At 37.4% G+C, this 135678-nt stretch overlaps 9 protein-coding genes, 2 long non-coding RNA genes and 1 pseudogene across 23 annotated transcripts; 5 read left to right on the plus strand and 7 right to left on the minus strand.

Moving 5' to 3' along the window:
* Positions 1-2564: 2564 nt before the first annotated feature.
* Positions 2565-10309, minus strand: LOC148853527 (eukaryotic translation initiation factor 3 subunit I-like). Its single transcript, XM_088983367.1, has 6 exons — positions 10283-10309; positions 9430-9438; positions 9180-9308; positions 7367-7453; positions 7203-7282; positions 2565-2884 (listed from the first exon to the last, which is right to left on the minus strand). Exons 1-6 carry the CDS (start codon positions 10307-10309, stop codon positions 2809-2811), a joined length of 408 nt encoding a protein of 135 aa, XP_088839493.1. The 3' UTR covers positions 2565-2808.
* A 644-nt stretch (positions 10310-10953) lies between these two features.
* Positions 10954-38012, plus strand: LOC148853528 (uncharacterized). Its single transcript, XM_088984955.1, has 12 exons — positions 10954-11649; positions 12203-12331; positions 12475-12567; positions 12790-12869; positions 13717-13830; positions 17090-17163; positions 18294-18370; positions 36149-36232; positions 36314-36406; positions 36497-36604; positions 36815-36889; positions 37207-38012. Exons 1-12 carry the CDS (start codon positions 11365-11367, stop codon positions 37663-37665), a joined length of 1671 nt encoding a protein of 556 aa, XP_088841081.1. The 5' UTR covers positions 10954-11364; the 3' UTR covers positions 37666-38012.
* Positions 38013-39368: 1356 nt separating this feature from the next.
* Positions 39369-46530, minus strand: LOC148853529 (uncharacterized). Of its 6 annotated transcripts, none has more exons than XM_088982003.1 (10): positions 46224-46484; positions 45822-45919; positions 45523-45572; positions 45068-45289; positions 42742-42878; positions 42335-42431; positions 41760-41932; positions 41445-41664; positions 40986-41323; positions 39369-40107 (listed from the first exon to the last, which is right to left on the minus strand). In XM_088982003.1, exons 4-10 carry the CDS (start codon positions 45219-45221, stop codon positions 39925-39927), a joined length of 1302 nt encoding a protein of 433 aa, XP_088838129.1. In that variant the 5' UTR covers positions 45222-45289; positions 45523-45572; positions 45822-45919; positions 46224-46484; the 3' UTR covers positions 39369-39924. The 6 variants fall into 6 exon arrangements, with proteins under 6 accessions (XP_088838129.1, XP_088838127.1, XP_088838125.1 ...); XM_088982001.1 differs by having other exon boundaries at positions 42742-42890; XM_088981999.1 differs by having other exon boundaries at positions 42742-42962.
* A 7993-nt stretch (positions 46531-54523) lies between these two features.
* On the minus strand, positions 54524-57124 carry LOC148853530 (cytochrome P450 78A5-like). The gene is made up of 2 exons (XM_088982278.1): positions 56058-57124; positions 54524-55312 (listed from the first exon to the last, which is right to left on the minus strand). Exons 1-2 carry the CDS (start codon positions 57003-57005, stop codon positions 54716-54718), a joined length of 1545 nt encoding a protein of 514 aa, XP_088838404.1. The 5' UTR covers positions 57006-57124; the 3' UTR covers positions 54524-54715.
* An 11298-nt stretch (positions 57125-68422) lies between these two features.
* Positions 68423-76858, plus strand: LOC148853531 (L-Ala-D/L-amino acid epimerase-like; annotated as a pseudogene). Its single transcript, XR_016112810.1, has 8 exons — positions 68423-68662; positions 68756-68915; positions 69024-70232; positions 71285-71395; positions 71501-71716; positions 72019-72346; positions 72524-72584; positions 76662-76858. The product of XR_016112810.1 is annotated as an L-Ala-D/L-amino acid epimerase-like (transcript).
* Positions 76859-78610: 1752 nt separating this feature from the next.
* LOC148853532 (mitochondrial import receptor subunit TOM20-like) lies at positions 78611-90332 on the minus strand. 2 transcript variants are annotated; one of them, XM_088983934.1, is made up of 6 exons: positions 89579-90332; positions 89188-89266; positions 88912-89081; positions 88735-88782; positions 86962-87048; positions 78611-79098 (listed from the first exon to the last, which is right to left on the minus strand). In XM_088983934.1, exons 1-6 carry the CDS (start codon positions 89678-89680, stop codon positions 78973-78975), a joined length of 612 nt encoding a protein of 203 aa, XP_088840060.1. In that variant the 5' UTR covers positions 89681-90332; the 3' UTR covers positions 78611-78972. The 2 variants fall into 2 exon arrangements, with proteins under 2 accessions (XP_088840060.1, XP_088840062.1); XM_088983936.1 differs by lacking the exon at positions 88735-88782.
* Positions 90117-91212, plus strand: LOC148853533 (uncharacterized). Of its 2 annotated transcripts, none has more exons than XR_016112812.1 (2): positions 90117-90238; positions 90326-91212. It is a non-coding gene; the product is annotated as an uncharacterized LOC148853533 (long non-coding RNA). The 2 variants fall into 2 exon arrangements; XR_016112811.1 differs by having other exon boundaries at positions 90132-90238; positions 90329-91212.
* Positions 91213-101394: 10182 nt separating this feature from the next.
* Positions 101395-104776, plus strand: LOC148853534 (uncharacterized). The gene is made up of 6 exons (XM_088983937.1): positions 101395-101595; positions 102675-103271; positions 103438-103538; positions 103679-103762; positions 103850-103960; positions 104263-104776. Exons 2-6 carry the CDS (start codon positions 102683-102685, stop codon positions 104302-104304), a joined length of 927 nt encoding a protein of 308 aa, XP_088840063.1. The 5' UTR covers positions 101395-101595; positions 102675-102682; the 3' UTR covers positions 104305-104776.
* A 1915-nt stretch (positions 104777-106691) lies between these two features.
* On the minus strand, positions 106692-113477 carry LOC148853535 (transcription/mRNA export factor). The gene is made up of 6 exons (XM_088983944.1): positions 113337-113477; positions 113085-113250; positions 112845-112932; positions 112347-112441; positions 108447-108523; positions 106692-107083 (listed from the first exon to the last, which is right to left on the minus strand). Coding segments are annotated over exons 2-6 (336 nt in total). The 5' UTR covers positions 113087-113250; positions 113337-113477; the 3' UTR covers positions 106692-107009.
* Positions 113106-123280, minus strand: LOC148853536 (ruvB-like protein 1). Of its 5 annotated transcripts, none has more exons than XM_088983942.1 (12): positions 122787-123280; positions 122351-122539; positions 122019-122150; positions 121777-121926; positions 121364-121519; positions 120270-120404; positions 120069-120134; positions 119449-119555; positions 118124-118223; positions 117929-118020; positions 115184-115253; positions 113106-113527 (listed from the first exon to the last, which is right to left on the minus strand). In XM_088983942.1, exons 1-12 carry the CDS (start codon positions 122868-122870, stop codon positions 113492-113494), a joined length of 1317 nt encoding a protein of 438 aa, XP_088840068.1. In that variant the 5' UTR covers positions 122871-123280; the 3' UTR covers positions 113106-113491. The 5 variants fall into 5 exon arrangements, with proteins under 5 accessions (XP_088840068.1, XP_088840065.1, XP_088840069.1 ...); XM_088983939.1 differs by having other exon boundaries at positions 113345-113480; XM_088983943.1 differs by having other exon boundaries at positions 113523-113696.
* LOC148853537 (uncharacterized) lies at positions 123262-124700 on the plus strand. Its single transcript, XR_016112813.1, has 2 exons — positions 123262-123478; positions 123690-124700. It is a non-coding gene; the product is annotated as an uncharacterized LOC148853537 (long non-coding RNA).
* On the minus strand, positions 124071-130244 carry LOC148853538 (65-kDa microtubule-associated protein 8-like). Its single transcript, XM_088983938.1, has 12 exons — positions 130079-130244; positions 129853-129959; positions 129523-129726; positions 128615-128872; positions 128311-128526; positions 126945-127100; positions 126710-126869; positions 126453-126604; positions 126272-126359; positions 125769-125842; positions 124738-124812; positions 124071-124557 (listed from the first exon to the last, which is right to left on the minus strand). Exons 2-12 carry the CDS (start codon positions 129934-129936, stop codon positions 124300-124302), a joined length of 1725 nt encoding a protein of 574 aa, XP_088840064.1. The 5' UTR covers positions 129937-129959; positions 130079-130244; the 3' UTR covers positions 124071-124299.
* Positions 130245-135678: the final 5434 nt, after the last annotated feature.

Consider the following 135678-nt stretch of genomic DNA (forward strand, 5'->3'; position numbering starts at 1 on the left):
TGCCCCAAGAGTGAAATGCACGTTCTAGAATCACTGAAGAAGTACAATAAAGAAATTGAAGCAATATTTAGCACCAAGTGGATTGTATTTGACCAGAAAATTATCGAAGGTTATTGGTGAAATAGGAAGGATGTTGGCTGCAAATAGCAGGTGAATCAAGGAAAAATATTATAGCAATTGAACCCAGACTTTTTGCGAAATCATTAACTTCTAGACATTATAGAAACAAGCTCTTCTTAAAAGGAAGGATTGGTGATGTCTAGCTAGCGGGCCCAAATTTAGTTGTCTTTTATTTGTTATTTCTTATATTATTTATTGGGTTGGGAAATAGAAAGTTAGTTTAGAGCTATTTTGGGGAAGTTATTTTATTAGATAATGTCAAGTCAAAGTATCTTCAGGAAGACCCCCTTATCTATCAAGGTTATTATAATCTTGTGGGTACCATTGCTTGGTGCAGTGGTAAAAACCTCAGACTGGCAACCATGATTATATGGACGAGTCAGAGAGCCCGCTCCCAAACTCCTTTGTTTGTAAGTCTGTCACAACTGAAACACTTGATTATGTTTGTGGCCACCAAAAACCTAGGACCATCAACAATAAAGGGCTATTTTAAAAAGAGAACTCCCATTAATCATCAGGAGAATCTCATTATGCTTCAAAACATGTGAACATTGTAAAGCAGGATTATTCTTGTATACGCCCAAAGTCCTGCTACATGTCAATGATGATTAGTATTCATGTACAGCAAAATTGTGATGGCATAATGTCCTGAATGTCCACTTGGAATTAATGCTGCTTATAGGAATTTATTTATTATCATGCGGAGGGTTTTGGGCCTCCTATTTATAGAGAAATGAGTGTGACTATATAGGAGAGCAGGAAAACAACAGACGAAACTCTTGTCCTAGAATGACGATCCAAAATGGCGATCATAATTCGTTAGACTTATATGCCACATCATCACGGTTCGACCTCTGATTTAACCCCGTTCAACCTCTAATTTATAAACATCTTTTTCCAATTCGATGCCCAATCAGGTTCTCTAAACATTGCAAAATTATATTATAAATTCACAAGTACAAGGATTTTTTCATTTTCCAAGTCATGACAAAGGTTCATAAAGGAATAAATTTGAGATTTAAAAAACAAAAAAAAAAAAATCAACCATATGTGAAATCACATGCAAACGGATCTTGATGAATTGCTAACAAAGGAGAGGTCTGTCAAATGACCTCACAGACAGGAAAGTTCTTAATCCAATTTGAAAAGGGGGGGGGGGGGGGGGAGAGGTCAGTATTTAAGAAAAACCTCAATGGAGGTCTAAGTGTTTAAACCTTTTTATTCATGTATCTATAAATCGAAGTTACTTAGATATCATAAAGCTAAGCTACCCACCTGGACTTCAGGTATACATGTTGCCGTTGAACTAGAATAGACTAGCGTTTGATGAACTACACTGGATGAAAATTAATAATTTTCCCCTTCGTGCTTTCTGTGAAAAACAAAATTATTTATACATTGAATGAGCGCGGCTGAAATAATGTTGCAGGAGGTATCGAGATACTCACAATCCTACTGCAACGGGGCAACTTAATGGAGATGGAAGAATAGAAACGGAGACAACGATAAAATGGTGCAAAAGAGTAAATATACATTATCAGTAATTTCCATTAAATGGTTGATAGAAAAATAAAATAAAAATTTGGAAAAAAAAAGTAGAAGCGTCCAAGAGGAATTGAGACGAGCACAAATAAATTGTAGCCAATATAATAATAAACACACCCACACACCCACCACTATCGCATAGAATCAGGAAGAAAGAAAATGGTGAGAATCAAAATAAAATGGTGGAAAGCAGAACAAGATTGGATAGATGTAAATCTTGACGGATCAGTTCGGAAAGCACTAGATCTTCTGTAGAAATTTTATTCAGAAACCGGAGGGGACTTCATACCAACCTAAGCTCAACATGTATAGTTGTACAGTCCATATAGAAAAAAGGATAGACATGTGCAAGGGCAATTCTGATCAGCACCATCTACGAATAAAGAAACACTGAATTTTCAGAAAAAAAGTGAAGAAAAAGTGATTAGCCAATGGTTTGACAGGCCTTTTAGATAAACAAGGGACAAATAGAGAAAACCTGTTCTGGGCTTAGTTGTAAACAGATTTTTTTTGTTTCTTGGGGAGTTTGCACCTTGCAACTCCTGTTTCTTTGTAATTTTCTGGTCTATCATTAAATGCAATCTTTCCTTTGTCTCTATCAAAGTGAGAATAGACAGCGCTTAAAGAAATCAAATTAGCAAAGTCAAGTTAAAAACTTGTATTTGCAAAGAGAATCAGAAAAAGGCATAAGGGTGATTCAAAGTTAAGAACGGACAGATGGCTGGATCAAATAATCAAGAATATAAGAGAACATTGGAAGATATTTTAAAGAAATTAAAGTTACGCATGTATGGACTCTGGACTCTGGAGAAGGAAATAAGAAGAAGATGCTCTAGCCAGCATGGCACAGAAAGAATTTTCCATACAAAAAATGGACTTCGATCTGTATCATCAAGATATTAGGGAAAAAAAACTACATTAATGGTTTAACCTTAGGACAAGCCTGGCAATAGCAATTAAAATTTCAAGTTTTACATCAGCACAAAATTCTTGTGGTTCCCAGTTTCTACCATTCAGAAGGTTCTCATCAAACAAGACTTGACATGTTCTGACTGAAATGGCACAAAATTATATCTAATGAATTAAAGCATTTAACAAAGTAATAAAACAGACAAAAATTATCCTTGTCAGCATGCTTGGGAGTTACATCTTGATATTGAAGTAATCTGGATCAAAGTGATGTAATCTGACATAACCATCTTCACCTCCACTTGAGAAACTGCACAGTAGAAAATAAATCAGGAAATGACAAAAATGTAAATCTAGACATTGAAGCACACAACGAACGTGCACAAACGCACACATACACACTACTTTCAAGTGTAAACAAATTATGTTTTGTACAAAGCAAAGAATTATAATAATACATGAATCCATGACTACACAAGCATCAAAAAGGGGGCAAAAAAGGACTAGAATATTGCATTAAGGTAGTGTTTGAGAACACTTACAAGATGTACTTTTAAGAAGTACTTCTTTTAAGAGTTGGGATCACACATTAAGTGGTTTTATCTGTTTGGTAAAAAAGTGGGGAAGAAGTATTTTTTTTTTAAAGAAGTATTTCTTTAAAAAAGTGACTTCAAGTTGCTTTTTTTTTAAATACTTCTTGAAGAAGTACTTTTCCAAAAAAATGGGACGAGCCAGTCCCTAATACTTTTTTGTAATGCCTAAAATACCTCCGCGCAAGGGTTATAACATCAAACCCAGGTAGCGGCACACCAGTGGTATGGTTGACAAAGCCGACATGTTAAGAGTGTGGTTGACGATGGTGGGTGTGAAGATAAAGCCGTTGGTGTTCTCAAACACTAGTGGTATGGTTGCGGTTGTCGTTGTTGGTATGGTTGACGAAGCCGACATGTTGAGAAGAGGTGGTGCATTGATTCCACTGGTGGGTGTGAAGATGAAGACCATGCCATGGACAAAGAAGATTCAGAATGAGTCAGATCTCTCTATTGAGAGATCTACAGTAACACTTTTGGCCTTTGGGTTACAAGATGCCCTTTTTATGGATGGGTTTCTCTTTGAAGGGTGAATCCATTAAATTTCTCGACTCAGATTGCTGTTTCGAAGGCAAATTTTTGTGAGCAATCTCTGACCCACCCACCCACCCTAGAGAATCAAGAAAATCGGTAGAAATGGCAAGTTTTGGTGATCAAAATCCCCTAGTCATCGAAGAAACTCCATCTGCATCAACATCATTTACCTTTTTTGCCTGCACTTCAAAGCGTTAGCAAGCTATGGTTCTCTTTGTGCAATAGGAGATGGGGCTCCAATACCAACATCAAAAAATTGGGAAATGGACAGATCGAATTCATGCTCCTCTACATAACCCTTATCTAAATTCTTTGATTGCTCACTAAAACAACAAAAAATTTTGGTTTTCTTTTCGTCTACAATTTTTTTAAGAGATTCTCTATTGAAGCTTCCATGGTCCTGGGTTTGAGCACCAAGACTTGTAAGACATCAATCGGAGACAACAAAATCCTCTATTTTCCTCTAAAATACAAAAATGATTTTGGTTGAATGACAACAAAATCCATGGTTCTGGGTTTGAGCACTGGGAGTTGGACCTTGTAAGATATCAGTTGGAAGCAATGGACTCCTCCTAGGCATGAAGTTGGAGGTAGACCAAATGCTAAGTTATCAAACGGACTAGCCGGGGATAAAGCTAGAACACAACGAAAGGAGAGTGAGTCAAGAGAGACTCGGGAGGCGGAAATGGGAATTCGGGAATTTTGTGAAGGTTATTAATCGGAGGTGTCTTTTTGTTGTCCAATCTACAATTCCAGAGGTTTCAACAGTTCTAGTGAAGAAAATGAGAGGGAGAGGGAGGAATCTGAATAATCTACAGTGGAGGGTAAATTTGTCATTTGTGTCAATATAAGCACTTATAGGAAAAGTAGCTTACCAAACTTCCCCACCCCAATAAGTGCTTAAAAACATAATAAGTGATTTGAAAAGTGGGTTACCAAACATGCTTAAATGATTGTTAAAATAAGTACTTCTAAGAATACTTGTGTAACAAGTACTTCTTTTAACAAGTACGTAATCATCAAACAGGGCTTAAGACCCGAAACACTATATACTACCATGTACCAAAATACATGTATTCAGAAGCACATTTTGAATGCACTTGAGCATAATACAAAGTAAAACTCATCATACAGTAATCACATGGAAGACCTAAAAAGTTAATTTCATGATCATTTCAAATGGAAGGTGGAAACCTGTTGCAATAGAATGGCAAGTGCATTCATTATATTTGTTTTAATTTAGATATAGTATCATGAGTCCAAAATCCAGACTCCTGTTCAGCCCCTCAAATGGACCAACTCGAAACTCCTAATACCAGATGGTGTAGAAACCCTAATAATATTTCCTATATAGCTCAATAACACAAAGCACTACTTTGTCAATGTACAATCTGACTTGAACAATATACCGCCCCTGACATCAAGCCTACAGACGTTCACCAAGACCAAGTTGATTCACATAAATCTCTGGAAAAATAAACACAATACCAATTAAAAACCATAAAAGCAACATTACAATTTTGACTTTGGCTCTCATTGATCTCTACTTCAATAAGCATATCTTCAAGTTTTCACAAAATAATAAATTTAGTGATTTCCCTATAAAACAGGGGCCTAAGATATCCAAACCACCATGGAGCTCTAACATAGTTGCAAGTAGAGTTAGAATCTTCTAACAAGAGACATAAAATTTTCCAAATACCCATGGAGTTACTACTGAGGCTTGTTTATCTTTGAGAAATTGATATGAAGGGCAAATTTGGAAAATAAATTAATTTCAGAAAAGATATTGCAAGGGTTTGGGGTAGCGATTGATATGAAAAAAAATTTTGAAAAATATTGATTTTGGTAAAAAATAACTGCATGGATATTTTGGACATTTTCATGCCTCTTGTTAGAGGATTCTAATAGAGAGAGTCTACTTGCAACTGTGTTAGAAAGTTGAAGGGAGGTAATTGCAATAATCAAACTTCACGGGAGGTTTCAGAAAGTAAGAAACTTAAGGGAGGCTTTAGTAATTTACCCTTAAAAAATCACAAGTAACATTCCAACATGAAGAAACTTGATCTAATCTAAGCACAAAGGGAGTTAAGAATTATGGTATCATTCCAATTGTCTTCCCAGAATCTTTTTTTTTTTTTTTCTTATGAATGAATGGTATTTTATTAAATAGAGATAGAAATAGTACAAGCATGAAGCACCCTAAGAGGAGGCACAAGGTGTTACCTCCTCTTAAATGTGGTTTCAAACCCAACTCTTTTTAGATTACAGTTACAAAATAGCCAAAAACGGAGAATCCCTTGTCTTCCTAAAATCTTGACTTGACCTTAACCTATGAGTGATCATTTCTAGTCTAACCCGCACTCTATCTATTTGTCTATGTAATATATTATTACAAATAATATAGATGACTTATTAATACATACATATATATATATTATATAGGCCTAAAGCCTGGCCCAAGCCAGTCTAGCCCATGTGAATCCGATATTGATGTAGAAACTAAACCATTTTGAATCTCCATATTTGGCAATCGCCGTTCTCTCAGAAAGAGCATATTCTTCCCATGACATCTCCAAAGCCATTTATTAAAAGGTGATTTATTCACTAGAACCATCTTTCCCAAATCCAATCCTCCCAAGAACAGGGGACAGTTAACCAACTTCCATTTTACCAAGAAAACTTTGTACAGCTGTCAACCCTTACATTCCAAAGAAAGTAACCATCTGAATCTGTTCCAACTTCCAACCTCTAACCATTTGGCTCCATTTGGTTTGCAAGAGGGTGATAACAAACAGAACTTTGGAGACCATTGACTTCCCTCTAGATGTCTAAAATGTTGTTAATAAAAGCCCCATGATGTTTAACATAAAGAAAAACATTAGTTAAAGGAAATTAAGAATTCAAAAACATCTTTCATGGAAGCAATAAATAGAACTTCCTTAGAGTCAAACTCATTTGCTACAAGATCACAATAGCTTATCAACTAATGTATTTTTTGACTGTTACTTATCAACAAATGTCTAAATCTCTTTCAAAACCTCCAAACCATTTACAATCCTCCTAAATTAGGATACCCCGTCATTTCATTGTATTAAGTTAACAATATTGGTTTTAATTTCTCCCTCTTCTAAGCATGCTTTTAATTAATTAAATTATCATTCTTTGGGTCACTGTCACCATGCAAGAAATTTATTTGAAATCACTCCAACTTCCCTAGTAAAAAAAATGGGATTTCGATACTAGATGATCAATGACAACACCAATGAAGGAATGATTTGGTGCATGTAAAAAAAAAAAAGCTCTAAAGAAAGCATGGGAAATCCCTTTTACCATGGCCAACCTTAAGGGGCAGGATTTCCCTAGTAGGGTCTCAGAATTCAACAGATCCCCAGCCTCATGATCAGATAATTAGGAGACTTGTTCACAGGTTAAGAACCGAACTCATTTTCGGTAAGGAGCAAATTGGAAAATATAATGTGAAGATTAAGAGATGAGAAAGACCTTCTTCCATCAGGATTGAATGCCAAAGCATTTATTGGTCCAAAATGCCCTTTCACGCCCCCAATTTCTTCTTGAAGGATCTATCCAGAGACAAACGTAAGTCCCCAAACATCACGGATCAAAAATTTTCTACAAAAAATAGACATAAAGAAAAGAGAGCTCACCTTGTGAAAGAATTTGGCCTCAAATTTCCCAGCACGACGATCAGTAGTTGTGACATGTGATGCTTCTTGACCACCTTCAATTACCACCTGGAAAATGTATTATGTGCTGTCTTTAAGTAGATTAAGGGACAAAAGCAACATCCAAATACAAAAGCAAAACCATCATCCAATATTCTGCAAAGACATTAACCATAGATGCTCTGAAAGCTCCCCATACGATGTAGGTATATATACACCAATGTAGAAGAGCAAGTAGCCCAAAAAGAAGGTCAGAACAAGAAAAAGAGACATCATTCTTGGCTTGAGATAAATTATGCAGCGGGAAAATTGCAAACTCAAACCGGTAATGAGAGAAAGAGAGAGAATTTGTATATCAATAGCTTACAGTACCATTGCCATAGTAAAAGATAGCATTTGTTTACCTTGATACCCAACTTTTTCCTCAATATGTCCTTTAAGCAAGCTGACCTTACTTTTACAGTGGCACCTTACATGTCCAATATTTTCCTCATATCACTTTATTTCACTCATTGATTTCAAAGCATTGCTCAAGTTTCAATGCATATTTTGGGACTCACCTTAAAATAAGTTTAGGGTGAGGAGATGAAGTGGTATTTTGTTATGGTCATTGTAGATTGTCAAGGGTTTCAAATCCTTAGTTTCATATGGTGGCAATTTTTTACTGCAATACCTAACATGCCTAAGATGTTCTCATTATATCGTTTTAGCTGGTTGACCTTACTTTTTCTTGTTCAAGTTTCAAAATTGATTTCAAAGTATTGCCTAAGTACCGATGCATATTTTGTTTTTTTTTTTCAATACACGGAACAAGTATTTTGGTTAATACTGCATGCTGTCCGTCTGTGGGTCTGGCCTAGTTTGTCTTTTTGTTTTTAAACTTTCAGTCACAACTTAAAGTTATTTCTTTTTATTTTTTGGGTTGTTGGAGGGTGATGGCAGAACCATAAATTCAAGTTTTTTTAATTTAGGAAGGAGATTGGTAGACCCTAAAGAGTATATACATGTACTGTGTAAAAACATGGCTATGAAAATGCGAATGATATTGGAATGAAGTTTTATGCCTATAGAAGTCTTTATCTTCTATCTAATTCTACAAGAAATCATTACAACCATCAACATCCCTCAAATTCTCCATCAAGGAGTTCACTCAACATATATAAAGGACTGAAACTACTCCAAGTATGTTTTTTCTCTAGTTTCCACAAAACTTCCCATTTCGATAGTTATCACCTTAATTCTACTATCCCTGTTTATTTTCATGCTTGAACTCTCCCAATAGATATTTGTCACCTTAATTCTACCAAAATCCATCTCTTATCAGTAAGCTCCACCTAAAACTCTTTTTTTTTTAATTGGCAGTTTCTTTTGCAAAGTTTTTTCCCATTCGTCGAAAATTTGCCCAAGATATTTTTGAGAGATAAAATTTTGCCTTCATAAAAAATCTCTACATACAAATTTTATAGTGACTATAAAATTTTAATGAAAAATAAGAAGGTAGATATGGGTTACAAGATATCACTATAAGCAGAACCTCACCACTTGCCAACCTACAAATTTCCAAAACCACACACGGCCCTTAAAAAACCGGGACAGAATAAAAACAAACAATCCTGCACCAGGCCCTAACAACACAGCATGGTTGAAAGTATCTATACGCCTCTGTGCATCGGCAGAGGCGTATCAATACACTTAGATACAAGGGCAATTGGCTTTTTTTTTTTTTTTTAATTTGGTTTTGGGGAAGATATATTAACATATTTTTTATTAAAAAAAGAGTGGGGTCCTGAAATACCTCAAAAGATACAGCTCGATACGGGGCGTATCGTATCGATACTTTGAACCTTGCAGCACAGGCCGTAAAGGAACAACCATCGCCAACCAACCCAAGAGAAAGGAAGATTGATCCCTCAGCACCTATCCCCTAACACAACCCAAGAGAAAGGGAGGATTGGTAGAGCCCTTGTTTTTTTTTATTTTAAATTGAAATCAGAAAAGAGAAAGAAAAAGAAGAAGAATAAGAATAGAATAACTTATCAACTTACCTGCTCGATCTAAGGTGTGATGGAGCTGGGCTGGGGCTCGAGCTTGCAGTGTTTGGTTCTCCTCCCTCTCCAATTGAACCAAAACCCTTATGACATAAAGAAAAGAAAATGGAGAATAGTTTAGTTGTATACTTGTCTTAATACTAAAATGATACAATGTAACTGATTTATTTTAAAAGACTACAACAACCAATAATAATATCAAAATAATAAATTTTAAACAAAAGAATAATTTTTTTAGATGTATGTAGCCACCCACCATGCATTGTAGGTGCCCAGGCACCTGCTTAAGTCTCTGGGCGGGCGCATAGTAACATGTGGCATTTGAGTGAGGTGACCATGAAAAACCGCCTAATCGCCTTGACAACTATGATTTCAAGATTGATATTTGGATTTAGAACTCTCCATTACAAGACTTAAAAAGGTAGTAGAGGCATGTTCTGTTGCTGAGTTCTTCAAGGACTATATTTCACTCATTCCATTTCTTGCTAAAAGAGTTAATATTAATACTGAGAGGCATTGACATATATTTGGCTCCTTTCAAGGGGGTGTTGGAATGCATTTTGTTGATAGGAGAATTAGGACAATATTAGAGGAGAGGTTTTTAGGAATTTATCTGTTGACATGGTTTTCTTTATATGTTAAATGGTTAATCCAACAAAACATAAGTTAGAGGGGTGGTCATGCGTTTTGGGTCTTTGGTTAGAGATGGCAATTTCTACCATACTCAGTGGATACCCACCATGTTGGGGTGTTATTTTTTTGCTTGAATGATTGGTTTTTGGGGCTGGGGACCAATTTTGGGATTCTTAGGATACCACATTAGGCTAAAACCAACCTTCTACCCACATACCATGGAAAGCATATAACCTTTATACATTAGGTGTATAATGTAACAATATTTTGAATTTTATGTAAAAGACAATTGATAGTTTATGTGTTTTACATGTTTTAATCAAATAATTGAAAATTTTATTGCTTGTTTGTGTTATTTTACTTATTTATTGCTCATATATAATAAGAAATAATAGATAATTAGATTCAGGTTTTAAACCCAACTCACTCTACCCTTGCATGCGGGAAGAGTTTTACATTTTCATATGCAAAGTCCAACCTACCATAGGTTTTGGGGCGGGTATGGGTAGGACGCTTTAGGGAAGCAGGTAGGGCCTTGAATATACGAACCCCTCCCGAACCCCCTAACCCCCCCAATTGCCATCTCTACATCTGTTATGGCGGATCCATGGGTTGGGCCCAAGTTGGGCTTTGCACCCACGATACAAGGTTGTAGCCTAGGCCTGGGCTTAGCCTATCTTTTTCGAGCATGGAGCAAGACCCCGACCCTGTGCCTACATGGGTCAGGCTTGATTCCTACACCTATACCTTTTGTGTATAATATTTAGGAAAATGCCACATGATTGATTAATTAATACATTTATAATATCGATTGATTGGTCACGATTTTTTTAGATATCATATCATAATCAAATCTCATGTATGGCCGGGGCTGGACTTGAAGTGTTAGGTCCAGCCCTGCCCTAAAATTTATTAGCTTGATGTAGGTTTTGGTCTACCAGACCTGCACACAGGTCCAAGCCCATAATTTCCGGGTGTGACTGAAAATGAACACCCCTTGCCCTTGGGCCGTTGAGGGGGCGAGCTGCTTGTTTGCGTTACCTGTTGGGACTTCAGAAGAATGAACATGGCCTAGTCAGATGGTTTGCCATCTGATGGACCGTTTGGATCGGTAAAATCCAAATTGATGCACTCAAGATTCAAGATCCACGGTTATTAACCAAAGACCCCAAGCAGGGACCGCTACAATCCTGCTACCGCGTCCTTTCGTCCCACAGAAACCCTAGAACGGAATTTGAAAAACCCTGATAACATCAATATTGGTATTGGCAGCAGAAGCAGAATTGCAGGAAGAAGAAGATGCCTCTAACAGAATATAATGTAGAAGAAGCTGAAGAATCTACTTTACCAAATGAAGACGAAGGCGAAGAGCTTTCATGGTCGTCGGACTCTGATATAGCAGATGCTCTGGATTGGCTGGACACGAAAGACGATAACGAAACCATTGATGGAGCCTTTTCTCTCTCATCGAGGCGTCCGAACGCTCATGGCGGGCTTCTCTCTCGTCCTTCCTCATCTCCTCTTCAACCTCTATCTAATCGCAACCAGAAGTTTTTCAATCACATTCGAGCAGCACCCTTGGAGGTATGCCCGCTTCTTCTCACCTGTTTTGTATAGAGCTTCGTGTTTTGAGCTTTAGTACGGTCATTGGATCTGGCAGTCTTGTTAGGAAGACTCGATAGCCCGAGGATGGGTTATTTGGTAGTAGTTATTAACTATTACAGGCCTGAGCCTGACCGAGAATTTAATTTTGTGTATGCCAATTGTTGATTTTCCGATTTATCCGTGTGACTAGATGATCATTGCATTAGTTGGTACTTGGTAGACTAAAAAACTCATATTGGTTGCTTTATTTGTAGAATTTTAATAAGACAAAAAATTCATTTTTTAACCAATGGAACAAAAAAATCTGGGACTGTAGCTGTTGCTTTGGCTCAGTTGATAATGCCAGTTTAGGGCTATAAACATTTAGACTGGACTACTCTAGTCAGAGTGGAACTGACTTCCTTTTGATCTTCCTTTTCTTTTATTTTTTGACAATTGCCCGATATTTGAATTGTTAACTTCGTTTCCTTTCCTAGTATTACAGTGCTGGTTTTCTTTTTTATATTTTATTTCATGTATATTGATTTTGTAGGAGTGGGAAGGAAGAGTGAATGTTGGCATGTCAAACTCTGTAACAACTGCAATTCGCGAAAGCGTTCGAGAGATGGCTATTGGGAAAACAAAAACTACCGAGAAAGCAGACCGTGCCACAGTTGAGCAGGTTCGTATTTATAAAGATTATGAGGTAGTATGGAAGGTTAAAAAAAAACCATTCGTTTCACAACAGTACGTACACGATACATCTCCTCCTTGTTGGTGTCTGTTACATGAGAAATAGTTATATACATATAATGTATTTTTCAGGCCATTGATCCAAGAACTCGCATGGTTCTCTTCAAAATGCTCAATCGTGGAGTATTTCATGATATCAATGGTTGCATATCAACAGGGAAAGAAGTAAGATGATAGTACCCTTGAATTATATGTTATCTAAATTTTTATGGTTTCGTTTATGATTTCCTTCTATGACATAGTAGCCTAGTAGTTTATTTTATTATCATTAACTGCATTTGGATATGCAATAACCATTACATACTACAATTAAAATTTTGGAAAATCCTTGCAATGGCATAAATGCAGCTCTGTTCTCATCCGACAGTCATTTTATTTCTCCCTCAGGCAAATGTTTATCATGCAACAAAAGCTGATGGTCAAGAACTGGCGATCAAAGTATACAAAACTTCTATTCTTGTATTCAAGTAAATCCAACGAAACTTGCGTTTTGCTGTTATGACAGTTGCATTTTACTCTCAGTTATTATTGTATAAATGTTACTTTATTCTTAATCAATTGTTATGCTTCTTCTCCTGTTGGGTGCCATTAAGAAGTTCATGGCTTTGGACTCCTGATTCCTGACAATATATAGAGTAAATGGAACTCTTAATGCAATTGCTTCACTGATAATAATATCTACGAGAATATGTCTATTTGCATGCATAACAATTAATGATTGCAGTTTTTTTAGACAATTAATTGTCAAAAGAGACACAAAAAGAGGACAATAAGGTTCAGAGTCAGTAAACAAATACAGTAATATACATTAGATTTGTTAATCACTATGGTTAAATAAGACATGTTAAATGTAAATTTAGTTCGTATTTGTCTTAAGAAAAACTTGGTGGGGTTTCTATAATATTTCTTTTAGGGTGCAATTTTTAGAAGGCAAAAGGCTGCAATCATGTTGTGAGTCAAAACTCCATAGAACATTCAGCCACGACAAATTCTTTTTTCCTTAATATTGTCTATGCAGCTTTTATTGAATTGTAAACTTGTTTTGTTATATTTAACATTATCTAAGCATATTTTTCCTTTCACCTTCCCCCTCCCCCCAAATTTGGTGTTCTTTATTCACAGCAGGGCATTAATATTGAATGAGTTTTGTTGGATGCAAAAAACAGTTTGGGCATTTAGGTTCCATTTTCATCTTTCTTATCCACTATATTTTTATGATTCAAGCTCCAACTAGCTGATGAGTGCCCAAATATCTTATCCATGTACATTGTATAAATGGTGTAATTCAGATTTTGCTTTACTTTACCACTCCAGAGACAGGGATCGGTATGTTCAAGGAGATTATCGTTTCAGACATGGATACTGCAAGCACAACCCAAGGAAAATGGTGAAGACTTGGGCTGAGAAAGAAATGAGGAACCTTTTGAGGTAATCAAAATGTTATTATCTTTTCATCTAGTATTTGGTGTCTGCATTGTCTTTTGCAAATGTGTACACTTTAAAGGCCATTATCCAATGTTGGTCCCAGCTATCTGCGGTCTTGGGAGGGGAGTACTGGTTATGGACCTAAACCTAATCTTTGACATGTTTCCTTTTCACAAAGTGGCTGCTCTTAAACCCAAACTTTTGTTACTTGTTAGCCTGAGATTTTACAGTTAGACCAAGCAGTATCCCCTACACGTACACTAAATAGTGGTAAAACATAAAGGTTATATCAATAAAGTAATCTACTAAAAATTTCAACTAATAATTGCTTTAGCAATTGACTAGTTTATGTACTACAGCTAGTTTGTATATTTGGCAAACTGTGTTAGGAGTGTTTAAAATTTTAAGGTAGCATATGCCAATAGCTATATAACTTTCTTTCACATACTTGAAAGGAAAACTTATGCTAAGCCAATTATGGAGAAAACACAATTTAACAGGATTTCAAGAAAGCTGATGTAATCAATTGGGTGATTCAACCCTGGCTCAGGTGGTCCAGATTTGGGTGACTCCATGTGTGCAATCAATTGGGTTAAACTTTTATGTTGTTCATTGGGGAATCCTGGGTCGTCAAGGATGGGTCAGCAATTGCATAGTCATACTTCCCTGCATAGATCTTGTAGGGATTAGTGATTTGAAGAACCTTTCTTTTTTCCTTTCTTTCTACAAGGGCTATTGTCCTTCACCATGGAATAAGATAGGATCACCATGAGGTGACTCAAGACAATGGTGGGATGGATCAAGGACTGGTCCCAGATTCCCATATCCTTTGAGTCATGGTTATCGGATGAAGAGAAAGGGTAAAATACAAAAACCTCTTCTCAAGTTTCTGACAATAATAAAAACCTCCCCTTTAGTTTCATTTTAACAAACACCTCCCCTAAACTTTTAAAAAAGTCAACAAAAACCTCCCTTCCATTATGGACCCCGACAGAAAATTATAAAGCTACAAAATTACCCCTATTAATGTCAGAGCGTTTTTTGCATTGAATCTTTTGGAATTGCAGATTGACTACACTCATCCACGTGTATGGTCTAAAACTAATACTTATTGACATCAATGGCTCTCCCACCTTCTTCTCCTTCCTATCCGATTTCACAAACTGGGTTACATCAAAACCACAAATTTTTATTATCTCTCACAATCACAATAGCGTTATAATTGTCTCCAATATTTTTACTTAGCCCAAGCATAGACTCCTCCTCCTCCGATAATCAAATCAGCTAATCTTCAACAAGTATCTGCTTCTCTGCAATTGATGAACTCCCACAAATAACAAAGCTCTACGATTATTCCATGCTATATCACCTTTCCATTCTTTCAAGTCTCACCATCGGCATGTATCAAAAGAAATGGGTACTGATTAATCTTGATTCACAGTACTCCCTCTTGCTTCTTTATCATGTTTGATGAACTTTTTCTTTCTCCACTTTACTACAGAAGTTCCATCGTGACTTGCCTCCAACGACAGTATTCACGTATGGAACCTCCTAAATGGCCGCTACTGCTCCCGGTTCCACAATCGAGACTCTCCTGAATAACCACCACTTTTCCCGGTCCATGATTAAGACACTCTGAGGAGTACCAACTTATGTGATGTGGCAAAATCATCTCCCTCAAAATCACATACTCCCATGGGATCGAACTGTCCCCACTGCCTTTCCCAAGAACGGTGGCATTCCCACTATCATCCATCTCCACAGCGGTGTCCACGAGCCACAAAGTGACAGCAGCACCTTTGCTTGGTTCACCTCCATCTTCAGAGACATCGGACCCACCTTGTCCTAGCAGACTTGCACACTTAACCCCAACGTCCAACATCCCGGGAACCTCAGGTACCACGATCATGCGCTTGTCTCTGTAATGACAGATGAGCTTCAATAAAGCATCATTTTCTTCCTAAATTATAGAACAATAAATCGAAGGAATGCCAAGTGGGGAAGCTAAAGAGGAAGAAGGGAAGATAAGTGTGACATCTAATCGCACGATGAGACCAGATTGATATATACTTATGATAAACAAGGGAAGCTTGTCATTTATAACGTCCTCCGTGATATGAGCGACAACAAGGCCACTCATTGCTCTGGTTCCTCTCCTAAACAGAGTTTTCATTCCTTGCAGAATAGCCAAAGAATCCCAAACCCCAGCTTTCGTTGCTGTTCTTGGTCTTGGTAGAGATGCTGCCAATACCCAGGTTAGAATGGGTATTTGAAAAAAAAATGATGCATCAACTTAACGTTTTCCGTCTAAGTTAGTGATGGAAGGGAGGTGTTTGTTGATTTTTTTTTTTTTATTTCAGGGGAGGTATTTGTTAAAATGAAACTAAAGGGGAGGTTTTTATTATTGTCAGAAACTTCAGGGGAGGTTTTTGTATTTTATCCAAAAAAATTCAATTCTTTGATTTCACACTAAGGCTCTTTCAAATTCTGAGACAAGCCAATTCTGCTGCTAATAGGCTTGCAGAGGGGGAGCCTTGAGAGGTGCTCTTTTCTCTCTCTCTCTCTTTTTTTTTTTTCCTTTTCTTTCTGGAAAAGGTAGAGATGAAATTTTTAGGTGATTTTATGCCTTGTTTTTCTGTTAAAAAAGTTCTTTATTTGCCTTGCTGAACCGAATGGAGAAGAATTTACAGAACATTGTTCCCATGCATGACATGGAAGTAGTGATGCCAATTGAGGTTTAAATCTCATTACTATATTCTACATATCATTCTTGGATCAGAGATGCCAGAAGTAGAATGGTTCAGGACTAAGACCTTTAACTTCCTCAAACATATCTCAAAAGGAGTGATTTGGTTCTTCTAAGACCTTTAACTTGCAATTAGTATTCAAGTCACTTTTTAGCTAACCTTCCCACTGAATTCGAACCTATTTTGTAGTGAAAGGACCAAATCTTAGTTGAGTTCTACTGTTCTAGTAGGTTGCATATGTTCCCAAGGAAATCATAAAAATCAACCAACCTGCCCAGGTCCAAGCCCAGCCTAATTTTGCTAGAGTTCAGTTTGAGGCTTTGGGCTTTACCTTTGGTTTGTTTGGGCCTCAGGCTGGGGCCTAAATTTTAGGATTGGGTAATTGGGCCTAAACCCAGCCTGGTCCACCGCCCACCTATGTTGTAATCCATATTTGAAGCAATCTTGCCTTCCAATTATATATGAAGAACATTCTTATGGTTTGATGTTTTGAAATGCAATGCTCTGTACTGCAGGTTAAAGGCAGCAGGAATTAGGTGTCCAACTCCATGCCTTTTGAGGCTTCATGTTTTGGTCATGGAATTTATAGGTATGGGTTTGTTTTTCACTTTTCCTATCCACATTTTTTGACTGATTCCACTATCCCTTTTTCTTTGGAGGTTACTTCTTTCTTCTTTTTTTCCCCTTTCAGAATGTCTTTGACGCATATCTAAGTTTATAAGATTAGTCTGTTTATTTTCTACTTTCTATTATCTAGATATATAGGATCAAGGGTCCCATGATGGGAATAAAAGTCACTATGTATATTCAAAATGCTTTCAAAAAGTGATAGCAACATGTGCAGAGGTCGGGACGTAGCATTAGTTGCTTCCCTTATGGAGTTCCACACCTCCTCCAAAACACAATACAAAGAAAGAAAAAGCAAAATAAAAAAAAAAGGATTATGAAATTATGAATGAAGGATATATGATATGTAAGTTTAATATTACTAATAGGAGTATAAATCATGGTGCACTCGGGATTTGTATAGAGTGTTGGGCAGTTAAGAAACAGCATGCCTGAAAAATGAGTGGCAGAAATGAGAATGCTTAGATGGATGAGTGGTAAAACAAGAAAGGGCAGTTAAAAATGAAGTCATACAAATTAACCTAGGAGTAGCTCCAGTAGGTTATAAAGTGAGAGAAAGTTGATTGAGATGATTTGTTCACAGGCATAGAAGATCACCTACAACACCTGTTAGAAAAAGTGATCTGTTACAAGTTGAAGGTGCTAAAGGGCTAGGGAGATACCAAAAGGGACATGGATCCATGTAGTAAGATATGGTTTAAGTGCTCGCAATTTAACAATGGATATACCATTAAACAGAACTGATTAGATTGTCCACTTAAGCTGATATTCTGATTTACCACATTGTCATCAGTAATCCATGTTAGATCACTGTAATAGTCTAGTCAGAATGAATTATTAACAACCACCAAATGGTTGGTCATGATTCTAGCACGTGCTTCAAACATTCTAGCACTCTTTGTAGGCTATAATTACCTGACTTATACTCAATAGCCAGGATTTTGCAATAACTAGAACCGTAGTAGCTTTCTCATTGCTCCATGTAAAATCTTCTTTTCTGTCTTTCCATATTTCTTGGAATGGTGTAGGATTTAAAATTGGTACTTCCACATCAGATTTATCCCGATAATTCTGTATTTTTATGCCATACAGGAAAAGCAGGCTGGGCTGCACCTCGTCTCAAGGATGCTGCTTTATCTCAAGACAAAATACGTGAAGGTTATGTTGAGGTGTGTTCATTCATATTGCTCGGATAATGCTGATAGTTACAAAAAAGAGGAAGAGATGCATTGGTCCATTTTTGCTGCTAGTTCAACTCTACTCAATTAAGCTTTATCTTAACTATTTTGGGTTGGCTACATGTGTCCTACTCCATCATTCCACTGCATCCAGAACTATTTGTTGCTCTTATATATGTCTTGTAGAATTTTGTTTCAATCTGAATTATTTTGGCTGATTGCTGAACACCCTAAAAGTGTACTCTTATTCTTGCTAAAATTTTACTTGAACGTACTCGTGGTACCAATTACCTTTTAATTCTAAAGATTTTGTCAAAAGTTCACTTAGAAATTTCTTGTGATCCATCTTTGCATACACTGATACACATAAAAAATTGCCTCTGCAAATTTTTGTTCTTATATTTTATTTGTTAGTGTCATATTGTTTAAATTTGTACTAAACTGTATCATGACCCTATTTGATCTCATTGTATAACTATAATGCACATCAATACAGACTTGATACCTGAGGAGAGCCTTGGAAGGGCCATCACCCAATGCTGCTCCTGTCTATCCTTGGTCATGGGGGGTATGGACTGGACACAGACCTATCTTTTGCCTATTTTGCATGGAGTGGCCACTCACTCAAACCTGGAAGTGATATACTTTATACTTGATGAGAGGTCCTGAATGTGCTGATTAGAAAAACATAAAAGGAATAAACTTGAACAGTATTTGTTGAAAACAAAATTCAACTAAATATTTATTTTTCTTTTTTGTTGAACAATCTTAAAAAATAATAAATGGATTAACTACGTAATGTATAAGCTCTCAGAGATTCATTCAATATCTGCAAGTTTTATAGATTTTTTTTTCCATTTAAATAATTTAGCATTTATGAACATGTATCTTTTTTAAAAAGTTGGTGATTAGAGCAAATCCCATTTTTAATAAAGAGACACACCTCTAGTGAATGGACCAATAGTAATGTTTTGAAAAGATGGGCGCCACTATGCACAATACACGTGTACTTCAACTGGATACTTGTCTTTTTACTAGGGGCTTGCTTCGTTTATCAAAATTATTTTGTACCCTAATCAGCATTCTTAAATGAACTCTGTATTTCTGCAATGTTGTCTGCACACCTTGTAGTTCTTAATAGAAGCGGGTTGCATTTATGTTTATGTTAAGACCGCTGAAAACAGAACAACAGAAAATAGTTAGTCAGTTTTACAAGAGAAGGCCACGTCAGCACAACTAATCACCCACTTGCAACATTTGTAAGAGAAAGGAATTAAAGAATGTAAAACAGTATAAATAGTGAAGTACAAGGGAAATAAAGGCATGAATCTTTTGGCACTAACTCTCTCTCTCTCTCTCCCTTTCCCTCTCCCTCTTCCCTACCATCGAATCCAGGAGGTTGGCTCCCTCAAAGAGCCCTGAGTTAGGCAGGTTCCTAACAAGTTAGTATCAGAGCTAGCATGACCAACACAAGAACAACATCAGTAGACGCCCGGGTAGATCAGATGGAAGTAGAGATCCATCGAATATCATCAAACCTCGAAGAAATGAAGGAAGGTTTTACCGCTCTCCTCAATCGGCTGGAGCAGGGGTCAACGAACAACGACAGAGGAAGCCAAGAGGAGCACAACAATGAAAACAACCGCAAAACAGGGTCGATGGCAATGAGAGCAGCAAAAATCAACTTCCCCATCTTCTTAGGCGGCGACCCGATTCCCTGGATTCTCAGAGCCAAGCGATATTTTGATTACCATGAGACACCTGGGCAAGACAAGGTGGCAATGGCTTCGACGCATCTTGAGGGGGAAGCTATCCTATGGTTTCAGTGGTACCGACGGGGACATCCTTGTCAATCTTGGGTGGACTTCACCAATGCCATGACTATTCGTTTTGGATCGTCGGGGTTCGAAGAGCACAATGAGAATCTTGCAAAACTGTGGCAGGTGGAATCGATTAAAGATTACTAGATGGAATTTGAAAAACTGGCCGTGCGAGTCCAAGGGTGGACGGAAAAAACGCTAGTTGGAAGCTTCGTTGGCGGCTTGAAGGAAGAACTACGACTGGAAGTAAAGGCGATGCAGCATACTTTGTTCATAAATGCAGCAACACTAGCAAGATTGTATGAAGACAAGTTCGCTCGAGCAAGAAGGGTACATCGGCCATGGGATCCGGTAACCTGGACAACAACACAAGACAAGGAGGAAGGAATATTGGGTTCAGGCCCATTGGTTCCCTTCAAACGGTTGACTTGGGCCAAAATGCGGGCCTATAGAGACAAAGGACTTTGCTACCACTGTGAAGTGAAATTCGGGTCGGGCCATCGGTGCAAGAAACAACAAGCATTTCTCCTTCAAACGGATACCAAAGAGGAAGACGACTTCACTAGTTGCGAGGAATCTGACCCTAGGTGGGAAATATAACCCAATGGGACACCTGAAATATCTCTACAAGCCCTTATGGGACTTGCGTCCCGACAAACAATTAGAGTTGTCGGGTTGATCCAAGGGCGCCATGTGTCAATCCTCATAGATAGTGGCAATTCCCTTAACTTCATAACTCAAGTCTTGGTAGATAAAATGGGACTCCCAGTTCAACCAACAATGGCTTTTATGGTTCATGTGACCAATGGTAATAGCCTATCTTGCAATAGTATATGCATGGGCTTACCACTAAAGGTTTAGGGTCACCAGTTTTCAATGGACCTATACCCCCTTCATCTCAGTGGAGCGGACGTGATGTTAGGCATTCAGTTGTTAAGTCAATTAGGTCCCATGATCTTTGACTGGGCTCGTCTTACCATGGACATCACATCGGGGAACTCTACAGCCCATCTACTAGGGCAAACATGCATGGGTCCAAGGCCCATCAGTCTTGCAACATTAACGAAGCAAATGGGAGATCCGGATCAGCCCATATTCATGCACATGGACTCAAGTTGGACCAGCCCATCCTTTGCTAACAGCAGCTCAAATGGGCATGGAGACTACCAAAGCCACCTACGACAACTCCTCCAGCAATATGGTAGCGTGTTCAAAGAACCCCAAGAGCTTCCACCATGCTGAGAACATGACCATCACATTCCTCTCATGCCAGGAGTCGCCTCAACCAATGTAAAGACCTTACCAATACCCTTACTTTCAAAATTTTGAAATTGAGAAGCAAGTTCAAGATATGCTTGAGGAAGGAATAATACAGCCCAACCACAATCCATTCTCTTTACCGATATTATTCGTCAAAAAGAAGGATGGGACGTGGCGATTTTGTATTGATTATAGGGCCCTTGATAATATCACCATTAAAGACCGATCTTCAATACCGATCATTGATGAACTACTTGACGAACTTAGTCGAGCCACCATATCATTAGATAAGGGTACATAGGGAGGATGTTCACAAAACGGCTTTCAGGACACATGATGGCCACTATGAGTTCTTGGTCATGCCATTTGGGTTGACCAACGCTCCAACAACATTTCAAACCTTAATGAACGACATATTTCAGCTATATTTACATAAATTCATTCTTGTTTTGTTTGATGACATATCGGTCTATGGCCCTAATTGGGAGAAACATCTTAATCATCTACAAGTCACAACACTTAAGGCCCATCAGTTGTTCGCTAAAAAGTCCAAGTGCTCCATTGGACAAAACGTAGCTTATTACTTGGGACATGTAGAAAACGAAACTGTAGCAGCCGACCCGGATAAAATCTCCAGTATAATAGGCTGGCTGCAACCCAAAAATGTGAAAGAATTGAGGGCCTTCTTGGGCCTGATAGGGTTTTATCGCTGTTTCATAAAAAACTACGGCCTAATAGTTGCCCCCTTGACCCAATTATTGAAACGAGATGCCTTTCACTGGTCAACCCCGGCCCAACAAGCTTTTGAGCAGTTGAGACATGCTGTTTCGACACCTCCAACATTAGCACTGCCCGATTTCACAAAAGACTTCATCATTGAATATGATGCCTCCGGTCAAGGGATTGGGGTTGTCTTCATGCAAGAGGGTCAACCGCTAACCTTTTTCAGCAAGGCCTTAACATCACAAAAGTTGGCCAAATCAGTTTATGAATGAGAATTAATAGCAGTGGTCTTAGCAATTCAACGTTGGCGATCCTACTTGCTCGGCAGATGGTTCATAATTCGGACCGACCATCAAAGTTTGAAGTTCTTATTAGAGCAAGCAGTCCTAGCACAGGAACAACTACGGTGGATATCCAAACTGTTGGGATACAACTACACAATTAAGTACAAAGCAGGAGCTGCTAACCGGGTGGCTGACGCTCTCTCACGACACCCACAATCATTTCAGCTACTAGTATCTTCCCCAACATCTCCACTCATATCAACTTCAAAAAGGCCCAAGTATTGGCAAATCCATCACTGTACCCCGGGTATACCATCAAGGATGACCTACTCTTCTTCAAAGGGTGCCTGGAAATCTCGGCAGATTCTGCTCATCTCAGGAAGCTCCTTGAATTATTCCATGCCTCACTCATAGGTGGCCACTCCGGCATCCTACGAAAACAAAAACGCATTGCCACACAATTCCATTGGAAAGCATGTGTACATCCATCCAGAACTTCATAGCCGAGTGTGCAGTATACCAACAAAATAAGTTAGCCACTACAACACCAGCAGTCCTCTTGCAACCACTCCCAATCCCATCCCAAGTCTGTGATGATATATCAATGGATTTCATCACAGGATTGTTCGTTTCTGCTGATAAAACGGTTATCCTTGTGGTAGTGGATAGATTGACAAAATACAGTCATTTCCTACCTCTATCACACCCATTTACAGTAGTCACAGTTGCTGAATTGTTCCTCATGGAAATTGTGCGCCTTCATGGGCTTCCCAACTTAATTGTGACCGATAGGGACCCTATTTTTATGAGTCGTTTCTGGGCTGAACTTTATCGTCTGCATGGGGTTAAACTCTTCAAGTCAACTAGCTACCACCCCCAACCTGATGGACAGACGGAGGCGGTCAACAAGAGTCTTGAAACATATCTGAGATGCTTCGCAGGAAATCGACCAAGACAATGGGCGAAGTGGATCCACTAGGCTAAGTGTTGGTACAACACCACTTTCCATAGTGCTACCGGGATGACGCCCTTCTGAGTTCTATATGGTCAGGATCCTCCCCCTCTACTTCTTCATGAAAAAGGGACCACCATAGTAGCAACCTTAGAAGAACAATTGACACAACGAGATGGGGTGTTAAAGGAGCTTAGAAATCATCTCTTGTAGACACAACAATGGATGAAGCACACTTGTGATAAACATCACAAAATTGTCCAATATGAAGTCAGTGATTGGGTGTTTCTCAAATTACATCCTTTCAGACAGATTTTAGTAGCAAGCCGATAGTGGAACAAACTTAACCCACACTATTTTGGACCATTTAAAATCCTTGAAAGGATAGGGTTTGTGACATACAAGTTGGACCTCCCGGCAACATCAAAATTACACCCTCTATTCCATATCTCCTTACTGAAGAAAGGGCCGAAGCCAGGAGTCATTACAAGTGCTACTCTTCCCACATTTTTAGATGAAGGACATGTGCAGACTGAGCCACCCCGCATCATTGCTTTAAGATGGGTGCGCCGTGGTGGGTGCAGACTAAGCCAGCCCGCATCGTTGATTTCAGATGGGTGCGTCGTTTGGTCTAAACTCCCAGAAGATGCAACCTGGGAATCCTACTTGGATCTACAATCAAATTTTCCCACATTAGACCTTGAGGGCAATGTCTCTCTAAAGGAGGGAGGGATTGTTAAGACTACTGAAACAGAACAACAGAAAATAGTTAGTCAGTTTTACAAGAGAAGGCCACGTCAGCACAACTAATCGTCCACTTGCAACAATTGTAACAGAAAGGAATTAAAGAATGTAAAATAGTATAAATAGTGAAGCACAAGGGAAATAAAGGCATGAATCTTTCGGCACTAATCTCTCTCTCTCTCTCTCTCTCTCTCTCTTCCCTACACTCGAATCTAGGAGGTTGGCTCCCTCGAACAGCCCTGAGTTAGGCAAGTTCTTAACAGTTTATCTAACATGGGCAGCCCAGTGTATGACGTTCCTGCCAATGCAGGGTTTAAGGTGGGACAGATGCACGCAGCCTTGCCCTTGGAGATACAGAGAGAAGCTGTTTCCAACCAAGATTTGAACCCTAGTCACCCAGGTAGCAATGGTGCAAACCAACTGTTGTGTTGTGCCAAGGCCCACCCTCAACATGCTAGTCTTTAGCATATTATTTTGTTTATGCACAATATGTATTCTTAAATTGGAGTGGTCATTATGGAAGACAAGAATCACGAGGGCTTTGCACCGACAAGGAGATGGAGAAGATTTATCAAGGTGGAGAGTATAGAGCTATTTCTGGAAGAGATGTTCCATCAGAAGGAGTTGACGGTGAAGATTAGAGAAAGATCAAGAGGGGTGGTGTTTCTGGTCGGTGAAGCTTTGGTGTGGTTTCAAAGCTTTCTCGATGGTGCAGTCAATGTGGACTAGACTGTGGGGGTGGAAAGATACGTTCAAAACATTAAGGAAAGAGTATGTTGCAGAACGAAGGAGAAATTCCAAAGGGTGGTTCATGATGTTAGCAGAAAGATTTGAAGAAAAAACAAATAATTATCATACCTGAAGGAAAAAAGCTGGAGGGTTGGATAAAGGTAGCAAACAAGATTCACTAGTTTGTGGTAAGAATTTGGACCAAGGCAGTGCAGGAACAAACTAAGAAGCTTGTTGTGGAGGAAAATACATTGAAAAGGAAAGAGGACTTGAAAGCATGGAAGGAATTTTTGGAGAAAGTGGGGATAGAAGAAAAGGAAGAAAATAATGCAGCTACGTCGGTTGTTCTCTCTATGCCTATACCAAAGATATTGGTGGAAGGGGAAATAGGTGGTTGGGAGCAAAAGCTAATTTTATCAACGAAGAATGAAGTGAAGGATTGGAAACCAGTTTTGGAGGAGGTATCGAAAAAGCTAGGCCTGAAAAGAACAGTTATTCTAATCCCTTTTTCTGTTAAGAAGGCAGTTCTAGATGTGGGTTTTGCATAGGTGGAGTCTACGACTGTAGAAACAAAAGAGGGGCCGATAATGGTTGAAAACCGATGCCCTTACTACAATTCAGTGGATATCGCAGATGGCTGCTTCCAAGTGAAATTGTTTGAATTGCCATTCAATCTGTGGCAGAAATCCATCCTTAAAAAGGTAGTGATCGCCATGGGAGGGGTGCTTGTCCAATTCAAAAAACTGGATCTTAGAGAAGCTCGATTAAGAATTGCGGGTGTCAAGTCGGAAAGAGTACCGCGATCGATCGAAATTTTTGCTAAAGGTTTCTGGAGCAAAGTGTGGGTAGTGTCGGAAGTGGAAGCGTCGCTCTGGAGTAGAAAATCAAAGGTTGAAGAAGAACAAGACGTAGTAGGGTGGGTGACATGTGGGGGTGTTAGGGGAAGAGAACGAGGACACATAAGCAAACAGCTGGAGGGTGTGGCAGCAAAGAGGGAGTCATGCATTAAGAATAGGGCTTCAAATAACTCCTGTAGCAAGGCGGGGTTTTACTCCTACAAGGAAGTCCTAAAGTCGGGAGGAAAGTCATGGGGTGTGTAGGGCCCACCTGAGAAGGAGAAGCGACAGGTCTGTTCCCAAGAAGAAGCGGCTGAGAGGAAGGAAACTTTAGATCTAACCGGGGTTAGGTCCAATCATCTGGTCCACACAGAGGGAGTCCAGCTGGCATGAGGGGCCGTTAGTAGTCACGTGAGGTTGGGGGGTGTGTCGATGGGAGATCAAAGTTTTGGTCTATCTTCGTTCCCAACCTCTGAAATGGCTATCAAAGGCAGGAAAGGGGTCGAACTGAAGAGGAAGCCTAGATCTAACTGCTCGGTGGGGGCATCCAAACCCAAGATTTTCGAAACAGGGGTGGAAAGAAGATAGCGACATGTATTGTTTAGGGCATCGGTTCTCTGCTTTCCATTTGTTGCTTCTGATCCCATATTTCTCAATTTTCAGCTATTGTTTTCCTTCGTAGTTCATTGGACTCTTTAGGGAACCTTCAAAACCATCTGCTTAATATCAAAGATAGGGTAGGACAAAAACTATTGAACCATCTCTTGCCAATGGACAAACCATTCTATGAAATCATTCATTAGGCTCTTAAATCCGAGTCCAATGGAGAGAGGCTGAAGTGTAGGATTGTTTCAAAAGGTGAACAGGTGGAAATCTGAGTTGAAGGTAGAGGCCAAGCGATTTTTGTTTGATCTTGGAAGGGCTGGAGGTAGAAACCAGCTGAAAATTAGAGAAGACAGAAGGGCGACAGTAATTCTAAATGATGCAGTAGTTCTGTGGTTGAATGGTTTTATCGATGGAGTTACTTATTCTGTAAGGAAGGAAGGTTGGAGGAACTCCCTAGGAATCCATAGGAAGAGATTTGAAGTAGAACTGAGAAGGAATGGAAAAGGCTGGTTCATTAATGTCACTGAACTCTTTGATAAAAGGAGACAGTTGATGTGCTTTCCAGAAGGGAAGGAGGGACAGGGCTGGTTGGAGGTTGCTAATAGGTTACAGGAATTTTTGTTACATACTACTGATGGACTATAAAGGTGCAGGATGCAATTTTGGAGGTGTCCAGTGAGCATAAGCCCAAGACTCAGATAACAGTGGACAGAAATGAGGGAGTACTAGAAGTTCCAAAACAGAGGTCATCCTCTGGTGGAGAGATATTCGGCAGTTCGATGGAGGTTAAAAGATTTGTGTTGAGGCGGAGAAAACTATTTTGGAGAGGAGAATGGTAATATCAACTACAAAAGAGGTGAAGAACTGGAGGAAACTGCTGGACACAATGGCCTGTAACTTGGGAACTTCGGCTAATTTAGCTTTGAAGCCATTCTCTGAGAGGAAAGCTGTAATCGATGTTGGTGAAGAAGATTGGGACTTCACTATCTTTGAATCCGAACTGGGTTTGCTTCAGTTCCAGAAGTGGAAACCCTTCTGTAATGAAATGGAACAGCACTCGGGAAGCCTTTCACTTAGTTATACCTTCAAGACCTTGTAGCTACCGAGGTCAAGGTTGTGGGAGTGAAACCAGAAATGATACCCATATCTGTTGAGGTTGCTGGTATCATGTGGCTAGTTTCGGAAGTGGAAGCATCTCTTTGGGGAAGGGGTTCCAAGGTTGAAGATGCAGACGTGGCAGGCTGGTACACGTGGTGTACACTCGGTGGTGAATAACAGGGGCGCGCAGAGAAGTTAACTAAGGAAAACCAAATGTCAAGTAATCTTATTAAGGAAAAACTTTCAAAAATTTTCAAATTAACTAGTGAGAAGGTGGGCCGGTTTTCATTTGCTGACGTGGCCAAAAGAAGGGGTGGGTCGGTCAATTATAAGGGGCGCATGGGTGACTCCGAACCAAACCAGGCTAGACCCAGTTCTTTTTTGAAGGTTTTAGCTGGCCCACGTGACTATTTAAGTGATCACGTGGGTAGGGGCTTGTCTTGTGTGACACTAGACCGAAAGAATGGTCTAGTTTCTTCTCCACTAAAGCCTGTTTGGGCTGGTTTCGACCAGACATTGAAGTTGCAGTGGTCCTTGATGTGGGCGCCGACAGCAGCAGCAGTAATTTAGTGTTCTCAGCAGCAACAATTTATTGTTCTCATCCTATCTTATCTATTCAATATTCTTACCTTATTTGCTTTCAGTAGCAGGGATTAGTAGGAGTCTTATCTATTCAGTTATCTTATCTTGTCAGTTCAGTAGGATAGATTAAGGGAGTCTTATCTTATCTAATTACAGTTCTTATCTTATTTTATCGGTTCAGTAGGATAGATTAAGGAAGTCTTATCTTATCTTATCAGTTTAATAGGATAGAGTAGTAGATTAGCAAGGAGTCTTCCTAAAAGTAGGATTCTACCTCTTGTAATCTCCTATTTAAGGAGCTGATATTATTCAATTAACATATCGAAAATTTCAGTCAAGAAAGAGAGCAAGGAAAGTTAGGTGATCTCTTGGACAAATCACCATTAGGGCGCCAAGATAGGTTCATCAAGAGCAGGGAGGAACAAGGGAAAACAGGAGGTTTTCCCCGTGGACCAACCCGTGACGAGATCCTATTCCTGGGCCCATAACAACTTGGTATCAGAGCAAGGCGTAATGGGTGACCTTGAGCGATTGACGTCTAGGGTTCATGATTTGGAGCACAGACTTGTGGAAAACAGCAAGGGGGTGCGCGAGATCAAGGACGACGTCCGAGAATTAAGGCGCTTGATGGAGTTGTACTTTTCCAGCAAGGAAAGGAACCCAAAAGGGGTTGCAACCACAACCGGTCGCCGATCAGACATGGCAGAATCGTCCAGCAAGCAGCAGGTCGTTGCCGTAGTGCAAGTTAGCAACACCCAGAATGTTCCGATTAAGTAGGAATCCGGTGTCATCGAAGATTCCATCGACGAGAGTTCAAAGAAGAACAAGAGCAACTACTCCAAGGTCGTCATCGCTGGTGAAGGAGCTTGTATGCCTCATGTTGCGGCTGCAAATGTTGCAAAAGAGTGTTTGTTAGCTGCAATCAGATCAGTTCCTAGGGCTGCACATATTTGGGTGAATCTTGCTAATGCATACTATTTGGCTGGTGATCATAGAAGTGCTGGAAAGTGCCTGGAGAAGGCATCAAAACTGGAGCCTAATTGCATGTCAACTCGATATGCTGTTGCGCTTCATCGTATCAAGGATGCAGAAAGGTCTCAAGATCCCATTGAAGAACTTTCATGGGCTGCGAATGAAATGGCTTCAATACTCAGAGAAGGGGACTCTACAACAATTGAGCTTCGGATAGCATTGGCAGGACTTGCCATGGTTCACAAGGCTCAGCGAGCTCTTTACGCACTAAAGCAGGCAATAGAAGAGGATCCAGATGACGCTATTCAGTGGCACTAGCTTGGCCTTCACAATCTTTGTACTCTACAGTTCAAGACATCTCAGAAGTACCTTAAGGCTGCAGTTACCCGCGACAAAGAATGCAGCTATGCATGGTCAAATCTTGGTATCTCACTGCAGCTATCTGAGGATGAACCCTCTTCATTGGAACCCGATCCAGGAAGGCAAAATCATTCCACCTATCCGGGATTCCTTTGACTGTGTTTCAAGACACCCATCCTGAATTCAAGCTTGAGGACAAGCTCGTAGTCTAGGAGGGGACTAATGATGTGGGCGCCGGTAGCAGCAGCAGTAATTTAGTGTTCTCATCAGCAACAATTTATTGTTCTCATCCTATCTTATCTATTCAGTATTCTTACCTTATTTGCTTTCAGTAGCAGGGACTAGTAGGAGTCTTATCTATTCAGTTATCTTATCTTATCAGTTTAGTAGGATAGATTAAGGGAGTCTTATCTTATCTAATTACAGTTGTTATCTTATCTTATCAATTCAGTAGGATAGATTAAGGAAGTCTTGTCTTATCAATTCAGTCTTATTTATCAGTTTAATAGGATAGAGTAGTAGATTAGCAAGGAGTCTTCGTAAAAGTAGGATTCTACCTCTTGTAATCTCCTATTTAAGGAGTTGATATTATTCAATAAACATATCGAAAATTTCAATCAAGAAAGAGAGCAAGGAGAGTTAGGTGATCTCTTGGACAAATCAATTCATCAAGAGCAGGGAGGAACAAGGGAAAACAAGAGGTTTTTCCCGTGGACCGACTCGTGACAAGATCCTATTCCCGGGCCCATAACAGTCCACATGCTCAGAGGAAGTTTTGCAAGGTGCAGAGCATTCCGTCTCAGGCTGGCGAACTCCAAGGAGTGCTCAAGCTAGTGCGTTTGTTGGGAAGGAAGCGGTTTTTGATCGGGTGGCTTGCAGTGTGGAGGGGGTTGATGAAGAAGGTGAATCGGATGGCTCTACCAGTCTATATAGTGTAAGGAAAGAAATCTGGCAGCTAGAAGAAGTGGAAGACACACTATACCTAGGGCGCCTCTTTTCGAAAGAAGTTGGAAATGAAGTCCTTCTTGGTGAGAAGCCCCTAACCATTGGAGAAGAGGTCAAGTTAGCAGATTGCAAACAAGTGCGTGGGGAAGGAAATCTGCTCTCAAAGATGGAAGCGCCTTTGTCGAACCAGTTTGCTAGGCAGGATGTATGTAAGGAAGGAATTGAGGCTTCCCAATGGCAAAACAGGAACACTTCAGCAAGGAATAAATAGTTGGGTACAGAGAGTAGGCCATGTGATTTACAACAGAGAGGAAATTTACCAACCCAGTTCCATTCCCATTCTAGAGGATGAAGCTCATGGTGGAGTAGAGGAAACAAAGGAGAGGAGTAGAAGAGGTGAGGGTAGGGGTAAAGGTGAAGGGGCAGAGGAAGGTAGAGATAGAGATACAAGACTTTGGGAAATTTTTAGGAGGTTGGTGGATGAGCTTGGGGAAAATAACACACAAAAGGAGAGGGCAGAAGTTTTAATTTTTGGGGTAGGAGGAGGTGAAGAAATAAATGAGGATGGGGGCTCTGAAGGGCGAGAGGTTACGAAGGTGGATAGTGAGGATACCGTGTCAGATTTTTTGCGGAAACTGGGGTGCAAATTAAAAGACCCAAATGATCTCAAATTTATTCTAGAAAAAAAGGAGGAGGTAAGGTGAGGAAGAAAAAATTGAATGAGGTTGAAAAGTTGACGAGAGATTTTGGAGGTTGTGCTGGTATCAAGGGGGATAGAAGGAAAGGGGTAAAGTATTGAGGCTTTGAGTTTGAAGGGAAAAGAATAACTCAGTAAAATGAAAATTGTCAGCTGGAATGTTGGAGGGTTGGGTAGTGCTAGAAAGAGGGCAATAATTAAAGATGCAATAAAAAAGGTTAACCCAGATATAATTATGATTCAAGAGTCCAAGAGAGCAAAGTTTGATGCTAGGTGGGCTAGGAGTATATGGAGAACTAGGGGGGTTAGTTGGACTATGGCACCTTCATGGGGATTTGCTGGGGGAATAATAACTTTATGGAAGAGTGAGGTGTGTATAGCAATGGAGGAATTAATAGGCCAATTCTCAATTTTGTTGAAATTTAAGCAGGTGGAGGATGGATATGAATGGGTGTTAACAAATGTCTATGGACCTAATGATTATAAAGAGAGGAGGAATCTTCGGGAAGAATTGGGGGATGTAAGGGGATTGTGGGATGGTCCGTGGTGTTTAGGAGGCAATTTTAATGTAAATAGGCTTTCCGAAGAAACAAATAATCCTAGACAGAGGGTGACCACGAGCATGAGGAAGTTTAATCAATTTGTGGAAAGCTTTGAACTTAAAGAAATCCCATTTGCCCGTAGTAGTTACACTTGGTCCAACTTACAAGTGAATCCCATTTGCTCTAAGTTGGATAGGTTTCTTTTTTTGGTGGATTGGGAGGAACATTGGGGTAGCTTGGCCTCTAGAGCACTTGCAAGAGTAACTTCGGACCATTGGCCCATCATGATTGGTGTGGAAGAGATGGGAAGCACAAGGCCTGCACCTTTCAGAGAGTGACCCTGTAGTCGAATGGAAAGGAATGAGGTTCCATAAGAATATACAACTATTGAAGGGTTAAAATCAAGGAATGGAACAACTTAGAATTTGGGCGGTAGGAAGAGAGAAAGCAAATGGTAGTTGGTCAATTGGAAGATTTGGATGGAAAGGAGGGGAGGGGAGAGCTAACACAGGAGGACAAAGAACAAAGGTGGAATCTGCGGAAACAACTAGAGGATGAATTGTCCAAGGAGGAAGTCAGTTGGAAACAAAAGTCAAGGTGTAGATGGTTGAAGGAGGGAGATAGGAATACAAAATTTTTTCATTGTTTGACAAGCGGGAGAAGAAGGAAGAATTTTATTTCAAACTTGGAAATAGAGGGGATAGCCTTATCTGATTAGGGGGAGATTGCTAGGGAGTTTGTTAGCCACTTTAGGTCTATATACAGAAAACCCTTAAGTAATAGGGTTTGGATTGAGGGGATGGAATGGCCAAGGATGAGATCAGAAGATAAGGAGTGGTTGGAGAGAAAATTTGAGGTGGAGGTCAAGGAGGCAGTATTCTCCATGGATAGATCAAAGGCTCTGGGCCCAGATGGTTTTACGATGGCATTTTCCCAGGATTGTTGGGAGGTCTTGAGGGAAGAGCTAATGTTAGTATTTGAAGAGTTCCATAGAAGGGGAGTGATTAACCCGGCGTTGGATTCCACATTTATTGCTTTGGTTCCCAAGAAGAGAGAGGCAACACATCCAAGGGATTATAGACCTACTAGCCTAGTGAATAGTCTATATAAGATCATTGATCAGATTCTTATAACAAATGAGAGTGTGGAGGACTTCACAAGAGATGTAAGAAGAAGGGGGTAGTCTGTAAGCTAGATTTGGAAAAAGCTTATGACTTGGTGGACTGGTCCTTTTTGTTGGAGGTGATGACTAATTTGGGGTTGAGTGATAGATGGTGCAGATGGGTGTTGGGGTTTATTAGGTCTTGCCACTACTCTATTTTGGTGAACGGAACGGTGGTAGACTTCTTCCTAGCATTGAGGGGAATAAGACAAGGAGACCCCCTTTCTCCTTTCTTGTTCACCTTGATTGCGGAAGTATTAGGGAGTCTAATCTCTAAGGCAGATTCTAGAGGGCTAATTAAGGGTGGGAGAGTTGGTAGGGAGAGGCCACTAACACACTTGCAGTTTGCAGATGATACGATTTTGTTTTGTGAGGGGAGGGACGTGAATTAAATTAGAAATGTGAAACTTACAGTACAACTATTTGAGCAAATGTTCAGTCTGAAAGTTAATTTTGATAAAAGTGGTGTTGTAGGTGTGAATATGGGGGAAAGTGAGATCCTTGAGTGTGCAAATATTTTGGGTTGTGGACTTTCGAATTGGCTTTGATTTAGCTCGGTCTTCCTTTGGGAGATAATCCTCAAAAAGGAAATTTTTGGACTCCTGTAGTGGAGAGGTTTGAAAAGAGACATGCTTCTTGGAAGAAAAACTACCTATTTCTTAGGGGAAGAATTACCTTAATTAGGTCTACCCTAGCCAATCTACCCATCTATTATCTCTCAGTCTTTAAGGTACCTGGAGGGGTTTCTAGTAAGTTGGAAAAATTAATGAGGGACTTCTTGTGGGAATCGGGGGAGGAAAAAATGATCATAGGGTTAGATGGGAGATGGTGTGTAGGAATAAGCAGGATGGAGGGCTAGGCATTGGGATTATTAGGAAGAGGAATTTGGCTTTGCTAGGGAAATGGCTGTGGAGGTTTTCTATGGAGAGGGAGAAATTGTGGACGAAGATAATTTGTAGTATTCACGGGCTTGCAGAGAATGGTTGGGGCTCTGGGATTCCGGCCATTGCTACAAGAGCATCACTTTGGAAATCCATCCAAGATGTTTTGCCTCTCTTCTCTCCTTGGATCAGGTATGATTTACACACAGGTAATCTCATAAAATTTTGGGAACATGTTTGGGTTGGGGAGACCCTTTTGAAAGAACAATTTTCGGCTCTATTTGCAATCTCCACCCTCAAAAATGAACCAATTTCCAGTTTCCTCGTCTCCTCGAACTCAAATTCCGGGTTTGCTAGGAACTTGGGTTTGAGAAGAGCACTCAGGGACACAGAACTGGTTAATGGTTCATCTCTTTTGTCCATTCTTGAGGGGATCTTCTTGGAACCCACAAAGACAAATAGTAGGATATGGTCTTTGTCTCCCTCTGGATCCTTCACTTGTGCATCCTTCTTTAAAGTCCTGATACAACCAGAAATTCCTTTTGGTCTGTCATTCCCTGTCAAGGAAGTGTGGTGTAAACCTATACCTCCGAGGGTTAGGAGCTTTTGTTGGGAAGTTTTCCTTGAAAGAATCAACACAGGTGACCTACTTCAAAGAAAAAGACCCAATAGCTGTTTGTCTCCACACTGGTGTGTTTTATACAAAGCTGTTGGTGAGTCTGGGTACCACTTACCAATATCTTGTGTTTTGGCAAAAAAATATTTGGGATTGGTTTGCTTCTTTATTTGGGTGCAAGTGGACACCTCCAAATAGTCTGTAAAGCTTGTTTTCCTCTTCACCTATTGAATGCTCAACGAAAACATCAAGAATTATGTGGAGATGCATGAGAGCTGCTGTTTGTTGGACACTATGGGAGGAAAGAAATGGAAGAATCTTCTCGGAAAAGGAGAGAGGCTTGGAAACTTTGGTAGTGGTGATTCATATAAGAGTAATATACTGGCTGAAGACAATGAAGGAGTTTACAGATTTTTCAACAAATGATATGCTAAGAAAGTGGAAAGAAGTTGCTAGCTCAGTTACAAGGAAGAAGACTTTGAATCTCTTGTGGAACCCTCCACCTCATGGTTTTGTCAAACTAAATTTTGATGACAGTAGCATGGGGAATCCAGGGCCTTTGGGTATTGGTTGGGTCCTAAGGGATGAGAGAGGTAATGTAATAGCTATGTTCTCATGTCCAATTGGAGTGGGAGACTCGTTGAGGGCTGAGGTGTTAGCAGTGTTGGAAGGGATACAAAGGGCCAAAGAAATTCAAGTCAAGAAACTGCCTATAGAAGGAGATTCTGTGATTGTTGTGAATTGTCTGAAAGAAGACACTTCCAAGATGTGGAGCTACAGCAATGAGAAAAGAAAATTCAAGTGGCTGATTAAGGATATGGAAGTCCAATCTACTTGGGTTAGAAGAAATGCTAACTCCTTTGTTGATGGATTGGCTAGGCAAGGAATTTTTAGAAATTCTGGGTTTTGGGCTCAATTGTGAGGGTCCGAGTGTTTAAATCAGTTGTGCTTCTTTTCTGGGGAGTTAAGTATCTTTAGCTCCCCTTCCCTGTAGCTTTTTTCCTATTTTAATGAATTATGTGGTTATTGATCAATGAAAGAAGATAGCAACATGTATTGGTGCAGTTCAGAAGAGGACGAAGACTTTTCAAGCTCCGATGAGTCATACAGCATAGAGAGTGTGTTTGAACAAGACTTATGCTGTGCTGGAAACGGAGGACTATGTTCTTCAATCTCCAGTTAGAAGAGCAACGAGCTCAGAGCCAGCTGGGCAGCAAAATCTTAGCCGTGCAGGTCTATTCTGACCAGGAGGACGATACGAACAAATAAGGGGGGGAGCCGACCAAAACCAGCGGCAATCACAAAGGTTTGACATCTCGAATGAGGAGAATAGCCAGAGGTTGAGCGCAGACGCACCAACAAGGTACTATGCAGAAATCTATGGAAATGGGAACTTGAAAGCTAATAGTTGAAGGTGACTCCAAAATAGTAATAAGTTGGTTAAAGCAGAATGAGAAGATTCCCTGGTTTTTCAGAAACAAAATCAAACAATTCAAGAGATTCTCAAGGGATATGCAGCTGATATTTCAATGGGCTCCTAGGTCGGCAGATGGATTAGCTGACCAACTAGCAAAGCAAGGAGTAAACAGAGCAGAGTGCTTCTGGGCTCAGTTGTGAGACTGAATTTTTAATTGTCTATGTATTTCTATTGATGGTAGCCGAGGCTGCCCTTGTTTCTGTACTCTCTTCTTTCTAAGTAATAAAATTTTAATGTTTATTACTGATAAAAAAAATTGTATTCTTAAATTGATTTGCCAACATGTTGATGATAATATTAATAACAATGTATTTAGCAAATTCTGCTGCAAGAGAATAAAGACAAAGGGGCTAACTGTGGAAGCTATATATGATTGCCTCTTGTTCACTACTCCTGGTGTTGCATTTATAATTCTGATGTTGTCATATTATTATGCTTTTAATGATTTTATGTGAATAACATTCTAGCATTTCTGCTGATTAGATGATTGTCGCAATGAGAACCTTATATCAGAAGTGCAAACTAGTGCATGGAGATCTCAGTGAATATAACATACTTTATTTTGAGGTAGGCCCTGTGCTTTACATATTGAATTTATTTTTACCAAATTCAAAGACTTAGCATTATGTTTTGACTTTCATTTCCCAGGGTCACTTGTACATCATTGATGTTTCTCAAGCTGTGGACCTTGACCACCCCCATGCCTTAGATTTTCTACGTGAAGATTGTGTCCATATTTCTGTAAGTTGATTCTAGAAGTAAATGAGGTTAGCGTGGTGTGGATGGTGAAATAATTAGACCTACCATAATCAAGTATCTGGTGTTCTGCAGGATTTCTTTAGAAAGCATGGAGTAGCTGTTATGACAGTTCGAGAGCTGTTTGATTTCATAGTTGATCCATCTATAGCTGATGAATCTATGGACAACTATTTAGAAGAGGTTCAGTGTTTTATCTAATCTGTTATTATGCAAAAACAACTATTCATTGATTGCCTAAAATTCTGAAATGGGAGTCTTAATCATGGAGGATGGGGTTGAGGGGAAGGCATGGGGCAGGGATGCCTGCTGTAAACCTTTTGTGCATGTTTTTTTTTTTTTTGAGCCTTGTCCTTTCTGAATTTTACCATACTCTGCCTGGAATACTCTCAGATTCAGCAAAAAATTTTGGCAAGGGAAGATGTGATATCTGCAGAGGATGAAATTGCAGATTCTGTCTTTGTCCAGGTAATTAATCATATTGTCATTCTGCTTGTCACGCTAACCAAACCAAATAAACAATATTTCTCTATGTTCTTTTTTCTGAAATTCATCTCTCCTAAATTTTTAATGGTTCTCAATTATTCATACCCTAGCTATATTGGCCAACAAGATTTTTTTGAGAGTTGAATTTACAGAGCTGGAAGATTTGCACCTCATCTGTCACTACATACCACTATGGTTCATTTGATTCAGCTCAGTCAACCTACACAGTGCTTAGATGAAGTCGAGTTTTTTTTCTTTTTTTTTTTTTTTTGCTCATGCTTTTTTGGATAATTCCCCAGGCATACATTCCAAGGACACTGGAACATGTGAAGAATGTTGAGGAGGATATAAAACGCATAACAAGCGGGGAAGATACAGGGGGTATTTACTATCAGACTGTAACAGGACTCAAGCAAGCTCTTTCAGAAGTTCAACCAACTACAGGCGAAGGTGCCAAAAAGCTGCCCCAGCCACATGAAGAAACTTGCACAGAACTCATTGATAGTTCAGCTGTGCATACCGGCTCTGCAAATAGTGAAACAGAGACTGAAACAGATGAAGATGAGGACTCAGATTCCTTGGAAGGGAATGGTTCAGCATATGAGTTAAAAATACCAACACCAGTTGATAAAAAAGCTGCTCGGAAAGAGAACAAGAAGAAAGTGAAAGAGGAAAAGAGAGAGGCCCGCAAGACTAAAGTTCCAAAGGCTGTCAAGAAAAGAAAAAAGAAGTTGGCCAAAGCCAACAAGACAAGGTAGCTGGCTAGCTGCTATTTTAATACCTTAACAGGCAACATCAAACGCCACATATGACAAATAATGCGAAGGCCCCCGAGAACCAAGATTCAAGAAACATCCTTTTTAGATGTTTCCCCCAACCACCGAATGCCACTTCCGTGTGCCTAAACCAGTGTAAGTATGGTATCTCCGGTTTAAGTGAATCTGGCAAACCAAAAACATATCGTATGTTCAAGTTAAATAACGTATATATGACACAGGGACAATGATAATGCAAACGCGGCTCAAAATATCACAATGTAATGCTGTAAAAATTGGGAGTTGAGTATTTTTGTTAAATAAAAAAACAAGCGACATAATTTTCAGCATGTTCAGCATTAATATTATAAATTTGCCAAAATGCCCATTTATGGTTTGAATATCTAAGACGTAAGAGAATAAAATTGTAAAATGATAGATATGGACATGGTTGAGGCGTGGAGTTGCAAATACTCAAAGGAAAGAGTAAAATGGATAAAACATGTGAAGGGTAGTTTTGGTGTTATTGCCTTATGCGTCGTTCATTTTTGTAACCCAGTAAGTGTAAGTTTGCTTAACTGGGCAAGTGTTTTTACAAGGGCATTTTTTTAATCAATTGTAACTTGCCAAGAATTTGTTTCGAATTGATGAGTTACGCAGGTAGAGGGAGGGTGGCAGTTTCCCGTGGGGCACTAAGATAATTCTAATTGGCTTGAGTTTTGATTTCTGAAAATAGAATATACCTTGCCAGTAAAAGAAACTAAGGCCCTTAAATGTCACTGCCACCAAAGTACATTGTACATCGTAATTTTTACTACAATATTTTCATATCAATAGTACCCACAAATTTTTATATCAAAGCACCAAAAGCTGACAACAAATACAGTTAGGGCTGTCAATGGATCGGGTTTTACTCAACAGTCCCAAACCAATTGGGCCGGTTCTGGTTGTGAGCTAAAACCGATGGATCAGTTCTGGTTCCCGACATAGGGTCCTGATTCAGTTTCACCTAGTCCTGAATTGATTCAGACCCAATTGTTCAAGAACCAATCAGTTCAGTTCCAATTCCAAACAATTGCATACCCTATTAGGTTCGGGTCCTCAACATTTCATGTTGGATCAGTTCTGGTTCCAGCTGATTCCGGTTCAGATCCAAATCTGTTGACAACCCTAAATACAATGACATTGGAGAAAATATTTTTTACATCTGGAAAAAACAATGTCAAAATTCAAATTAGGTCCCACTGTCCCACACTTTTGTATTCCGTAAGCTAAAACAATAAACTCTTGAATTCCCAATTTCAGAAACATGATCTTAAATTCCAGTCCAAAATCAATTTGGACAAATTGGACAGACATGGACCAACTTATTAGATTGGAGTAGACCTGTAATAATTTTATATTGGATTGGATTGGATTAAACCAATTTCTGGTCCATCCATATAAGATAACTTTAGTGTAAATGAAAAGGGTTTGGAATGAAACCGATCTAAATTAAAATGAATTTGAACAGATTGAACAGCCCAGACATTGAAATAGACCGATCCAAAATGGCCTAAAATTTTCATTAAATAGAGAATTGAATTGGACCTGGTCCATTTGCAACGGACTAACAGACTGGCTCGGATTGGACCAAATCCAGTCCAACTGACACCCCTACATGCTTAATAGAGCACAAAAAGCGGCCTTTTTTTCTGTGCGAGAAATGAGAAAGAAAGGTAACCGGTTACCTTACATGTAGCTCTGTGGGTTCCAAGTTGGAATATAAAGCCACCCAGTAGATAGAATAGTTTACATATAAATCAATTAGACAACGTTAAATATTTATTCTCACAATACTTGCCTACAACGCTTGAATCGCTCATCTTCCGATAAACTGCATTATACATGAATATTTGAACATCTCAAATATCAGCAACCCTTTCGACAGATTAAAAGCCTTTGTAACCCTCAAGCTAAACGCTTAGATTTTGCTTATAACCTACAACGCGAGCAATTACCTCCACCCTTTCATTAGTTGCATGCTTTTCGGACGTTAACCACATGGATATAGAATTCCAGGAAGTTCACTACTGATCACCCAGGCCCTATCCTGTGTAATTCTTTGGCCGAAATCAGCGTCTTCACTTCCCAGAACCATTTTATCAATCATGATAGAGATGCTTCTAAAAGTGATGTTGCACAAATTATGGTGGGGTTTCCTAACCTTCAACTTGTGCCATCCTATCTTTCAAATGGATCTCCTTTATTAGAGTTCAAGGGTTAAGGTGGGGATGCTGCTGCTACCTTCTCTCTAAGATTGAATTTCTTAGCTATCAAAGGCCGTACATCTTCAACTCCAACCAAGCTCTCCAAGAAGGGTAGTAATAGCAGCAATTCTTGATCTGAGCGGTCATCAAACCAGCTCTCAATAGGAATACCATTGTCCACTTGGAAGCCAAATGCCTGACCAAATCAAAAGGAAAAAAAGATAGAACCCCATTAGCAAAACCCATGCTCAGTTCTTTTCCTTCACAACAGTGAAAAAGAAGTGAGCGATGCATCCTCGAGGAATCAAGAAATTGTTCTTTCCAACATTACAAGTTTTATTAGAGATGACCTTTTATTACTCCAAGACATTAAATATATCCCATCTCTACATTTCAGTGGTGGCTGAATAGAGATCGGCTTCAGTCACAGTAAGGCCCGTTCAAACAGCCTTGCATCGGGAACATCTCTGTACTTTTATGCTTTATTTCATGGAGAGATATTCCCAATGCAAGGCTATGATGGTTATTCGAACGGGCCATGCAGTGACTGAATCCCATCACGGCTGAATAACCAGAGCAGTGCTAACTCACATCTAAACTATGCCACAATAAGTTATTTTAGATGCAGCCCAGTATGCTTCAAGCCACCAATAGCAACAATTGGACCTAAATGTTACTTGCACCCCTTCACTTTAGGGGATATTGCGGTACTTGTTCAGTTTTTAGCACTGCAATTTTCAAAAAAGAAAAGAAAAGGCTCGTTACCATTTTACAAAAGAATGACGTCCTCTAGAAAAACACTTTTTGTAAAAACATGGTCATGTTTCAACTTGACCATACTGAGATTTTCAATATCATGTTAGCAGCTTGTGGGATAAATTTATTTCCATTTTTCCAAAAGCTATATTTCTCACAGCTTTGGAAAATTGAGAAAGGACCAAATCCAATTACTAAACACTTCTCAACTTGATGGAGAAAACTAAAATTAGAAACTATAATCAACTACATTAACAATGTTTAAATATCTTCCGAAGTGGCAAATATATGATGCAAGGGAATGGTTCAAAATAGTACCTGTGGAGAATTGTCAACTATAATAACTTGTGCCAAATCACGGCCAAGGACAGACAGATCTTTGAGGTAGTTACCCCCTACAAAAACACAGGATTCACGATAAACACGGTAGCGGAATATCCTTCTTTTAGGATCCAGCATATTGAGAAGCTGCTCAGCGTAGATACTTTGGCTTGCAGTGAAGATGATGATCTCAAAGAGGCTCGCAACCCTCTCCATGAAGTCGTTGAGATGAGGACGACATCGAACGTAGACTGTATGCTCTTTGAAATTAAAATTTACTGGAAATGTAAAATCTGCATCCTCACAGTGTTCTAGAGTGGAATGCACTAAAGTCTCTGCCAACCCCTCCCCCCCAATAATAAAAAACAGTAAATACATCAACTAAACAAAAAAAAAAAGATTGCTGATAAAATGGATATTCATGAAAATTTTATGCAAGAAAATATTTATTCATACCATCCAAGTCCAAAACAAGAGTAGTAGGTGGGCAACTCCGTGTCTGTTTTGGTAGGAGCATGGGCCGAAAGGTGGGAACTACTGATGATAAGTCTGGTAAGTTTTTTATGAATAAGTATGGATCAAACTCATCAATTTCCTCAATATTTTCTTCCTCCATGTATACTTCACTTGACATGGAATCATCAGTTGGCTCATCAATACATTCCAATTTCGAGTGCTGCATGGCAAGATATATATAGTGGACATTTTCAGAAGATATGTTAGCCCAAACTAAATCATGGTTAAAGTGAAGTATGTTGAATCCATCCTTACCTCAATAGGGCATCCCGTAGGCAATATTCTATTGTCCCAGTGAGAGTTTGTCTGTTCTAGAAGTGAATCACATATATCTTGAGTAACAGGACTCTTCAATATGTCTCCCTGTAACTCAGTTACACAGTTCTCGAGAATTTCTTGGTCTTTTCTTCTAAAGAACTTCACAAAGACTGAAATATTCAATAATAGTCATACATAAATAAAGGCTAAAAATAATTACAAAGATATTTGAACTGGAATGTCCTTCTGGATGCATTTGTAGTCATGTAACTGGGGCAGAAACAAAGCTTTTAGCCATTTAAGTGCCAGACACATAACTGAAATACTATGAATTCAAATTTTTTTTCCTGTCCCTCTAACAGTGAAAAAGAGCCTGGAGGGAAAAGCCTAAAAGAGGAAGCTACAGAGGCAAAGGTACTTTGGCATAAAGTAGAGATATTCCTGTTCACCCTTCACGGGAATATCTACCAAGAGTAAGTAAATGCATTTGTTTTACAATGTCAAATTAACATCTCAAGTTCAAATTGAAATATTTGGGGCGATGTAGTTAAGTTGCATACAAAGTTATCTACCTCCATTTGTAATGCCTGCTCCTACATCTTTAGAAATGTGAAAGGCTGGTGAAAATATAGTCTCCAATACACCTGAATCAGTTCCATCCTTCAAATTCTGCATATCGCTCAAGTGGAAAAAAAATTAAACAAAGGTATAGTAAGAGAAATGCCATATAGTAAGAGGAATTCCATAATGAATTCAAAGATGAAAACATTAAGAAAAATGCATAGTGAAACCAGCCACTTTATTCTGAAAACCACCTTTAAAGAAAAGACAATTATTTATCAGATAACGGCATTGAATTTCATCACTATATTTTTAACAAAAATTAGAAAACCATGTTAAGTGTCATTGATGTGCAAAAGTAGCTAATTTCAAGAGAATAAAAATAAAAAATGGTCAAGAAAGCCAAGGATCAAATCACCTTGCAATCAATGGAAGACTCATCAAATGTATCATACCCCAAGCATATATCATGAGGCCCATTGTGCTCTAGGAGATATTTAGAATTCAATGTTTTTGCAGTTACTGCCTCTTTGCTTTTATTCAGCAGAATCCCAGCTGAAAGTTGCACTGAAAAATATGAGAAATGTATTTTAACATTGTAGAAAAGAATATTCAAAACGCAACCAAAAGATGAAGTACCTGTAATCACAGAACATAACAGCAATTACCATCTAATAAAACATAATCAACTACTTATAAACCAACCCATCTTTAAAAATTGAAGGAAAAAATACTAGCCTTCAGTCAAATGCAATACAAATACAACAGCATAAAGGATGCAGAAGGCATCAAGAACAACTATAGACTTACAATGATTGTTACTTGCAACAAGGACAAAAGCAGAAAAGGGAAAATTTTTAAAATGACATAAAGATAAATGAGATATAAATAGAAAGAGAAGAATAATACGAGATCCATCAACAATTAGTGATTTGTACAATTTGTTGACCCTGTAATGATGGAGGTTCCTATACTTGTTGTCAAAATACAAGTAAAATTGATGCAAAAAAAGAAAAAAAGAAAAGAATCCATGAAGAAAGTAAGAAAGTAGCTAGATTTATCCCAATATCTCCCATAGAGAATTTCATAATTTTTAGAGGTTCTCAGTTTGGATCAATTCAGAGTTTTTCAGCTTATTTTTGTTCCATTATTGCCATATCATGTTTGATTTGGGGGGGGAGGGGGGGTGAGCGTTCAGTTTATTTGGCTAAAAACTGAACCGAATAAACCAAAATTTTAAAAACCAAACTAAACTAAAAAAATAAAAACCAAAACCGAAACCGAAACCAAAATTTTTTGTTTTATTTTTGGTTACAACCGAATTTTAATAATATGTACTTTATTATATATTATAAAATATATATTATGAAATCAAATTTCAGTATATTATATATTATATATAATAAAAAAAAAGTTTGGTTAATTCAGTTAACCAAAATTCTAATTCCAAAACCGAAATAACCAAACCGATTTAACCAAAAACCGAAACCAAAATTTCCAGTTCGGTTATTCAGTTTTAACCGAATTATGCTCACCCCTAGGGGGGTGGAACTGTGGTGTTGCATTGCTACTTAAAGTCAATTGGTTAGTCAGATTTAACTTCAAACATCTGTACCACCCTTTACATTGAGTTATGTACATGGAGGCGTTGATAGAAACATCTTATGTGGCGCCTAGTGGCACTTTTGCGTTTAGAACTACAGTAAACAATTGTGCATTGTCCTATGTGCCAAAAGGACCAAAGCACCTTACTTTCCTGATTTACAATGCTATAATTTGGGTACAAACATTGAGACTTCAAACACAATGGTACCAAAAACCTACTTAGTTAGCCTAAAGAGTCATAAAAATTTTATGGCTGACAATTTTTATGAAACCTTAGTTTGGAGTCAATACAAATTTGACTGGATTTTCATGCTAATAAATAAGTTTTTAGTTACCTATTCAACGAGACCGAGATCTTGGGAATCTAATATGCTTAGGGAAAAGTAAGGCTATTTTATTGGCAGGGTGATAGAGAGTAATGGGATGGTCTTAAATTAATTACCACAAGTCAAATCTTCATGCTTGTCTTGCAAATATGTTGAAAGTGTTGACCCACCAGTATATGAAAGTACATAGACTATCGTAATGGTAGACCGTAGACCAAAAAGAGCATGGATCAAAGTAGTTAGAAATTATTTAAGTGTCCATAATTTAGCAATGGATATGGTATTAAACAGAGCATAATGGTGAAACAGGATTCATGCTGCCAACCCCATATAATTGGGATAAGCATTGGATGTCAAATTGAGACGTATCTGAAGGTATTCTCCTCTCTCTTCATCTAAAATTTTGTTTTCTATTGCAGTAACATATATTTATGTTATACCTATTCTCTTTATGAAATTATGTTTCCCTATAATCACCTATTTGCTGCACAAAAAATTCTGCAATTACATTTCTTAACCACAGCAGACCATATCTATACAACATTAATACAGGTTAGTAGGTTACATAAGTTTCCTAAGAGTGTCATGGCTATCATATCAATCACTTCACAGAATTATTGTATCTGCATGTAAAGATATAACCATAAGCAGCTATCTATAGTCCTCAAAAAAAGGTAAGAAATTTGCAATATGAATAGCCCATCCACATATAAGAGCAAAAACAACGCATACTGTCAGTTACTGACTTGCATCATGTTAGGAAGAACCTTGTCTCAGAATGATAGTAGAACCAATAAGAAACTGGTGGCATACCAAATCTCTGTTTTCTTGCAGAAGTAATCAGCTCTGTAACTTTCTTTTCTGCAGCTTCAACATTCTCAGATACTTTCCTTTGTGATCTACAAACTCTGGGATTGGCATGCTCTCGTGCAGCATTCCTTGTCAAAAGTTTCTTCTTGGTTTGCATTGTTTTTTTACGGAAAGAGGCTAATCTTGAAAAACTTATAGTGAGCTACCTTCTCCAATAGTGTAATCCTGAATGCAAGAATACAGTTCATAGTGAGCTACTTAAAAAATAATAATAATAATAATAAAGAACTTATTGTGAGCAATTTTCTCCAATAAAGTTATGCTGAAAACCAGAAATATAGTTTCCAGACTCAAATTGATGATCTCGGCAAATCTAAACATTGAGTGATATTTCAGAGCTTTAAGAATGGAAAGCTGAATATCGATGAAATTAAATTAACAGAGTCTGAACCAATTACCTTGTATGCTTCATATCCCATCAGACTAAGAAAGTGTTTAGCAGGCCACCCTGCACGTAACAAACAATCAGACAAAGAACCACGTCAAGCCACATGAAAGATTTACACTAGCTGCAAGAGTTATTAAAGTGCACTTCTTTAATTGAGTAGGAGATTTTAAGATAAAGGACCAAAATAAGAAACCTTATCAACTGTTTACTATTCTTATGGTCAATAGTTTGATCCCGTCACAGATACCACATTAATTTTTAGTCCAAGAACAACGTGAAACCACAAGTCTAGAAGGTGACGGCACCCACCTAAGGAAATTGGAGGTGCTTTTTTTCTCAATTTTACAAGTTTATGATGTTTCCCACTCAGCATTTCCAAGGGGAAGAATTCAGCAAAAGCATTGCTCCTGGTTCCATACACAGCGTTCAATAGTACATTTGTTACAAGTAATCCGAACTAAGAAATTAAAAATTAATAGCTACTAGAAGTTAGTGGTCCAGAACCTAAATAATTACTGAAAGCGAAAAAACCCAGAACCCTAGTCACTCAAGGGACTACTTACGTCCGGAGAACAGAATCAGCAATCCAATCAATATCAGTGCAAACATTCCAACCAGAACGAAATGAGTAACTACCGATAATACGATAGTCTAACATTGCAACTAATGAAAACCTAACTAAAAAAAAGACAACGAACTTTGAATCCATACCTAATGCAAATTCGATCTAACGAAAGAATAACAGAGAAGCAAATCTACAATAATCACTGCCTCGATCAACGAAAAGAAAATAGTGACGAAGTACAGGAGTCCAAGAGACCTAGAACCAGTGGGGAAGAAACCCTAGTTTTTTATTTTTATTAGAGGATAGATGGAGAGTGGAGGTAGAACTGTAGAAGCCTGGTGGAAGTTTTCCCTCCAAAGAGAATAATAGAGGGAAAACCAATTCTTTCGTTATATATATATATAGGGGTAGCTAAGGTCACGAGCACGGAGGGAGACGGAGAACTGAGGAAGTCGTTGTATATACCCGAGCACAAATCTTAGCCTTTGGATCCAAGATGATAATGTCATTGTGTGTAGAAAGAATGGTTGATATTTTTGCAGTATGGTATTATGTTAGTACTGGGTATATGACGACAGTGGTTTTTGTTGTCCTTTCCCAGAAACCCTAATTTTCGGGTTAATTTCTGTTTTTAAAAATTAGCTTACTTCCTATTATATGGCTAATAAAAAAAACAGTGTAAGAAGAATCTTTTCCGAAAATTTGAATATTTGAAAACAAAGGTGGAGAAAGAAAGCGAGCGAGGGACCGTCAACCGTGTTTCATGTTTCATCAATAGAATTTGAATCGTCAGTTGTCGCTTGCTGGAGATTTGTGTCTTTTTGCGAGGATATCCAAATTACCCCTATCGGCTATCGCACACATGACAAACACCGTATGACTTACAGCTTGACCCAACTCGTATAATCAATCAGCTTGACAAACACCGTATGAACTGTATAATATAGTTCACTCTCCCTGAACTATATATGTATTCTGCGTTTGAGTATAATCATGTCCGTTTTCATTTCAATTGGACCGGACTGGATGGTTTGCATGGGGTTTGGATCGGATTTGGTCCAATTCATTTATAAATGGATCAATGTTAGATTGGATCAAATCCAGTCCAATTGATAGCCCTATTGAGAGTAGCTGAAACACTATTTGCTAGTAAGACATGTATTTGCATTGATGAAAATGCCAAACATTCACAAAAATTGTATTTTTATTTGTATTGTTCAAAATAAATGAGCTGAGTGCAAAATGGGCATGTAAATCTTGAACTACTTTGCACTCACATGAACCAAACATTTTTGTTTTGCATTCTACAAATTTGTATTCGCACTCTTTCCACATGCCTAAAGAAAAAGTCCAAACATCAAACTAAAATTATCCTAACCACGCATTAAGCACTTATTGGTATTTGGGCCGAGACCACGCCATTAAGCACTTATATGGGCCGAGACCACACCATTAAGCACTTATTGGTATTTGGGAAATAAGCCAAAATAAGGGTTTTTTTTTAAGCCCAAATTTCCAGCTTTTTCTTAAGTGATTATATAATAAGCACCTATTCAATTTTTTTCTTCCAAAATTATCCCTAGTTGAATTTTAAAGCACCTCTTATAAAACTATCCCTAATTGAATTTTATATAAAGTACTTGTATAAGAGTGATTTTTATAAAAATGCTTTCAAAAAGGTGTTATTATTAAAGTGCTTTCATAAAAGTATTTATGTAAATATGCTTTTATAAAAGTACTTTAGTAAAAATGTTTTATAAAAAAATACTTTCATAAAATTTGAAAGAAAAAGAATAACAAAATAGTTACAAATGTTTACTTAAGTGCTTATTGAAGAAAAAGACTACCAAACACCTAATATGAAATACGTGTCTTAAAATAAGCACTTGAAGAAGGTTGGGTGCCAAATGCAAATAAATGTTTATTCAAATAAGCACTTGTTTTTAAGGGCATGTTTGTGCACTCCCAAACAAAACTGTATTCACAACCTTTTTTGCATCTGTGCATTGAGAGCATATTTGTGTTCATGGCTCCATTTGGTAAGAATACAAATACAAATATGTAGAGTGCAAAACCTTGTTTTTTGTATTATTTTGTATGTATTTGCATTGTACATATAACATAGTTGTGTTTATATCTATATTACTTAAAAAAGCATGAATAGTTTCAAGAATATTTATGAAATTTTTTAAGGCCAAAAGTTACCCCTCTATATTTAAATTTATTGATAAAAATTAGGGCAAATAAGGTAATCAATTTTTTATATTAAATGAGTTGAAAATATGTATTTTTAAGGTATTCAATGCATTTAATTATCTTTCATCAAACCCCAACATGTAAAGAATTAACTTACATTCACATTCATTAAATCACATATCTAAAACATTTGTTGTTTCGTCTCATCATTAAGTTATATTAATCAAATCCATACATAATAAATTGATAATTCCAATAACATAAAAACTTGTACTTTTAAAATCTACATATGAAAAATAGTGTTTTCATCTAAGTGGTGGTAAGAAATTAAACCATTTTCGAGTCAAATGGGTTAATCCATGATGCCACAATTAAATAATAAAATTCAAAAATAGATAAATTTAAAAAATATAAAAATAAAAATATTTGGGAACATTTTAACATCATATATTCGACATATTAAACAATAATAAGTATGATAAACAGGAATTATCTTTTATTAATGATGGAAATTGAATGTAAAATTTAAAACTAATTGGATATATTCTCTCATTAAACCTATATTTAATATATATTTTTTTCATCATTAAATTTTGCGGATTAAAAACACAATATTAATTGTAATAGTATAAAATAAATATCTTGAGAAGTAATTTGAAACCCATGTTTATCAAATACTTTTTAACAATATGAAACTCATATTTTTTAAGGGGTAAAATTATAAAATATCACCTAAAATTTTTGACAATTGCTAAAAACATCCCATAAAGTTGGGTAATTGCAATCACCACCACTGGACATTGTAACACAGTTGCAAGTAGACCCATTCTCTTATAATCCTAAAACAAAAGGCATGAAAATGTCCAAAATAACCATGTAATTAATTTGACTCAAATGTTTATTTTTCAAATTTTTCCTTTATATCAATCACTACCCCAAACCCTTCCAATATCTTTTTTCTGAAATTGAATTATTTTATAAATTTTCCCTTCATATGAATCCCTCAAAGTTGCAATTTTAACTTCTTAAAAAAAAATTGTTGTTCATAAAGTTTGTATTATTTGTTATGCAAAACCAGCCTCAATACTAACTGTATGGGTATTTTGGACATTTTTGTGCTTCTTATTAGATGATTTTAAGAGAGGGGGTTTACTTGCAACTGTATTATGAAGTTCAAGGGAGGCGATTGCAATTACCAAACTTAAGGGGAAATTTCAACAATAGGGGAGGTTTCAAGTGGTGGGTAAGCCAATTCAACCATCCCGATTAATTGGGTGAATCAACGATATCATAATTAATAATAAAATATTTAAAATAGTAACAATTTCACAAAATAAAAAAAAATGTATAAAAAATGGGTCATTTCTCTAATATTTTATTAACCATATTAAAGAAAAATAAGTGCCATAAACAATAATTGTTTTTTATTAATAATAGAAATGAAATACAATTTCAAAACCTACAAAAAAAAATGAAATTGATTTCCTATTTGCTCCAGGTCAACAATTAAACTCTCGTGTCAAATGTGTCAATATTTGAAGTCACAATTAAATAATAATAAATTAAAAATACATACTTTTTGCAAAAAAATAATTGAGCACATCTCTAATAGTTGCATATTCATCTTATAAAATAAAAACAAGTTCCATAAATAATAAATACTTTTATACGCATGAAAAGATAAAAAATGTAATTTGAATTTAGTCCATTTTTAATTGTGAGGCCAAAATATGTAATTTTAACTATTATTTTTCACCTCATTTAAATCCCTCTCATTAAGTCATATATTTAAGGCGCTAACCCCCATGTGGTGAAATGAGATGTTGATTCCCATTCTTGGGGGAATAGCCATTAGAGGCTTCCCCCCCACCCCCCCAATAATGGGATTCCCATACATGAGTCTATCAATAAATAAAGAACTCATGACAAAAGGCCCCTAAACCCTAATGCTAATAAAATAATAAATTAATAGTAATGAAAATAGCAATAATATATTAATAATAAAATATTAATATGATATAATTAAAGTAATAATCATAAAACAAATGCATAATTAAACAATAAAATATTATGAAAGTAATAATAATAATAATAAATATTGTAAAATATTTATATTAGTGATAAATACAAATAAGATAATGATAACAATGAACTAATAAAACAATAATTATATATTTCATAAAATACTAGTAAAGTAATAGGAAAATAATAGATAGACTAATAAAATTACATTTGGTTATGTCCGTAAATCAAACATACCCTAAATCTCTCTTCTTTTTTTTCCAACATTGAACCAAAAATTTGAAATTGTCTTTCTATCCAGGTAGCAGGTAAGAAATTCAACAATCAGGGTCAAATGAGTCAAGCCATTACGTCATCATTAAATAATAAAAATTAAAGAAAGACAAAAATGTGAAATATACAAAAAAATGCATAACATTTGTAAAAAACATTTAGAAAATCTCTAATATTAAATTATTTTATAGAAATAATATCACTCTCTTTGGGATACAATATTTTAATGTATATTACTATCTTCATCATCTAAAATTGTCACGTACAAATTTACTAGTTATTTTCAAAGTGAGCCTATATATTTTTATTCATAAGAAGATATTCTCCATGCAGAGTCCAAGGGAGTGTGGGAATGGTATGAGAACAAACTTTTAAGGACAAAACCCAAATTCATGGATGGTGTAATACTGTGAGGGGTAGAACCAATACTATTTGAAGTTTATACCAATGCCAAAAATTTCCCCTTTATTAAAAATAAAAGAATATTGTTGTGGATTACGTGTTTAGGAAGTAAGAACAGTCTTCTAAAAAACGTCGGTAACAATATTTGGAATCTTATTTTTTAAGTTTAAACCATGGTTTTCAAACCGTTGTTGATTTAGATAATTGGACCGTTCGGCATGGGAACTGTCCAAGCAACTGGTTTCGTTTTACCCCAAACTCGATCCCTAGCCAAAAACCATTGAATTTGTTAATGACCTATAAATCGAGTAATTGACCCATCGACCCGTTCAATGGTTTTGGCATTTTTTATTTTTTAATTATTTTAAATTTTTATTATTAGAATGTATCGTCCGCTCGAATTAGATGGTCGAACTATTGACCCGGAAACCGATGGCCATAATGCGCATGAAGGGACATGGCCACACTACCATGGTTTAAACACAACAGTCCAATTTGCCACATGGCCAACTCTTTGTTCACTTTGGTCTTGCCCACGAAAAAATAGAAAAAGACAAAGGTTGTGTTTGGTAGTGTGAGTGTTTATTAGAAAAACGCTGCCACGTCTACATCAGCTGAGTGTGTGTTCATTGAGCATGGAACCATTGTTTGGTTCACCTGTTTATTGAAAAAACGCCAAAAAAAGCATAAATGTCAGGACTTGTGTGCCCAAGCTGTTGGGGGAAGCCACAAATTCACACTTCCCCTAATGTGTTGGCATTTCACGAAATGCGTGTCCGATGTGGGACCGACGTCGATCCGGTGTGTCAACCCGCGGTGTTTGATCCGATGCTTCACGGAATAGTAAACCCTCAATGAATTGTATGCCTTTTTACTCTAATGCGCATGAAGGGAACTAGGTGTCGTCTGGTCAGAAAAGAACTACCCTTTGATGGCAGTAAGACCATCGTCGGCCAGCCAACCTCTACTATTTCCCTTTTTCTTCTAGTGTTGACATTTATTTTATTTTAATTTTTTGTAGATCCATTGCCTTCTTCCCGCAAGTACCCCTTGTTCTAAACCATTTTTTCTTTTAAATCGAACCAATGACCGAACCGGTCAGGGGTCCGGTTATTGATTAAAACGGTCCGATCATTCGACTCAAACGGTCGGTTCATTCTGATAAAAAAAAATGAAAAATGTCAAAACCGTTTGAATGATTCAAACAGTTAATTGGCTGGTTCAGCGATTTACTGCCCAAAATCAACGGTTTTGGAAAAAACGGAACCAATCAAGTGACCGGTTCCTAGTTTTTCCAGTCTGGTTGTGAAAACCATGTTTGAAACCGTCAGCAAAATTTTCTTTCCACTGTCAACCTACCTGTTCTCCTGTTTTGTTGATGCCAATTCTTTCCGTTTTATTCATGTGAGGTATTTCATATCAACCTTTTGTTGTTTGTTTGTTTGCTTTTTTCTTTGCAGATATAATCTTTCCTTAGGCTATGTTTGGGAAGGGAAAAACAAAGAAACTTATACAAGAATTGTTAAAGGTTTTCTACCTTTTCCTACATTTTCATTCAAACCAAACACAGTCTTAATCTCCCTCGTTCATAGATCGTCCGAGCTGTTATTGAAGTTGTCGACCATGTTCACAACTTCGGAGATGAGTGTGCTAAAACAATGTTATTGGAGCTGTTCTTGTTGTTTTAGAACTGATATTAGTATATGCATTGGTGACCAAAATCAACTGTTGAATTATAAACCATGTAGGCAGGGGTAGTTTGGACCATTGGATCAATTCTGTGACCCCCAAAATCAACCGTTGAAACACCCTTCCAAACAACCAAATATGGGAAAACTTTTTTCTTTGCTGACATGGAAAATAGCTTTTATTGAAACGCCCACAAAAGCTCAATCAAACAACAAACATCGCTTATAGGCTGTCTAAGTGGGGTTGAGGGTTTCACCCCACACGCCAAAAAATCTGCCATGTAAATGTCTTCCAAAACAAACATTAAACATGCACATATTTTAAAAAATAAAAAAATAAAAAAATATACACATATTTTCCAATACACACACATGGATTGTTAGCTCAAAGTATTATACGCTGGATATTAAACTGAATTATTATTATTGTTGTTATTGTTTAAATATAGCCATCTAGAATATCAAAACAATTATTTAATTGGTTTTATAAAAAGATCTAAAACTGAATCAATTATTAATCATAACAAATAAAGTCCGACCCGATTATACTCTCGCCCATAATTACCTGCTATCATATAATAATGTGAAACTTTATTTTTAATAACATAACCTTAATAAATAGTGACACTAGTAAATGGTAAACTGTTTATATGTTCGTAAAAATAATGAGCGAATTTTTCTTTTTCTTTTTTATGGAATTGATCTGATATACTGGATGGAATTTATTCTTTTAAGACACAAAATAAATAACAAAAAATACAGTAAAATCAGGAGACCTCCATACATTATTGATTACATATTCAGCTGGAATCGCCAATCAGTTTGGTCAGCAAAAAACAATCTCAACCCAATTATAATCAGGACACAAAACGAAACTTAGAATCGTAACCTACATATGATCGATTTTGTCAGTTCGGTTCTATATGGGTAGAACCAACCCATTAACAGCTCTATAATTGAACAACTAAAAGGATCCATATTTGATGTTAAATTGAGTTTCAGTCAACCACCATTATCATACAATGTTGTGATATTATTGCTTATTAAGCAAAGGCAAAACACAGATAATTAAGAACATAACAATTTGCATAAACGCTCAGCTGAATATAGAACCCCCCCCACCCAAAAAAAAGTTACTATTTCGTGGGTTTCCCGTTTCCTTACGCATTGTTTTGATCGTTTCCAATTTAACTTGTCAATATGATCTAACATCCGATAAAAATCAAACGAATAAAATTTGATCAAGCTCAAATACTAATGAAACAATTTTGGATGGTGCACCTGATTTGATCTGATTCATACTTACTTATAATTTGTTTTGATTATTTTATGGAAGAAACCTTTTTTTTTTCATACCATTTGCAATATTCCTGTATCCATATATTCTTAAAATGACAAATAAAAAATAGCAATGGCTATCAATTGTGATTAGCTTTATTGCAATGATACATTAGAAACAGTGTTTTTAACCTGTCATTCACCTCTTACCGGTTAAATCAGTGAACTTGTGATCTGGTCATAATTCCGGTTCGGATAAACCTCTAATCCACTATATTACAAAAACCAGTAACTGTTTGGTCAATGGTCCATCAGTTCAAATGGTTGAACCAGTTCAATGGATTTTCAATTTATATATTTTTTATTTTTATAATGATGTTATCAGAGGTTGACCCATTGACATAGGAAAAAAGCGGTTCAACCTCCTGACCGGATTTGAAAACACTGTTAGGAAGAGACAAATGTTTTTGGCCATTCTAAACATTAGATCAAGGTCCACTGATGCTGTAGCGATATTTATTCACTTTTTGGCTCTTCAGAACCTCGCTCTCACAATATTGTTTGAGTTCTCTCTCTCTTTCACTTAATTTTGTTAATATACTAGTAAGCAGTTAAGCACTCATAATAATGTACACTAATCAAGGGGGGATGAAATCATGAAACTTCTACCCCGCCACAGAAACATAAAGAACCTACAACACTTGCTAACTACATAAGCTTTTGAGCTAAAGTAGCTATGTGCTTAGCGGCATCGTATTACAAGAAATAAACATCTACACTTATTCCCGAGGAACCACATGGCAAGCCAAGGGCTGCTTCTTTTCCAGTGAGAGGCGAAGGCATTCAGAAAGATCAATGGGTTGGGCTGGAAGCCAGGTGAACCTGTGGAGAAGCTGTGCGAGCCAGAGATGAACTGTGGCCAAACCCAGTGTCTTCCCTGGGCATACGCGTCTACCTGACCCAAATGGGGCGAGCCGTAAGTCCGAGCCCATGATACCCACATCCTCTTCCATGAATCTTTCTGGTTTGAATGCAAATGGGTCCTTCCAAATGGACTCGTCATGAGTTATGGCCCACATGTTTACCATTGCCGTCGTGCCAGCTGGTACAAAGAACTTGCCAACATGGACATCATGAATGGCGAGGCGAGCCCATGACAACAGTGGGCCTGGTGGGTGTAACCGGAGAACTTCCTTTACTATGGCTTGAAGGTAAGGGAGGCTGGGGATGTCAGAATCTTGGACCTCTCTATGACTGCCCATGCATTCATCAATTTCTTGTTGGGCTTTGGCTTGGACATCCGGGTGCAACACCATTCTCGCTATGATCCATTCAAGGAGGATAGCTATCGTGTCTGTTCCCCGAAATATCATCTCCTGTATTTGGGGAAGAAAAAAAAAATATATATCATAAATAAATCTTTTTTTGAGTGTAGTTTAATTACTTAATATTTTTACATTTTTATAATATATTATTTCTTTTTTTTTTCATTTCTATTTTATAATTATTTCTGCTAAGAAGTCCAGCTATAAGTCATCATCCACTGTAAGTGACAATTAACTAAGGGCTTGTTTTCAAATTCCAAAAAAAAAAAAAAAATTCTGAGTGATAGACATTCCAACAATGGATAGAGAGATGCATCTATTAATTTTTGGATGGCTAAGATTATCTGGATAATGTCATATTATGGAGGGGATAAAAAAAAGGCTGCAAGGTCAGTGGATTTCTCTTACCAAACAGGATCATGATGCTAATGGGAAAGGGGAAAACAGTCAGATAATATATATTTTAATTTTTAGGTAAAAGACGAGGGAATATATATTTCAAAATATGATAAACAAACATTGCGTTCTCACCATATATCAACCATCTTCATAATCTACTCAAAATTAATTCCATCAGAGTCTCGCATAAAACACAGGAGAAAAATGTTTTTCTTTTTTTTTTTTCCTGTTGGGACTTATTTTCTGGTGAAATAAAATGTTCATCTGCTATATTATATACAAACAATGAGTTTATTATCCAATGGCTATGCGTCGTCAGAATACCATCATCTGCTGATCTCAAGACGACGTTAGAGGCCAAGAAGAGAGAGAGAGAGAGAGAGAGAGAGAGAGTTACCCACAAGACAGACACCATGTCTGAATCATACAACTGGTCTTCCTTGGGCAGAGTAAGCAAAACACTGAGAAAGTCGTCTCTTCCTTTGCACCCCTCTTTCCTCCTCTCTTTTATGATCTCGCCTAAGAAACACTTAACCCTAGCTGCCAACTTATGACACCTTCTTTTGACTCCATAAAAGTCGAAGAAACCCAAAGGGAAATAATCCTCCAGGTTAAATTGTGCAATCAAGTCATACCCTTCCCTAACCATGGAACCCAACTGCTCCCCATCTGAACACAAACCCCTTCCAAACACACTCTCTATAACATTGCTTAAGGAACCCTTATGCAGTATCCCTCTCGGCTCCACCTCCCCTCTACTCTCCATCTCCTTCCATACTTGATCCACCATGTCATCGGCGATGCGTCGTCGAAGCCCCTCCAGGGCTGCAACTCTCTTAGGTGAGAACATGTGATTAGCGGCAATTCTCCTCAGGTGTCTCCAGTAGTCCCCAGAGGGAGCGAATCCAATGGCACGCTCAAACATGAGCAGTCGTGCTGATTCCTTAATTGGACGGTCGGAGAAAGCAGACCCGGACAAGATCTCTTTAGCAGTGTCCGGGTGGCTACTGATGATAACGCGTGTAGCTCCTAAGCTAAGAGCCATGAGACGATTTGCATCACCATCAAGTGAGGCCGATATCTCGGCCAGCTTACGATGAGCAAGCTGACTCATATGCGGGATGCTTCCCAACAAGGGCCATCCGATTGGACCACGGAGCTGCGGCGAATTTCGGTGGTGGTTTCGCCATGCAAAGCCACCAGGAACCAGCCACGAGTTGAGTAAGGAGAGAAAGAGGAAGAAGATGGCAAAAGGGAGAAATAAAGGCCATAGAGTTAGAGGCTGGTTAGTAGCTCCAAAGCAAAAGATGAAGAGGCACAGATTGGGGAGTAAGTACATCTTCATCTTCTTAAAGAGCTAACTAACAGAATAGCAGAGATTGAGACGATAATTATAAAAGGCTCTTCTGGGTCTCTAGTCGTCTCTCTAAATGTCTAGAAATGGAGCTTTGCTTCGGTGATAGCGGGGTTGCATGTGATATGATTTGTATATATAGGACGTGGAAAGTGATCTCGGTTATGACCCAGGGTTAGGATTAGTTGCAACTAACCCTAGTTAATGCTACAGTCACTAATTATTCTATATATTTCTCTATGCAATTCAATTCCTTCACTTCAGTTGAAGTACGTTCAATGGAATAAGCGTCTGCGTGGCGTAGATGGATGGTGCACCTAGATAAAAACATCCTCCTGCTGATGTTTAATGACTAAAATGCTCTTCTCAGATTTTAAGATTGTTTATTTTAATTAAGGTGGCGTTTGAAAAGTTTTTTTGTGCGATTTTATGTACTTTTGATAATTAAAAACCGCAAAGATGAGAAGACATGTGTGCGTTAAGATCCGGAAAGAGCAAAAACATCAAACTTTGGGAAGCTACAAGTAAAATTTTTTTATCTTTCTGTGTGATAGATAAGATAGCCTCTAAGCTCGTTTTCAAAAATCCACTAAACCGAATCACTTATCAAACGGAGTTTTTCTAAAAAAACTACACAAACGGCACCTACATATAACTGACGATAAGACAGCTCTGAACTGGACTGGGCTGGACAGACCGTTAATATTGTGATGCACTGCTACTGCTGTGGCACAGACTTATTTGTCATTACTAAAAGTGCCTCCATTGGATACTCCACCAAAAATAAATAAAATCCTGTAGCAAATAAAGGGCAAGCAGAAGAAAGAACAGTTCTCCTCCAAGTTAGAGGTGGTGTTGTGTTGCAGAAGAGCCACCCACAATCACAACATATAATGTGATTTTGGCACCATTCCATCACATGACGATCCAAGCCCGACAAATAGAGATGCAAACAAAAACATCATGATAGAAGATCTTGACGTCGACGAGTTATCCTTTCAGCACTGACATAAAGATAGAATAGTGATAGACACCTTGGCTTGGCTATTTGTACACCCCCCCCCCCCCCCTTATCTCTTGAAGTTGAAGTTGAAGATTGTTCAACGCAAAGCAAAAGCTACCTCTAAAAATGTGAACTCCGTTGACAGCCATAGGCTATTGAACTTGAAATGATATCTTATAATGAGTGTTACCTTTTTAGTTGAATTAGCTAAAATGTTATGTGTACGTAGAAGCTCCCAAAACAGCCAAACTGATCCGGCCCATACTCCATATTACCCAAAATAACTCTGAGGGTTATCTCAATTTCACTCCTTTCATAAAGGATTCAACACTCTAGCAATGAATAATGAGTAACTAAGTATATGTTTGGCATGGATGCTATAGGTATAACATAGTTTTCTGATGTATAGGTTGGAAGTACTGTTTTCTAAAAAAATACTGTTTTTTTTGTTTGAAAATAGGGATGGCAATTTTGTGGAAATTTTTGGGTATCCGACCCGCCCTGACCTTAATAGGACTCCTTTATCAAAACCCCATAAGGTTTGGGAGTTTAGATTAAAACCTGTGTTTGGGTTTTGACTTTAGGATATCTGATACCCGATACCCATAATTCATAAATATGAACCTATTATAGTATATATCATGCATAAATTTATAAATTTTAAGTACTAAGATAATTATTCTATTATTAATATTTTATTTGTATAAATTTATTGGGGCTAAAATCATCATTTGATGTAAATTTGGATTTGATAGATTGTTTATTTCATTTAGTTACAAAATGCTAATTTTAAATATTATTTCTTTTAATTTTTAGTTGGAACTGTTAATCATATACACGTATTGATTGTTCTGATGAACACAAAAGTTAATAAAATCTATTTTGTTTCATTAAATAGCACAAAAGGCGAGATGGCTTAGTGGCTTAAAGTAGTGTTAAGAGATTTGGTGCTATCACTAATTGATTTGGGTTCAAGGCACATTATAAGCATTAAGAAACTTTTTTTAGTAGAAAATGTTTCGTCAAGGGGTTTAACGAGTGGGACGGGTCGGGACAGATTTAACGGGTTTGGGACGGGATGGGTTTAGGAAATTGAGAGGAAATTTTAAACGGATTTGGAATTAGGGATACATATGCGACCCAACCTGGCAATTGGGTTCGGTGGATCGGGTTCGGGTTGGGTTGTGTTGGGTCAATACACTACCCTAACCCTAAATGTTCGGTTAGGGGTCATCCCAAAAATAACTGAAATTTAAAAACATAAAGAAAAATACATAAAAATGCCAAAATTAAATGAATTAACCTTAAAATTCCAAATACAAAATAAAAAACTTGAAAATTTAACAATTCAAAGAGTAACTAAAATAGAAAAAGTTAAAGAGTGGAAACTTCTAACAATGCATAAATAGTCTCAATTAGACATGGCAATCAGGTCATCGGGTTGACCCAACCCAACCCAGCTTTTTTTGGGGGGTTGGGTCGAGTCGGTTCATTCTCCCATTTATGTAGCTAAATATGAGACCCTAACCCTGTTTTTTTGAGTTGGGTTCATGGGTTGGGTCAACTTTTTGCCAGGTCTACATATGCGGTTTGGGAATGGGTAGGGCAATTTGCACGGGTACCCTACCCGTTGCCATTCCTATTTAGAAATGTTTTTGTCAGGTAGATCTAGTGCCATGTCATTTTCCTGTCATTGCCACCTTATGCCCCTGTTGGCAGTAACAAGCTGCAGCTCCAGAAAATGCCAAATTCGGCGTTGCTCTAAACCACACATTCTCAATTTCTAAGGCATGGCTTAAAGTACCACTTTTTATAGAAAAACGGTTCCAAACAAACAGGTGTTTCTTAGAAAACTATTTTTTCCGTTGTAGCACTATATATCACCATTTTCTGGAGCAACGACAATGATGCCAAATAGTCGCTAAATTAACCATTTGCTTGAAAAAAAGGGGTTAAATACTATGGTGCTTATGTTTCCATGTATGTGACCCGTGCTTGCATCCTTCATACAAGGCCAGCGCCATCACCCTTTGTTTTGAACTTGCTCCGTTAAATGCTCCATTGGATCCAATAAGTAGATAATTAATAATTTAAAGCTTATTACAGAGTATATAGTTAATATATGCATATTATATGCATATACACATGCATCTATAAACTGCATCGTTATCATTATCATGAAAGCCTTATCCATTATATGAGCTGTCTACATTAATTTTGTTTTTTCATCTATAAACTTGCTCTTTGATATACCTTTTCCCATTTGACATGCATTCGAATTAAGGTGTAGTGTGCCATTTTCAAAAACCGCCCTATCATGAATAAGAAAAGACAAATCAATATGTGTGAAATTATAGTGTGATCAAAGGTTGTGTTTGTGTTTCTTCCATGGTTGATAAATTAGCTATGTTGAGAATGTATAAATGCGCCACTACCCTTTTTCTTATTCAAGGCGGTGGCAGCAGAAGCATAGATGTGATTTTTTGGCTATATTATTTATTTGACGTTCATCAAATTCATAAAAGTTGGTTTACATTTTACACGTAAGAATTTACATATAAATAATTTTCTCCAATTTTAAATCTTGCCACGTGGATGTAAGATTCCTAGCACTGACTATTAGAAAGAGAGTTGAACTATGAAATCAGAAAGACATCATATCTAAAAAACTCGTGGCCAAAAAATTATATCATAAATGTATTAACCAATTACATAGTATTTATCAAAATTCAGGGGTGGGTTTTGATTCATCAAAGCTTTTCTAATATAATGTCTTTCAAGAATCATAGATTTTTACTAAAAAGAGACTAAGAAATCGAGGAAAAAGAATAGAAATTGAGGAAATAAGAAAGAAGTTAACCTTTGTGTTTTTTGTTGATAACCAAAATAAAAATAAAAAAAAAGAAGAGAAGAGAACGTTAAAAGAAAATAGGAGGTTGGATTTGATGCAATACAAGTAGGAGAAGGCCAATAAGTTATGTGCAAATTGGGATCACTCCAAAACACATAAGAAGCTTTGATGACGTTAATGATCCAATCGAATATCAATTACCGAGTTAGCACCTACATGAAACTTCTATCTTAATTTGAAGTTACCAAATTAGCACAAATGCATAACTTCTATTTTGGTTCGAATTTACCAAGCTACCACCTGTACGAAATTTCCATCTTAGTTTGAACTTACCAAGATAGCGTCAGCACGGAATTTCCATCCTGGTTCGAATTTACTAAGATAGCGCCAACACAGAATTTCTATCTTAGTTTGAATTTACCAAGATAGTGTCAGCGCGGGGCTTCTATTCTAGTTCATAATTACCAAATTATTATTAGATTATGATTTTCGAATTTTTGTTCAATTGGGACTTTCTTTTTGAATAGTTCTAGTGTGATTTTATTATGGAGTGTTTTCATAAATTATGAAGTTTTGTTGTAGGAGCCACAAAGGTCTATGTCTATATAAAGAGTAGCTAGGGGAAGGCTAAGACAATTTTTGATATTGAATTTTCTCTTAATTATTCAATAAAGAATTATTCTTCCTATTAGTTCAACTTATGTTATTTCTTTGAAGCTTTTTATTAATGTGTTCGTTTCTGTACTGTTGCACCAGAGTTCAATTTTCTTGCTTATTCATTCCTATCTATACTCTATTCTAAAGCGTAGTTGTCCATGTCAAACTTTTCATATTGCTTCTTAATCATTTTAGAAATTTGTGTTTTTTATTTTAAATAAAATTAAATATGGGGATCTTTAAGCTCATCTACAGTTAATCAAAACAATCAATAAGCAACTCAGTCAAGAAACTAAGAAACTGAATGTAACATGGACATCTTTTTACAGCCCATGCATCACATGGGTTAATTCTAGTACTCTCCTAAAAGATTGAGAAAGAAAGGAAGATCAGAGAATGTAATAAACGTTTTTGGGTGTAAATAAAATATGAGAAAAAAAATAAAATAAAATAAAAGATAGTATATATAAACTATAAAAAACAAGTTTTTTTTTCTTTACCTATTTAGCGGAAAGATTTAAAGAGCTCAAAAAATAAATGTTATTTTTCAAAATTTTCTATAATTTTTTGAAAAAAAAATCTATATATTGGTTTCCCATCATCTAAATTAAAGAGAGCGACTTTTTTTTTAAAATATTCCTTTTAGTTTCCATTTTTGCAACCAAACACACTTTTATCCATTCACACTAAAAAGTCCAAAGCATAAATGTAAGACTTTTTTTGATAATTAAGCATTAATGTAAATCTATACTAAACGCCAAACACCCTCGTAGCAATGAAAACAAGGGCATTTAAGGCATATACAAACATGCCATATTAGAGAGTGGCCAGTGGGGAGTGGGGTGAGCACAATTGGGTATTCTTGAGGTGGGCAAACAGTAGTAGGCAAGAAATATTTTCCGAGAAACAGGGGAGATGGGTCCCATGTGCCACGTGTGGCAAGGGATAGGAACAGCCATCAAATGACAAGGACAAAATCAATCAATCCTGCAACAAGGCCATCAAAAAGGGACCCTTTTTACACACATGGCATCGTAGCTCTTGTTCCACGTGTCCGATGGCACGTGTGTGGACTCATAAGTCTGTTTCCATCCACTTTCAATCATACAGTTGTTATGTCTTGTGGCGCTTGACCTTTCGCTGTCTTGTCTGAACTATCTCCATCCTCATTTGGTCCGGCTGCTCCTGCTGTTATATAGTTGTCATCAATCCATTTGGTAGAATAAAGAAAGAGTAATCTCCACCGCACGGACAATCAGAGTAATGCGGGACTTGGTAAGCCCGTGGATCACCGAATAGACGTTGCATTGGATTCCAAATTCGACTATGATACGTGAGTTTGCAACATAAAGGCATTTGGCTCTATAGTTATGTAAGGGAAATCAACGGCCCAGGGCTTTTGGGTTGTCCGCAGATACTGGGTAGCCCCCACTTGCCAAAGAAACAAAACTAAAAAAAGAGAAATGTTGTTATGAGAAGTTGAACAAAGATGGTAATATGAAGAAAGGCCATAAGGATTGGTGGGCTCCATCGAGAGTTTACGTGGGATGGATTTAAGTAGTATGGGGAAGCAGAGGCAAGTCACCGACACCTGATAAATGATAATGGTCACTTGGGGTGACCACGAGTCGAGATTTCACGAGTTATTGGAGTTTTGTTTATGAAAAAATTAGTTTGATTCAATTTAAATCAAGCTTTGAGTAGTCGAATTTGAATTTGGTATATGGGTTCGTTTGTTAATCGAGTCAATCTTGGTTCGTGAAGTTTGCAAGTCTAGTATTAAATAAATATTTTTTATTATATATATATATATAATAAATAATTTTATTATATATAATAATAAATTTATTTTTTATGTATAATAGTGAATAATTTTTATAATTCTTAATTTTTTATTTAAAATAAAAAAATAATTTTATACATCTAATTTTTATTTTTCAAAAAAGCATGGCTTATAGTCAAGCTAGAACTTGCGAGTCATGAATTGAGCTAAGCTCAAGTTCGAGCTTGAGTTTGAGCCTGATACTATTCTTGCGAGTTGAACTCGAATAATCAAGTATTCAACTCGGCTCAGCTCGAATACACCCCTAGTCACCTTTAAACTTCAATATAAGTGTGCCATCTAATCCATGTCAAAATCCTCATATTGTTTGTTGATTAATAATTTTTTTCAAAAAAATGTTTTTTATAATAAAAATTAAATATGAACCTATTTAATTTAGGAATTTGATTTTTTTTATAAATAAAAATAGAAGTAACAACTAAGAAACAAGTGAGAGAAAAGTGTCTAACCAGCTAAGAGGAGAGTTCCAAATACAAGGAACACAGATCAACTAAAGACTTAGGTTGCATTTGGCATTTCTTTTTTGTTTTTCCTTTTTGAAAATGCATTTGGCATTTCTTATTTTAAGGACTTATATCCTTTTTGTAGATAAAAACACAATATTTTATAGGGACATTTTAAATGCAAAAAGGAAATAAGTTCTTAAAATAAGGAATGTCAAATGTAGCCTTGGCCTCCTGGGTGATGATATGAGTTGGCTTAATATAGGACCTAGGCTTATGGACACAATTTACAATAGAAAACATCAGTCAAATTCCTAATTCTATCAATCAAAAAAGAAGTTTGCTAAGATATGAAACCAATGGGTCACTTCTAGGCCCGGTTTGCTTTTTGGTGAGTTACTTACATTGGTAAATGCAATTAACTGGGTAAGGTTTTCCTGGGAAACACTTACCCGGGTAAGTGCATTTAGCTATGTTCTTTAATTCTCCAGGTAAATAAGGCAATGACACTTTTAGCCATAAAAATCCATTATTAGAATGAGCATTTTTGTCTCATTCAAGTGTTGTCAACTTTTCCCCTAAGTGGAAAACTTATTTATCCATCTAGGAGATGGGTATTGGGTAAGTGATACCCAAGAAAATAAATTTTCCCTAGTCCTCACATAAACCTGAAAAAAATAAAAAAACATGGGATTTTTAGTCAATGGGAACCAAAATCCCATTGATCAACTTCCTTTATTCTCAAAATCCAAAAAAATAATGCTCCCCTAGTGTTAAATGAAACCAAACGGCAAGCATACAAGTAAAGTTTAGGTTGTGTTTGGAATCATTACTATTACATGAAATGTTTCAGTATAAATATGCATACAGATGTTATATATTTGAGTCTATTTATAGTATAACCGTACATGTGAAAACAAGAACTCTATGACACTTTATGTCACTACATTATTGAGAGGTTTGGAGGTAAGGCTCAGTTTGGAAGGAGTATAAATAAAAATATATAGAACGTAAAATCTTATATTTTACATGTATTTATATTATATATATTTGTATTTATAATCTTCTCAAACTGAGCCAACATTTTCCAGGATTTTAATTAATAACGTATTTGTGCCATTTCCCATTGTCATTTTAGTTTGAATAAACTAGTAAACATTTCTATATGAAAGTGTGTCTTCTTCTACAAGGGAAAAATAGTTAATTAAGAAGGATTTTTGTTAATAATGTGATTATCAAAAAGAAAAAGAAAAAAAAAAGCACGAACAATGTTGCGGCCAACAACTTTTCCTGTGAATACGTGGGATCAACAGATTAGTCCAACAAATAATAATCAATCCTACAAACTCTATTTTGACTAAAGAGATGGATACAGCTCATGTCAAACATCCCACTACTGCTGCTTTTGCTTGCTTTAATTACCATTTGGAGAACAAAGGGCCATCTTCTATTTGGATTACTGAGAAGCAAATGGCTTAACGATAAATTGAAGGACATTTATTAATTAATCAAAGAGAGAAGCAAAAGTGGCTCGTATTTTCGCCAATACAAAATAATGGTGGGCACTAACGCACCATTTAACATTAGGGTTTCTATGTGTGTGTGGGGGGTGGGGGTAGGTGGGATTTAATATTATTTAAAATACTTGATCATTGTTTTGAATGTTTAAATTAATGGAAAGTTGTACTATGTCCCGCACTATTAACCACCCTACGCAGTACCAATTGGTGCTAATTAGAGGAAGCTTAAATTGCATAAATGGGCTTCAAAAGAAGCATACCTTGCTATTAGAAGAAAGAAAGTAGTTTTATATAATTAAAAGAATTGTTAGCATATATAAAATTGGGAAATTGTTGAAATTCAATGGGAGATATTAAAAAATCAATCAATTTGGGTAAAGTTGATCGGTTTAATCAAACTAATGAATAATTCTATATAAAATTAATTATTGTTATTTTTGTATTACAAAAGATTATAAAAATAATATTTTTAAAACCTAACCGAAAGTCGACTTGTTTTTCCTCCTAGGTTGTAAGTCACCCGTTCGATTGGGCAGGTTAAATGGCTCAACTTGTGACAAAAAGATATATTCACACACACACACACATACACACTGTGTGTTTATAAAAATGCAAAAAAAAAGCGCAAACCATCTAACATTAAACCTTGAAATCAATTGACGGCAAAATAAATTACTAATTATAACAGAAATATATCAATAATATCAATATTCATTCATTCATAATAGAAATTATCATTTCTCTTTAATCTTAAAATTCATAAATCATAGTCCTAATTAATCATAAATAATATATATCATAATAACAATGAAAATGACCAAATTGCACATTTCATATTCAAATAAAAATATTATATATATTAGAATGAGATGTACACAAAAACTACATATCTTAGTATACACAAACTCGCCCAAAACTAGAAAAAAAAAGAAAATTACACAAAATTGGAAAGATGAAAAATACAAAATATAGTTAAAGTCTTACTAAGAATCCGATAGGAGCTATGGTTTGGTGTCGCCCAAACTCGCCCAGCCTAATACAGTCACCGCTTCCGATGAGAAACACTGATGGAGCTTTGGTCTGGTCACTGGTGTCGCCCAAATTTGGCACAAATGGTAAAAAGCCAAAAATAAAAAGAAATAAACAGATGTCGATGTTAAGAATCGGTGTCACCGGTGAGTGTAGACGAAAAAGAGCAAGTTTCCTCGGCGCAAATTTTATTTTTCTCTTAGTCTCTATTTTCTCCTCCTAACTTCATAAACTCTAGCTAACAAAAGCACAAAAGAGGTAAAATCAAAAGTGAGAAACTGAGATGGGGGCTAATGTAAGGTTCAAAGTATCGATACGTATCATTCTGTGACCCCTTTGATACACCCCTATAGTGGATGCATCAGGGGTCTGACCGATTCAGGGGGTGGAGGAACCCTAAACCGATATGCCCCTACCAACATCGTGTATATCGATATTTTGAACCTTGGGCTAATGTTAGGGACTTTTGGGGAATTTAAAAAATTGAAAACCTAAAACATGGAATTAAAATTCATTGGTTGATAGTTGAACCATCGCCCACTCATTAGGTCGCCGGTTCAACCATCTGGGTCCATGGTTCTGCTGACTTTTCAATTGTTTTTTTTTTTTTTTAAATTATTAGGTTTCATAAAAACCAGACCTGAAATATTAATTAAAAAAATTAAAACATAAAACAATTATATACTTTTATATATTTCTATTATTTAATTTTTAATTAACAAAATAACCCGCTAGTATAAACATATATTAACAAAGTCATCTTGGCGAATTTTGAATCAGCTCCAAAATGCTCTGAGAGGAAAACCATTTTCTGTGTGCGGAACAACTTTAACGGCCCGGTGAACCCATGATTTTTTCAATGAACCCAGAAAGCTGAAAGTAGTCAAACTTTGAATCAAAGAGCAAAATCAAAACCATTGACATTGGCTAGTCACCACAAGGCCCGGTGTTCGAGATAATGGATGTCTCCAAACTCTCCTGAGAGGCCCCAGCCTCACGTGGCATTAACAAACATTACTTGCATGATTGGATATGTGGGTTCACAACAGAAATTTGAAATGGCCATCTGGCCGTGATGGACTCATGAAGATTGCACGAGTGTCCTAGGCAACTAGCTATAGCTAGAAGGGGAAATATAGTGTCCCACTAGTGTGCCCGAACCATATTAAAAAGAAAAGGGTTTTTAGGCTATTTTTAGGGTTTAATATCAATAAAAGTAAAACATTTTAAAAAATTTAAAAAATAAATTAAATTTTTAAAAATAATATCAATAAAAGACAAAAATACTATTCATCTTATTCGTCTTGTCATTTGTTCATCAAAACTACTATCCACCATCATCCTCCCACCTCCAACAAACGACAACTTTGTCAGAGGTGAAAGTGGTAATGTTGGACAAAGAAACCACCAGTACCACCATCGCCACCTTTGCCTCTGGCCACCTCTAACAACATTGTCAGAGGCAGAGGTGGACAAGTGGCGAAGGGCGATAGTAGACAATGGTGGCAGATGGCAGCGGGCCGTAGCTCTGATAAACAAATGGCAAGAATAAAATGATAACAGTGGTTTTTATCCTTTTATTGATATTATTTTTTTAAAACTTAATCTATTTTTTTTTTTTAATATATTATTTTTATTAATATTAAACCCTATCTATATGGACTGTTAGCAGGGACTTGAGAGGACACGAGAGGACATGAGAGTGCTGATTTTTGTTTCCCACTTTTCGCAAGATATACCTTCTGCTTTCTGCAGAACCAGATCGTAAATATATTCCACTTTAAAGTTTAAACAACTACTCCAGTCATAGCTTTCCATTTCAGAGAAAAGAAATCATCTGCTTTAACAGGTGGAAGAACCTATATCTATAATCCATTTATCTATTCATAAAGAAGAATTCGAGGATGACTAGATTTACCTTTCTACCAATGTGCCATTGCATGGGTGGTTTCTCCGTTGAGAAAAATGGAATCTACTCGTGCGAGCAGATTAGCGCTCTCACGTACGAATGATTTGAGCGTGTCTCACTACCAATTTCTTGGACTCTCTTGGCTTCTCAAATAAGCTTTGTCATTGCATGTGCAACACGTATCCTTTCCACGAATTCCTGCTCTCATCCCTCTCTCTCCCTCTCGTTGTTGCTCTCGCTCACAAAAATAGAAACCTCGGAAATCTTCACCGTGAACAGAGTCTCAACCTCTGTTGCAAGTATGAATCTGTTGATCTGGATGGAGCCAACAGGCTTCAAATCTTCGAGATCGGCAGGAATTCGTTGGGGTTACTCTCATCGACTCCAGTACCGGTGACAGCTTCACCACCTCTATTTCTTTCCTTCATGTTTTTTTTTTTCTCATTTCTTTCCTTCATGTTTTAATGGATTTTCTTTTCAGGGCAGATGTTTAGGGCACACCAATACTCAGAGGAGCAAAAATTTTCCGAGAATCTGTTGATCTGGAATGTAGCAAGGTTTAACCACGGAGGACGGAGCAAACAGGCTTCAAACCTTCGAGATTGGCAGGACTTTGTTGGGGTTACTCTCATCGATTCCAATACCGGTGACAGCTTCACCACCTCTGTCTCTTGCTCTCTGTTTCTTTCTTTCATGTTTTTTATTTTTATTTTTTCATTTCTTTCCTTCATGTTTCAATGGCTTTTCTTTTCAGGGAAGATGTTTAGGGCAGCAAAAACTTCTTTGTGGTTTACATGCACACCAACACTCAGAGGAGCAAAAACTTTCCGGGAACATTGTGTTGTGTTGTGATTTGTGTTTTTTTTTTTTTTTTCCTTTTTCTGGCAACTTTTTTACTTAGAGAGTTGGTGGTTCCTGAGTCCATTGAGTTCATACTATCCTCTTTTCGTCGTAGAGGAAGCAAGAGCATCAGATAAAACGGACTGGAGGCGAAGTGACTCTTAGCAGTTCGTTGACTCATCAACTAGAGGAAGCAAAAGCAGAAATAGTAGAGTAAAACGGACTGGATTGAGCCTGGATTGCATTAAACAAACAGAAAAAACACTTTGAAGACATGGGGGAGTAGGGCGTTGGGGTTTCTCTACATATTCACCAACATCCCTTTCTCCTTCATGGGGAATAGGGCGTTGGGGTTACTCTCATCGATTCCAGTACCGGTGACAGCTTCACCACCTCTGTCTCTTGTTCTCTGTTTCTTTCCTTCGTTCTTTTTTTCATTTCTTTCCTTCATGTTTTAATGGCTTTTCTTTTCAGGGCAGATGTTTAGGGCAGTAAAAATTTCTTTGTGGTTTACGTGCACACCAATACTCAAAGGAGCAAAAACTTTCCGGGAACATTGTGTTGTGTTGTGATTTGTGTTTTTTTTTTTTCCCTTTTTTAACATTTTTTTGAACATTATATTGTGTGTTCTTTGAATTGACCTTTGTAGTGCTTGTTTGCATTTCATGTTTTTGTAATTAATGCAACCGAAATTTCGGAGATTTAGTTTTGTTTACTACCGTTTCTCCCATATTTTTGGCTTTGTTTATGTTGATTTTTAACAGGTGTGCTGCTATTTTTTTTTTTTGCATGTAACCACTTCCAAACCTTTTCTCGATGACAAAGAGCCATTTTTTAGAATAAAGTTACAGAAAGTTTTATGTTGCTTTTAAAATCTTTATTATAATAAAAGCATCGTATGATGCCTTATTCACTGCTAATGTTTTCTTATTAGTAACTGTAAAATGTTATAGATGAGATGAGTGTATAAATAATTATAGCCAATTACGAGTATGTTACACTATAGAGCTAGCCCATGGCCATGGATAAAGGGTATGCCCCCCAGTCAAGTCCTTTCTATGCACTCTCTCCCTGGTCAGTAAATCAGCAAGATTATTTTCTGGCAGTGGCACCCCTACAACGCGTAAGTATAAATAATTGGCTAAAAGATTATCTTCTATGATCTGATGTTGTAGATGCCATAGATTGCTTCTTCCTTCAGCCATCCATTTACTGATGTTGAGTCCCCTTCCACAAATATATTTCTGTATGCAATTGATTTAGCCAATCTTAGTTCTTGGATTATCACTAAGAGTTACACTTTAATCGAGTTTCCTTTTATTTGATCCAAACATAGTTGTCAAGGCATCACCTAAGTCATTAAATTGACTAGGTGCTCTTGGTTGGGTGCCAAGGCTGAAACTGAATACTTTGACCTGTACCAAAAAGGCTTATTATAATGCTATTACTAAGGCTGCATCTTATTAGTATGTGTTTTGATACATGCTATGATATATATCACTTTCTGCTTTGTTTTAATGTTTTAACTATTGAAATTTAAAAGATCCACGGGTTTCAAGAAGAGAAAAGGAAAGTGGTTTCTTCTTTTTTTCTACAGCTACTCTCTTTTGTACACAATAAATATGTATTTCATGATTTGTTATAGCTCCACTTATTCCTAATTGTCCAAGATTTCCGTGTTGCTTCCATAAAAATGTAGCTTTAACATACTTTGTGGTGGGGATAACCAAACCAGTTTGTTTCTCTTTTAATAAAATTTTATTTTTTATATATTATATAAAAAATAAGCCCTAGAATTGAAGTATTTGGTTTCTGCGGAAATATTATTGAAGTTGGGAAAGTCCTTGATGGATTTTATAATATTCTTGTAAACTAAACGCAGCCCAAGGATGTCATTCATAGAGTTTTTCTTTTCTTTTTTTTTTTTTTGAGAATGGTAAGGTAAGAATTTATTAAAGAAAAGAAAAGAGATATGAAGATGTAATCCATAGGGATTTTATAATATTCTCACACTACTGGTAGCTCAACCAGTCATCATATTAAATACCATAAGAGCCCGTAGCACCAACAACAAATCTGCTTGTATTTCTCTATGCAGTTTTCATTCTCATTAGAGGTTTTATCTAGTTAGACAATGGTATTCAAATCCTCATTGAGCTGTATGTTTGGTTGAAGGTTATGGCAGGAGTTGAAATGGTACTGATTGATGCTGTTGCAAATAGCATTGGCATACCCCTATGGAGATTATTTGGCGGTGTATCAAATACCATAACCACTGACATAACAGTTCAGTTCCTAGCTTAGATGCTGATCTCTTACTGAATATTTTCATCCGTGGCTAACTGTGTATTGCTTTAAGGACTGAGTTTATCTAGCATGCTATATATGCAGATTCCAATTGTTTCTCCTTCAAAAGCTTTTGAATTGGCTTCAATGTATTACAAGCAAGGTTTCAACACTTTGAAGCTTAAGGTTGGAAAGAATCTGAATGCAGATATATAAGTTCTTAAAGCCATAAGGGTGGCCCACCCAGATTGCATGTTTATCTTGGATGCTAATGAGGGAATACTGCCAATGAAGCTATTCAAGTTCTTGAGAAGTTTTGTGGTAAGGGTGTTTCTGCACTCTATGGCATGTGTTACCATTTGTGCATGTTGAGATGCTGAGACTTTCTGAGTTGGTTGTCTGTGACTTTTAAAAACAAAGCTGAATTTTGGATACATCTCTTTCATTAAATCTACTTCACACCCTCAATGGTACAAAGAAAAGTTAGATCGTTGTCTGCATTTACTTCGAGCATTTTAACAGAGCACATAACAGATCATTATTCATTATTGCCTACCAAGGCTTTACAAACAAACATATAATCTGTATCTTCTGTTAGTTTTCTAACACTGATTTTGTGGCAGAAATGGGGATGATTCTTGTTCTTTTTGAACAACCAGTTCATAGAGATGATTAGGAAGATCTTGGCCATGTTAATCGTGTTGCAAAGGGGTCTGGGATATCTGTTGCTGTAGATGAATGCTGCCGGAGTTTTCTCGACATACAGAAAAGTATAGAAGGAAATCTTGGTGATGTCATAAACATTAAACTTGCAATAGTTGGAGTTATGGGGGCCCTTGAAATTATTGAGGCAGCAAAAAAATCAGGCTTGAATCTGATGATTGGTGGGATGGTTGAAAGACTTGCCATGGGCTTTGCTGGTCATCTGGCTTCGGTGCTTGGATGTTTCAAGTAAGTGTGGCTCTTGTTTATTATTCATTACTTTTAGCAGATATTGTAGTGGTCAATGCCTTATTGGTTGTCTCTATATTCCCTCCCTCTTTCTCTTTCTTACGAGTCTAGAAAAGGGCAGCCGTTCAAAATTTCCTATTTGATTTATTTACCGTTGATGGTAAGTTGTTATTGCAGATTTGTTGATTTGGATACACCTCTTTTTCTCTCAGAGGATCCAGTGGTTGGTGGATATGATGATATGTTCTCTCTTGAAGATTGTTTTCTTATCCTTTTTAGTGTTTTATTGTACATGTTTTCTCATGATTATTTAGTACTCAAGTTTGTATGCCATCTGCCCTACTGAGATTTTGAGTTATTGAATTGCATCAATATTAATGGTAATGCTTGTTGACTTTGTGATAGAGTCGATAAAATAGATTTTGAGTTACAATATGAATGAAGATGAACAGTAATGACATGCAGGGAGATGATTAGTATAATAGAGTCGATAAAATATAAAACATATAACGATTGAAAGACTTTGTTATAGAAATCTTAGTAACAGTACCTACAAATATTTAGCTCATACAGGTACAACAACACACTCTCACAATGTTACAAGGGATCTCTCAGAAAGAAAACACTCAAGTTACTCAGAAGGAAAAATTTTATTACAATACTTGTAATTGCACCCAAAACCTTGCATACCTTCTGCTTGGGAGAAGAGTGATTTATGTAGAGGTGGTTGAGGTTTCCAGAGAGAGCTAGCTTGAAGCCACTTTATTCGATTTTTTCGATCTTATCTCTAAGGCTTCTATAATTGAGATGCCTCTTGACCTTTTCTTATTGCGCATCTTAATTATTGAGTTGCTCCCTTATCGCCTTCTTGTCTTATTAGGAACAACTGGCGGAACTTTTACTGTTTCGGATGTGATGGAATCCTCAAATAGTGTCACGACCTTGGTATGGGCTGTGAGAGCGAACATTTTCCGTCTTGAGGTCCTTTGAGATGCCTTTACTTTTCTCTTTCATCTTTTCGGACATACGTAGGGACATTTCTTTGAGTTCTAAATGGGTCCAAATTGGGAAACTTACTTCGAAGCATGTTCATGTAGGATTCAAAGATGGACTGGAAAACGTCGTCTTCTTCCGAGGTGGGCTTGAGGACATATGTGAGATCAAATTTATCCCATCATTTTTATTTCAATTTTCTTTTCAATAGCTGGAGGCATCCAAGAAACATCCAGGTGATAACTTCATTTAGGAATCCAGGGGAGACGAAATGTCTTAAAGAACTCGAACTGTTTTACATGATCGAATTATAGATAAGATCTCCTTTTACCAAAGGCTCTATATTTGTCCATGAGCTCTTGGCGAGGGAAAATATCATCAGAAGCTCCCCAAGAGGTCCACCAAACATATGCCCAGTTAGGGTATGGGCTTTGAAAATTTTTAGAGAAGCGTATGAACCATGAATGTCTAAAAATGGAATTCTATAACAGAGAAACTCTATACCAAGTATCTTGAAATGGGCTTTGAAAATTTTTAGAGAAGCGTATGAACCATGAATGTCTAAAAATGGAATTCTATAACAGAGAAACTCTATACCAAGTATCTTGATAATTCCAGTAGTTGAATATTTTGGGTCTTATATCAATAAGCTTAGTAATGAATATTGGCTTGCTTGCATCACCCCAGGCAGTCAGAGATATAAACTTGACTATTACTAGCTTAGAATAAGCTAGTTTAGTTTTATTTGGGTCTCTAAAATAGTGTTGAATTTGCGCAGACCCCGTATGAAGGAGAATTTCTTCATAACACTTCTGGTCCTTATTTTGACCATAGACAGTGAAATGATGCCTGTCTAGAATAAGGCAAGGTGTTGGAGAGCCCCTTCTTGATTGACGAGTGGAGGTAGATGCGACTTCTTCTCGAGAGATAGCTACCATGAAATCTGAGGAATTCGGAATGTACTGGCTGGAATTAGCCTCTTCCCTATCTACAGATGGTTCCCTGATTAAGGGAGATATTGGTGGAAATTGATTAGTCCTTGAACTTGTTCTGATCTCATAATTAGATTTTGGATTGGACTCATTAGTCCTTTTAGGACACTTGGAATTAGGATTTAGAGGAAGACAAAGTCTTTTGTCGGTCATCTTTAATTAGATAACCTTGCAAGAATTCCCTGGTTAGAAAATTTGGTATAGCATTTTCAGATCCTTTAATATATTTGATACCAAAATCAAAAACCGATAAAATAGCTTGCCATCTAGCAAAAATTTGCTTTGAAACCAGGTTTGTAACATCATTTTCCAAAATCTCTTTGGCTTACTTGCAATCAATTTGAAGAGTAATGCTGGTTTATCAAATTACTTTGAAATTTAGTGATGCAGAGAACTATGTTGAGCATTTCTTTTTTGACAGTGGAGTTTTTTTTTTGGGTAACGTTTCAGGTTCCTGAAGTGAACCGGATTATCTCATCTTTCCCCTCTCTTCTTTGTTTTAAGATTCCTCCATATCTTGTTTTGCTAGCATCAGTTTCCATTATCTTTGGGACTTTAGGGTGAGGAATATTTAGGTAGGGAAGGGTTTTTACCCGTTGCTTAATTTTTCTCACTGCTTAAATGAACTGTTCGCTCCATTTTGGAGGGTTGCCTTTTTTCAAGTGATTTGCAGTCTTGAGCTATTCCTTTGTAATAGTCTGCTACATAATTTAGACTGCCTAAGAATCTTTGAAGTTGGGTTTTATCTTTAATCTCATCAGGGAATTTATCATCAAATTCTATTACGCTTTGGATTGGCGCTATTTTCCCTTTGGATATTTGATATCCTAAAATTCTAATTTCTATTTAGAAGAGTTTAACTTTCTTAGCGGATGCTTCTAATTAATGGACAAATATAGAGCCTTTGGTAAAGGGAGAGCTTATTTAGAATTCGATCATGTAAAACAGTTTGAGTTTTTTAAGACGTTTTGTCTCCCCTGAATTCTAAAATGGAGTTATCACCTTGATGTTTCTTGGATGCCTCCAGCTATTGAAAGGAAAATTGAGATAAAAAGGGTGGGATAAATTTGATCTTACATATGTCCTCAAGCCCACCTCGGAAGAAGACGACATTTTCCAGTCCATCTTTGATTCCTACATGGACAAGCTTTGAAGTAAGTTTCCCGACTTGGACCCATTAGAGCTCGAAGAAATGTTCCTACGTATGGCCGAAATGATGAAAGAGAAAAGTAAAGGTATCTCAAAGGACCTCGAGACGGAAAATGTTCACTCTCTTAGCCCGGACCAAGGTTGTGACATATTTGAGGATTCCATTCACATCCGAAACAGTAAAAGTTTCGACAACTGTTCCTAATAGGACAAGAATGTAGTAAATGAGCAACTCAATAATTAAGATGCGCAATGAGAAAAGGTCAAGAGGCATCTCAATTATAGAAGCCTTAGAGATAAAATCGAATAAGTGGCTTCAAGTTGGCTCTTTCTGGAAACCTCAACCACCTCTACATAAATCACTCTTCTCTCAAGCAGAAGGTGTGCAAGGTTTTGGGTGCAATTAAAGTATTGTAATAAAATTTTTCTTTCTGAGTGACTTCAGTGTTTTCTTTCTGAGAGATCCCTTGTAACATTGTGAGAGTGTGTTGTACTTGTGTGAGCTAAATATTTGTAAATACTGTTATTAAGATTTCTATCACAAAGTCTTTCAATCGTTATATGTTTTCTATTTTATTGACTCTATTATACCGATCATCTCCCTACATGTCATTACTGTTCTTCTTCATTCATATTGTAATGCAACTCTGTTGGTGTCTTTCATTTGAACGTCAAGTTAGTCTTTGTGTTCTCACTACTAGTGTCCACTGTTGTTTTCTTGCCAATGTTTCCAAGTATAATTTTGATTGAAAGACACTTAGCCCTGAAATGTTATTTGCTACTGGTTGGTTTATATACGTGTGCCCAGACATGTCAACTGTACAATGCATTCGTTCATGTGTTGTGTATGTTTTGTTCCAGTACAATGACAACAATAATAATCAACTGCCTTGTCAGGTACTTCGAGGAATGTTAAGTTGGGATACATCAAAGAACTGATATATGAAGAAATTATTTTTCACTCTCCCATATTTTAAACAGCCAGATTATACCTTTCTCAGTTTTCTATTTTCTTTTCGGTAGGTAACAATGAAGTTTTATTAACTAAAGTCAAATGTGTACAAGGTGTACATATACCATTACAACAGATTATGTAGCATTGCAAGATATACGAAGATTGATGGGAAAGGATAGACATTTGCTTCTTTAATGATTACAAATGGGGCCTTCTTGGTGTTTCAGATGTTGAGGAGGTGGAAGGTTTGACAAAATGGCCTCAGGTTGGCCAGATGGACCAATTTCCTATAAGCAACTTGATCTTTTGAGGCCATCAGTCCAATATTATTCAGTTGTTAAAGTTAGTATTCCTGGGATTGTGATTCTTCAAGTACATTTGTTTCTTTCATGGTATGAAACTTAATCCCTTGCCTTTGATTTCTGTTGATTTATTAATAGTTTGTGATGGAAATGACTACCTTGTGATTGATTCCATAAGCATGTAGTCCCTCACGAGGCCAACTCAAAATACCCTGTTTTCAATGCAATCACCACTAGATACTTCAGACCATGCAAAAAGGGAACTACCCTTATAAGGGATACAGAAAGCTGTTAGTTGGGGATGTATGATAAACCTCTCCCTTGCTTTAGTTGTGGTATAGGGTGGTTCTCGTAAGTAAATCCCTCTCTCTCTCTCTCTCTCTCTCTCTCTCATGGTTACACTGTTTCTTGCAGTCTATTACTAGGTTTTGTGTTTCCATGTATGTGGTACTATGCCACAATTCTCTCTACTTTGGAAATTATTATCGCAAGGATCCAAGAGAGCGAGCAGGCCTTGCTGCTTCTGCAATTGCGGTACTCTCGCTTACTCACGCGCGCGGATACACACCTTAGTTTTGTTTTTTGAAATTTCAGCCAATTTCCCAAAGTAATCTTGACATTGGGGCTGTCTTTAATCACCTTGGCTTTTAATCTAATTCTGACATGGTTCCAGGCATTGATCTGCTCGGTTGTTTAACTGATGGTGCTTCAGTTTCACCAGTGCATTTCACCTTTGTATTACCCCAGAATGAGAAGCCCAAGTACATATTGTAAAAAAAGGGTGCAGCATGTAGCAACAGGAAAAACTGCATAGGATGGAATTCTTGGTTCCCAACACTTTTTCATTTTTGTTGGAGAGTTGAAGTTTGGTGTTTTCCTCTGTTGCATGCTGCTGGATCAATTTAAGTAGAGATGCAAATCAGTGTTGGTAAAATAAATTAGATATAAATTTTAATTTGTTTTAAGCAACTTTTTTAAGATACTTTCACTGAAAAACCAACTTCTCGACTTCTTTTTTCTCTAGCCTAGGGCCCCTCTGCTAGTGCAACACTAACACATAAAGATGCAAATTATGGTGCAACACTATTGACTCCAACTTAACTTTCACTGCGCCTGTGCCCAAAGCAAAATGTCATCAATGTCATTGTTTATATATACATTCCAATCATCACGGGATCTCTTAGGGTGGTGGGGGTGTTGGACCTGTGGGTAGAATTGAGACCTGCTCATCACACAACCACAGTCACATTCCACCCTGTATTGAGAACATCTCATCTCCTAATAATTAGTACTGGAGATGTTCTGGACGTACGATCAGGATATGCCGTGAGGCACCTCAAAGCTCCGACAAACAATAACCGGGATTGGTGCACTGACTATTGAACAGTGGCTACATAGCTTAAGCGTTTTTTTTTGGTAAACCATGAATTTAGTTAAAAGAAGACTGGGCCAACGGAGCCCCGATCGCCCAACCCTAGCGCAAAGCCTGAGCTTGATAAATTTACCAATAGCTGACACAGCTAGTCAGCTAGGCTCTAGACCTTTTTGACTTGGAGGGTAGGGGGCGAAGCCGGGCTCTGACGCCAAATCAATGGGAACTAGATGTCTAGATCCACCGTCTTTACCCACCCAGCCGGAACTTTCACCTTAATAATCATCCTTCCAAGTTCCAACTAAAAAGCATCATAGGAGTACCCTGGCCTGACCACTGTCGCCCAATGAGTGGTTAAAAATGATGAAAAGAAAAAGAAAAACAAATGAACATTAGGGCCACTCCGTTCACCATTGCAACAAATGTAGGATTCAGAATTTAAATGCCCTTGCACCGTAACTGGAATTATGTTATCTTTTCTTGCTTAGAGGGCTGTGAATCTCAGAGACAACATCTGAATGAATAGATTTTCCAAAGTTCCAATAATCCCAAGGCTCCATCTTGTACGTACCATAACCAGAACTTATTACATACTAGACCCTTCCAACCAAAAGACGAAATATAACAAAATCGAATTCTTACAAAGATATTAGGTGTGCCAATTGCTTAACTAAAAATTACAGGAGAAAATATTTCATGTATGTTATTTTCGCTTCCTAAAAAAATCAACATCCAGATATAGATCACAAATTACTCAATTTTCTACACAGCTTCGCTCGGAAAACCAGTGATTGAAATCAGACCTCTGTAATCATTTGAAACACCTCTAAACCGGCATCCAGAGAGGCCTGAAAATTCTCTCCTTATCTTGGAGGTGGTGGAGGAACATGAGATTTTGCCATACCTACCCAAGCGACGATGCCGACTGCAAGTATTATCCACCCGAATATATCATACTTGAGGTCACTGCTTTTCTTTTTCTTCGAACTCTGAAATATACACGATACACTCGAGTTAATTAAGGCTTTGGGTGATTCAGAAAGCAGGTGAACACAAAATATATGTATTGTATGTCTGTTTTCAGGGCGATTCCAACGTTAATATCGATCCAAATATATTTATTTGTAAATCCACAGAAAAATTAAAAATTAGTATACGTTGAAAACTCCGGATACACAAAAATCCATCGATACTTTGAACCATGGGGGACCATCAGTGCATTGGATATGGTCACAATTCTTGCTTTTTTAGACAGTAAAACAAATAGAGAGTACAATACCAGATGAGAAGATATCACCGAGACATATCAAAGGGAACAACTCTTCAACACCATAACCATAACCCTTCTATCTGACAAGCATGCTTCCCAACTATGAACCACACATACATCAAACAAACATGCAAACTTGTAATTATAACCTAGAATGGAACATGCTGACCTATCCTGAAGTCAGTGGGCAATATTTTCAAATGCTCATTCTGCCAAAAACTTCATGTTTCAAGGTTTAATCCATTACCTGATTTTCTTTTAATTACTGGTAAAACTTATTGAGTACCAAAAAAGAGATTATGAGATGCACATCTGACACAACATAACAAAGAACACAATAGAAGGTAAAAGATAAGCCTACAATTTTGGGGATATATTAGAATTTATAATATCTCCAATTTCAAACAAACCAATTGCTGAAATGGCAACTATTGATGGGCCAATGCTGGGTTGGGATTTGGGGTTGAGGAGAGCCTCAAGAGACTTTGAATTGGGTGAACTGATTTCCTCCTTGCTTGAAACCCTCTAAGAAGTGAGTTTGTTGTCTTTGGGATGCGATGAGAGGGTACTGGTACCAAATGTTTGTTGGCAGTTAAAGAACTCTGGTGCAGCCTTATTCCCCTCCTAAGGTAAAGGTTTTCTGCTAAGAGGTTGTTAATAAACTGGTCCATCTCACCTCCTGTGTGTTCTTTGCATGAAGAGTGGGGAAAACACTAACCATCTTTTGTTACATTCTCCTAAAAAGAACATGGGTAGAAATAGTAAGAAATTATTTAAGCACTAATAACTTAACACTAGATATGGCTATAAACAGAATGGATTGGCAAAACAGGATTCGTGTATCCGACCAGATATAGTTGGGATAAGGCACAGATGATGATGAGGAAGAGTTTGGTGGTACCAGCTGAAGTATTCAATCTATTTGACTGACGATTGTTGAGAAACTGATGCAGAAACTCAAGAGACAAATCTGGAATGTTCTCAAATTTTATGTATTTCTGTTTTTTAGCAGGGGTGTTTTTGTAATTTTATAATTTTCACTGGGGCCCAATGATAGGGTCCGGTTTGTCTAGTTATGGTTTGTTTATGTTAAAAATTTTAGTCATTGAATAAGTAGCTTATGAGTTAAGTCTTGAATTGGAATAGGATAATGGCATTTCAGTTTTAAGTCCAACTAGGAATCTTTATTTTTTGGAGAGGTAATAGAAAATATTTCACTAAAGAGCACCATACTGCACAAAAACAAGCAGTAGGTCAAACAGGTACAATGTAAACCCATCTGACCACCATGCCGGGTTTCAAACAAACAAAAAAAAATACAAAGAGAAAAATAATTGATACAATTACAGGTCATATATTCTCACCCAGCCCTTCGACAACCCCATTCTAGGCATTCCCTACCAACCCCTGCTCTTGACAAAGAGTCAGCCTGCACATCAGAACTTCTAGATACCGGGTACCCAATTGAACAAGGCAATGAGGGAGGTACCTGGTGAGTGTCCTTGTCTCACCAATGTCCTAACTGTCCATGGAATCTGAACATGTCTTCATCCATATTATAACTGTTTGACAATTGCCTTCCATTTGCACTTCTTCAAATCCTGTGTCATCAATAATTTTAGGCCTTGAATCAAGGACAAAAGTTCAGCTGATGTTTTGGCTAAGCAAGGGGTGGGAAGGGTTCAAAAGTTCTCTCTGTGGTGCTTCTTTGTACCTTTTTTTCCATAATTAATGAAATTCTTCTGTTATTGATAAAAAAAAAGGACTAAAGTTCAGCTCTCAGGGAGTTACCATGACACACTGGGCCTGAAGAGCTTAGAATAATATCACTCCCATGATCTCTAACAATTCCACCCACTCCAGAAGCCCTTGGATTTTTCAAGACAACATCCATCAAAGTATAGTTTCACCAACCCTTCTACAGGAGGGGATCGCTCATCTTCTATTTGTTGTCTTCTTGTTTGGAAAGCAGCAACCACCTGCCACCCCCTTGGTAGGTCATTTAGTGAGAAACCTCTAAAATCTTCACAAACCATGGCCCAGTGAGCAGCCTTAATCCTTGTCAATTTATACCTCCTCCACATCCCAATACTTTTCTTTAAAAATCCCCACTTTTCTTTCACACCACTGCCCCCACACATACATTGCCACAAAACCTTTGTCTCCGACTGCTACAATCCATCACCTCTGCTCTGAACAATTCTGCCACTTCAGCCAGTGCCACCCAAGTTTTTCCAAATAACCTGAATTCTAGCTGTCACAATCTAGAGGGATAGGAACAATGTATGAGAAGGTGATTGGTGTTTTCCCCACTCTTCATACCAAGGACACACACATGAGTAGGGTTTCAATGGACTGGTTTTGGGTTGGCCACCATCCAAATCAAAATCAATTTGGATGAGTTGGACGGACCAATAAAACATATTGAATTGGACCAGTCTGGATTTAATGGTCCAAAGTATTTATTGAATTGGATTGGACCTGGTCCATCTGTAATGGATTTATATTGGATTGGGTAGGACTGAACCAAATATCAGGTACATTAATAGAAGATAAGAATACAGGTGTCAATGGACCAGGTTTGGGTTGGAACCGATCTAAATTAAAGCCAATTTCAACAGATTGGACAGTCCAGACATTGAATTGGACCTGATCCATCTGTAATGGACTGGTCTAAACTGGACCAATTGACACCCCTACACATGAGAGAAAGCGCCCAGGAATTCCATGTTATTTATGATTTGGTTAACAGCCTCCCAGCAAAAAAAAAAAAAAACTGAATTTAGGAGACTGGGCTAAACCACACCTCTCACAGGAAAATTTTGGTTCTCAGTGGTTGGGTAGGTCCTAAAAAAGGAAGCACAGGTAAAGTTACCTACAGTAGAGGGTATCCTACTAGGATTCTTATGAGTAACAGTTTTTGAGTCCTAGGGTTCTTAAGAGTCTACAGTCTATAAATATGTGTGGATATTCTACACTTATACACAAGGGTCAATGAAGTTTATTGTTTTTCTTTTTGAGCTTATGCCATTTATGGTGAGTGATTCCCATGCCCTAGAGTGATTCTAGGTACCCCATGAGTGATTCTGGGTATTCTCCCCCTGCTTTCTCTATCTATTGTCTTTCTTATTTCCTTTTTTTGATGAATGATCATTAAAGAGAAATATAGGAGGGTTGACTGGTTGAGGAGGCATTTGAGCTTAGGATTATAAGGGTGGCATATTGGGCTTTAATATGTGAAAGGTTCAAAGATGTTTCCTTGAATGATATCCTAAGGGGATGACAGGTCATTGCTAGATTTCAGATTACAGGGCAGCAAAGGTTGGGTGAATGGACTGCACCAACAACTGGTAAGATTAAATTTAATTGAGGCAGAAGGGACTCAAAACTAGTTATATCATGAACAAATGACAACTCTCTAGGTGGTTGGGTGCACAGCCACATCTCAAGGTGCAAGCAACTATTTTTGGCAAAATTGTAATTGATTCTTCTGTTTTTAAAATGAGTAGTGACAGATCACTGTGGCAACATTCTCCTCAGTTTTTCAGGCCCAATTGGTTCTGGTAATTCAGTAAGGGCTGAATTGATAGCTGTAATCCAAGCTTAAGTTAATAAAGCTGAAGGGGATGAAAGATGTAGAGGTCGAAGGAGACTTCTAAACTATTATTTGTTGGTTGAAGAATCAAAGATGTAATCATGTAATACCTTGGAGTAGTATAGTAGTAGGTATTACACAAACCATACTTTTACTTTGCAAAAAAAAAAAAAAAAGATGCTACCTTGGAGGGTTAGGCCAATGGTGAAGCAGACACAATCTCTAGGTGCTACCTTGAATACTTCATTCAACTGGACAACTAGAAGTGCTAATATGATGGCAGATGCATTGGCAAGAGAAGGGGTATTAAAGGAACGGCTAGAATGGTGTCCAGGGCCAGGTTGTAATCTGTAATAGTTTTTTACATTGTTATCCTTAATTTGTATTAGAGACATATTTGTTTGGGAGATACATTGTATCTCTTGGCTTCTGCTTCCTTTGGTAAGCAGTAGGCCACAATCCCAAACCCTGAAAAACAAAACCTACATAGGTAAGAGGCAAAATAGTGCACTGAACCCAAATATCAGCTCAACAATTTAAGGGAGACCCAAAGATCCCTCCCTTAGCCAACCAACTTCTCAGTTTTAGTTAAGATTCCTTGGGTTCCATCTGAATTAGATGTCCGCTCTATCTAATAAACTGATTATTTTTAGTAGAGATGAGGTATCATTTCATTAGAACAAAAAACCAAGTACAACCAGTGGCTGGAAAGTACTAAGCAAATTAGACCACTCTTCCATTCGAAGTTACAAAAAGATTTTTAAATTCCAAAAGAGAACAAATGGCAGATCCTTCTAAATTCAACTGTGCAAATGCTCAGGATAACGGCTTTCCCACAATTTTCTGCCTAACTTCCCCCTCCTGACATCTAATAAACTGAAGGGCAAGAATTATATAAAACCATGGAATGAATGCCTGCAACCACTAATCCTTGAGAAAGAAGTTGCCTTAAAAAGAACAATGTAGCTAAGATTAATGACAAATACCAAAAAAAAAGGAACTATAGGGGATGCTCATCAGGCCTTATTGGAAAAGGCATAATTTTACTAGTTTATGGAGCATAGTTATGGAGACATCATCCCAGATCGATGGACAGCAAATTCCTCGATTAGGAACTGTTGAGACACAAATAAAGGGAGCACAAGTGTACAAGAAAAGGCCACATCAGCCTTTAAGTAATGTAATTGACAGCCAACCACTAGAACAAACTAAATAACAAATTGGACAAGTGGAGAGGCTAGTATAACAGAATTGTATAAATAAGGAAAGGAAGCCAGAAGAGGAATTATTGATTTTGGGAATACAATCTCTCTCTCTCTCTCTCTCGTTCAGGAGACAGGCTTCCTCGAAAAACTCCCCGAGTTAGGCAGTTCCTAAAAGGAACTTTGTTCTCATTTTTTCCCTTATTACTCCACAACCCTCACCAAGAATACTAGGCTATTAATTCTACATCATTCAATTATTCTTCAGCACATTTGACTCCTCCAGTTGCCTTTAAAATATTTTGGCCTACTGTTAGGAGTAAAATCTAGGCCTGCATCTTGAGATTCGGTGACAGAGTTAAACAAAAAAAAAATAAAAAAACTAGCTACTTGGAAAAAAAAATCATCGTTTTGAGGCAGGATTACACTTGTCAAATCAACATTAGACTCTCAGTTTAGTTTTTATAATTTGGTGCCCCATGATAAAAGGATAGAAAAGATTGTCAGAGATTTACCTTGGTAGTTAAGTGACTCTAAAAGGGATCTCACTCATGAACTGGGTGGATGCATGGAGCTGAGAAGGATGGACTATAGATCAAAGACAAGAACACTGTTTTTGAAGGGTCTGGATTTCTGGAGGGTCAGGGACAAGAACATTGATTTGTTGGATCAGTGGCAATGGAGGTTTCAATTGAAAATCAACAACTTTGGGTCAAGGCAGAAATGATATTCTTCAAAAAGGATGGGACTCGGTGTCAACATCTAGGATGATGATGTGTTGCCCATGTAAAACAGTTGAGGTTATCCATCCAATGCTCATGTGATATATTAGGATAGACCCATTATCAAGCAATAAAGTAAAATTTGAGAAGACTGAAGACCTATGGTGGGGATAGAACTTTTTGTGCTGCTTTTTCCCAGCACCTATAACATCTTCCTTCATGAAAACAAGTTCATTGTTGAGTGTGCCCACTTTTCTCATTGGATTAAGATCTCAGGGGAGTCTTAGAGATCATAAATCTGATGTGGACATTTCTCCAATTAACTCTCTTAAAGGTGTTTTTTTTTAATGGTTGAGTCAGAATTTGGATTTTAGATCCTTTAGGCAATCTTCTTGTTCTTTTCTAAAGCCTTGATGTAGCACATCCGTTTTTTGAAAGGTATTAATGTAGAACACCCTTTCCTCTACATTTTCTGATTAAAACCCTTTGGGAATTGGGGTGGCTCAACTCCAAAGATCCAAGCATTGTTGGGAAGTTGCTTTGCAAATTGTCAATACATGTCATATGCTCCAAAGAAGACACCCCTCATTCGTGTTCCTATTTGTTTGTCTTTTAGTGAATAAGTTTTTGAGGTTGTGGAATGGCTGAAACTGAAGTTGGGTAGATCACTATACCCTTGAAAATTTTATTATTAATTATTTTAACAACTACAAGACAAAGCAATAAATCTTTCAGCTCAGCAACTTCAGCCGTTAGCAAACCTCAAATGGACCCTAGCAATGGCAAGCTTTGTGCAGCATAAGAATCCTATTCTTTTGCTTGGAGTGCTCTTTAGGCAAACCAGGACACTAGGGAATAGGAGGTCTCTTCAGAAGTCGTGAATGGTTTTTGCTGCTCAATTTCTTAGGTCCAGTGGAAGAAGGAAATTCTTTAACAGCTCAGCTTCTTGAACTTCTTCAAGGCCTCAAATTAGCATTAATATCCAGTTGGAGCAAAGCAGTCATTGAAGAGGATAAATCAGTCAATGAATATCCTCAAGGGAAAAATATTGATAAAAAAAATCCTCAAGGGAAGAAGGCCCTTGGCAATTTGGATTTCTTATTCAAGAAGCCAAAGTATTATCGGCCAACTTGAATGGCTCATTTAGGTGGGTGTACAGATGAGCAAATGCCTTGAATTGAATGACTTGTTGGCAAAACAAAGTGTGGGCATGGATGTTCTTGAATGGGGGCTCCAGTTAAAGGGATGCAGTTCCGGACTATTTTTATTTAAGATTCTTGGATTGGACAGAGGGTGGGCCTTGGCCCAATGATTGGGTTTCTCCATTGTAACCTGGATGACCAGGATTCAAATATTTGAAACAGCCTCTCTATGTATCTCCAGGAGTAAGGCTGCGCACATCTGTCCCTCCCCATACCCAGCATTGGCAGGATCTTCATTCACTGGGCTGCCCTTTATTCTTGGATTGGACACCTATGTGTTTGGCCAGGACTATCCATATTTTCTTTTATGCATGCCAATTATGATGTGTATGCTGTTTGGAACTTGAATGTTAGGGTTCTCCAATACATTAGTACAATCTCCTTTGATTGTTTTATTAAAAAAATGAAAATATGCACTGAACTGAATAAAATAGTAATTACATTAAGAGAAAAAAAATCAAGAAAAGAGAAGGTACACAACCAAACATGCATAATTTTTTGCACCAAATAGACATGAAAATTGTCATTTAGAGTTCTCTATATATAAAGGTCACAGTTTTAGTTGATGGGCAAGGATTCTCAAAATAAAATACATGCTCAGATGTCCATCAACCTTTTTGTAAAGATTCACAGTATGGGATCATAGGGCTGCAGGGGACCAGGGGCAGCTTTGTTTTTTGTATATTCCCTGTGTACAGCTTCTTGTTGTACATGGCATTTTCATAAGTTAATGAAAACTTTACTTTTTTTTTCTCAACAGTATATAAATATATATATATATATAATTCAGAAGTAAATGTCTTAGAGAAGTTTTCTTATACATAAAATGGTTTTACTGCAAAGAGAGTTTGGAAACTTTACATTTGCACTCGAAGAAGTTGAAGATCCTCCCCCCATTGTCTGTTGACTAAGACCATGCTTATGGATCTCCACATGCAATTCAGGAGCCTGAGGGAATGTGACCATCAGTAGACATTATAAAAATTATTAAATGAAAATCTAATCAAGAATGTTCAGATGTGGGGAGCTGCACCAAGGTAAGCAAAACCCACTTTCTTTTTATTTTTTATCAAAAAAGCAAACCACTTTCCAGAAAAATTAATCCAAGAGTTAGCAAGCAAGACAGGTTAAACGAACAGATGCACACAATATCAATCTTGCACTATTGGCTTCAAAGAAAAAGGTTAAGTATAAGCTACAAACTGCAAATAATTAGAAATGAATGACTTATGAAAGATCTATAAGATGCCTCCATAAAGTTCATTTATAACAAGATGCTATTCAATATACCTATACCATTTCCAAAATATTGAAATCTATATATGCTTCATGAACACAGGTTCAAAAGCAAAAGGAGAAAAACATGGGGATACTCAATATTCAAGAATTCACCCTGCCCATTAGTCCCATAAGAAGTTCATCCTGTTGGGCAGAGTGCTTTCAGAGATTCTAGAATCTAGACTTCTGCTGTTAATGTGACCCATGTAACAGCCAAAGGGAAACCATTTGATATAACTTTGATCTTTGTGCTCAGCTTCCTTAAAGACTAGCAGAACAGTTCCTTCAGGGACATCGGAAACAGTACCTGATATGAACCGTTTCCAAGAAATAAATTACACCAAAGAGTGACACTGACTTTCCAATGTAAGAAAAGATGACCTGCTGATTCTTTAATCTTGTTCATAGGACATAATCCAAATTTGAATTTTTATGCCTTAGTCCTTAAGCCACTAACTTGTCCTTGGGCACTCTCCACAATCCATAGCACGAAGGCTATTCTTTAGAGTATACCTTGGAGAAAAGGATCCCAGTGTGAAATCTTCAGATGGGTTACAAACTCAGATCCTTCTGTCTTCTTTCTAACAATTCGTGTTTTTTTTTTTGATGAATTTCTAACAATCCCTGTTTTGTACTTTTATCCATTTCTTCATCCTCTTCATTGTCTCGTATTTTCCCATGTGTGAAAAGCAGTATGCAATATTTATATAGAGTGACTTTTTATTTTCTTAGGATTTTTTTATCAGCAACACAGAATAAAATTCATTAATATTAGAAAAGAACAGTACAACAAGAAGTTGCAAAAAAACACAACCAATCCAAAGGAACTAATCCATCCCAGAGTATTACAAATGAACCCAATACATAGATTGTCTCTAAAGCCCTTGCTTAGCTAAACCGTCTACCAACTGCTCCTTACCTAGTTCATTTGAATAATCATTTCTTTTGAAAGCCATTTGAAACGTCTGAAGTCATTCGTTAGGTGCCGAGCCACTCCCCACCCCCACCCACCTCTTTCAGCCAGCCCATAACTGTTCCGAGTCACCTTTAATAATCAATCTTTCAAAGCCCAATTCTATGGCTTTCTAAACCCCGTAAACTGCTACCAAGTGTTCTGATCTAACCGCATCGCCTTGCCCAATTGGGCTTGAATACAAGGAAAGTATGTTTCCTTTCTCATCCTCAATCACCCCTCTAGTACCTGAAAGGCGGGGATTGCCCACATATATAGTTGTTCCTTTATGTCAAATAAGCTGAGAGATAGAAAGGAAATGTTACATAGAAGTGCCCTCAAGAATGGGCCATGCAAAACAATTTATGACAGTTTACCCAGTGGCACAGGAACTAGTACACTACCTTAGCGGTCAGCTCTAAAGACTTGAGATAGATCTCATTTCCAGGATCCTACAAAAAGAGAGAGAGAGAGAGAGAGAGAGAGAACTACTATTATAAGCTCCCCTAGCGTGTAAATTATACAACATTTCAAAATATAGGAAGTATGTAACTGCATGGTGACTTGACTAGAAAAGTTACTTCATCTACTGCTTGCTGGAAATATTGAGATGCTTTTTCAAAGTAAGCCTTGGCTTCCTCGTGCTCAGGAGTTAGAAAGGCATGAGAAGTGTGTGCATTTCCTAAGCACCAGAGCGTGTCATGCTTTCTTGGATTAACTACCAATGCCTCCTCCAGCTTCGAAATGGCATCTGCAGAAATGGATAACAGAAATATAAGAATTTGAGTCTGCCTTCCGTGCTGGCAAATGGTGAATACAAAAGGTTTAGATAATCAAAAGGCAAAAATAATAAAAACCTTTTATCATCTTCTTAGTGTCTGGGAGATTCTGGAACTGTGACAACTCAAGAAGCGCTCCACCCCATCTCGTTAGGTTCTGTAGAAATTAAGAGAAATAGATTATAATATTTAAAATTTGAATATAAAAAATACAACTAATTGGAGTTTGAAGCTTTTGATGACAATAACTAAAAATAAGGAGAATAATTCGAATCGACGCTTTTGTTTTAATCCCTAATGAGCTTGCAGCAAAGCAGTTAATTCATTGAAGTGGCATTTCTACGTCGAACTAATGAGGGAAACCGTTAAATAACAATATCCAAAAAACATCATTCTGAAACCCTAGACCAAAAGAAAAAAAAAAAAATCGAATATGAAACAATAAATGATGGAGATAGAAAGTACGAACATCTGCGTCGAGCGGGTCCCGGGCATAGTTGATCTCGGCGGTCTTCCGAGCATGCTCGAAGAACATGAGGCGATCGAAATCGCTCTGAGGCACATCCATCATGTTGATGAAAACGTTTAAAACAGGTAGGTCTCTGTGTGTCTTTCCCTGCTTGTGCTAGGGCTTGCAAAAGAAACTGAAGCGGCCTGCGAAGGGAAATGAAGCAGAGGGCAAAATTAATGGCACAAGACCCAGGCAGGCAGGTAATAGGTGGATAGCTTCGTTTCCCAATTCTCGAATCGTGAGATGAGCGTTCCTTGTAAACGCTACTGACACTTGTTAGATTATGCTGCTGACACGTGCATCTAGATTTTGTGGCATAGGTCGACGATATTCCCGGCTGCCACATTCACATTAGTTGGAGGGAGTTCGCGTTCGGTGAATCCGCGAATCAGAGTCCTCCACGTCAACCAGGAGAAGGAACGCGTACCGTTAACGTTCTAAGCCCCGTTAATCGGATTTGGCGGTTCAACCAGCCGCAAAATGACAAAATGGAGATCAAAACCCCTGTCAAACCTCTTTTTTAACTTTTCCCTCTGTATTTTTCCCCAGGAGACCGAACCCTACCCATACTGTGACTCGAACCAATGGCCGTCGGCGGTTACTGCGAGAGCTTTAATGGTATGTTTCTCTCTTCCTGTTCTTCTTCTTCTTCTTCTTCTTCTTCAACTGCTCTGTTTTTGAGTGCGCATTTCTTTATATTGACAGTAGATCTCTTCATGGTCGGGCTCGAGTTTGGGTTTTGCCATATACCGACACTGAATCTATATAATTGAAGTTCTTTGAGTTCAAGTCTTTAATAAATAGTTTGGTCATTTGGTGGTTAGAGATAATAGAAAATTTTGAAAGATTCAAGATGATTGAACATGCAAGGAAGAGATGGAAGATACCCTAATTTTGGACTATGCAAAGGAGAATCGGAAGAGCAATTAACCGTGTCAGCGAGTACGAGTGTAGGACATGGTGTTGTTGCCTATGAATAAATCGGTTTTTGGAACTAAGTAGGAAGATTCAAAAAGAGATGTATTGGTGGTGGATTCGAATTCATCCCAACGCCGCCTCTGATGCTTTATCATATCAGAATTTGAAGAACAGAACCGAAGAATTATCAATGGACGAGGCGAAAAATGGGCCAAAGGGGTGTGAACTGTGAACTGTGAAGAACTGGAGAGCTTCGGTGAATACTGAATAGAGATAATCAGGATATCACCGTACCAAATCAAATACTTGCTTTGGTATTTGATTTGAGGTGAGAAAGAGACGCCGGCATGGACGCATGGTCAGGGTCTCAGGGAGGAGTGCAGATCAGATCCTCACAAAGGAACACTCTGTGAGGGGCAGGGAGAGTATCATTTGAGTCTGAACTCCGAATTGCGCACAACAAAAACCGTCAGAGCTCTCCTTGTCGCCGCCGATGGCTGCCAGAGCATATAGGGGAAAAGCAAACAGGGTTTACTGCATCGGCCACTTGAAAGGTTCGGTGGAAGGAGGAAAGCTTCAGGGAAAATCACTCAAAAATTTTACAGTATGAATTTGGCTTCGGTTTGTATCCGGTTGGACTGTCAAATCCAAATTAACGCACGTTTAACTATTAACATTTGAATGATCGACATGGTCAAATCCGATCGTCGGGTTCACTCGTCCAGTGCACCCACGGATGCACAGAACGCGGACTCGGTTGGAGTTTGGACGTAAACCAGTAGTTTCGTGGCTTGAGCCTGGTTGGTCTACAAACGGCAAATCCAGGATCCAGCCCAAGCATAGGTGACGCCGACGAGACGTTGCTTTGCTATGCTATCTACCGTCAAATTGGCCCAAGTTAACCTCGCAAAGCCCATTTCTTCTTGGAGGTGTCAACTGTCCAGTTGAGGAGTGGTTGGTTAACCGTTACCCAGCCCAGCCAGCCCAATTTTAAAATTTGTAAAATATATTGAAAAAGGATCGTGTGCTTTGCTAGTTGGATTGTTCAGGAAATAAGGCTGAACGATACCAATACCAATTCAACCATACAAGGTACATGTGCGTTACAAATTTGCAAGATTGTTATTGGAGTCGAAGTCGATCGACCCTAGCATGCATACATGCTCTCAAGTCTCAAGCTGGTGCACGAAACCGATTCTACATTTAACGAGTCACCTTTGATTTCGATACCTTTTGAATTCCAATTCCCAGATGCAACTTTGCACCAGTGCAAATAAAATGGCACAGCATTTAAAACAAAAGTTGCTGTTTACATCAATGGAAACGCTTGCTGCGCTCTTGCTGAGTGTTGAGTGCTGACCTCCCATCCCATTATTTTTTGTCGAAGGGTTATCGTTAAGCCTGTTCATGGACCGAGCCATGCCGGGTTCGGATCGGGCTTTTGCTCTTTATTAATAGGAAATTTTTAGACCCGAGTCAAGCCCAGCCCAACCAATGGGCCTACAACTTGGGCCCGAGTCTGGCTGAGCGCCAATGCTTGAGTTTGCTTTTGAGAGTGAGAGAATGGTGCCTGAATTCACCGATTCCTGGAAATCTGAGAGTGAGAATGAAAACTAGGAAAATGAAAAGATAGAAGATGAAAACGGTGCCGGCCAGAGATAGATAGATAGATAGAGAGAGAGACGACCTAGTTCTGGTGGCGTCAGCAGTCGGTGCCTAAGTTCGTAGAGTGAAAATGGTGCATTTGGGTTCGTCGGTTCTGAAAGTTTAAGAGTGAGAAACTGAGAATGAGAAGAAAAGAGAGAAGATAGAAGATGAAAACCGTGCTGACCAGAGAGAGAGAGAGAGAGAGAGAAAACCTAGTTCTGGTGGCATCGACCGTTGGTGCCTGAGTTCTCATAGTGAAAACGATGCACCTGGGTTCATCGGTTCTGAGAGTCTGAGAGTGAGAAGAAAAGTGGGAAGATAGAAGATGAAAATGATGCCAATTGGAGAGAGAGAGAGAGAGAGAGAACCTAGTTTTGGTGGCACCGGCCACCAGTGCCTGAGTTCATAGAGTGAAATTGATGCGGTTGGGTTTGCCGGTTCTAGGAGTCTAAGAGTGAGAAACTGAGAATGATAATAAAAGTGAAAACAATTTAGGGTTTAAACTATATAAAAGTTGGGTTGGGTTGGGCTTTTTTGACAAATCCCGAGATCGGCTCAAAAAAATCGAGTTGGGCTTTTAGGCCCGAGGTCAAGCCCACGAGCTAAAACTCATGTTGAAGTTTGTTTGAGGGCCAAGCTGGCCCAGCCCGGCCCGTCGAGCTACCCAACCCATGAACAGGTCTAGTTATCACATGGTCACAGACAATGTTTGTACCATAATTCAACCTAATTCTCCGTTAATGCTTCCAACTCATCAACATGTACAAGTAAATGATAACACTATATAGTTAAATTCAACCTTTTTTTTACTTTTACCAAAACTAAGAAAATTATTCCCTTTATAATAATATAAATGTATGATTATAATTTGGCAACAAAATATGGCACATAAGAAATATTCATACAAACTTCAACAATCAACACACATCAAACAGTGCAAAGTGTTGGATTTTAATCTCATTAAAGATTAAATCTAATAGGGTTCGATTGATCAATTACATGAAAAATACATTTGTATACATGTTTTGAAAAATAGTTTTTTTTTCTTTTACTAAAATCAGTTTTCAACTTGTCCCACATTAGAAAATTACTAAATTTGTTTTAAGTTTTTAAATAGGAGCTTATTTACACTCCTTAGAAATATAAAAGTAGAGTATGGAGGCTTGATATTGTGCAACGTGCATGCGTGCATGTATACGATGCAATGAGATGCACTTTGTTCGCACTTTGCCTCCGGCGTATGTTAACTACCTTTAAATAGTCACAATATTTGAAATTGTGATTATACACAGAGTTTTTTTTTTTTTTTTGAATCAACACATTCATTTTCTCCATGATTCTTTATAAACTATTTAAGGAATGCGAATTAAGCAATTGAACACAGGGTTTTAGAAAATCATTCTTATCTCTCTCAGTTCAATTTGCTACTGTCTCAGAAAAGGTTTATTTGGAGACTCTTCAACTTTGTTGGTTATAGATTCTCGCCCAAGGCTCTATTGTATATTGTAAACGAATTTGCCTGTATCCAACAACAATCGCAATACAATTGAGTGGGGACAAATAACATTATAAAGACAATATCTTCAAACATACCTCAGAGTGCTTCCCCTCAAAGTTTTCATAACCCTAATTTCTAACACAAAGTTATCCAATTTAACACAACTGTACCTTGTATAAGAGAAAAACGGAAGGTCAAGGGAATGTCCTTGGGTGCATTCTATGAGTGGCTTCTTCTACTACAATCAACATTCTTTACCAGTCAATTATTTAAGGCTACAGGAATTAGGTGAGAAGAGGAAAGTTATGGGAATCTTGTTTACTCAAGGAACCAAGTGAAGAGAGTCTCTCTTAATTGTTGGAATCTTTTTTCTTTTTCTATACAAATGGGCTAACACAATGGGGGTAGCTTTCCCCCACATCCTCCTCATCCAGATAAAGACGGTGTTCAATCCAATGTCTTCCATTTGTTGAAATCATTGGAAAGCCAAGAATCAACTAGCGTTCTTCAACGCTAACAGTTAGAGGTGCAACAAGAGTGGACTCCCATTAAGCATCTGTTAAAACTAAAAATTTGAATGGACATATGAATTTGATGAATTGGGATCTGCTACAAGTATCACAACTTACAGGCACATCCCACGTACATTGGAAATATTTTTCATAAATAACAATACATAAGTACAGGAAATATTTATAATACACAGTGGATGTGCATGTAAAATTGGTGTGAAGTACCACGTGTAAAGAGCAGATCCGGTCTTGATTTTGATGCCGTATAAAATTGTCAATTCAGATACCCACCCAAATTGCACCGCTATTGATAGTAACCTCACCTCCAGTCTCCACCTACAAACCTTGCAACCCATACAGAGAGATTGACAAGCCTTGTGACAAAATTCTTCCTTGTTGTAACACTGCCCACCTAACCACATCGATCATTATGGTATGTATCCTAAATTTTCTGTATTTGCACAAACATTAGATTGTTTCTTACTGTTACTATATAGATAGTACGTTTATGGATGTTTATCTTATTGGAAATAGATTTCAGTCCTTTTTTAAATTGTACATACAATCACTTTTAACGGTGGATGATGAATCAATGCTCCTTTGTTTTTATGAAAATTTTGAATGCTTGACGAAGTGGCTTTAAATCCACAGTGAAAAGGTGATTGTACCTACAAATCTACAATTTAATAGGAGTCAAAGTTCTCTCGATCTTATCATGTAGATTGTATGGCTGATTGAGAATGGGTGGGATTTTTATCCGGAAGTATGGCCTTAAGTAGTAGATATGGATCATGGGTAGGGCTGTAAATGGGTTGGGTCCAAGCAGATGAACCTGATGGGCTTTGAACGAATCGGGCCGGTACTGGTTCCAGGATATTATAACAATGGATCAGTTTTGGTTTTTGATATATTATTATTGATTGAAATTAATTCTATCCAAAACCGAATAAATTCAGACTTAATTGCCTCGATAACCGATCACTTCGACACTGTCTCTAAAATTACACACTATCAGGTCTGATTCGGTTACAGTTAATTTTTCTTGTTGAATTGGATCCAGTTCCATCCGGACCCGTTGACAGCCCATGGATCTACTACTATATTATACCAAGGCCCTTATCCCTCTAATTTCCCCGAAAGTAAAAAAGTATTTTGTCTTACATCCGTTATCTTCTTATATATTCACTTGGATGGTACATCCCCAATGGTCCAATTTGGTCCTCAAGACATATTATATCCAAAATCCACCAAGTCCAACTTATCTAAAGCCTTTTCTCCTTGGTGTTTGAACCTTGCACGATCTATTCTACAAATGGTACATTTATACTCGGCCATGTTTATATTTATAATACTTATAAAAAAGTTTATATTTATAGGTGTTTAAATGCCTGTATGATCAGTTCAAGCCCAATTAGCTAGGACTGAGCCGATCTTAAGTTTCTAATAACTAGATAGCGTCAGGTGAAGGATGATTTACCATTTAACTCGATCTATTGACATCATCCGAGTTCTCTTGATTAAACATCATTGCTTTAGGCTTAGTTTGTAAAAAGTATAATTACAAATATGTACAATACAAATGTATATAAAATAATAAAAAAAATTCAAGATTTTACATTCTACATATTTGTATTTATACTCTTCCTAAACTGAGCCTTATTTGCATATTGGAATAAAAAACACACATCATGGGATGAACAATATTCATCAAGCCCCTTCCCATGATGTGATAAGTCTTAGTCAGCTGGTAATCTCAGCATAACATGATGAAAGAAACTATACCCCTTTATGGCTTTACTTTTTATATTTATTACTTATGACTTTGGAGAAGGGATCTAATAAGTTATTAGGGTCCATTTGATTTATGGTTGGAATCGAAATTGGAATTGGAATGAAAATCCATTGGAATTGGGATTAGGATTGGAATGGTCTATTCCCCTTGTATGTTTGGTTCAGGTGAGAATGTGAATTTAAATTAAAATTAGCTGGAATGCATTCTCATCCCAAAGGAGGGGGAGAGAATGGCCATTATCTTAAATGGAGAAGTGCTATTCTAATAGGAATGGGAATGATATTTCAATTTAGTCCAACTAAACAGTTGGGTCATTCCGATTTTGATTCTAGACTCCGATTCCTGTGAACCAAACAGACCCTTAATCTCACATATGACAAGCTAGAAATAGGTTGCACGTCTACTTCACACTCATTTACATGGATGATAGTTTCAGTACAGTCCAATTCCACTTTACTAGAGAAGTTTAAAACCCCATATTAAATTTGTTTTAATTGAAAATTGAATTTGTTAACTAGAAAATTAAAAAAAAAAGAGAAGAAAAAAAAGGAAAATATAGGACATGGAATGAATGGGAGATACGAATGGGTGGGTCATTGATATACAATCTCAATTAAAATAAAAAACTCTTGGGGTCCATTTGATTTATGGTCAGAATCGGAATTGGAATCAAAATCCCTCAGAATTAGAATTGAAATGGTCTATTTCCATAATATGTTTGGTTTAGACATAAATTTCAATGAGAAATTAAAATCAATTGGAGTGAGATTTCATTTCTAAGGAGGGGAAAGGGGGATCAGAATCATTATGGCCCATTCCGAGTTGAGCCAAATGGGTCCTTAATTAACTCCTTATAGCATAAGTCTTCTTTGATGAATGGTTAAGATCAGCCATGCCTCTCTTCCTTCCTTGGCTCCCTGCAGTGTTTAATATTTGGAAATTATACAAAATAAAAAAAAAATCCTATGACAAATAGTTTTATGAATGAATTTGATAATTGTTTTATAAGATGTGGGATCAGTTATTCTGCTCCATGCCAATCACAAGGTGCACATGGCCCATACCACTCAATCGCTCGTTTCTATTTATATCTGACATGTAACAAAACGATTGTTCCCATTGCCCATAAAACAGTTATCAAGTTCAGATTTCAATAGTCTTGTCGTTATTCAGAAATGATAGCAGGGTGGGGCATGGCTGGGTTTTGCATGTTATATCACTGATCCCAAATTCAAATACCTTACCCCAAACTTTACTAGGGCTAAAAAGATCTCCGAATTTGTCTTGCCCTGTTTGAATCATTTTTTATTTATATATTTTTTTATTTTTTTGAAACTTAAATAAAATTATTTTATTTATTTATTTTTCGAAATCTAACTCGCGATTTTAAGGTTAGGGTTGGGTGGGTGGACAAATATCATCCCCACCCTGTTCCCGGTCCTCAGAGTTCATGTTTCCCTGATACCCATCCCAAATACTGATCAGTGGTTAAAAAAAAAAAAAAAACCCGCCTCAACCGAAGGCAGGGTGGAGTGAAACCCTACTGAGACAAGTCAAATTGCCATATCTATTGTTATTGATTTATTTGACTTTTTTTATGAGAATTATATGGCTCTTGCTTCATCATTTATTCTAAGGTTGTGTTGGGCAGCCAAAAGTCTATACTAAGTGACCGTGAAGATCGGTGAAAGAAAAAGAGAGTTTTTAATTTTGTCACGTTCACGAGCAGATGCAGCCCTAAGTTATCATTTAAAAGTGATAGCCAATGAAGGGGTATTCATCCAAAGTTCACGGGTGGCGGTTTGATTGGTCAAAATCTCTTCGCATATCAGACCTTTTTTCCGGCATTCATAGTTTTACCCACTTATCTGATTCCAAAATCATGTGAAGGTTCCGTAAATGATGATGTTCCCCACAAAACCAGTGGCGGGCAATTAATACCACTAAAATTTGATGCAGAGATTGATAACATTCATCTCGTCTGTCAATATATTTACATATCCCACCACATACTTTGTTTTATTTGATAGTTTATGCTAAAGCTTAGCCCCATCCAAAACTGTTTCTTTCACGTGAATTAGCGTGGGTATTATTGAAGCTTTTGTTCATTTGAATACGACTTTTTTTTTTAACGATGAATAGATTTTTGGTGATGTATTAATTTTTTTTTAATTACCTTGTTATTTGTTCTGTTTCTAAGCGGTCGATGATTCAAATGTTGAAGTGAACTTTTGCTGGATGAAGACTTGGATGTCGAGCTAGGAGCAGATTAAGTGTCGAGTTAACTGGGTCGAACTGGGCAGGTTAGGTGCTGAACTAATTGGGCCGAGCTAGGCGGGTTAGGTGTCGAGTTGGATTGATTGTTGAACTTCGTAGTTCTTTAGACACCTGCAAGGAATCAATGTCAGAGGACTCGAGGTGATTAATTCGGTGAGATCGCTCTGATACTTAAGTCAGTACTCTTATAGTAGACTGCGAGATAAAAATCACAAAAGTATTATAGCTAGAATATGCTTACTTTTCCCCCTATGCCGTTGGGGTTGGTGCCTTTATATAGGCATTGTTTGGCGTGGGCTTTCTGCACCGCATTCGAGATTTCCGAGAAGTCATCTAAGTGGTCCGAAATTCCCTGAGGCAACCGCCATGCACGTTGACCACCCTCTGGATCGTTCGGCATGTGGGCCAACTTTCAAGGATCGTGGGAGTGTTAGGATATGCATACCGCATTTGTCAGCGAGCACGTCTCGTAGGTCACTAGGCCGCCAGTTCACGCCTATGCCAGGCCGCTAGGTCGGCGCTTGTGCCAGGCTGCCAGGTCGGCGCCCGTGCCAGGCCGCCAGGTAGGACACCATCAACTTAGCTAAGACAAATTATTGACTAAGTGATTCCGGGTGTCACCCAATTGTTTTGATATATCATGTGTCACAAGGCCAAATCAGTATGCCATAAATAATCATATATCTATTTTCTTTTTCAGGAAAAATGTGATATCTACGTTTCATAATCCATAGCCTCTACTGTCCACATGGTAATTATGAGCCCTCTAGAGAGCAGATGCTGTCGAATGTGAACAGTCAAAGTTTTTTATTATTTTTTTTTCTGAGTTCTTTTCCTTGCTGTGAAATTGAAGTTAATGCATTAATGTTGATCTCCCATTGATAGGCATTTGGCACCCGTTAAACTACCATATATAGATGTGAGGAGTGTAGTTATGGTTTCTTTATACACGACGTCCGGGAAATCCACTCAGAACCGGCTCCCCTTTCCATAATACCATTGATTATAGTGCTAGCTGGACAGAAAAACCACTTCTGTACTAATTAAAATTAACTTATAGTAGCATTTAAGACGCATTGTTGTAAGGATCTATCTTCATTTTGCGGTTAAAAACTCAATATTTGTAGGGACATTTTAACCGTAAAAAGACGATAAATCCTTAAAGTAAGGAATGCCAAATGTTCTATATTGATTTTAGAATATATGGGTAAATTTGAGGTAGGCTGCTAGCGACTGGAAACTAATGTAACAGTGAAGAAATCCCATTCCCCCTAACTTACCTTCTCCACCACATTGAGCAAACAACATGGATTAAACTTAAAAACTTCAATGTGGTAACGGATGAAGGTTTGTTCCACTCGGGCGCTGCAATAAGTACATGGACAAGGAGAGGAAGGCTCTTTCCATTATTGCAATGGGAGAGAAAGAAATAAAAAAAAGGCACGTCACCAACTTTGAGAGATGAGGAGGCCGGCTGTATTTTCTACAGTGATGATCTGAAATGGACAATGCACGGCTTTTGGTTTCATCAAGTTAAAAGCAGATGATGATATATCAAGCTGATGAAAAAAAGTTGGTAGAAGGAAAGAGGGAGAGAGAGAAAGAGAGAGGAGCAGAAAGCGGGAAAAACTCTTAAGTTTCAAGTGTGAAGTAGATAATGGATGTGGAGTCTTCACCAAAAATGTTTAACGTTGTAACTGCTCTTACCTACCAAAGACGAAGAGCGCAAGGATTTAAAATGAGAATGTTACTAAAGAATTGATTATCCACTATCGTCATAGTTACATGGAGTTTTCGAAATTTTGATCATTATGTCCATTACACGCCACTTCATTAATTTAAAATGGACAAACTTAATATAAGTAAGTTGGGAATAAATATCCCATATTATTTGGTTGGTTAACGCCCCAAGGTAGCATTTCATATGGTTACTATGTGATTTCAATTCATGCATTAATCTACCCGAGAGGTCCCACCTCAATTCAAGGTTTCAAAATCACACAAAATAGTAAGCCATCAACTGGCGTGGTGACTGCATCTTCGATGGGTGGTGGCCCAAAAGTCAGAGATCGACGGTCCAATTTAGTGATCATGATCCAAGAATGTTTCATCACAAGATATTCCAATCCAACCACAGACACAACATTTAGCTGCTTAGAGTGATAGTTTTATTATGTCACGAGTGCTTACGTGTTTATCATTCATTGGTTGAGAAGTTCATATATATATATATGGGTGTCAATTGGATTGGATTTGGTCAAATTCATTTTAATCTAATGTGAGTCTATTATAAATGGACGAGGTCTAATCCAATTAATTTAGATTGATTTCAACCCAAACTTAGTCCATTTTGCTAGTATTTTGTGCTATGTATCATTAATAACTTTTCCTTGATCTCTTTTTCCCTGAAGTGATGATTGAAAGATGTACCAATGCTAAAACAAACCAACTAACACACCAACGAGCCAATCTTCTGTTGACTTAATCCAATCTAACCCAATATAAAATTATTACGAATGGACAAGGTCCAATTAAATGTAATAAAAAATTTGAACCAGATTGATCCAATCTAATATACTTTGTTGATCCATCCAATCCTTCAAATTGATTTTGGATTATCCAATCCAGTCCAAAATCAGTCCATTGACACCCTTATTCATATATTTTAAATCTAATGCTAAATATACACGAATTCACTTCAGCACCTGTGGAATACGCCCTACAGCATATCCCAACCGTGTATTAGAAACATCTCCTGATAATATGAGTATGAAAGATATTACTGATGTACGCTGATATGTGTATGTGGGGCGTTATTGAGGCGCAGATGTGAATTCGATATACACGTGGGAGTACCGATGAGAGCGCCTTATTGGATAAGTCTTCTTTTGAACAGAACAGCTGAGTGACTACTCCTGACGTCAGCTAATCACTGCTGTTCTGGAGTTCACATCTCCAGAGTACTCGCTACTCCGGTGCCTAGTGGACGTCGACATCTCGGCAATTCCGAGAGCCACGGGCCACGAGCCAGGAAGATCAAGGATTGTGGCAGTGGCAATTTCGTCACACTAAAGCGAATTTCGAAACTTAAGAAATAAATGTAATTCTCTAAAGCCTCAAGGGCCTTTTCGTATCGTTGCTAATATAAATGAAAAAGGATCAGCCTTCAATTTACCTCTGTCGTGTTTTCCCTTGCTGGGCGGAGGAGGAAAAGGAGGGTTTCTTCTCTTTTTTGGACCCCCAAATCTAGGGTTCCTCCTATTAAAGAGTTTATTGTAGCAGATCTAGAAGATCGAACCTTAAATTTCTCCGTTATCGTTCTCTTATTAAGGTCAGTGAGATATGCTTTGTCTGCATTTTCAGTTAAACCTCTCTTCTGATAATCTTGTCTCTGGTTCCCGTGTGTGTTTCCGGTGTTAATGAGCTGATGCTAGATCCAGGTTTCAGAATTTTGCCTATTTTATGGCTCTCTTTCTTTCTGTCGTTTTTTTGGAACAAAATGCCAACCGAAACTAAACAATATTAAATGAGTTTTATTTAAGCAGGTTTAGCTTTGGTTCTGTATATGCCACCTTCTTCTCGTGGAGTTTGTTTTTCATGAATGTTTCTCTATATTTGTTGAAGTGAGATTTGCCATCCCGGTGATTAAAATAGCTGTGATATATTTTAGCTGTTTTCAGAACGGAAGCTCAATGGTAGCGGGTCAAAAACTGAATATGGCTTCATTTTCGTGAAGGGTGGGACATGTTTTGATGTTCCCATAAAAATGCGTTTAGGATAATATTGTCGGACTCATGATTTATGGACTGCAGTTTTTTTTCCTCCTTTTTTTTGCCCTATCCTTTCCATTCTTAATTTCTTAGTATAATTTTGTTTGTTTTACTAGAATGTTAACGTTTCTTTAAAAAAAAAAAATTAACCATTGGGCGGGGATATACATCAGGACTAGTAATATCCTGCCCCTGTTTCCCCAGTAGTCATCTTTGTATTTTGCAATTGTTTTATTAAGGGACTATGGATTTAGTGGGTTCTCTCCATCATTAATCATGTCATTCGATTTTTGTTGTTTGTTTGAAATTCTTTTTTTTTTTTTTTAATTCATGTTTGAAGTTCTTTCATAAGCATGTGAAAATGGTTAGGTCACAACATGGCGATGCCAATTGTATTATTCTCTTGTTTTCTCATATGATCATAATAGTCAGCTCTGTGCAATCTAATTAAATAAGATCAATCACCAACCGTTTTACAATATAATTATGTTTTTGATGAGGCTTTGACATGGCTTCTATTGTATATATTTCAGGAGTATATTTCAATGACATGAGTTTTGGACTAAAATGATTGTTCCATTTACTTAACGATCAATCAATCTATCTAACCGTGCATCTATCATGTCTGTTATCTTTTTAGGGTTCAGAATGATGGAGAGCCAGTATAGTTTTTGGCAGTTGGGCGATGAGCTTCGAGGACGATCTAAGGCTGCGGAGGATCACCAGTGGTTTATGGTTGCTTCTAAACTTGCAGAGCAGATGAAGTCAAAGGGAGAACGTACAAACAACCTTGATCTTTCAAAGGCCCCAGTGGAAACAAGGCCAAGAGAGAAAAGTGGATTTCAAGAAGACAACAAATTTGAGAATTTCAATTTCGGCATGCTGAGTTTGGACTCCAAAATCAACGAAACTCAGAACAAGAGTTCTTTGAGAACTGGCATTTATAATATCAACACAGTGTATCAGAAAAGCAGCGGAAATAATACCATAAATGTAAACATGGCAGTTGGCAATAGCAAGTATAGCAACAGTAATCACAACAACAAAGAGCTTAACAGCAGCAGCACCAACAACAATGACAATAACAACAACTACAACAACAATAACAATGCTGTTGATAAAAGGTTCAAGACCTTGCCTTCGACAGAGACACTTCCACGGAATGAGGTCCTTGGAGGATACGTTTTCGTGTGTAACAATGACACAATGCAGGAAGATTTGAAGCGGCAACTATTTGGTCAGATTAAAATTTTTCTTTGTCATTTGCTTTCTTTTCTGAGAAAATGCTTACATGCGTCCAGTCTGGTCCGTTTTTAGGCTTTAAGTTTTCTGAGAAAATGCTTTGAAGGGGTTCTTACAATGTATGTTTTTAATTTAAGCTGATTGTTTTCTTGGCATGGCAGGTTTACCACCAAGATACAGAGATTCTGTTCGGGCAATAACACCTGGGTTACCCCTCTTTCTTTATAACTATACCACTCACCAACTTCATGGGATATTTGAGGTTCGCTCTTATGTCTGTTATTTATTTCATTTTTAAATCCCAAGGCAATCTGATGAGTCAGTAATCAGGCAGCAAGTTTATTTATTTGTGGATAAATTGGGTATTGTTCTTCTGTCTTATTTGGTTGTGCTTTCCTACAGGCAGCAAGTTTTGGGGGATCTAACATCGATCCGACAGCCTGGGAAGATAAAAAATGTAAAGGTGAATCAAGGTTTCCTGCACAGGTAAATTGAGTATGGTTGAAGAACTGGAACCATTTGTCTTTTGCCAGAGCAAGAGCAGTAACTTTTTTTCCTTTTTCTTCCAAGTAGGTAAGGATCCGTGTTAGGAAACTCTGCAAGGCGTTGGAGGAAGATGCTTTCAGGCCAGTTTTACATCACTATGATGGTCCCAAGTTTCGTCTTGAGCTCTCTGTTCCAGAGGTGAGATTGAAAGAATGTTGAGCGTGATTTGGCCATAATCCCATGTTTCAGCATCTTCTTCTCATTTCTGCTTCAGGCACCAATCCGCACTCTCATGATTGTCATCTGTTGAGTGATGGCATACAAAGTTTTCTCATATCGACCCTTGCATTAACATTCTCACGCATTCTATTGATCATTGCTTTCCATTTATATTTTATGTAGTAGTATGAAGCTGCCATCTGCCATTACTCTTACATGTTCTATTGTTATTATTCTCTTACTAAGCTGATGGTTGTAAGCTCTGTTTCTTGCTTTTACAGACATTGGCTTTACTAGACTTGTGCCAACAAGGAAGCATGTGAAACAGTCTATTGGCTCTCCATGCTATGGGAACACGAGGACAAATTGTGTATTTTGTCTGTGGTGGTGTGTGTCATATGTGGTTTTCCCAGATTTTCCATGAAGCGCAAGCGTAGGGGCCTAAGTCCTTTGGGTTGGAACTTGGAACTTCAACTTCTCAACAAGAGTCCCGGGAAGGCATACGTGCCTGTCGAATGGCCATGTAGATTGTACTGTTAAGATACCTCAGAAGTGGGTAAATCCTATATTATGATGTTATAGTTTAAACCGAATTTAACGTTGAAAGAAGAGAGTGTAAGGGCCAAGCCCGTGAAATTGAGCCAAGTCTTTTGATATGTTAACTAGTTTTTTTACGTGCTTGTAAGTGGGCATCTTTATTGTTTGTGTGCTATCCATCTCCTTATAGATACAGAAGAGTGCTTTTGCATATTTATTCACATAACAGCCTGCCTCCGCCAGATTGTTTGGGGATTATTCGTTTCGTTCTCCCGCTTGCAGCTTTATTTATCTAACTACTTTAACCTTCTCACTTGCGGGTGTCAGAGTTAAAACTGCTCCTCGTATCTTTTCTACGGAGATGATAGAATTTTGTTTAGATTTGAGCCAGCAATTTTAGGGCTGGGTCTTGATCGGTCCTTTAACCCGACCTAACCATCTAATTTATACCCTGATTTTAACTTTATTAGAGTCAAATGTGGTTAATAAAAATAATTTAACTTAAAAAAGAAAAACCACTGTGAAATGAGAAGAGAGGTCCATGTCCATGCGGACATTGGATAGGGTCATAGGGCTCCTTCCTGGTCAGGACCAGTCTTTCCTCTGGTTGCTCATCCTCTTCTGGCATCACGTCCAAACCACGTGTGAAAAAATTTCGAAAGGCAATCCAGGTTGTCTGCGCCTCTGCGGAAACAGCGTGGCAATGAGGTGGTTCCATTTATGGCAAACGGTTCTATGTTGCTGCTCCTGTACCAAACAATCCAAGTCCTGCTTCTGTCTTGCAGAAAATAAGAAAAACGAATAGCTGATTTAATCACAGATTTGTTTCATTAAAATAGAGGATAAAGCTACTGTGCTCTGTACTCTAGTACGTAATCAAGTCTCCCAATCAGTTTCATTGTAAGTTCGTTATGGAGAGCTGGATTCGGCCATTGCATTAGCTGAACGGATGAATGCTGTGTAGCAGGCTGTGGAATCAATGACTTTTAATATGGTATTAATGGTTGATGGTGAAAGTAAAATTATTAAATTGCCCATTTAAGATTTTATAACCGACTTTTAAACATTTTAATACGATAAAAGATGTGACAAAATGTTAGACTCAAAAGTTAAAAAATATATATATAATATTTTTAAGAGAAAATCTATGATGCAGAAAATATATGATATGCCCACCCATGAATTTTGATAAACACCACCTTATTTACTCTCACTTTTGTGATTTCAGTTTATTGGTCAGTTATTTTTTCTATATCATAGTCGAACCCTGGTTTCAATGACCCCATACTCTTCAATACACAAAATTTACACATTGCGAGTGTCAATACACTGATCGGTGGCTGAGAGACGAGAGCTAAGATTTTAGAAAAGTTAATTTAAAAGGGAAAAATGGTTTCATATCACAGGAAGTTTGGGGTTTTGGAAAATGTTTAAAAGTAATATTTCATGAAATTAATTAATAGAATGCTAATGGTGAGTGAGAGCAAAGTACTGAAATCCATAAGTCCAAAATAAAGTTTGGGATCAATGACTCTAGATAGACCTGTTCACAGGCCGAGCTTCTGGCCTGATTTACACTGTATTAGACTCAGGCTTCGGGCCGGGCCCATTCCTTTACTACCACTTAACAAATTTTAAATTTGCTGCAGAACAGTGATATTTGGGGTATTGATATTTGATAGTTGATACCAACAACGGGGGATACGTCTTGTCATAAACGGGAAAAGTTTTAAATTATTGTGAATATGAATACAGTTAAAATTTACTCAGAGGATGGGTTAAAGTGAGATTTCTCCCAGAAAAAGGGGCACCTAGACGATCCGTGGAATTAGAGTGGTTGGGAAATGGGCGAGTCCGACACATAAAATATGACTATGCGAAGCACCCATTTCATCAACTTGGGGAGGCAGCCTGAGCCTATCGTCTACCCTTGGCTCGCTCCTTAGACAGATGTAAAGTTGGGAAAGCATATTACTGTACTAGTAGATCCTGAAAAAGCTACTTTAATCTGGCTTCAACATGTGACCTACTGACCAAGACTGATAAAGATTCATTAGTTTAACGTGACCCAGATATAGGTGACCCAAAGATCGGACTGTATGGACCATGGATGGGCCAAAAGCCAAATTGGACCACACATCCAAGATTATAACCATGAAGTAAGACACAAAGATCAGAGCAATACAACTAAACCCCAATCATTTAAGCCCTAAAGTAAATACAACATCAGTTCTTTGAAGCTTCTGCAGCAAGGTATTTGTTTCCTTTCTCATGTATGCTATACAGTCATTACCTGAAGCATACAACAGACAGTTCACCCAAGCAGAAGGGTAATTCTAAACAACAGCCAGGTTCCGTCAAGACTTTAAACAGGACTGACATTGCAAGACTTCAAACACCTTTCCAGCCGTAGAGCATAGAAGCACATCTTAGAAGAAAATTATGAAGCTCGAGTGGAGTCTTTGCAGTTGCAGAGCATATGCCTGTTGAATCAAAGAGCGGCTGACACGAGAAAAGTCCGTATGCGTTGTAACAATTCTGCCTTTACAGAATCAGGAACTGAGGCTGCATGAAAAAAAAAAGCAATTGAAACCATAAAATGTCAATCACATAATTTAATAAAGAAATATTCCTATGTTATATTCAATATGAATTTTAGGTGGCGAAATGGCCCCTCACTACCCTAATTTGATAGGACGGTAATATCTATTCTGAATGACAATAGAATAATGATGTCATGACAATTATATTTCTTTGCCCAATTGGTTTATTCGTCAGAGTCATCAACTTGAAACAGCATTCGGCCATATGAATATGATAAACCTTTTTTATGCATAAGGTAGCAGTTAAGACAAGAAAACCTGGACATAATTGATCTACTCAAGATACTAAAAAAATTAAATCATGAATATTTATACATATAATAAGTAGATAAATTATCAACAATTGGAGAATAATCCCATTAATTTTGCACATCCATATGAAATACCGAAAAATGACTTATGAACTAAAGTGGTCTAACTTCTAAGCATGATGGAAACTGGCAGAAAATGTCTTAGTGAAGTTGCAATAAATATTAACCCTGTAGCTACGACATCACTCATAAGAGCTGGTCATAGTTGTTTTTTTTTTTTTTTTTTATGAATAGAGCTGGTCATAGTTGTCAACGCCTAGGCAACAAGGTGCCCTTAGAGGCTTGCCTCGAAAACTTTTATACTTTTATATTCTTAATTTTTTGAGATTATAATAATAAAATAGCCATTATTAAATTAAAATATTCGTTTTGTGTGTTTATATACTAATTTCTTTTTATTATTTTCTTATTTTCTAGGGTTTAATCAACACTAACACTGCTAACTGCTGTATTGAACCCTCAAAAGACTTCAAAACCTGAACCAATAAGGAAGAACTTAATTTTTTTTTTCTAATCAACACATCTTCTTCTTCTTCTTCTTCTTCTTCTTCTTCTTCTTTTTCATTCTTCTTTTCCGATAACAAAAATAGGGGTTCAACCTCTTCTTTCTTCTTTTTCTTCTCATGGATATGTTGATTTTTTATATTTAAACATGAAGTTTATACTTTTGTTATGAAAAATTACGGATAATTACTAAGGAAACATGGTTATGGAGCCTAGGGAACTACCCAAGGATACATGTTTTTTACTGCAACAAGGCACTCCCATGTTGCCTAGCCTCACTTTGGCACCTTGAAAACAATGGAGCTGGTATACATTATCATTTATCAATAAATAGGTTACAGCATTATATTTTTAAAAGATACATGATACTTAACAAAAAAATTGTCAAATATTGATTAACAGAAAACAAGAATCAAGACATTGTGACAGAAAAATATAACAAAAAACAAAGGGATGAGGAACATTGTTCCTTCCCAATGTATAAAGTAGGTATAAGAAAGAATATCCCACCTCGGCCTTTTGGAGTTATCACATGCACAAGGTCATCTACAGTAACATTGTTCCTTCCCTTTTTCCTGGTAAATGCCCTAGTACCCACCAAAAAGTCAAAATAAAGAAAAGAAAAGATAAACCCTTCAGACATCGAGGATGGCACCACATTCAAACAAAATATTACATGACAAATGTGATTAGAGTTGGAGATCAAGCTTATAGATACATGATCAAGGAAAAACGAGACATGTCAAAAAGTTAGATGATTGCAACTAAAAGTTAACAAATATCATCTTTATGTAATTAGAAATGAAAACCAGGGTTTATGTTGCATAAGATGCATAGATGACACTAACACAACAAAATAGGAAATAGGTTATTGAACAGGATAGTTCAACTTTCAACCTTAAAGAGACAATCTAATACATTGGCAGACAACACTAACATACAGTAAGAATATAAGATACTATTGCGAATAGCATGAAATGATGGCTTTGCATGTCAATGCAAGTGGCTATGAACATTACAATAAGAAAAGGAATGTTTATTTCACTGAGAACATTTGGATCAACTTCCAGACATAGAGAAACCATCCAAAATTTTTGCAGCCACCATTACACAGCTAAAGTCTATGACGGCTTACGAAACCTTTAAAGGAAAGACCATGATGCAAAGTAACAAGGAAGAGAATTCCACAAATTCATTTCTCCTTGGGCCTGCTTCTATTGCCTTGATGATGGAGAAAAAGTTGACTGCATTTTCTTAGAATGAGCCACTGCCCAGGATATCTAACATTCCAATATAGGCCTTACTGGCCACCTTTCCAACCTCAGAGTGGAGTATTGAAGATGTTGATAAGTAGTGAGGTGATGGTGAGAGGTAGAGTTACTGGAAGATTATTTGACATTACATTCTTAGGGATGACAGAAATAGCCAAACATTTGAAAACAAGTCTGTTTCTGCACTAATTTCGAAAAAAAATAGGATTACTTGCTTACTCATTTAATGGGCTTCAACCTGCAGAAAGTTTCACTAAATCAGTTTGAATGAGCTTTGAATAAACCTTCTACCCGTTATCCACGCATCTTCATGACAGCCTTAAGTGTGCAGAGATATTAACCTTTGCCTTTCCCAGCATATCAGACTGAATTTTGATTTTTTTTTATAATAACAAGAAAGTTTTCATTAAACTAAAAAAAAGGATAATACAATCAACCTGTCGTGAACACAGACATGCTTTCTAGGCAAGATGGTCCTTCTGTATGAGCTTCTGATGGTCTTCTTGAAAGGTAGATTAAATGAAGCTTAAGTAAACTATATTTCCTTCTGGGCTAATAACTGAGAAGGCAGATAGTAATTTGGTCATCTCTTAGTCAAAGGTCATTCTAGCAATGCCATTAGATAGGCCAAAGGAGAAGCTACTGGTAAATGGAGATTTGACATCTCACATCAGGGATATCAAAATTTTCACAAGGGAGCATTTGACATCTTTTAGATCAATCCCAATGGGATATAATGCCTTAGCTGAGCACTTGGTGAGAAATGGGTTGGAAGAAGACTGTATAGCAGCAATTCCATGCTATTGTTCCTCCCACAGGGGGAAGGAGGGTACATGATAGAAGGGCCCATTTGCTTGTAGATAAAATCTTAATTTTTTGAGAGTATGTTGAGCTAACCCCAGTAACTCAGACTTTAGAAGTAATAAGATTATAAGAGGAGGGAAAGTTGATAGCTTCAGAAGTAACAGCACACAATCTAATACCACACTCAAAATATCTTTTCTGTAAATGGTATGACAATTATATTAACAGAGAATTTTTATGGTTAGTTACATCTCACTAGACCATGAAACAGACACTACACTACATGGTCCACATACAGTCCAACCAGCTCAGAACTTTGAACAAAGAGTAGAAAGGAAAATATCTTATAACTTTCCTTGTGTGGGATTAAAATATGTATAGGGTATGGATGTAGAACCACCAGCTCTAATACCAATTAATGTAGGACTAATAGCAAATGATATGGGACTGGAATGACCCAATGATGTGTTTAGGAAGATAATGACGGGCTACTAAGGGTTTAGGGATGACCACCTTTGTACTAAAGATAGGAGTGGTTTAGCTTAGGAAGAATCTCAAGACTGGATTGCAACAACTGCAGATTTGTTCCAAAAATTGTGAAAAGTTGTGAATTGGAGAATAAGTCAAAGTTGGAATGTTTTGATGAAAATTTGTAGGTAGATTTAGCTTGGATAGATGGTGGGGGCGGGTAGGCTTCAATGAATGGTTGTATAAAAGAACAAAAATTCTGTTTTGTGAAGAAAAGTCAAATATTCTGGAAACCTAGAGATTTAAGTAAAGTTTTGACATAAAATCTGGTATGATAAGCAATTGGAGATGACTTGGCACAAAAAGGATGAGCAATTTGGTATGATAAGCAATTTATCCTTCTAAGTTTTTGTACTTTACATAATACATACAGACATTATCATAGGGTGGTCAATCCTATGAGAAGTAAATGCAGAATTGTCACTATCATGAGAAAACTCAATACTCCTAAACCATTTAATCAATGGCTTTCAATTTTTAAACACAACTAACCAGGCCAGAGTCACAGGTAACATAAAAATGACCAAAATAGCCCTACATTACAAAAAATACATAAAATCAGAAAAAAATCCAAATTTGATTTGTTTTCTCTGGCATCAGCCACTGATAAAGAACACCATCCAGAAGTGCACAAGACTACCATATTCTCAGACCTTTGATATCTTTCCTTTCTTGCATCAATATTACAAAGATATGACATACCGCATAAAAGGCAAATCAGGATTACACTTCAGAGTTTGCTTTCTCCTGGAGAATAAAACCATTCGAAACAGTGACAAACAGTCCTAGGAGGAATAATTTTCTTTTAACCAGGATGAGGATAAGAAGACATCTATAGAAACCTCCAGCAGATATTATCAAAGAGCTACAGGGTACAACAGATCTTCGAACTTGCCTTTAAAAATGATACAATGCACTCAAGTTCAAAATTACATGGTCAAATCATAAACCATTTGATTAAAAGACAATTAATGCCAAACAACATTCACCATCTCACAACCAATCAAAAGCACTCAAGATCTAACAAAAATGTAGGTAACGGTTGACACATGGAGACAATGACACATTCAAACCCAAGACTGTCAGCTCTCAGCTGAGCCTCTCACAACATGCCCATTAGACTTGGGGCATGAGCGATCATTCCTTTTTCATTGCTACCTTTAGTATCGTCATTGATTATAAAATAAACTGAAGTTTTAGCCATCCTCCGTATGAAGAAAATAAAATTTAAGTTTTTTGGTAAGAAAATAGGAATATTGGAAAGCTGTTAATGAAGATCCATCTAAGAAAGTAGGAAAGTTGTGAAATGGGGTTAGGGGGAAGTCAAGAAATAGGAATACCAGCTTAAACATGCTCAACCAAGAAAAAAAACTGTTCTCTCTTCTATTTGCTGTTTTTCCTTTCTTCCAAACTTTGGTGTCTTTTTATGAAGTTCCCCAGGTTTGGAAAAAAATTATACCTAGAAACCTATTATCTACTTTTAAGCTAGGTTACAGTTCTAAGTTTTCAAAAAAAAAAAAAAAACAGTTCTAAATTTCTCCCCTAGTTATGATGGGAGTTAGAATTCTAAGTTTCAAACAGGATGCCATCCACTTCGCAAATTTCCTAAAAATTTGCATTCATTTTATATTCCCACTAAATCAAATATTTTAGTATCCCAAATGTTTAGTAAGAAGACATTAACAATATATTTGAAATGATTAAATTATTTACAATCAAGATGCACTAACCAACCAGATTAAATGATAGCTAAAATTAAATAGGATATAGCAACTTAGAACACAATAAAGATTGAACAAGAGAAAACCTGCACAAGGCTTTCATTTCGTCCCTCCAGCCACATTCTGTAAGTCTTTCCCTCAAAAGCTCTTTCAGTCGTTCTTTTTCTCCACTCTCAATCAACTAAAAGAAAACAAATGGCCAAAATAACATAAAATTAGTTATACAATGATAATTAAAAAAGACAACATAAAACAAGACTTGTTAGGACGGCATCCAGTCTACCCTTCCCAAGAGCTAAAGCTGGGACCGACTCTCTGTTTTTTTTGGTAACGATAAGAAAGGCACCAAACTAAGAAGACCAATGAAGACGAATTGCGTGATTAACATTTTCGAGCCTTAAAAATCTAAACAAAAGAAAGGAATATTTTGGGGAAAACGCAGACTTTCTAGTTATCTCTCGTCCTCCTTCATTACCTTTAAGCCGGGATATTTAACGCAGCCCAATTAAACTGCAAATATTGAAAATCGAAAGAGGGGGGGGGGGGGGGGGGTGACTCCTTTGTTATTTACAAAATAAACATACCTTGATGTTAATGATTTCTTGAAGGGTAGGCTCTTTTTCTTGATCTTCCTCTGCTTCTGGAGTTGGGGGACGATTGATTGAAGGCCTCCTTAATAACAAATAAAAATCAGTTGCGACAACATTTAAAGAAAAAGAAAGAAAAATAAAGTAAAATAAAGAGGAAATCGCTTCTAATTTTTAAACTCAGTACATGTTTTCCACAGGAAATGAGCAGAGATTAAGAAATTGACATATACTCACATGTTTCTCTCGCTCTTCCTGTTTTCTTTGAATGGCAAATTGAAATGAGCTTCTCCGCTTGCGGGAAATTCGGGAGAAAAAATGCTTCAAGTAGATGGGGGAAAGAAAAGAAAGGGCTCTGTGCACCGACTTACCAGTCTCTGTGTTCTATGGGACACTGTGAGAACTGATCAATGAATCAGACGGTTAGGATCTCTTTTAGGAGAAGCGCTCACGGCTCACACGGAAAGGAAAGAGTTTCCGAGTTCGGACCTTTACATCTTCGGGTTTCGGTCGGTTGTGGTCCGTAGTTCGTATTTGATCCTATTGTGCTCCGTAGTCCATATTTGATCCAAACGCCCAAACCCATAAACTCCCAATCCATGTGCAGGCAGCATTCGATCCCCAGCAGAAAACCTTATTACCAACTAATCGATTGGCACCTTTCTTTTTTTTTTGTAAAGCTGTAATAAATGAGAAAACTTATGCTGCCGAGCCGAACATTCGAAAAGGGAAATCTATGAACTATGATAGCGAAAAGATATAGCATCAGCCCAAGCCCACGCCCACGGTGGCCCCAAGTTGCGGCTCCTAGTCCTAGCTAAAATGCGCTCCTATCTGAACTCTCCAACCCTGAAGACATGGTATCGGAAGAGCTTTGGTTAAAGATGGGATGGACCATCCAGTTTATCCAACCCTAGAATTCGAATTTTCAATTTTGGAGTGGTAGAGTACAAAAATAGTCCCCCATCTACCAAAGAAATCCTGTATAAACCGTTGGATGAGATTATCGGAAAAAAAAACAAGTATGTACGCTTCGCCGCTTGTTTGTATCCATGAATGCCAACCAGGAAGATCCGAGAGGAACTCCATCCATGGAAGGCCATTACATTAAAAACCAGTACACTAGAAATCAAACCATAGAATAGAACAAAATCCTGGTACTTCAGGTTCAGGGTTTCAGTGTCAGAATAAAAAATGGACGTGCTCGTTTAACACTTTTGAACTTTCCTCCATTCTCGAGATCGCATGGACCTGGACCTCCATCCTAAGACATTCTGGGAAATTTCTAGTCTGTTCAAAGATTAAAAAAACAGTGGAAACACAACGCCAATACCAATGTTTCAGTTTCAACCAGATGGGTGATTGTCCATCAGAGCTCCATGGCGGGACTCGTTTAATGGTGGGCGTGGGTCCTGTTACTCTGAACTTAGTTTTTTTTTTTTGGTAAATACTCAGAACTTAAGTTTAGACCCACGTTAAGGGCCTCAGTTTCAAATTTTGGTCTTCTGAATGCATGTTCAAGGAGAACATATGACACGCTGAAACGAAATGCAGCCACTATGCACTCAAATACTCGTCATGGGGTGGGAACTAAGAAAGAGGGGAGCTTCGAGGGCAACACTGTTCCCCCATCCCACCTTTAAGAACCATCCAATATCAACTGTTTCTGTATCATGAGTAGAATCCCTGACCCTGAACATGCTCTCAGCAAATACGATATCTCAGAAGCTCTAAGAATATCCATCCAGAAAACCATAGAACCCCGATTGTCAAAGAAACATATCAAACAAATTATACCATGAAAATGCAGAGCCAATCGTGCACAACCCATGGGGATACCATATTAACCATTCAAGAACATCAGAACAATGTTCAAAAGGTTGAACCGGCAGCTATCATCTTGGACCAAAATTGAATCCAATGATATCTGCATCTTACGATGGCATATCACTCTCCTTGCTGGTACTGTTTGAGAATTTCTGATGAGTGCATTAGATGAACTGGGTACAAGTAATCAAGAGATGTATCCTTCCTGCTGCTCCTGAAGAAGCCTTGCAGAAGATTTTGCATCCAGATACAAAGTACTCACTTCCTCGAGATCCGCCTTTAATTATGTTAATGGAAAGAAAAAAGTCATCGCATCAAGAAATTTCTGAATCCAACTATGATACTAAAAAGGTACTGTGCCTAAAAAAACTGATAACCAATCAACCAGTATCATCCAATTGGTAACCTTACTGATTGGTTAATGTTCTTCAGGTATCACACCTTTCCGGTATCATAGTTGAGAAATTCCGAATGTTCATAGGGTCCAGTTTACAAAGTTTTCTATGTACCTTGCAAATGTTATCTCGACCATTCATTCTTGCCACAATGCTGGCAGGCGCTAAGAGTTGAACTGCATGCCTGAATAAACAACAATTGCAGTTTGTGTAAGAAAAGATAGTAAGGAAAACTCTACATGCATACAAGCAGTAGGATATGCATGGATGCTTTTAAGTTTGTGCTCAATGCAACAGGAAACATAGAGGAACCATTTCAGGCATGGGCATGTTTACATGCTCTCTGGTATGGAAGTACATTTTATGAAATCTATTAGTACATTTGTGAATCCATAGCCTTCAGTTTACAAGGCTCATGTTGAAGATTTAGGGAAAATCTATGATACTGCAAAGATGTAGTACCGCAAGAGATTTGACCAATCAAAGCACCCCGTGATGTTGATGACTACCACCTGTTGATTACTTCTTTTATGATACATGTTGAATTTTTTTTTGATAACTGATTTATGATACCTGTTGATTGGCTATAAGTTCTTCAGATATCATGTCTTTCAGTTATCATAGTCTAACCCGAAGATTTAACCAACTGCAAACTGATTAGTTTATTATTTGATGCAACCAGTAGGAAGACTGAATTCAGTAAAAAAAGGGATATATTACTTCTGTAACTCAATTAAAAAATTCCCTACCATAGGTTCCTAAAAGGATGAACTGTTTCTGTATTTCAGTTTGAAAAGACTTAATAGATCCTACCAAATGCATCAAATAAACTATGTACTACCATAATTCTGGTAGTACAAGAGCAAGCAAAATTTTCTGCATAATATAAATGCTACGTTTGCAACAAACAAAATATTTAAACACAGACAAAATGAATGGATAAAAAGAGGAGCTAATGTAGCACATTAATACATAAGAACTCTAATATAAATTCACAAATTGCAAGAAGTACCAGTGTGTTGTAGGGGCCATTTGGTAAAGGTAAGTAGAGGCAATGCCAACCAAAAGAATGGATAAGTGAAAGCAACAACATGGAGGAAAAGGGTGAAATCATCCTGATAGGAATCAATCAGCACCCTTGAAAACTTATTCTAGAAAGAAGAAGGCCTTACAACAGGTCCTGATATGGCATAGTGATGGTATTTGGTATTTGGATTGAATTGAACATCAAGGGTATTTTTGCCATTTTATAATTTTTCTGTAGGCTCCAATAGAGTTTGATTGTCTAGTTATAGTTTGTTTGTATTTAAAGTTTCAGAGTCATTACATAAGTAGGATTAGAGCTATCGAGTCTTCTTTGAATTGAAATAGGATATGGCAGCTTAATTTGAGTCCTACTAGGAGTATCGAGTCTAACAGTTTGACTCCTAAGACTATTATGAGTCTAACAGTTTGACTCCTAGGATTATTATGAGTTTAGTATATAAATATGTATGCCCGGTTTTACACAAAGGCAATGAAGTTTATTGAGTGTTCTTCAACTTATGCTAGCTATGGTGAGTGATTCCCATGCCCTAGAGCGATTCTAGGCACCCTGTGAGTGATTCCAGATATTTTCTCTCTTCTTTCTCTCCCTATATTCTCTCTTATTCTTTCAAGAAGCCATTACAGCCATCAACAGCCATAAAACTCTGATCAAGAATATAATCATCCCCAGGCAAAAGGCAAGGATATAATCATGATGTAACAGAAGCAGATGATTTCCAGAGACTGGTGATTAAAATGCCCTAGATAGTAGAAGGGGCAGTTAAAGTTACTTTAATATGATAATACAACTTAGATCCCCATCAGATAATTGACAATGAACAAAAGGATGACCAAAATGTATCAAGCATTCCGAATACCACATTGAAAGTGAATGCCCTGGAAACAACAATGTATGTGTCCTTGATTCTGGAGCACTGAAGATATAAACAACAGCAGGTCAGCATGAAAAGGAGAAGGCAAGCTTTGTTGAATCATAAGAGTCCAGTATTGTTACCAGCAAAACATATTGGTCACGTTATCTATAAATGCACCCTCTAGGAAAATAGTCACTCAAAGAAAGTTGCTGCAGGAGCCATAAAGCTGACCCAAATATCAACTTGGCCCAATTACGCTCCCCCACTTTCCCAACTCTACTGGCTCACTCAACAGGCAACAACTCTCACCCACCTGTGATGATACACTTCCCCAACTTTCATTAACTCAATACCCTTAGTTCTGAATTCTGAAAAGAGTGAATTCAAGCTTATGAATAGAGCTGTCATCGCAGCTTTAAGCTTCGATACTTGAGCTCAACGTTCAAAGTATCAACACGTATCAGCTGATATGCCCCTACAGGGGGTGTATCGGGGTTCTGACCGGTTCAGGGGGTGGAGTCTTAAACTGACCCCCCTGAACCGGTTTTGAAAAAAAAAAGTACCGATATGGCCCGATACGCCCCTACCGGCGTATAAGGCGTATCAATATTTTGAACCTTGCTTGAGCTAACTCAAACTCTAGATGGTTAAGTTGGCCAGCATTAGGAAGCTAGAATTGGACCTGAGTCTAGGCCCAGGCTGCTTGTAGCCATGTGGTAATAGGTTGGGCAAAACTGCAAACTGACCTGAGTCACTACATGTATTAGACATTGTAGTAAGTATATTTTCATATCATCTAGCGTACAATGATGTATATGCACAAGGCCTAATTACATTCTACTGCCAAGAATAGCTTAACAGCAATCAACCTAGCAACATGAAAGGTATACTATGAAGGAGCATAGCAAATCAGAAATCCATGGAAAGACCAAAAAAAGATCCAACCGTAATACAAGACCTTAAAGATGCCTGCTGCCCAATCTCTCCAAGGTAAGCCAGACTATCTTCATCAACTACCAGTTCCTCCACCTGTGCACGAGTTGCTAAAATCTGCCCAACCAGAAAACAAATTAAAATGTGAAATTGATATTACACCTCAAAGTTTAAAAAAAATATTCCAATGATATCAATGTATATATAACAGAAAAAGAACCTGTATCATGTCAGCAGGCCCATATGTTTCTGTCCGTACAATAACCAGACGATCTAACAAATCAACTGGTATGCCATGAGGGCTACTGACATCTGTGCCTCTGCAAGCACATGTTCATGAAAAGGCATGGCTAACACATCATTGCAGAAAATAACGTGTGTGCATATACAAAAATGATTTTGACTGCACTATTCATTTAAGAAATACACAATGGGTATGGCTTTAAACAGAATAAAATGATGAAACGAAATTCATTTAGCCAACTCCATATAGTTGAGATAAGGCTTGGATTGTGATGATTTATACACGAGGATCTGTGATTGGACAAAGGTAGAATTCAGGAATGTCTATATATTACCTTTCTGTTTTCCTTAATTAGTTTTTAAAATTATAACGATACATTTCTATCTAATTCAAATAATTTAGAAGAAGGAATTTCCACTGTCACTAAAATAGGTGGTAAAAAAGAAATGTTTTGACATGGTTGTCCTTTGCCCTAGGGCCTTTGGAGGCAATGCAGATAGAAAGCTCTAGCAGGCAAAAGGAAAGCCCGAGAGAGGATGCTGATCTAGAATTAATTTCCAGACCCTCTATTCTATTTAGCTGCTCAAGTCAACAGAAATGTCATGGGTGTACAGAGTGTAGCCATTTTCTTTAATGGACAGACCCTTTTTAGCTAAGTCCCCATATGCGAAGATCTGGCGTCACAGACATATTCCAGCAACCCACCTACACAATAGAGGATTGAGGAAATAGAAAATTATTTGAAAGCATATGTGCCAATAGAGGATCTGGTTCTATATAAAATAGAATGGTTGAGAAAGAATCATGTAACTCAAATCAGACTTGGATGATGATAACAATAAAAATAACTTGTGAGTTATTACTTTCTGGATATACATTCTCGGTAAAATGGTAGTTTTGGCACACCACATCTTTTGGAAACAAAGCAAATCCCATTTAGTGGTCGGAAATTGTTTAATAAGACAAAGGTACCCTTTTCTACTGATTTTTATCACATTTTTTTTCTGACAAGTAACAGTATAATCTCGCAAAAAGATAGAGAGAACTTAACAGTATATAAAAGGACAGAAAATAGAAATTGACAGCAATTATGAACAAGGATTTCCCGTCTTTTCACTGGATATAAAAAATCATCACCCTTTCTGTGTAGTCCATTGCATATGGTCTTGGGTCCTTATATGGGGTACAGTTCAATTGCCAAACTCTTCATAAACCTGGCTTGCTCAAATTGAAAATTGGCAAGGACAATGCCCAAGCAGAATCGACATTCATTAACACCTCCGAAGGATTAAGAATCATACCTCACATTACATATACCTCTGTTTGTTGCAAAAATTACTATTGGAGATAATGAGCTTTCTAAAGCTCGGTTTAGGTATGAAAAGCATTCCATATCCAGCATATGAACCTGCAGATCATGATTGGATAATTCAGAGAAACTATCAATGCTAATAACTTCTTTAGGATGCTTAACAGAAGGTGGAATTTGGAATAAAAGGAAAATCAAACTGATTCACCAGATTCCATTTCTGCCAAGTCTATTAGATGAGGGACTCAATGCAAAAGTAGGTGAATTTTAAAGGAATAAATTCCACCAGTTTGACCTCAGAAATCTGTGATGCTCTCCTTTCACAACTTGATCCAAAAATGGGCTTAAGTTGTGAGTGGACAGGGTTGTTTATGTCTTTTTCCTTTATATTATGTTGTACAGTTCTGTCCCATACTTGATGAGGGTGTCCCATACTTAATAAGGGACAGAACAGTATAGTAATCGGTTTTAGTAGTATATATAAGCAGCTGATTGGGAGAGATCAGTTTAATCTCTTTTCAGACTGACTACTGTCTCCCCCCACTCCCACCCCAGCTCTCTTTCTTCTCTTCTCCTTTCCTTAGCAAGTCTAATGCCAGAACAAATAGAAACCTCATCAATAAATAAAACTCCTGGGACAAGCTCTGCCACTCCTTCATCAATATAGTGGTTCACAACCTGCCATCAAGCATCAACAACTCCTCAGCTAAGTTTAATCCATATGAATTTGGGAATCTCCAAATTACTTTATCTTGAAATTAAAAAGAATAGACAATGGTCACAGTCATTAGATAAAAGATCATAAAACAAAACCTTGTTTATCTCTTGTCGTAGTTTATCAGTTATCTCAGTCTTCCTAGGTTTCATCATCTGGCCCATTAGGGATAGTATATCTTGTCCTCCTTGTGGTCGAGCATTTGCAGCATCCAAATCATGTAATGTTACATCCTGATATGGGGAAAGAGCAAAATAATGAATCAACATAAATCCAGAAAAGTAAATAATATACCTAGCAAAATAATTTGATAGTCAAACTAGTATATATTACAAGAGTTAGAAAAAGTTTACTCTCTCAATCTTTCATGTTGCAATGATAAATGCAAGATGAAATTCAGCTATATCAGTTGCACTATAAGTCCAACCTACCATAGAATCTTCATGTCACGGAGTTCACTACAGAGAATCCCAATGGCACATTCCAGACTAGGACCTTACAAGTTAATGCCCTTTCAACCTTGACAAGTCTTCTAGATTGTCTAAATCAGAGGTCTTTTTATATATATGATTCTTTTAAAATCTAAATACAGCATAAGTGCATCATTCAGAAATAAAAAAAAAAATTAATAGATACTAACTCTCCACTTAAGAGAGCTGTAATTTAATCTTTTTTTTTATAGAAGCCAAATTTTACATATAAAGTGAATATAAGATCAAGTATCATTTTCTTTACATGTCTAAGCTATAACCCAACCCACAGCTCCATTATTAGATGACATGAGCATGCTTAGTTTGGACCCAGAAACACTTTCCCGAATTCAAAGCAAAACATTGGCATTGGAAACCTAATGACTACAAACCTACCCATTCCTCCTTTTAGATAATATTTGTTCAAGTTTTCTCAGAAAAGATGAAAAAGGTTAGACCCATAGGCAAAGATAAATTGCACCATGGCTGTGAATGGTTAGAGTGCAACACATAACAATATAAAGCTACAGGCTTTGAACTAGTCTTCTCAATTAGTTGCAATATGGCTCTCAATGGCCTCCACATCTAACTGAACTTGGAACTCCTGAAATTTGTATCACTTTTTTAGAGTTTCTTTGAAATAATAGCAGTATCTTCACAAAAAAGAAAAACATTTACTAATAAATGAAGGTTCTGTAGCATTATCATGAATTTAAGCAAACCTGAACTATCTCTTTCTTCTTGTGAACTTCTCCTTTAGGAAGTGGAACATACTCTTCAGCCTCAAGGTCAAATTCTGTAGCAAAAGCATCACTTCTACCGACCCTTTTAACTGCTCCACTATTTGCCTCAATATATATAACATCACCAACAGCAACCTGCAATTACAAAAGGGATGTTATAAGACCCAACATTACAAATTTATTTATCTGGAGTAGTGCAAACATGCAAATGTAAAAAAAAAAACAGCAAAGGTAAATAAAAACACATGCTCAAATTTGTAAAAGAATATTCTATAACATTGAAACAATTATATTAATGGTGTAGGAAAAAGGTGTGAAGCAAAGGAACTCAAAATATTCAACTCAGCATACATGCCAAAAAATAAAGAAATAAACAAACCAAAAGGCATAACCTTTTCCTTAATTAAAGCATCATAAATAGTTGGGTCCAACTTCAGTTGCTTGGTTCCTTTGACAGTTTTTAACCCAATAATCACATGATTAATGCTTTTCCCATAGCCACCCGTAGTGCTCTCGGTTTCTCCAGGGGAAACTTCAGTCACCTAAAACAGGAACAGGTTAGCCAACAAATCAGAAACTGGAAGGAAATTTGGAGATGAAAATAGAATTGGAAGGGGGAGGGGGGGCGGCTTGCCTCTCCTTCATAGACCTCCTTGTTTTCTTTGATACGTAGACCAATGGCCCTTCGGAAGTTTTCCATTAAGACTTCAGTTTTCTTTACTTCTGACGAATATACTTCTGATCCAACCATTGGGCAGAACGGTACCTACATTTTAAATATAACCAAAGAAATGTTTTCAACATTGCAACACTAGTGCTAAAAGTATAAAAGTTCAGCCAGAGGTAGTGAAAGGAGCAACCGCAAAAAGAATTTAACTCAAAATTATTAAGAAAAACGTGGACAGGATCAGTTGTAACCGAGGAAACGAGACGTTGGTGAATATAGAAAACTTAAGAGTTGAGTACCTTGCTTCCAAGCTCCTGGGATATTCCAAGGGCTAATGCAGTTTTCCCTGTTCCAGGAGGACCGGCCAATAAGACTGCCCTGCCAGCCATCTTCTTCTGCCGTATCATATCAACGACTAGACCAGCTGCTTCTCGAGCCCCCAGCTGACCGACAAACCCAGCAGCCATAGAGATCGCTCTTCCATTGGGCTAGAGCAGAAATGCAGTAACCAGTGAGCGCAAATAAATAATAAACATAATGCCGAAGAAGAAGAACTTGAGAAGGTTCGAACATCACAATTTAGTTACAACCAAGGAGAAACATGACCAGACGCCAACTTAAATCATGAACTCCTAAAGCTAAAATATCACAAACCCACTCCCTTTATGCTGCAGACGCTAGAAATAACTGTGAAAAATATATTGATACTAATATATAATTCCAGAGAGCCAATACATCGAGACCAAGGCCTTTGATGTGGGTATGGGTAGCTATTCTCTGCTTCTTTGTGGTCGACTGAACCTCTTCGATCTTCATCATCCTTCACTCTCTCTTGAATGTGCAGACTCTTTGCTCTTTTTCCTTCCCCGCGAACTTTTCTTGAATGTCCTGAACTCCGAAAACCATTATTAGGAGTTGCCAACGGTTCGGTTTAGAACAGGAACGACCGCGGCCTCGTTAAGACTTTAACTCCAACCCTACTGGGCTCACCCCGGTTCATGGGATAGTGGGACTGTGGGTTCAGGGACTAGGAGCCAGTGACCCGGGTCCCCATGTATTACAAGCCAGGAAGGCTGGAAACAGTTTAACTCCGTTCGTTCGTCTACTTCCAAAATTTTTCACTTTGCACTTTCAAGCCTTTCACTCTGTCTCCATCCATTTGTTGCATCTTATCACCATCAAAATGATGACAGACACCCAACTGTAGGCTGGAAATACAAAAATAGTCTGTCGTTGTCCGCCTTATGTCTCATGGTTGAGACAACAAGCACAAGCCATCAATTCTAGTTTCTTCATGCTTCCACACTCTGGCCATGCTTTTCTTCCATTGTTGATTGTTCTTTCTCTGATATCTCCCAATGAGGATAACTGGTATCTTGAAGACTTGAACTGCAAAGCGCACATTGCTGTGTCTCTAGATGATGAAGGTATGTGAAGTGCAGGAAGTGGTTCGTGTATGATGTGGGATGCGGTTATTTGCAATAGACGCCTGGCGTGTTTGTATGCTGTACTTCATATTGATTATGAATTCCTATTAAGTTGAAAGAAATCCATTCAGAAATAGGAATCATCCATTCAATAAATCTTGTACTGGCAGTCAGGAATTCCTTGTGATTTTAGTTGGGGACTTTGATGCAGGGGCAAATTATCATTACATGGGCATTTTCTTAAACTGACTCCAAACAAGCTGAGGTTATTTTTCATTAACAGTGATCAATGAGATTTTGTTGTATCTTTCTGAACGAGCAATTCAGCCCAGATGCCATGACCTTTGCTTTTCTAACGAGATGTCTATGAACCCATGTGCCTGCAACTCTCCTCAAGACTCGAGCCATCCAATCACCACCAAGCAGTCATCTTTCACGGAGGACTGTAAGTGAAGGCAAGCTTTAATCTTTGCAAGAGATATATGGTTAAGAGAATATAGGACCTGCTTATCTTAAGAGAATATAGGACCTGCTTATCTTAAGAAATTCCCTTGTGGTTTCTGAAACACCTCTGCTCCTGAAGGGCATGGAATTATTCGTTTACAAGATCTGACATGTATTTCCATAAAAAACAAGCTGGAGTTTTTCTTTTACAAGATTTATGTATTGAAGAGAAACAGGCTTTCATCTAACATTACATAAAGGATGGCAAAAAAAAAATCGGCTTGCCTCATTTCATATTACATCTTAAAAACCAGGGAGAATGGGCTTGAATATGTTGCTGAGACCACTGATTCTGTATCTTCCCTAAGATGTGCAACTCAATACTTTTGGATGAATTTCTTTTGTCCCTGTACATTCTGACTTTCTTTTATGATGGAGTGATGGGCATGCTTTGATGAAATGATTCTACCTGATCCTAGCTGATGGATCCCCATGGAAGGCCGCCTGTTCAAAGGGATATCGCTGCCAAGACTTCCACTTGAGCTGCTGTTTGGAAGACGCCGATTGCTTGTATTGGGCCGTGATCTGAATAAGTTTTGTTCAACTGTCACCTGACTTTGCAACCTCTTAATTTCCTATACAAGAATCATTACAAATCAATGACAATAAAGAGGGCAGCATGTTAGTGATTCTGATTTCTGAGTAACATGCCATTGTCTTTCTGCTCCTTTTTTAAAGAAACAAAGAAAGAAGAAAAATTGAACCTATTCTTTCAAAATAATATTCTAACTTTGTTATTACCAAGTGATACTTACCTTTTGCTTTTGCTTCTCCTCTTCTTTTTCCTGCCTTACCAAATTGTACTCTTCCAACATTGCCAAGAGAGGTATCTATACAAAAAGGAATAATCAGTCCTATCAAGAAGAGAATTTGGTCCTGCAGGGCAATAAAAATTGGAAGCTCTCACACGTTTTAGAATCCAGAGTTTTAGACCTATAATTACACATGAAACTTGATTGCTTCAATTTGCCCTGTCATTAAATGAATAAATATTATAATCTTACGATGTTTCAGATTTAGGCCATTCTAGTGATATAAGAACCTACGGAACCCAGATACCTGTACATGCCTAGCATACCAGTGTTGTACAGAACATGTACCCAGTACGATAGCAAATACTGCATGGACACTTTTGGATATACTATATGGCATTATAACACTTTCAAAATATGTAGAGTTGTATGTTTTACTAAATCATACTATAAAAAAATTGTGTATATCATACATGTCCAGAATTTTAGGAAATGGAGTCATATCCCCATTTCCTATGTCTGTCCATGTTAGCGTCCATGCGTGGGTATCATGGTTTAGAGTAGCTTTACATTGATTTACATTAAATTCCATCTTATTATGCAGTTTGTGTACCACTGATAGCATCTTCTACTATTCTACATTAACTCTTTAAAAACTATACCAAATAATGGACATAAAAATGTCAATCTCTAGTTTGAATGATTGCTTTAACGTCTGGGTTTTCACCTTTTTAAAATTGAAGCAAAATATTGATAGTTTCTTGAATTAATAGGAACAATTTCAATGGCTTATTTCCAAGTCATTCTGATGTGACAATTTCAGCTCAAGTAAGCTTTCCAAGATTTGTGTGCATTAGTTCTCATATTTACTGATCATTTAACAATAAAAAAGTGCATCTTTTTCAACATAATGATAAAGAATCAAGGATGACTTGGAAATTAATTGCAGCATCACACTACAAAGTTTCTATGCCATGCCATTAATGTTAGTGAGGAAGAAAATGGTTTTACTAAAACAAGGTACAATGTCTCACCGAATCATATAAGAAGACTTTCTTCCTTTCTTCTTCCCATATCTTGGTTTTTGTTATCAACGTATCCACCAAAGCTGCACTTGTAACATCTATGTTAAAACATATGATTTGTCATAGTCATCATCATTGTCAGTTGATTCATTATAATATCCCCATAACAGAAAAGTCCAGAATAGACTTTTAATTGGTATAGATGTACAAGCATTAAATCATTTACATGTTTCCACTATGTAAAATAATATTAGATGATTTCTTTATCAATTCTTCCATGCAATTTTCTGATTGATGAGGTTATTATTGGTTTACTTTTCCTTCCCATTTCTTTTTTTTAATCCCTTTCTTGCAAATAAATAAAGCAATTAATGGGATTAATGGCTAGACCAGTAATTTGTTTAATTCAAATTGAGGAGTTTTGATATGTTCAAGTCAAATTTGCCAATTCCTATGGACAAATTTCTATCGACTTAGAGTTCTCTGAGCATTATTTCACTCATTATACTCACCAGGGATTTTGCTGATTGTTATTCTGGCACGTTCTGCACGTTTCAGCTTCTTGTGAGCACCTCTGCTCACTGAGTATCGATTGTCATCCTGAAAACATGCATGTGATAGATGAATTGTACAGGAGCCAGACAAATCTCTTGCAGACTAGTTATGTAGCTTAGTGGATCAAAAGAAACTAACCCTGTTGTACTCTTCCAACCAATGCTCCTCATTACATGATAATATCAATTTTTCCACCTTTTCCGTTATGGCCTTCCTGCTAGAAGCCTCTTCTTTTGCCTTTGATATCTGTTCTTCCATGCTCATGAGGAGATATCCATGTTCAATCTCCCCTTTAGTACATATGTATGTGTTAGTGAGTGAGATAGTTTAAAATGCAAAAGCATACCACATAAGTCAATAATTAATACAAATATAAAATAAACACTTGATCTCACCAGAATTTACGAGGTTTATTATGTCATCTATCTCTGATTGTGCAACTACCTGCATGTGTGATCTCTTGCATATCTCCTCAAGTTCAATCTGTTTCTTGAGGAAAAGCTGTTTCGTCTTGCTTACTTTTAACTGATCCAATCTTTCAACTTCAGCCTCGGCCTAGAAAATTGGAATACCAGATGAGACGTTGTTATAATCATCTATGTCTTGGTAACTGCTAATAATTTTATTGACCTGCTGAATTATATCTAGGGCGAGGCTTCCTGGACCACAAATTTCATCTGCTGAGAATGCTATAAAATTGATCACGTGGAAAAATAGCCTACGATCTTCATAGGGAATGTCCATGAGATTCCACAAGTTTGTCAATCCTTTCCCAAGTTTGTGAAGCTGCAAAATTTGCAAAGTTAATTGATAAAACAGATATTTTTTATTTATCTGGAGCTCCCATAAAAAAAAATAGTTTTTGGAAAATTTATAAGGGATGATATTTATTTCTATCTTTATGTAGTATGTTTATTGTCATTTTTAAGAGAATTGCAAAAGTTCACAGCCAAAACCCTTATTTTTCAACTTTTACAGTTAGTGCTATGCTATAAAGTTTTATTTGGCCATATCATTCGGCTTCGGCATAGATAGAAATTTTATGAATTAAATGATAATCAAGTTTTTTTTTTATTGCTTACTTTTCTTAGTTGATGGGAAATGTGCATATTGTGCAATTATGGTCTATGCAATTTAGTTCAATGAATGGCCATGGATTGTCTTACTCTGAAGGACATCAACTTGAGTTCAAATTTTATATCCTCATTCTTGTTTTTTTTCCTCTTATTGAGTTCAAATTCGATACCTTTACTTCAGGTACTTGATTCTTGATACCGTATATTGTTAGTTTTATATCTTAATGGATCCCATTTCTAATCCTTAAACTCACCTCTAAATCTTGCCCAAGTATAAAATTAAATACCCTAAACTCCTAATAGCTGATAACTTCTTTTAGTCTTTCATATTCTTTTACCTTATTTACAGTATGTCAACCCAAGATCCCTGTGTCCTATATTTATTCTGGTTTATAAAACCCCAAGTTAGCCTGTTCAAAAATCCTATATAGCTCTTCTCAACTGAAACTCCATTTTTCTATTTGTAAATTCTATTGCTTCAGGTTTCCAAATCCCCAAATTTCATCACTCATATTTGTCACACTACATTGGAATTCCTTAACTCAATTAAGCCTTGTTCCAATTATATGGGGTTGTCTACATGAATCCAGGTCCATTTAGGATCCATGCTCGTAAGAGTATAGGCAAAAAGTTCTAATGCCAGTTTCCCACCTAACACAACCCTCCTCCATTATCAGGATATGTACCAACAGTGTAAGACAAGCTCAACATTGGCTAACAAAATTCCTTAACAATTATCATTTTTTCACCATCACTTTAAAAAAGGAATATACCTTCATTAGTATTTATTTGTAATTAGTTAATTTTGATGCATCACAGATGTACGGTTGTTAATTTCATGCTTATGTTTCCAGTTAATTTCTCCAGTATCACAGGTTCCAGGTCAGTTTGAACAAAGGGAAAGCACTGGTAAGAGTTACCTTCTCAAGCCTCTTGTGTTTTTCTTCTTCAAGAGATTTGACAGTAGTCTTGAGCCTGGCCAAAATGGTATCACTTATGTCTTTTGGTTGCTGTCCACATGTTTCATCCAAGCTTGGGTGAACCTTTGTGATGATCTCAGAGGAATCCATGCCCAATGTTGCAGAAAGGTTGCGGAGGGCACTTATATAGGTTTCTACTTTGAGTAGTCTATAACTCTGAAAGTCAAGAAACAAGGACATACATGTAGTCAATAGTTCCTAGCCTATAGTTACATTGCAACTGATAAGAATTGTTTTTCTGTACTTTCTCTTCATGGAGCCTTTGTAGCTCCACCTGGTACTCCTCAAGTTTCTTCAGAGAAATATCATTCTCGTTCACAATGATATCTGACTGTGAAATTTCAAGCTCTGAATTCCCTTCAATTTTTGCAGATATTTTCTGGATTTGCATCTGGATATCTTGGAACTGTTTCACCCTTTCTTCCTTCCTCAGCTGCATCTCTTGCAGGGCTGGGATGGTCGAGTCCAGTTGCTCTTTCAGTGTTCCTGCCAATCTTTCTGGCTGTTGTACAAAATTATTTAAAAATTAGAATCCATGTTTCCATGTATGCAGGTTGAACTGCTTGTTCGATAGTATACCAACAACCAAGATCAGCAAATGCCTACACAGATAGTCTAGCTAATGAGGGAGTGTATAGACAATCTCTGCTTTGGCCTTTGGGTCCATATTTGCATTAGCTGTAGAATTAGTGGTTCTGGGTTTTCAATCCTTCAACTATACTTCACTCCCTACTTTTCTCAGGAAGGTCACAAGAGGCTGTGCTCCTCTAAAATTTTTTAGGAATTAATAATATTCTATGATCTAGTTCATGGTAAAAGAAAAAATTCCTTGGATGCATCATGCGTGTATGGGGATTTCATGTTTTGAAGTGCCCTAGGAATTGTCAAAGTGTAATAGGCGGATACATGACTCCCCCTGTCATCCTATCCAGACATGAATTATCATATCCTTTACTTAGGAAGGTTTCTTTCATATTTTGGTTAATTGACATGCACGTATTCTTGCATTGGTACATTTATATTCATTTATAGGTATAGTTCAGTTCTGTCATACAAGAAAAAGAAAGTGAAAGAAAGGAAAATCAATGTCAAGTAACAAACATAAGCACATTTGTGTTCTGTTGGCGTATATGAGAGTAATGAATTCGGTACCCGTCCAAGGAACGATCGTTCCCCAAGAGACACGAGCAGATGGGTGAATTCAGCCTCTAAATCTGCCAATTCTTGATGCAGGTGAGCTCTGTGTATGCTTGCACTATCAACTTTTCTCCTGTAAATTTCCAAACACTCCTGTTCCAATTCTAGGAGAACCTTCTCCCTTTCAAACTCATCTTGCCCAACTTCATCCCAAATTAACTGCTCCAAGATATGCACATATGAGAAAGCAGAAACAAAAGCAACATATTAAGTACGCACATATCTACCTGTGTATATGTGGATCATTGAAAAAGCAGATTAACTGACATAACCAAGTGAATCTACCTGCAGTTCCTGAAGCAGATATCCGCAAGAGGTCTCTACCAATGTAGAGCTTCTCATTTTTACTGGCATGTGAAGTGATCCCATTGCTGAAACTTGGACACAATTTTCTATAACAACAACAATAAGCAACCTCAGCTATTGAATCCTGTGTCAGAAATCAGAATGACATCAAACTTGATAAGAAACCAAAAAAAAAGGAGTGATTAAGCGGACAGAGGAGAAATGCCTTGAATGGTGGGAGATTTGGTATTTGTATATGCATGAATTTTCCCTTCAAAGACAAAGACTGACAAAAGATGGGTGATGCTGAAGGGTTGAAGCTTCCGTTTCAAGGATCGACCCTTCAATTCATCTCCCGGGTCCCGGTTTCCCTCTAAAAAAAACCATGGTTTCATTTTCATAAATTTTACTTATTTTGCATAGTTCCATTGTCATAAATGCTCCTGCTTAACAGGGACGTGATTCCTAACTCCTAAGCACTGGAAAAGATGCAAACAAACCCAGTCCAAATTCCATGGTCGAACCATCCCGGATCACGAATTACAATTGAAATGCAACAACTGGTTCTAGCAGAGGTCTACACGGTCCACCCAATTCATTGATAGCCCTGTCTCTGTCATAAAGAACTGGTACCAAGCTAATCTGGCCACCAACACCAAGTGCTATAAGCAATCTATTTTCACGTGTCACCTCTCTTTATATGTGAATTTTAGGTTGGATCTGAGTTGCAATGACAAAAGAAAGCAAAAGAAAGAAAAAAAAAAGTTTAAAGCGTTGAAAAATATGCTTAAGAGTGTTCAGGACCAAAAATATAGCAAAAAGAATAAAGTGCGAACCATGCATGGGTAATTTGGACAGTGGAAGTGCTAAAACTTATTCTCAACCTAATAAGCGCTGCATGCTCTCTGGTGGCTTTCCATGCTGTTGGATGTTCTAGAGTCTGGGTTTTCATAACCTTGACATTGGGATGCCAATTGGCTGAGTTGGTAAGGTCTGTAGTTATTTGTAGTATAGACTTGGGAATTGGGATTAAATCTTATCTTCATAAAGGTTTAGGGGCCCTTTGGGGTTGGTTTTGGCGATGATGTAATTGATTCAAGCTTTAAATAAACTTAAAAAAAAAAATCTAACAATTCAAGTTCAAATTCAATGAAGTTCGATTTGAGTTCAATGCATCTCGGAAAAAAAATATCTATAATTATGGAATTTTTAATTAAACCAAATTTGAACAGGAAAATAGAGTTCATATCGAGCTCAAAATCGAATTCAAATGTTTTGGTCAAACCCAAAGACATGCTAAATTTTGGCTCAATTTGGCTCGGTTGCACCCTACCCCTGGTTAGGGGCGAACAAATAGGTAGGTTTTATTTGGAACTGAATGGAACTACCCTCAAGCTGGCTTCGAAATCAACCCTACCCAATTTATTATGAGTAGATCTGTTCATGGGTTGGGCTTTAAGCTTGACTTTACACTATGATAGGCTTGGGCTTCAGGCCAGGCCCATTCAAATTTTGGCAAAAGCTAGGCCCGAGCCCGGCTCATGAAAAGGTCTAATTACAGAGTAAGGCCTGGTTCCAAAATTATTGGGACTGGTCCCTACCCAGGCTAGTTCTAGTGTTTAGGGATTTACCTTACCCAAACCAACTCAAAAAACAACCTTGATTGGCCTTGGCCCTTGGTTGAACCAGTCTCGCAACCAAACTTACACTGAAATAATTCCCAAAATACTCTCAAGATTTAACCATTTAAAGATTCAAAACCCAGACACTCATGAATAATTATAATAGATCCAAAAAAAAAAAAAGTGTCATTCTACAATTTACAAGAAAGACCGAAAGAGATCAGATTGGTGCCTAGAGAGCATGCCCCACAGGCACTCACATGCACATCTCAGTGTGCATTGGAAACATCTCTCGTAATTGTCATGGGGAGATATTCCCAATACACGGATGGGATGGATTATGGGACGTGCTAAAGGTTCAAAGTATTAACACATATCAGGCCAATAAATATCGTATCAGGAACTTCCCGATATGCCCCTATAGGCTACAGAGGGTGTATCGGGGTTTTGACCCTTTCAGGGGGTAGACGGACCTTAAATTAGCTCCTCTTGAGCAAATTAAAAAAAAAAAAAAAAAAAAAACACTATCGATATTGCCCAATACACCTCTACTGACATATCGTGTGTATAGATATTTTGAACATTGAATGTGCTCTATGGGGGCATTGATGCTATTTCGACAAAAGCAATTGTCTGACATAGACAAGTGGAAATGAATTACAACATTCATCAATTTGCATGCCATTGATCTCCAATTTTCAATTGCAAAAGAAAATGTTGGTGAAAAGATAGGATTTTTTTTTTTTTACAAAAACAACATTACTAATTTACTATTATAAAAATGTATTTAGGCCACTACGAGAATATGGGCAGGCATATTAATAGTTCTATTGACATATTGAATATCAGAAAATAAAAAAGTTAAACAAACCAACAACTTTGTCCATTAATAATATACAAGACAAAGAAAAACTTCCAAAATCAGCTAAATCTAGAGCATTAACCGAGATAGAGCAGTCCCAAAGGATAATGACAGACAAAAAACCCTTCCAGATGGCCCATGGTCCGTCAGATTAACGACGAACAATACCAAAAGCACCCAGATTAGCTTCAACGGTACCTCCATCACAAAATATATAACAACCGATCACGTTCAGAGATTGTACCCTACCAAAATAAGATCCCTGAAACCTAGTCCGTTGATGAGGCTCAAAAGATCTCAAATAGGTTTTAAAAACCACACCAATTGTGCCGGGTAGTGGTAAAACGGTCCAAAGAGAAAGATTGAGATCTAAAAAAATACATTATTCCTAGAAATCCAGATGTAGTAACACGCGATTGCCAATCAAGCAATAACTTAAACTCTTTCCAAATCTTCATCCAAAAGTTCTATAATTCCACGGAGAGAAAAACCACACAGCTTTTGCCACTGGCATTCAGAAAACAAATGAAGCACATTCTCATCACACAAAACACAAATTTGAACACTTAAATCCACGATCCACGACAAGAGAGGAAACTGGAACAAAATTCCTAATAACTCACCATAAAAATAATTTATATCTAGTGGGAACTTTCAGCTACCACACCTTTTTAATTAATTTTTCTCTATGAGAAGGAAGCCGAAATTCCCTTCTTTTTCCAAATTGAAATGTAGGCATTCTTAACAGAAAGGGATTCGTTCCTTGCAAGTTTCCAACAAAAATTATCCAACTGAATATTCCTAAAAATAATATGCACATTTAAAACAAAAGGGACCCAAATTTCTCTCAAAATGTTAATCACACATAGGGGTGGCAATTGGGCAGATTTGTTTGGGTTGAGTTTCAACTCAATCCATCTAGCCCGTCAATCCATTAATGACCCGGTTATATAAAATTAAATGGGTTGGATTCAACCTAAATCCACTTTAACCCAATCCAATCCGCTCAAATCCATTAATCTTATATTTATGGACTTAAAAAATAAACACTCTCTCTCTCTCTCTCTTAACAAATAAGTTGGTTGTAGCTTAGTGGTTATTGTAGTCATTATTTACATAGGTAGTGAAGGTTCAAATCACATTACATGCATGTTTTTTTTACACAAGCGGCAAAACCATTTGACTATGTTTGGATTTCGGATTTGAGTGAACCACTTAGGTTCAGACCGGTCAAACTAAATTAAACCACTTAGGTTCAAGGGTGGTAGAATTGTTTTAATCTGGATCAATCCGGTCAGACCGGACTGGACCCGTTCAGTCAATGGTGGATTGACTTTGATTGGACTATATCAGGTTTGTGCACGAGGTTGGGACTAGACTAGCTAACCCGAAGTGGGTTAATGTAGCTAAATCGGGTCGGTTCGGATTCGGGTTGGATTGTGTGGATATTGGTCGGCTGGACGGTCTAGATCAAGCAAAGCACGCAGAGGCCGAATCATCCTGTCCAAAGTCGTTTTGGGTTCGGGTTGACCTTGGATTGACTTGTACCGGGTTGGGTAGATGTGTGTGAATATTGGTTGGATCGGATGGCCCAAATTGGATAGAGCAAGCGGCATTGAACCATCCCGCCTAGGGTATATTTCGGATTCAAGTCGACCCAGATCAATATATGTTAGATCGGGCCAAATCAAGTTGAATTGGTCTGGGCTCGGGTCAATTTGATTTTGATTTATGTTGGGTGAAGTGTATTGCTTCAAGACAAAACTAAATTTAGTCAATTATTAATATAATATTAATATATTAATTATAAATTATTTATTTCAAATGAAGAAAAAAAAAAGCTAAAGAATTAATACTTATGTCTATATAGTTAACCCAATGGTTATCCACAACCCAACCCAACCCAAACCAACCCATTTCAATGGATAGGTTGGGTGATGGGTTGATCACACAACCCGCCAAATAAATGGACGGGTTGAGTTAAAAATTGCTATCTCTAATCACACGATCATTCCAATTTCCTCCTGAACCATTAAATCACTGAACAAAATATTACTCACTTGTCTATTGTTTGGCCCCACAGGAGATTGATTAACAACTATAATCCAAGAACATTCCAGATATTAACAGAAGAATTCATATTCACTTTAAAATTTCGATCAGGCTTCAAAATAGGAATAGATTTATAAATATTTATCCAGATCCTTGAACTGTTAGAGGATTTGGAAAAATACAATGAGGATGAACATACTTATTTCTTAATAACCTTACCCACAATTTATGATCATGATTGAGAAAAACCCAAGCCAAATTTAACCGAAAAGCTTTGTTCATTTCACCACTTTCCTAATTCCCAAACTACCATAAGATTCTAGAGAGCAGATCTGACACCAATTAGTCCACCTAAAACCATTAGATTTCCTCCCAAAATACCACTAGATCTTCCTCTGAATTTTATCAAAATTTTCATTAAAACTATTAGGAAAAGAAACCACTGCCATAACATGATTGGGAATAGATATGCAAAGTAGACTTCGGAAGGAACAATTTACCGGCTTGGGATAAATTAGATGCCTTTCACCCATTTAATTTGGACTGAAACTTATCAAAAATATAAATTAAAAAAAGTGCTCAAACTTTTATTCCACAAAAGAGTAACACCAAGATATTTAGAATGAAACTCCAAGTTATCCATCTTTAATTGTCTAGTTAATAATTTCCTATATTTATGGTGCAGATTATTACTAAAATTAGTTCCTGATTTCTGATAATCAATAATTTAACGAGAAAAGTCCTGGAAATTATTTAAAATTTGCAACAGATTATGAATTTTATCTCTAAATGCTTTAACAAATAGAAACACATCATCAACAAACAAAAGATGAGAAATTGAAAGAGTTGCCCTAGCTATTTTAAGCCCATGGATCCTGCCTAACTCATCTTCCTTAACCAACAAGTGAGAAAGAACTTCTATACCCAAGATAAAAAGATATACTTTGTCTTAAACCTCTAAAAGGAAAAATAAAACCTTCCACATAACCATTAATTATAAAAATAAAACCTTATTTTAGGTTTTGATTAGAAAATCAAATAGTATCATTCACGATCAAAAATAAAATTTCATAATGTTAAATTTGAAAAGAAATTCTCAATTTGGAAGGAGTGCAATTATAAATATGTATGATATATTTATAAAATTAACCTATTCCTTTATCTATCTATTTATGTATAATAATAATTTCTAAACCTTGTATTCGTCTTGTACATATTTGTATTTAATGCCGAAATAACCAATCAACAATAGTCATCAGAATTCGTGGGTGGTGTAAAACAAAATTTTGA

This window comes from Nelumbo lutea, chromosome 4, assembly GCF_056320005.1.
Source record: "Nelumbo lutea isolate HS-2025 chromosome 4, American lotus-T2T, whole genome shotgun sequence".
NCBI lineage: Eukaryota > Viridiplantae > Streptophyta > Magnoliopsida > Proteales > Nelumbonaceae > Nelumbo > Nelumbo lutea.

Coding starts and splice junctions, on each gene's coding strand:
- LOC148853527 (XM_088983367.1), bottom strand. CDS start 10,309: ATGTATAAAGGTTATATGCTTTCCATG. Junction 7,283..7,366: donor AGGCCAAATTCTTTCACAAG/GTGAGCTCTCTT, acceptor GTCTCTGGATAG/ATCCTTCAAGAAGAAATTGG. Junction 2,885..7,202: donor TTCAATCCTGATGGAAGAAG/GTCTTTCTCATC, acceptor TCTACTGTGCAG/TTTCTCAAGTGGAGGTGAAG.
- LOC148853528 (XM_088984955.1), top strand. CDS start 11,365: ATGCCTCTAACAGAATATAATGTAGAAGAAGCTGAAGAATCTACTTTA. Junction 11,650..12,202: donor TTCGAGCAGCACCCTTGGAG/GTATGCCCGCTT, acceptor TTGATTTTGTAG/GAGTGGGAAGGAAGAGTGAA. Junction 36,605..36,814: donor TGGACAACTATTTAGAAGAG/GTTCAGTGTTTT, acceptor GAATACTCTCAG/ATTCAGCAAAAAATTTTGGC.
- LOC148853529 (XM_088981999.1), bottom strand. CDS start 45,221: ATGCAAACCAAGAAGAAACTTTTGACAAGGAATGCTGCACGAGAGCAT. Junction 42,963..45,067: donor TGCAAGAAAACAGAGATTTG/GTATGCCACCAG, acceptor CTGTGATTACAG/GTACTTCATCTTTTGGTTGC. Junction 41,665..41,759: donor CTACGGGATGCCCTATTGAG/GTAAGGATGGAT, acceptor CTTGCCATGCAG/CACTCGAAATTGGAATGTAT.
- LOC148853530 (XM_088982278.1), bottom strand. CDS start 57,005: ATGAAGATGTACTTACTCCCCAATCTGTGCCTCTTCATCTTTTGCTTT. Junction 55,313..56,057: donor ACATGGTGTCTGTCTTGTGG/GTAACTCTCTCT, acceptor CCCCAAATACAG/GAGATGATATTTCGGGGAAC.
- LOC148853532 (XM_088983934.1), bottom strand. CDS start 89,680: ATGATGGATGTGCCTCAGAGCGATTTCGATCGCCTCATGTTCTTCGAG. Junction 89,082..89,187: donor CACTAAGAAGATGATAAAAG/GTTTTTATTATT, acceptor CCATTTCTGCAG/ATGCCATTTCGAAGCTGGAG. Junction 88,783..88,911: donor TCCAGCAAGCAGTAGATGAA/GTAACTTTTCTA, acceptor CTCTTTTTGTAG/GATCCTGGAAATGAGATCTA.
- LOC148853534 (XM_088983937.1), top strand. CDS start 102,683: ATGATGGAGAGCCAGTATAGTTTTTGGCAGTTGGGCGATGAGCTTCGA. Junction 103,539..103,678: donor AACTTCATGGGATATTTGAG/GTTCGCTCTTAT, acceptor GCTTTCCTACAG/GCAGCAAGTTTTGGGGGATC. Junction 103,763..103,849: donor AATCAAGGTTTCCTGCACAG/GTAAATTGAGTA, acceptor TCTTCCAAGTAG/GTAAGGATCCGTGTTAGGAA.
- LOC148853535 (XM_088983944.1), bottom strand. Junction 112,442..112,844: donor AAGAAATCATTAACATCAAG/GTATGTTTATTT, acceptor GTTTTCTTTTAG/TTGATTGAGAGTGGAGAAAA. Junction 107,084..108,446: donor GATAACTCCAAAAGGCCGAG/GTGGGATATTCT, acceptor TTTTTCATGCAG/CCTCAGTTCCTGATTCTGTA.
- LOC148853536 (XM_088983939.1), bottom strand. CDS start 122,870: ATGATGAAGATCGAAGAGGTTCAGTCGACCACAAAGAAGCAGAGAATA. Junction 121,927..122,018: donor AGGAGGTCTATGAAGGAGAG/GCAAGCCGCCCC, acceptor TTCCTGTTTTAG/GTGACTGAAGTTTCCCCTGG. Junction 120,135..120,269: donor TACGACAAGAGATAAACAAG/GTTTTGTTTTAT, acceptor GCTTGATGGCAG/GTTGTGAACCACTATATTGA.
- LOC148853538 (XM_088983938.1), bottom strand. CDS start 129,936: ATGGGATCACTTCACATGCCAGTAAAAATGAGAAGCTCTACATTGGTA. Junction 127,101..128,310: donor AACACAAGAGGCTTGAGAAG/GTAACTCTTACC, acceptor CAAATTTTGCAG/CTTCACAAACTTGGGAAAGG. Junction 126,870..126,944: donor CCCTAGATATAATTCAGCAG/GTCAATAAAATT, acceptor CCAATTTTCTAG/GCCGAGGCTGAAGTTGAAAG.